Below are 144179 nucleotides of genomic sequence, written 5' to 3' on the forward strand. Positions count from 1 at the left end.
AATAAGTTCTCAGGGAACCGAACCCGCTCATTTCCAGATTTTAGCTGTTTATAGGTTTTAAAAAAATCATCCAAATCGAAAACCAAAACACGAAAGGGTGGTTTTGGCAAAACCAATCCAGATCCAAAACACGAGCATGGAACCAGAACCAAAACACAAAACACGAAAAGTGCCCGCCACACATCTCTAAATTTAATAACCTTATTGACTTCAATGAACTTCTCTATACTATCCCTTAGAATACCTTCCAGTACTTTCTCCACTATAGATGTAAGACTAACTGGTCTATAAATACCCAGTACAGCTTTACTTCCCTTTTCTATTGGTACTACTTCTGCTATACGCCAGTCTTTGGGAACCATGCCTGTTGTAAGCGAGTCATTGAAGATCAAAAATAGTGGTCTTCATATGCGCACGTGGGGGGTTCCGAGTACCTAGAAACCCCCCTGGCCTCCGATCCATCGGCGCTGCCATCCGATTTTATTTTTAATGAGGAGAAGCTTATAAAGCAGCTCCCTCCTCCTTACACTGTCCGAGTGACAGTAAGAACCTTGCTGTTGCCGCTGCTGGCTGCCTGTAGGGGGAGCTGCAGCGGAAGCACGCAGCTCCTCTTAGGCAGTTCAAGGGGCCATGAGACAGAGCTACTGTATGTGAGGAAGTGGCTGCTGTCTTCGGTTCCCACTTTAGTTTGAGAGTAGTATAAGGTGAGGAGGGGGTTCTGTTTACAGTTAATGGGCGTGTGTAGTGCTATTTAAATGTATAGTGTGTGTGTGTGTGTGTGTGTGTGTGTGTGTGTGTAATAATGTATGTATGCTAAGTACATGTATAGTGTGTGTGTGTAACTATGTATGTTTGCTGTGTGCATGTATAGTGTGTGTATGTATATATGCTGTATGCATGTGTACATGTATACTGTGTGCATGTATACAGTGTGTGTATGTACAGTATGCTGTGTGCATGTATAGTGTGTGTCTGTAACTATATATGTATGTATGTATGTATGTATGTATGTTGTGTGCATGTATACTGTGCGTGTGTGTGTGTGTGTGTGTGTGTGTATGCTGTGTGCATGTATACGGTGTGTGTATGTATATATGCTGTATGCATGTGTACTGTGTGTGCGCATGTGTACTGTGTGTGTGTGTGCTGTGTGCATGTATACTGTGTGTGTGTGTGTATGTATGCTGTGTGCATGTATACTATGTATGTGTGTATGTACAGAGTGTGTGCATGCATACTATGTATGTATGTATGTATGTTTGCATGTATACTGTGTTAGTATGTATGTATGTATGTATGTATGTATACTGTGTGCACGTATAGTGTGGGTGTGTGTGTGTGTGTGTGTGTGTGTGTGTGTGTGTGTGTGTATATATACACACACACACACACACATACATACATACATACATACATACATACATACATACATAGTGGGGCAAAAAAGTATTTGGACAGCCACCGACTGTGCAAGTTGACCCACTTAAAATGATGAGAGAGGTCTGTAATTTCCATCATACTGTAGGTACACTTCAACTGTGAGAGACAGAATCTGGGGGGAAAAACTAAACAGGAAATCACATTTTATGATTTTTAAACAATTTACTTGTATATTCTTGTGGAAAATAAATATTTGGACACCTACCAAGCAGCACGATTTCTGGCTCTCACAGACCTATTACTACTTCTTTAAGAAGCTCTTCTATCCTCCACTCGTTACCTGTATTAATGGCAGCTGTTTGAACTGGTTATCTGTATAAAAGACACCTGTCCACACCCTCAAACAGTCAGACTGCTACCTCTCCACCATGGCCAAAACATGATAGCTGTCTAAGGACACCAGGGACAAAATTGTAGAGCTGCACAAGGCTGAGATGAGCTACTCGACAATAGGCAAGCAGCTTGGTGAGAAGAGATCAACTGGTGCAATTATAAAAAAATGGAAGAAATACAAGATCACTGACAATCTCCCTCGACCTGGGGCTCCATGCAAGATCTCACCTCATGGGGTATCAATGATCTTGAAAACGGTGAGGAATCAGCCCAGAACTACATGGGGGTACCTGGTCAATTACCTCAAGAGAGCTGGGACCACAGTCACAAAGGTTACCATTAGTAACACTATGTCGTCATGGATTGAAATCCTGCAGCGCCCGAAAGGTCCCCCTGCTTAAGCCAGCACATGTCCAGGCCCATCTAAAGTTTGCCAGTGACCATCTGGATGATCCAGAGGAGGATTGGGAGAATGTATTGTGGTCAGATAAGAGCAAAATCAAACTCTTTGGGATAAACTCCACTCGCCGTGTTTGGAGGGAGAAGAATGATGAATGGCATCCCAAGAACACCATACCCACTGTGAAGCATGGGGGTGGAAACATCATGCTTTGGGGCTGCTTTTCTGCAAAGGGGACAGGATGCCTGATCCATATTAAGGAGAGGATGAATGGGGTTATGTATTGTGAGATTTTGGGCAAAATCCTCCTTCCCTCAATAATAGCATTGAAGATGGAACGTGGCTGGGTCTTCCAGCATGACAATGACCCCAAACACACCGCCCGGGCAACTAAGGAGTGGCTCCATAAGAAGCATTTCAAGGTCCTGGAGTGGCCTAGCCAGTCTCCAGACCTTAACCCAATAGAAAATCTGTGGAGGGAGTTGAAAGTCCGTGTTGCCTGGCGATATCCCCAAAACATGACAGATCTAGAGAAGATCTGCATGGAAGAGTGGGCCAAAATACTTGCTACAGTGTGTGCAAACCTGGTCAAGAACTACAGGAAACGTTTGATCTCTGTAATTGCCAACCAAGGTTATATTACAAAGTATTGAGTTAAACTTTTTGATTGTCCAAATATTTATTTTCTGCAAGAATATACAAATAAATTGTTTAAAAATTATACAATGTGATTTCCTGTTGTTTTTTTTCAGATTCTGTCTCTCAGGGTGTGTACACACGGTCAGATTTTTTCTTCCGATTCTGACTATATAGTCAGAATCGGAAGAAAAATTAGTGCAGATCGCAAGGTGACAGTCACCTTGCGATCCCGATTCGATGCCAATGCGCTGCCCTGCGCGGTCGGCATCGAAAGAAAAGACAGACTGTGCAGGCAAGTCAATTTTGACTATCTCTGTAGAAGATTGACACTTAGCCAAAATCTCACATAGCCAGTATCGCAAGCACACTCATTATGTGCTTGGAATACTGACTAGGTGCCGACCCGGCCCCTGTCGCATAGTGAGAATCGGGCATAGCCCGAATCTCACCATGTGTACACACCCTCACAGTTGAAGTGTACCTATGATGGGAATTACAGACCTCTCATCTTTTTAAGTGGGTCATCTTGCACAATCGGTGGCTGTCCAAATACTTTTTTGCCCCACTGTATATTATATATATAGCTTGTGCAGTGTGCTGGCTAGTCAATTACAAACACACACACACACACACACACACACACACACACGTACGGAATCCCCCTCCCCCCCATGAAAATCCTGCGTTTGACACTGGTCTTGCTAGTTCATAGTGAAGCTCCATGAGAACCCTTGGGTAAATTCTGTCGGGACCAGATGACTTATTAATCTTATTTTTTTTTTATTGGTCACAGACTACCTCCTCGCTTAAATAAGCACTTAGCAGTGGGACATTATCTTTGTTGAGATTGTGTGTTAATCCCTGCATCTGGTCCTCTTGTGAATAGCAATGAGAAAAACTAATTTAATTTGTCCGCAATGTCATTATCGTTTTTGATTAAGACTCCCAAGCTTGTCCTTTAAAGGGCCTATACTCTCCTTCTTTAATCTTTTGCTGTTGATATATTTAAAAAAAAAAAAAAAATTGGGGTTTGATTTGCTTTCCTTTGCTACTAGCTTTTCAGTTTCTGTTTTAGCCACAAGTAAATGTCGTTTTTTGACATTTTCTCAAGATACAAATAATTGAAGAAACCTGTAATGTTGCGGGTTGGGTATGGAATCTTCGGCCGGGATCCCGTCAGTCAGAATACCGGCAATGGGATCCCATCTGTCAGAATGCCGGCAGCAGGGCGAGCACTAGAAAGCCCCTTGTGGGCTCACTACACTCGCCATTCTGTGGGCTTGGTGGCTCACTGCACTCGCTACAGGTTCTGTTCCCATTCTATGGGTGTCGTGAACATCCATGAGTGGGAATAGTGCTGGCGCAGCTGTTGCCATTGTCGGCGGTTGGGATCCCAGCATCGGTATTCTGACTGCCGGGATCCTGTCCGCCGGGATATTAACTACATCCCATGTAATTAACGCGATATTTGAAACTGCAGTACTTGGGGGTGGGAGGAGGGGGGGCATTTGGTATTAATTGTGATTAAGTGAAAACTTTACATTTTTTATCTACGGTAAGTTAATCTTGCATTACAGAATCTAGAATGTACATCTAAAATAACCCATAACCCAATCCTCAGAAGCATCATGTAATATACAGTATAACTAATTCAGAAGTAATCAATAAACTGTATGTATACAAATACCATACACTTTGTGATATGTCAATCTTACCCTCACATACAGTAAGTTGCTGATTGGCTGTATCACCCTATAACAGTTCTCTCTCTATTGTTTTCCTCAAGCTACTGTATATTTAGGACAACAGAAAGGCAGGGCATAGGCTAATGTGGGGGTTGGGGGGTAGGTAAATGTCTACTAGGTGTGAATTACTGTAGAATTTGTAAAAAAAATAGTATTCCGTTCTAATACTTTCTTCTGATACCAATATACAGTAGCCATAACTCTCCTATCAATACATTGGGCATTACCTCCTGCATATGTTCATATAAAATGACATGTTATGGCATTAATGAGCTCCATTCTTGAAGATACTTGATTTTTATAAGTTCCCTAAATGTCAGTTAGTTCTAATTCATACACTTTATACATTTCTTCTATTGGCACCCCGATTTTCTAAATCCTGAAATATGAATAAATGTGTTTTGATGATTCATACTTTCTTTGATAAGTATATAAAAAATATATTTTGTGTATTTCCACTGTCATCTCCCTGTTAATTAGCTGAATGACACCTGCTGATAATGCTATCCTCACAGACTTTGACACAGATATGTTAAGCTAATTACTAGGGATGAGCGGGTTCGGTTCCTCGGAATCCGAACCCACCCGAACTTCATGTTTTTTTACACGGGGCCGAGCGACTCGGATCTTCCCGCCTTGCTCGGTTAACCCGAGCGCGCCCGAACGTCATCATCCCGCTGTCGGATTCTCGCGAGGCTCGGATTCTATCGCGAGACTCGGATTCTATATAAGGAGCCGCGCGTCGCCGCCATTTTCACACGTGCATTGAGATTCATAGGGAGAGGACGTGGCTGGCGTCCTCTCCGTTTATAGAGAAGAGAGTGAGACAGTAGAGAGAGACACAGTAGTAATTTTGGGGAGCATTAGGAGGAGTACTAGTTACTTGCTGAAGTGATAGATAGTGTGACTGTATATATCTGACTTGTGGGGGAGACACTGACAGTGGGGAGCAGTTAGAGTCTGAGAGCAGGACTCAGGAGTACATATAACGTACAGTGCACACTTTTGCTGCCAGAGTGCCACACTGCCATTGTGACCACACTGACCACCAGTATAATATATATTGTGATTGTCTGCTTAGGAGTACTACTTGCAAGTTGCTGATAGTGTGACCAGTGACCTGACCACCAGTCACCACCAGTTTAATATATATATATATATATATATATATATATATACACATATACATATAAAATTGTATATAATATATATATAATATTGTATACCACCTACCCGTGTTTTTTTTTTTTTTCATTCTTCTTTATACATACTACTATAGTAGCTTACTGTAGCAGTCTGCGGTGCTGCTGAGCTGACTGTGTCCAGCAGGTCCGTCATCAGTCATTACATAATAAATATATATACCTGTCCGGCTGCAGTACTAGTGATATTATATATATATATATATATATTGATTTCATCTCATTATCATCCAGTCTATATTAGCAGCAGACACAGTACGGTAGTCCACGGCTGTAGCTACCTCTGTGTCGGCAGTCGCTCGTCCATCCATAATTGTATACCACCTACCCGTGTTTTTTTTTTTTTTCTTTCTTCTTTATACATACTACTATAGTAGCTTACTGTAGCAGTCTGCGGTGCTGCTGAGCTGACTGTGTCCAGCAGGTCCGTCATCAGTCATTACATAATAAATATATATACCTGTCCGGCTGCAGTACTAGTGATATATATATATATATATATATATTGATTTCATCTCATTATCATCCAGTCTATATTAGCAGCAGACACAGTACGGTAGTCCACGGCTGTAGCTACCTCTGTGTCGGCAGTCGCTCGTCCATCCATAATTGTATACCACCTACCCGTGGTTTTTTTTTTTCTTTCTTCTTTATACATACTACTATAGTAGCTTACTGTAGCAGTCTGCGGTGCTGCTGAGCTGACAGTGTCCAGCAGGTCCGTCATCAGTCATTACATAATAAATATATATACCAGTCCGGCTGCAGTACTAGTGATATTATATATATATATATTAATTTCATCTCCTTATCATCCAGTCTATATTAGCAGCAGACACAGTACGGTAGTCCACGGCTGTAGCTACCTCTGTGTCGGCAGTCGCTCGTCCATCCATAAGTATACTAGTATCCATCCATCTCCATTGTTTACCTGAGGTGCCTTTTAGTTGTGCCTATTAAAATATGGAGAACAAAAATGTTGAGGTTCCAAAATTAGGGAAAGATCAAGATCCACTTCCACCTCGTGCTGAAGCTGCTGCCACTAGTCATGGCCGAGACGATGAAATGCCAGCAACGTCGTCTGCCAAGGCCGATGCCCAATGTCATAGTACAGAGCATGTAAAATCCAAAACACCAAATATCTGTAAAAAAAGGACTCCAAAATCTAAAATAAAATTGTCGGAGGAGAAGCGTAAACTTGCCAATATGCCATTTACCACACGGAGTGGCAAGGAACGGCTGAGGCCCTGGCCTATGTTCATGGCTAGTGGTTCAGCTTCACATGAGGATGGAAACACTCAGCCTCTCGCTAGAAAACTGAAAAGACTCAAGCTGGCAAAAGCACCGCAAAGAACTGTGCGTTCTTCGAAATCCCAAATCCACAAGGAGAGTCCAATTGTGTTGGTTGCGATGCCTGACCTTCCCAACACTGGACGTGAAGAGCATGCGCCTTCCACCATTTGCACGCCCCCTGCAAGTGCTGGAAGGAGCACCCGCAGTCCAGTTCCTGATAGTCAGATTGAAGATGTCAGTGTTGAAGTACACCAGGATGAGGAGGATATGGGTGTTGCTGGCGCTGGGGAGGAAATTGACAAGGAGGATTCTGATGGTGAGGTGGTTTGTTTAAGTCAGGCACCCGGGGAGACACCTGTTGTCCGTGGGAGGAATAGGGCCGTTGACATGCCTGGTGAAAATACCAAAAAAATCAGCTCTTCGGTGTGGAAGTATTTCACCAGAAATGCGGACAACATTTGTCAAGCCGTGTGTTGCCTTTGTCAAGCTGTAATAAGTAGGGGTAAGGACGTTAACCACCTCGGAACATCCTCCCTTATACGTCACCTGCAGCGCATTCATAATAAGTCAGTGACAAGTTCAAAAACTTTGGGCGACAGCGGAAGCAGTCCACTGACCAGTAAATCCCTTCCTCTTGTAACCAAGCTCACGCAAACCACCCCACCAACTCCCTCAGTGTCAATTTCCTCCTTCCCCAGGAATGCCAATAGTCCTGCATGCCATGTCACTGGCAATTCTGACGAGTCCTCTCCTGCCTGGGATTCCTCCGATGCATCCTTGCGTGTAACGCCTACTGCTGCTGGCGCTGCTGTTGTTGCTGCTGGGAGTCGATGGTCATCCCAGAGGGGAAGTCGTAAGCCCACTTTTACTACTTCCACCAAGCAATTGACTGTCCAACAGTCCTTTGCGAGGAAGATGAAATATCACAGCAGTCATCCTGTTGCAAAGCGGATAACTGAGGCCTTGACAACTATGTTGGTGTTAGACGTGCGTCCGGTATCCGTCGTTAGTTCACAGGGAACTAGACAATTTCTTGAGGCAGTGTGCCCCCGTTACCAAATACCATCTAGGTTCCACTTCTCTAGGCAGGCGATACCGAGAATGTACACGGACGTCAGAAAAAGACTCACCAGTGTCCTAAAAAATGCAGTTGTACCCAATGTCCACTTAACCACGGACATGTGGACAAGTGGAGCAGGGCAGGGTCAGGACTATATGACTGTGACAGCCCACTGGGTAGATGTATGGACTCCCGCCGCAAGAACAGCAGCGGCGGCACCAGTAGCAGCATCTCGCAAACGCCAACTCTTTCCTAGGCAGGCTACGCTTTGTATCACCGGTTTCCAGAATACGCACACAGCTGAAAACCTCTTACGGCAACTGAGGAAGATCATCGCGGAATAGCTTACCCCAATTGGACTCTCCTGTGGATTTGTGGCATCGGACAACGCCAGCAATATTGTGTGTGCATTAAATATGGGCAAATTCCAGCACGTCCCATGTTTTGCACATACCTTGAATTTGGTGGTGCAGAATTTTTTAAAAAACGACAGGGGCGTGCAAGAGATGCTGTCGGTGGCCAGAAGAATTGCGGGACACTTTCGGCGTACAGGCACCACGTACAGAAGACTGGAGCACCACCAAAAACGCCTGAACCTGCCCTGCCATCATCTGAAGCAAGAAGTGGTAACGAGGTGGAATTCAACCCTCTATATGCTTCAGAGGTTGGAGGAGCAGCAAAAGGCCATTCAAGCCTATACAATTGAGCACGATATAGGAGGTGGAATGTACCTGTCTCAAGCGCAGTGGAGAATGATTTCAACGTTGTGCAAGGTTCTGCAACCTTTTGAACTTGCCACACGTGAAGTCAGTTCAGACACTGCCAGCCTGAGTCAGGTCATTCCCCTCATCAGGCTTTTGCAGAAGAAGCTGGAGGCATTGAAGGAGGAGCTAAAAGGTAGCGATTCCGCTAGGCATGTGGGACTTGTGGATGGAGCCCTTAATTCGCTTAACAAGGATTCACGGGTGGTCAATCTGTTGAAATCAGAGCACTACATTTTGGCCACCGTGCTCGATCCTAGATTTAAAACCTACCTTGGATCTCTCTTTCCGGCAGACACAAGTCTGCTGGGGTTCAAAGACCTGCTGGTGAGAAAATTGTCAAGTCAAGCGGAACGCGACCTGTCAACATCTCCTCCTTCACATTCTCCCGCAACTGGGGGTGCGAGGAAAAGGCTCAGAATTCCGAGCCCACCCGCTGGCGGTGATGCAGGGCAGTCTGGAGCGACTGCTGATGCTGACATCTGGTCCGGACTGAAGGACCTGACAACGATTACGGACATGTCGTCTACTGTCACTGCATATGATTCTCTCACCATTGAAAGAATGGTGGAGGATTATATGAGTGACCGCATCCAAGTAGGCACGTCAGACAGTCCGTACTTATACTGGCAGGAAAAAGAGGCAATTTGGAGGCCCTTGCACAAACTGGCTTTATTCTACCTAAGTTGCCCTCCCACAAGTGTGTACTCCGAAAGAGTGTTTAGTGCCGCCGCTCACCTTGTCAGCAATCTGCGTACGAGGTTACTTCCAGAAAATGTGGAGAAGATGATGTTCATTAAAATGAATTATAATCAATTCCTCCGTGGAGACATTGACCAGCAGCAATTGCCTCCACAAAGTACACAGGGAGCTGAGATGGTGGATTCCAGTGGGGACGAATTGATAATCTGTGAGGAGCGGGATGTACACGGTGATATATCGGAGGATGATGATGAGGTGGACATCTTGCCTCTGTAGAGCCAGTTTGTGCAAGGAGAGATTAATTGCTTCTTTTTCGGTGGGGGTCCAAACCAACCCGTCATTTCAGTCACAGTCGTGTGGCAGACCCTGTCACTGAAATGATGGGTTGGTTAAAGTGTGCATGTCCTGTTTATACAACATAAGGGTGGGTGGGAGGGCCCAAGGACAATTCCATCTTGCACCTCTTTTTTCTTTAATTTTTATTTGCGTCATGTGCTGTTTGGGGAGTGTTTTTTGGAAGGGCCATCCTGCGTGACACTGCAGTGCCACTCCTAGATAGGCCAGGTGTTTGTGTCGGCCACTAGGGTCGCTTAGCTTACTCACACAGCTACCTCATTGCGCCTCTGTTTTTCTTCTTTGCGTCATGTGCTGTTTGGGGAGTGTTTTTTGGAAGGGCCATCCTGCGTGACACTGCAGTGCCACTCCTAGATGGGCCAGGTGTTTGTGTCGGCCACTAGGGTCGCTTAGCTTACTCACACAGCTACCTCATTGCGCCTCTTTTTTTCTTCTTTGCGTCATGTGCTGTTTGGGGAGTGTTTTTTGGAAGGGCCATCCTGCGTGACACTGCAGTGCCACTACTAGATGGGCCAGGTGTTTGTGTCGGCCACTAGGGTCGCTGAGCTTAGTCACACAGCTACCTCATTGCGCCTCTTTTTTTCTTCTTTGCGTCATGTGCTGTTTGGGGAGTGTTTTTTGGAAGGGCCATCCTGCGTGACACTGCAGTGCCACTCCTAGATGGGCCAGGTGTTTGTGTCGGCCACTAGGGTCGCTTAGCTTACTCACACAGCTACCTCATTGCGCCTCTTTTTTTCTTCTTTGCGTCATGTGCTGTTTGGGGAGTGTTTTTTGGAAGGGCCATCCTGCGTGACACTGCAGTGCCACTCCTAGATGGGCCAGGTGTTTGTGTCGGCCACTAGGGTCGCTTAGCTTAGTCATCCAGCGACCTCGGTGCAAATTTTAGGACTAAAAATAATATTGTGAGGTGTGAGGTATTCAGAATAGACTGAAAATGAGTGGAAATTATGGTTTTTGAGGTTAATAATACTTTGGGATCAAAATGACCCCCAAATTCTATGATTTAAGCTGTTTTTTAGGGTTTTTTTAAAAAAACACCCGAATCCAAAACACACCCGAATCCGACAAAAAAAATTCGGTGAGGTTTTGCCAAAACGCGGTCGAACCCAAAACACGGCCGCGGAACCGAACCCAAAACCAAAACACAAAACCCGAAAAATTTCAAGTGTACATCCCTACTAATTACTTGACCACTTGTTCCCTTTGAAATTAGAGATGTGCAGCGGACACTTTTCGTGTTTTGTGTTTTGGTTTTGGTTCTAATTCCTCGCTTGTGTTTTGGTTTTGGATTGATTTTGCCAAAACCACCCTTTCATGTTTTAGTTTTGGATAGTTTTTGAAAAAAACAACCCATAAAAATGGCTAAAATCACAGAATTTGGGGGTAATTTTGATCCTACGGGATTATTAACCTCAATAACATTCATTTCCACTCATTTCCAGTCTATTCTGAACACCTCACAATATTGTTTTTAGGCCAAAAGGTTACACCAAGGTGGCTGGATGACTAAGCTAAGCGACACAAGTGTGCGGCACAAACACCTGGCACATCTAGGAGTGGCACTACAATGGCAGACAGGATGGCACTTTTAAAAACTAGGCCCCAAACAGCACATCATACAAAGAAGAAAAAGAGGTGCAATGAGGTAGCTGTATGACCAAGCTAAGCAACACAAGTGTGCGGCACAAACACCTGGCCCATCTAGGAGTGGCACTGCAGTGTCAGACAGGAGGGCAGATATAAGAAAAAGGCCCCAAACAGCACATCAGGCAAAGATGAAAAAAAGAGGTGCAATGAGGTAGCTGTATGACTAAGCTAAGCAACACAAACAATTGGCACATCTAGGAGTGGCATTGCAGTGTCAGACAGGATGGCACCTTCAAAAAATATAGTACCCAAACAGTACATCATGCCAAGAAGTAAAAGAGGGCAATGAGGTAGCTGTGTGACTAAGCTAAGCGGCACAAACACCTGGCCCATCTAGGGTTGGTACTCCAGTCCCACTGCACTAAAGGTGGATACCGGATGCACGTCTAACACCAGCATAGTTATTATGGCCTCAGTAATCCGCTTTGCAACAGGGTATATATATATATATATATATATATATATATATATATATATATATATATATATATCTCTACATAGTAACGGCACTCCCATTCCTAGAGCATATCCACCAAGGTGCCCGCCTCCAGATGCATACAGATAGAGGGGGGTTCTTAGTGCTGAGACACTGTGGTCATCAGAGCTGCAAAAGAACCAGGCGGCACTCCATAGGATTTTTGTAGAAATAGGAAAATTGTATTAGGCACACATGTTAAAAAAGCATAGGTGATTCCACTGATGTTTCAATGCCTTATTGGCGTTTTTTTCAAGGTGCTACACTGAAGACAAAGAGAGATTTTGCTTGGTCTCTATCTTCACAGCGTAGCACCTTGAAAAAAAAACGCACTAGAACCCCCTACATATACATATCTTTCCAGTATATGGATGCTGAAACGTATCCCCCGGTTTCAGAAAATTGCATGTGGTGCATCCACATTTGTAACAACCATATCTTTGTTTTAAAAAGTGTGAGGTTGATACCGCTTTTTTGGACACATCAGCCTTGACTAATAGGCTCCTGATGTTTTTACTCCCCGTGTAACTTGGCATTAATCTGCTGTTTTTGAACATCCAGAGCTCGGGGTCTGATTGAATGATAGGCCATAATTTTTTTGCTTTTTTAGTAGTGTATCTACTAACAGTGTTGTACTGATTGACCCACGGAAATATACCACTGTAATGGCTCTTGGCTTTAGTCTCAAGCAAAAGATGTCGGGGCTTACTGAGCAGATTAATGCCAAGTTACACGAGGAGTAAAAACATCAGGAGCCTATTAGTCAATGCTGATGTGTCCAAAAAAGCGGTATCAACCTCACACTTTTTAAAACATGCACCACATGCAATTTTCTGATACTGGGGGATACGTTTCAGCATCCATATACTGGAAAGAAGATCAAGATCAGGGTATCGGTCAATTGCAATTCTAAGTTTGTTGTGTACCTACTTAAATGTCCTTGCGGACAATATTATGTAGGACAAACAGAATGTAGTTTTAAAGTCAGAATGACACAACATAGGTCAGCTATCAGGGCGGCCTTGATTACAGGCACAAGTGAACAGCCTGTAGCAAGGCACTTTGCTAGAGCCAGACATAGCCTGGCGACAGTACGGTACCGCATCATAGACCAGGCCCCTTTTTCAATAAGGGGTGGAGACAGGGCCAAACATTTGCTACAACTGGAAACCAGATGTATTCTGACCCTCAACACACTCAGTCCCAGAGGTTTGAATGAATCCCTGGGCATGAGTAATTTCATATGAGGGATCGTGGTAATAGAGTTATGCATCTTTTCCACTCAAGCATATAACATTTGTCTGGTGCCCTTAGGGCACCCGTATATGTGCCAAATGGCCTGGTTTCTATTGACTAACGATTGTATGTTAACTATCGAATGGAGACTCGATAAACATCATTGTTAAAGTGTAATTGTGCAACATATGGAACCAACTAGGCTGAAATGTAGACCTTTGGGTTTTTCGCATTAAACAGGTTTTCAGCCTCGCAATGCGACACTGTGCTGCCAAGTTCTTCTGTTTTTAATCTTTTTATGGTAGATTGTTCTACTCCAGTTTTTATAACACCATTATGTATTGCATATATATTTTTTCATGTATTTGTTACATCTGATTGTTCAGGCAGTGAATGTACTAGCCTGTCTTAGAGTTACACATTTGTTGCACTTGATTTTGCATTTGGTGTGATGTGCATTGTTATTGTTGACAGGCGTATCCTGTCAACGATCCCCCACGCCCCCGGATGACGGCCTGGTGAGCGGGCTTACGGCCATGTGACCGCATCTGAGTCCGGAAGCCGGGATCCCGGAAGCTGGCCGGCGGTGCGGTGAGGACGGCCGGAGAGTCGCCAGGTAAGGTATTTAAAGTTTGTTGTCACATTGTCTCACTGTGTGTGTCCAGAAGACGGGGTCACGACCCCCGAAACGTTGATAAAAGCACCTGTTGGTTTCACCACGTACAAGTCTCCCGAGTGCCGCCTTATTTCTATCCTTCTGTATACACGGGCTGTCGGCCTGGCTGGAGGGCACCGGAGTGCCTTTTACCATTTGCTATCTACTGTTGAGTTCCGGACCAGTACTCTATATATATATATATATATATATATATATACGGCAGTACCACTGGACATATACGGCAGTACCACTGGAATTATATGGCAGGATCACTGGAATTATACACTAGTACCACAGTACATATACGGCAGGATCACTGGACTGGACTTATACGCCAGTACCACTGGACTTACCAGGATCACTGGACTTATACGCCAGGATCACTGGACTTATACGCCAGGATCACTGGACTTATACGCCAGGATCACTGGACTTATACGCCAGGATCACTGGACTTATATGGCAGAACCACTGGACTGGACTTATACGCCAGTACCACTGAAATTATACGGCAGGATCACTGGACTTATACGCCAGGATCACTGGACTTATACGCCAGTACCAATAGACTTATATGGCAGTACCACTGGACTGGACTTATACGCCAGTACCACTGAAATTATACGGCAGGATCACTGGACTTATACGCCAGGATCACTGGACTTATACGCCAGTACCAATAGACTTATATGGCACTACCACTGGACTGGACTTATACGCCAGTACCACTGAAATTATACGGCAGGATCACTGGACTTATACGCCAGTACCACTGGAATTATACGGAAGGATCACTGGAATTATACAGCAGGATCACTGGATTTATACGCCAGTAACACTGGAATTATACGGCAGGGTCACTGGATTTATACGGAAAAAACACTGCAATTATAAGGCAGGATCACTGGAATTACATGGCAGTACCACTGGACATATACGGCAGTACCACTGGACATATACGGCAGTATCACTGGACTGGATTTATATGCCAGTACAACTGGAATTATAAGGCAGGGTCACTGGATTTATATGGCAGAAACACTGCAATTATAAGGCAGGATCACTGGAATTATACGGCAGGATCACTGGAATTATACGCCAGTACCACTGGAATTATACGGCAGGATCACTGGATTTATACGCCAGTACCACTGGAATTATACGGAAGGATCACTGGAATTATACAGCAGGATCACTGGATTTATACGCCAGTAACACTGGAATTATACGGCAGGGTCACTGGATTTATACGGAAAAAACACTGCAATTATAAGGCAGGATCACTGGAATTACACGGCAGTACCACTGGACATATACCGCAGTACCACTGGACATATACGGCAGTACCACTGGACATATACGGCAGTACCACTGGACATATACGGCAGTACCACTGGACTGGATTTATATGCCAGTACAACTGGAATTATAAGGCAGGGTCACTGGATTTATATGGCAGAAACACTGCAATTATAAGGCAGGATCACTGGAATTATACGGCAGGATCACTGGAATTATACGCCAGTACCACTGGAATTATATGGCAGGATCACTGGATTTATACGCCAGTACCACTGGAATTATACGACAGCATCACTGAAATTATGCAACAGTATCACGGGATTTATACGGCAGTACTGCTGGACATACAGTATACGGCAGTATCATTGGACATATACAGCAGCACAGGGACACCACCACCACTGGACTGATGCAGGACAACACAGCACCACTGCAATGGTTTGGACTTATACACCAGCACTTGACATATGGCAGCAGAGGACTTCACCACTGTGACTGGACTGATGCAGCACCAGACACCACCACTGGACTGATGCAGCACAACACAGCACCACTGGACTGGACTTCTACAGCAGCACTGGACATATGGCAGCAGAGGACACCACCACTGTGACTGGACTGATGCAGCACAACACAGCACCACTGGACTGGACTTCTACAGCAGCACTGGACATATGGCAGCAGAGGACACATCCACTGTGACATGACTGATGCAGCACAAGACACTAACACTGAACTGATGCGACGGACAAACGTCCTCTCTCTACACTCTCCAATGCCGGAGACTTATATGGAATCCAAACCCCGCGAGAATCCGACAGCGGGATGATGACGTTTTGTCTCGTTCTGGTTTCCGAGTCAGGCGGGAAAACCGGAGCGGGGCTCGGATCCGGGCTTGGGTGGTGAAGTTCGTGGGGGTTCGGTTCTCTGAGAACCGAACCCGCTCTTCTCTATGTGAAATAGCTACTTATGGCAGGAGGACAGTTAAGGGGGGTACACACGGAGCGATGTTCAAGTAATTTCTAAGCAATCTGACTAGATTACTTAGAAATTAGCTGAACATCGCTCAGTGTGTAGGGGTGCCGGCGACAGTGATGCCGCTATGTCGCTATCGCCGGTGCTAGATTGGCCTGCATGCAGGCACAATTTAGCAGTTCGCTCATTTCACTGCTGAAAGAAATGAGTGCCCCCCCGTGTCCATCCCCCCTCGCTCAGCACATCGCACTATGCTGAGCGGGGGGAGAGATGTGTGCTGAGCGGTCTGTGCTAGACCGCTCAGCACACATCTCTGGGGAAAACTCCCCATCAGTACGGCCCTTTAGAGTCGATGACTCTTGTTAATATCATGACATATAGACATTAATCTGATTTTCCTCTACCTTAAGTGAGTTTTTCACTATGTAATTACAATTCCATTAATTCCTGGCTTGCTGGATGAAAACTGAGGGGTATATTTACTAAAGTGCGGGTTTATAGAAGTAGAGATGTTGCCCCTAGCAACCAATCAGATTCTACTTATTTATCTAGCACCTTCTAGAAGATAATAGCTAGAGTCTGATTGGTTTCTATGGGCAATGTCTCCACTTTTCTAAACCCACGCTTTAGTAAATATACCCCTAAGAGTACATCTACTTGAGAAAATTATTGACTGATAGATGTACTGAATCTTCTGAGCAGATAAAATTCCTTGCAGGACACATTTTTTATGTTAAGTCTTTAATTGGACTTCTTCACAACAGACCCACACAGGAAAGAAGCCTGTGTTCATGGGAAAACAATCACCTACTGAACAAAGATCAGCCTTCTCAAGTCCAGTAACTCTCACCATGCAACTCTCACTGCTGCTTCCCAGCTGTCAGGAAAGATGACAGAGTTTAGTTGGCCAGCTAATAAACAACCTATTTCTCATATGGGGCCTGATGCTAAATTGAACACAAATAATCCATAGCTGCTTTCTTTTGCATGCATGTAAGTAAAAGTGCATATTTGCCCCTATGCAGGGTTTTATTATACACCTCTTGCAGTGTCCCTAACCGTACAGTTGATTATCTACAGAAAAACATTGTCAGGGCACATTTGCTCCAGCCTATTATTGATGTATTTACATATATATAATAGGTGTGCAGTCCAATGGGCATCCATAGACTATACTTATCCTTCAACTGATTACTGCTGAAATCATCTGGAAAATGGTGATGGTGCCTTTGTCTCAGATACATTCGCATGCGCAGTAGAATAGTTACCAGGAAAATTACACTGGTGCCATTTTGCCGGAGATTTGTATAGTAGACTCTGGAGAAGATTTTTTTTATACACAGATTTGCAGTACAGATTTGGATGCATGGTAGGAGAAATTTGAGGGGAAATCCTGGACAGTGATTGGGAGAGAACAGGAGGGGTGTCTGTCAGATACATGTTGCAGGCATGTTGCGGACCCCGTTTGTGTACAAAGATGCTGAACCGCTCACATAGGAGGCCATACTCAGAAAACCCACACCTGACATAGGGCTGGTACAAGTTTTGATTGTGCGACCAATGATGCATCTAAAGTATTTCAGCTTCTATAGACACTGACAACGGACTTCTCGCTTCTAGCACATTCAGACACACAGATCTACACCAGGGAATGACTTTGTAATGGCATTCGCATAAAGACACAGATGGGATTGTGGCAAAAGATGCAGTCGCAGAATCAGCACCATTGGCTGCAAAACAGTTGTTACATTGTTCTGAGATGGGATAGGGAAAGAGCAAAGTAAATATTAGATAGTCAAAGACAGCTGAATTGGATTCACCGTACTTTGGGGGTCATTCCGAGTTGTTCGCACGTAATTTTTTTGTCGCAACGGAGCGAATAGTCACTAATGCGCATGCGCAATGTCCGCAGTGCGACTGCGCCAAGTAAATTTGCTATGCAGTTAGGTATTTTACTCACGGCATTACGAGGTTTTTTTCTTCGTTCTGGTGATCGTAATGTGATTGACAGGAAGTGGGTGTTTCTAGGCGGAAACTGGCCGTTTTATGGGTGTGTGTGAAAAAACGCTACCGTTTCTGGGAAAAACGCGGGAGTGGCTGGAGAAACGGAGGAGTGTCTGGGCGAACGCTGGGTGTGTTTGTGATGTCAAACCAGGAACGACAAGCACTGAACTGATCGCAGATGCCGAGTAAGTCTGGAGCTACTCAGAAACTGCTAAGAAGTGTCTATTCGCAATTTTGCTAATCTTTCGTTGGCAATTTTGATAAGCTAAGATTCACTCCCAGTAGGCGGCGGCTTAGCGTGTGCAAAGCTGCTAAAAGCAGCTTGCGAGCGAACAACTCGGAATGACCCCCTTTAATGGGAATGATTACTAATGTGTTTATGAATAAACTGTTTTCTTGCAGAATTATATTTAACACTGAGATTAAGCTGTTGAGGGTTTTGACTCTCAAACACAAGGCAATTCAGTGTTTCTTCAAAACTCAGATGTAAGATTTGGCTTGGGCTTCGGACTAGGGCCACTGGGAAGGTCTGGTTAAACTGGAGTGAATGAACGAACGAATGATGCTTCCACAATCTGTTCTACTCTCTGGGCATTGACCTGGAGATGTGACACAATAGGGAAGGAAGGGTTCAGTATGATTTGCCGATGGATTGGATGCTGGCTGTCAGTATACCGTTAGCAGCATCCCGTCTACCAGAATCCCGACAGACCCTCATTAATCCACCTAACCCTCAATATTTCCCTTCCCTAACTCTCCCTTGTGGGTGCCTAAACCAAACTCTCCCCAGTGGTGCTAACCCTAACCCTCCCCGCTTGGTGCCTAAACCTAACCCACCCTTCCCCACTGCCTTAACCCAACTCTCCCCACTTGATGCAGAACCCTAACCTCCCCTTCTAAGTTCCTAAACCTAACCCTCCCTCCCCGGCCCCTAACCTTCCTATTTCTACACAATAACCCTAACTCCCCTTGTCCTGCCTAAACCTAACACTCCCCCCCCCCCCCCCACGGCAAGACACCAGCGCGTCCTGATGTGAGGACAATCAGGATGCTGGCTGTTGGTAATGTGATGCCGGCATCCCGAGCGGCGTCGGTATGTAGATGCTGGTATTGTAGCCTCCCTTGGGATCCCAGCATCGGTGTATTGACCGCCGGAATCCCAGATAAATTCTTCCCGGAAGGAATATAGACATGTACTGCACGATGATGTTTTATGACTGTTCTTAAACTATGCACAGAATTACACAGGTTGCAATTGAAACGGCACAATGATATTAGCAGACGGTGTAACTGGGGGATGCAAGAATAAATTGGTAGAGACTACACACAGTCTCTAACATAGTGCTTAGTAGTACTGGCAGCACAACAAGAACATACTGGAAACTATAAAAGTGCTCAGTAGCAGAGACTACCACTGGGAGTAACACAGCAGTAGATGGAACACGCTGAACTGAGGAGCCAATTCTGAAACAACTGCACACAGAAAGCTAGGAAGCAATAGTTAGCAGAAGTTGTTCTGGCCATGAGTAATGGTCAGAAGAGGCTATTATACATCCTAACGGCTAATGGATGACCACGTACATTCATAACCCCTTAACCCTTAACTTAAGTCTAAAATAAAGACTCGGGGGCAGATGTATTAACCTGGAGAAGGCATAAGGAAGTGATAAACCAGTGATACGTGCAAGGTGATAAATGCACCAGCCAATCAGCTCCTAACTGTCAATTTACATATTGGAGCTTATTGGCTGGTCGTTTATCACCTTGCACTCATCACTGGTTTATCACTTCCTTATGCCTTCTGCGGGTTAATACATCTGCCCCTCGGTGACTTAGATTTGGCAGAAACTGTTAGCTGATTTATTCAATAACTTCTAACTAAAAATGTCTGAATAAAGATTAAATAGTGGTGGCCAAGAAAGAACGGCTAACTTCTACCCCAACCCGTAATACTGTACCAACTTAAAACTCAGCCTAAACAACAAAACGGTATCCACTCAACCTTATACCTTGACTACACACCCATCCGGGTGGTATCACTGTCCCCGATCAGGTGATCCAGCAGATGCATATAGTCAACAAAGGTGAGCGCACCAACCAAACCTGAAATAATCATTAAAACATTAAAACATCTAGATAAGACCTAAAAACAATTAACCTGCTGTTCTTTCCCACCAATCAGCTAACGCAACGATCCACCCCCAACTGACATGAAAGGGGAGGGAGGGTGAGAAGAACCAGAAAAAGAGGAAGACTCTTCCTCTTCCCAGGCAATATCAACCAGCTAGATCCTGCAACCCTGCATACCTATTGGATGGATAATCACATGTCCCCAGAGAGTCATCCCCAGCCTATGGATGTTTAACCTTCTCCACTCCTATCTCAGTCATTCCGTTCTTCAACAGGAAGCCAAGACGGGTGTAGTATGAGTGGCCGGTGATCGGGCTCCCGGCGTCCAGCTTACCGGCATCGGGATCCCGACCGCCGGCATGCCAGCAGTGGGGTGAGCACAAATGATCCCATTGGGGGCTCACTGCGCTCGCCACGCTGCGGGCACGGTGGTGCGCTACATGCGCCATGCTATTTATTCTCCTTCCAGGGGGGTCGTCGACCCCCAAGAGGGAGAATAGTTGTCGGTATGCCAGGTGTCGGGATTCCGGCACCGGTATACTGTGCGCCGGGATCCCAACAGCCGGCATACTGAATACCACCCAGCCCAGACACATTAGGAAGCAGCCGTAAGGCATGGAAGTGGCAGCGCCAGGTAAGGCAACAGGACAGCCAGTCCAGAATGTGACAACAAGTACAGTATAATGATATCCTAGTGATCACTGTGTGCCATGCACTCAGGGCCAGATTAACAATGGTCCGAATTGAGCGCCAGCTCCCAGACTCCACATAGGTCCATATGACTAACTGCCTATGGGGTGTACACACTCGTAGCTCTGGCCACACCCACACAGTACTGGTCAGAGGGGCTAATTCAGACCAGATCGTAGATGTGCTAAATTTATCACATCTACGATCAGTCACACTGACATGCGGGGGGACACCCAGCACAGGGCTAGTCCGTCCCACATGTCAGGCCCTGCCCCGTCGCACAAGTACAAAAGCATCGCACAGCGTCAATGCTTTTGTACTTCAGGAGTAGCTACCAGCCAGCACAGCTCCCCCCCAATAGTCTGTGCATGCCTGCATTGCCCGGACCACACTCCCTAAATGGCGGCTAAATGCCCAGCGACCACCTCTGCCTGTCAGTCAGGTAGATGCGATCGCAGGGCTACACCAGCCGTTGCCTGTCTGCCATGCGCCGGTGCACTGTGGCGCCAGCGCATGTGCAGTTCAGACCTGATCACTGCTGTGCAAAAACGCACAGCACCGATCAGGTCTGAATCAGCAACAGAGTTCCTTCTCTATTTAATGGCCCTAAAACATTTTCAGCCCATGTGACACTGAAGTTGGTTTAAACGTCTAAGACATTCCCATGCCACTTTTACTACATAGAACAGTTCCGTGCGTCAGCATGGTTGCCGTCGAGTTACAGCCATGTCCAGTTCACAGAAAGAATAGATTGCATTTGCACTTTCTGTCCGTGTGCATATGCTTGATTCGTCATCGTTTTCTTTCTATGGTACTTGTGGTGTATGCGGATATCTGCAAAATGTTTCCACAAACCCAACTGTATCTGACTCAGAACCATGCCCCATAGGACCCAGATCACATTTCCCCTTATACCCATAGTTTTAAAGCATGCGTTTACATAATCTAACATAGGCTTATAGGTTAGGAAATATAAGCATATGCTGTTGGTTGACGCCAAATGCTGTGTAATTTCAAAATAGAAATGTAACTGTTATATCTTGTTCAATTTACATTTCAAAGATTCCAAGTGACATGCGGCCTAATTCAGAGTTGATTGCAGCAACAAATTTGCTAGCAGATGGGCAAAACCATGTGCACTGCAGGGGGACAGACATGTGCAGAGAGAGTTAGATTTGGGTGGGGTGTGTTGAAATTGAAATCTAAATTGCAGTGTAAAAATAAAGCAGTCAGTATTTACTCTGCACAGAAACAATATAACTCACCCAAATCTAACCCTCTCTGCATGGCCGAAACTAGGATTTTCGTCACCCGGGGTAAGGCAGTAATTTGGAGCCCCCCTACCCCACAACACTGCCCCACCCACCCCCACAAAAAAAAAACCTATCAGACTAAAATAATCAGATTATCAAACATTTTGAAAAAAGGGGATACTACTGGACAATATTCCCCTATGTGCCTCAAATGCCCTATGCCTCACATGCCCCGCCATCGTGTTCAATAACATGCTCCTCTGTGTGTCCCCATACATTGCACTATATCATAACACTTCATTTACTGCGCTACTCCCCTATCCACTGCACTACATCACTATACTACATCCCCTACACGCTGAACTACATCACTACACGCTTCAACCCTCTGAGGAAACGACCAGTGTTGTCGGTCGAGAAACGCGTCAGGGCTCAAAGGATCCAGGCACTCGTCAGTCCTACGAGTTTATTTATTCTATACCCTCAATCTCTGCCAGAATTGATTGACCAGCTCCATAGTCACCTGCATTGGTCCCGCTTGCTATACGGGGACCGTGGCTTTCATTTGATTCATTCTACAGTGCTCAAATCATCTGGAGCACCAGCGATCCGTTTTGGAGGCGGCAGTGAAAGAGATATCCTGCCATACTGGTCCGGCAGGAGAACGGGAGGTCGAGTCGCTAGAAAGAGCGGCGCCCGGTTCATGGTCAGTACCGCTGGGACATCTGTGGAAGCGGTAAGCAATTCAGCTCCGGATACTAGTCACAGTGAGAGAGTGACAGACGGAGCTCATGCACTTTACTTCACCTAATTCCAGTATGATACCTTTACCAAACCGGTTTATCCAATAGCAAGAATATCACTACTATATAGAATAAAGGAAAACATTCATTTTGGAACTGTTTCTAAAGTGCTATATATTTTTTTAAAAATTTGCATATCAAATTATCAGCCACCACTAATCACACCAGACTGATGGATCATTGGTTCTAACAAAGAACGTATACCGAATATTGCATCATTTACTAGTGCACTAGTACTGTGGGACTATTATATATCATATGCCGAGTGTGGATTCTTTGTTGAATTGAATATATTATTAGTTCTAACTAATGTCACTTTTTAACTGATTGTGATTTAACTTATTTTATGAATAAATTTGTTCAAATGTACATGTAGTCTGCTTGCGCTCTCTCTTCTTCTTTTTTTCTTCCAATTGTTTAGGGTGTGCTAATACCCTTTTCCCTTGAGAGCAGCAGGCAGCATTTTCAACCTAGGCTCAGTAGGGCGCTTTTTCTTTGTTTTTTCTTACATCACTACACTACTTGCCACTATGCACTCCACTACATACCCTATATGCTACACTACATCCCTTTATATGCTATACCACATTGGTGCACTACATGCCCCTATATACTGCAATACATGACTACACTACATACCCTATATGGTACACTACATCACTGCACTACACCCCCCTATAGGCTACACCAAATCCCCCCATCTGGAAGACAAAGCGTAGGTTGATACTGCTAACTGGGTGCACAGTGCGCTTCTATAGTAGCTTGTATGGTGCACCGCACACTAGTCGCAGCATTGCATGGCAAAGAAGAGAGTTTAAGACAGTAGCCAACATGGGAGAGATCTCAGGTACTGGAGCTCACCCGCACAGATACATTGCCCAGGGAGCTGTCTGCTGTCTCACTGAAACAGCACAGCACTGCCGGTAAAACAACTAAACAAAAAAAAAAAAACTGCTCCTCTGTAACTCCTTGGCGCCTACTGTCAAAGTCAGAAAAATATCTCTATGCACACTACCATATTTGCACCGCACACAGGTCCGTGCTGCGCATGCGTACGCTCTCCCGTACGTGCGCATACTCACAGTCGCGGGCACCCGCAGGCGCATGGTATGCGTATTTACGGTAGAGTTTATGCGATCATAGCGTGCGACTCAATCATTACATATTTTCACTAATAATGTAATTTGTAGATCATGGTCCCTTTGATAGATTCTGAAAGTTTGGTTAATATAGAATGTTCATGAACAGAGGAATCCCTCTTTGTTTGATACGAAGGGTCAGATAGGAGTAATACAGTGGTGTTTAGTATCCATCGGAAGAATATTTAATTAGAAATATTCCGGTGTTGGTTTGAAGCAGATCAATCGCTCGTGCGAATAGTTATGGACATAAGAAGTTTATGAACATTTACTTTATTTGCACTTTATTACCCATGCGGCGGGAAACTCAGTTTCCCTCCCACCTGAGCAGTTGGAAATAGTCACAGCCCACCTGTATGAATCAACCTATGACCTTTTGTTATGATGCGAAGCCGAATTCCTGTGTCCAATGAACAATGAGATTGTAGGGACCATTGAATTGTATTGTGTGTGGAGCATAAATAGCAGGCCGACCATATCCAACTTCACTCTCTTCAACGGTTCTCATTGCTGATAATCGGGAGCTGGATATCGAGGCACATGCGATCGTTCCCCTTGTGCGTAAGTTTTCTCCGTAATCATATTGTCTTACTGTGAGCCATTTCTCTCTCTCTCCCTCTCTTCTCTTTCTCTCGTATTTTCCCTTGATTAGACTTGAATTGTATTGTATTGTATTTCCTGTGTAGTTATCTGGTTAGTTGGTTTATGTTATACTGTAGTGTATGCTTTGTACTGTGATTCTTTTTGCAAGTAATAGTCATAATACATATAATAGGTTTCGGACCCTAAGCCAGGTATCTGTGTATTCTTTATAGTGTTAAGTATTCTCTGAGCGTCGGTGACGCTCAAGCAGCTTTGTAGGTAATCAGGTTACACAAGGTTGCACTTACACTTTGTCTCTACACTAAGGTTTACTGTGTATTTCATTGTTAGAGGTATAGATATAAAGGTTTAACGTTGTGAGCGTCTGCATCGCTGGTGATCTCCTCGTGGTCCCGAGCGCCGCTACGCTATAGCGAATCATTACGATAGTCAACAGCCAATAACGTGTCTGCCTGTGATCTCTTGGCCGTGAGTGAACGTGACGCTTGAGCGTCTAGATCACGGCTAAGCGATCGATACGCAACTAGCGTACCCTTACGGTACTTCTTACGTAGCTAGCGTACAGTGTTCTTAGACCTCATAAAGGGTTATATACACGATAAATATTTAGCTTTATCAATTGGCGGCTCGTCCTGTCCTTCACATATCTGCACTAGGTAGATCAGCAGACATTATCCCTCAGCAAAGGGCGGGAGGTTGTCTCGTAGTGCTGACGGGATAAGCGTCTGCTTCGCTTAGACAAAAGAGTGCTGAAGGAATCAGGGAACCGGAGGTAAGAACAAAACGCTAGTGTCTTTTAAAACTGTATTTTTCTGTCTTGCGTACACACGCACGCACACATATATATCTGCATTTCTTTTCTTTTTCATTTTCGTATATCACTCTCCTGTCTACCAGTTTTATAGTCAATAGAAGTGCTAAAAAAAGATTTGCCGTTATTTCATAGTTTAAGAGTAAAGGTAATATAGTTAAAAGATAGACAAACACACAGTTTTGCCTGGGAGATAAGGCGAAGTCAGTGTGTTGTGTGGTAGATGACCAGGGATCATCTACATTGATAAAAATATAAATTGTGTTACGGTGGATCTTTGCTTTGCGTACACGTGTCCCTAACAAAAGACTTGTGTACGCAATCCAAAGGCGGACGCACGCAGCGTACATTACGCAACGGAGCGTCCGGTTACGCCCACGTAGCTCAAGTCACGATAAATTGATTTTTAACGCAACGCGATAAGTAACGCAAAGCGGTAAATAGCGCCACAGGCGATAAATAACGCAAGTCTATTTTTGGAAATCCAAAATTTAAATTAACAGATCCTGCTCCTAATTGGTAACACAGCTGGGCTAAAGAAAAATTTCTGCGCAGAAATAGAAATAGAAGCAAAAGTGTACATGTGATGAGTGAGTGTTTTTGTATTACATAAGTTTATATAACTTAAAGGTTGAACCACAAGAAAAGTCGAGTACTCGTGAGGTACACGCGTGTAAGTGATGTGCACGGTGGCTAGGGAGGCATCCTTGGTTAAACATAATATTTGAGCATTAGAGTATAGCGGACCAGTATAGAACAAGACCAGGAGGTCGTACAGAACAAGACCAGGAGGTCATAACAGACCAGGAGGTCCAGGTACAGTAAACAGGGAAGTCCGCTATACAGTTCAGAGGCACAACACCGAGAAGGGTTGGTGCAAGACCCATATAGGCCGTACAAGCTCTGGCTGAAGGAATTCGCAGTCGTAAGTTTCGATTCCATTGGTCTTTCCGTACACAAGCTTAGTTGTTTGTGTACTGAACGACTGGACCGCACGTAATTGTGTACAGTAGTTAGTAATCTGATCTAGTACCTTTAGAGTAAAGGGGTCACAAACGCTATTTGTACATTCTGACGTGATTTGTGTAATTTTTTATTTTTCAAGAAGGGAAGTTCGCTGGTCACTCAGGAACTATCTGACAAACCTCACCTTTACTGGAAAGAGTAAGTGTTCTGCGGATAACCCTCACATGTTCCAGTAAACAACGGTTTTTATAGGTGCCCTGGGTCGAGTACGCCAGCACCATATCGGTGTGATCAGGTCGTATTGGTCGGCGTGGGCGAGTGAGTGGGGTACTCGGTAAACCGCCACCGTCGGCCTATTGTGAACAATCTGGTTTTCTGTAAGGATTCGCTGAAGACCTTGATATAGAGATCAGAGGTAGAGCAAGCAACGCCTGCAGAGTTATGGGGGCCAGTTGTTCAGGTAGGGGGCGATCAACCTCGGTTCGGGTTGATTCAGTGGTCCGACCAATTGGGTCGGCCAGGTATATCATGTGTGAGAAATATGGAAGTCACACAGAGGTTTTATGTGATGAATGGGAGAGAATGACGGTACAAGACCGGGAGAAATTCCCAAGAATAGGTAGCTTCAGCCCAGAGGTGTTACAAAATTTAAGGAGGAGGGTATGTCTCATAAAATCAACAAAGAGACGAGTTCAGCATTATGATTATTTACAGTTGTGGCAACAGGAAGGTGAGATATAGAGAGGTTTGGCTCAGGCGGCAGGATCTGGCTCTAACAGAAAACTAATTGCCACGGCCCCGCCGCCACCATATATATCAGGAGAGAAGTTGATTACGGAGAAAGACGCACTAAGGTGTAACACAAATCACTTAGTAACTGTGTAAATGTTAATGATAATGTTAACCCATTAACCCATGCAAGTATTAACCCGTGCAAGTTGTACCCTGTTTTGAACTTTCCTCAGGAGTGTGATCAAGAGGACGAAGCGACAACGATTTCAGCGCTCTCTCTAGCAGCCACCTTAGCAGAGACCACAGTAGGCACAGCAACACCCACGAGATTAGTAAAGGCCCCTAGCGGAGGGATAGGTGAGGTCGTATCAACTGGTAAGTACGGCACCATACATTATGCTGAGACTATTTCACCACAAGCTGTAGAATCTACACAGAATGAGGTTGTTAGAATTACTCCTGTTAGGGTAATAGCAGTTCCCAATGGGAAAACAGATGTATCAGGAGCCACTCCCATAAGGAACATTGCCATGTACAGCCCATTTTCCCGAATGGAATTAAGGACCATAGTGTCTGAATTCCCTGACCCTAGAAAAGATTTAGTTGCCAGCCAAAAATACATCACAGACTTAGGAAACACTTTAGAGCCCAATAATAAAGATTGGCAGATATTGCTAAAAGCTTGTTTACCCTCCAATGTCGACTCAGCTCAATTTTTAGCTGATTGTGGACTAGATCTGGATGTACCTCTTACAGATGTGTACAACAAAGATAACGTAAGAAGGATAAACTTACAGTTAAAGGAGCAATTCCCAGCAGTTGTTAAATGGAACAAAATATTTTCCATTAAACAAAAAGAGTCAGAAACAGCTGCAGAATATTTTCACCGGGCACTATTAGAAATGGCAAAGTACACTGGTATAGAGGACATTAGGACAAATCCAAACCATCGAGAAATAGCAGTGTCTGTACTAATGGATGGTTTGAAGGAAACATTAAAGGCTAGGGTACAGACCACGCAACCATGTTGGCGAGGTCTGTCAGTGTCCACTTTGAGAGAGGCTGCTATTGATCACGACCGAAACATCACCAGACACAGGGAGTCGCAGAGTGATAAGCTAATGTCAGTAAGTATACAGGCTCTGACCACAAAGCAGCCTGCGTATGTACCATCCAACCCTGTGGGTAAGTCAACTATGATAACATGTTATTCTTGTCAAAGACAGGGGCACTATGCACGAGACTGTAGAGCGAAAAATTCGCAAAGATCATACCAACCCCCTAGACAACGACACGACACACGACATTGGGAGCAAGGTCCGCAGAAACGGAGTTATGAGCCACATACAGGGGAAACAAAAAGATATCCCCCAAACAGAGACTGGCATGCCTCTGGTAGTTCCCAACTATCTCCCTCACAAATAGTTGCTGCCAGCGGGATTCAGGGAGGTCACCATACCCAATAGGGGTGTGGCCATACCTGTAATCTGCAGCCAGTGAAATTGATTGCCAACCTTGAAAGTGAACCCGAGGTCGCAATTAATGTAGCTGGTAAAACTTTAAACTTTCTTGTAGACACAGGGGCGGCCAAGTCAGTGATAAATTCGACAGTGGGCATGAGGACCACTGGTAGGACAATTCCAGCCATGGGAGTAACAGGAGTAGTCCAGCACTACCCTGTTAGCAAACCAGCCGAGATTACAATAGGGCCTTTGCATACCAAGCATTCCTTTTTGCTGGCTGCATCGGCACCAACCAATCTCCTGGGAAGAGATTTACTGTGTAAAATGGGGTGCGTCATTTATTGTACTCCTGAAGGTGTATTCTTGGACATACCTGAGAAACACGCTCAGGAAGTGCGAGACATGTTAGACTCCCCATCAAAATTAATGTCACATACCATTATGACAAATAGGAATCCATCCCAAGTAGAAGAGATGACATCTCAGATACCAGAGTCACTTTGGACAAAAGACGGACAGGACACTGGATTAATGGCAAACGTAGCTCCAGTAGTTGTACAAGTAAAAGATGGTAGGATAGCTCCAAAAATCCCACAATATCCTCTGAAGCCAGAGGTGGAGTTAGGAGTTTACCCAGTAATAGAGCGCTTGCTACAACAGGGCATTCTGGTAAGAACGTCCAGCACTGCCAATAGTCCCATCTTCCCTGTTAAGAAGAGTGGGGGGAGGGGTTACAGGCTAGTGCAGGATCTAAGGGGGATTAACAAAATAGTTGAGAGTCAGTTCCCCGTAGTGCCAAATCCAGCTGTCATCCTAATGCAAATCCCTCCCACTGCCAAATTTTTCACTGTTATTGACCTCTGCTCCGCTTTATTTTCGGTACCTCTGCACCCTGACAGTCAATATTTGTTTGCATTCACATACAGAGGAGTCCAATACACGTGGACTCGATTACCCCAAGGTTTCATAGATAGTCCAAGTATATTTTCTCAGGCTTTGCATGATTGTTTACAGTCTTTTCAACCAGACAGTGGATCAGTATTGATACAGTATGTGGACGATTTATTACTGTGTTCAGATTCACTGGAAGCATCTCTGAAGGATACGAAACAGCTCCTGTTTCATCTTTCAGACACCGGACACAAGGTGTCCAAAGACAAGTTGCAATTATGCCAAACTAAGGTAAAATATTTGGGACACTGTCTAACACAAGGACTGAGACACCTGACCGCTGATAGAATCCAAGCAATTAGAGACATGACCCTGCCACAAACCCAGCAACAGATCAGAACGTTTTTAGGAATGTGTGGGTATTGCCGTAATTGGATCCCAGGGTTTTCCATTTTAGCGTTACCTTTGCAGGAAATGGTCTCCTCAAACAAACCTGATAGGATCTCGCATACAGACGAGTCCGAAACAGCATTTGAGAGACTTAAACAGTGCCTAACACAGGCACCAGCACTAGGTATGCCAGACTATGGGAAACCCTTTGAACTATACGGAACAGAAAGTGCTGGTTGCGCGGCAGGCGTACTAACCCAAAAACACGGTGATGCCAGCAGGCCAGTTGCATACTACAGCGCTCAGCTAGATACGGTAGCGCGATCCCTCCCCACATGCTTGCGAAGCGTTGCTGCGATAGCATTGCTAGTGACAAAAAGCGAAGATGTCGTGCTAGGCCACAACCTCACAATCCATACGCCACATGCGGTATCAGCCTTATTGAATTCTGCCCAAACCAGACACGTCTCATCAGCGAGGTTTACAAGATGGGAATTGGCACTAATGGCCCCCGTAATCATCACCATAAGGAGATGCAGTGCATTAAACCCTGCAACATATCTCCCAGGTGTGCCTGGTCAGGCACAAAGGGTGGAAGGTGAGAGTGCTGGGGAAGGAGGATTTAATACAAAGGAAGATACACATGATTGTATGGAATATTTGACCCAAAATTTTACCGCAAGGCCTGACATCAGTGACAACCCACTGGAAGATGCAGAACTCACGTTCTACACGGACGGTAGTTGTCACAGACAGTCAGACTCGGGAGATTTGTGTACTGGATACGCAGTCGTAGATGACCAAGACACCATAGAAGCGGAACCGCTAGGCCCACCTCACTCAGCCCAGGTTGCTGAACTGGTCGCCCTAACCAGAGCATGTGAATTGGCTAAGGGTAAGTCAGCCAATATCTACACCGATTCTAGATACGCATTCGGGGTAGTCCATGATTTCGGAGCCCTATGGCGCCTCAGAAATTTCATGACGGCAGCTGGTACACCGGTAGCGCATGCAGCTCACATAAAAAGGCTTCTAACAGCGATACAGGAACCCGACAGAGTGGCTGTTATCAAATGTAAAGCACACACATATAGCCAAGACCCGGTATCACTTGGTAACAGCCGAGCAGACGAAGCTGCTAAGTTAGCAGCTGCTACCCCCATACAGACAGACACCACACAACTGATGGTATTCAATACCATCAACACACAGAAGTTGTGTAAAATGCAAAATTTGTGTTCCACACAGGAAAAGGCAGTCTGGAAGGCAAAGGGATGTGGCCAAGAGTCCTCAGGACTCTGGACGGATGGACATGGTAAACCAGTGGCCCCCAGAGCATATCTTCCATGTTTGGCTGAAGCAGCTCACGGGCTGACTCATCTAGGCAAGGAGGGAATGTGCAAATTGGTAAGAGCCTATTGGTGCGCCCCAGGATTCTCCTCTCATGCGAGTAAAAGAGCAATGTCATGCCTTACCTGTCTGAGAAAGAATATTGGAAAGGCAATACCAACAGAACCATCCCATATCCCACCTGCCGGCGGCCCTTTCCAGGTAATACAAATTGACTTCATTCAATTACCCCCTTGTCGGAATTTGAAATATGTACTTGTTTGTATAGATGTTTTCTCGAATTGGGTCGAAGCATTTCCTGCAGCTACAAATACCGCTATGTTTACAGCTAAGAAAATTGTGCAGGAATTTGTATGTAGATATGGTATCCCTAGAATAATCGAAAGTGATAGGGGTACCCATTTTACAGGTGATGTCTTTCAAGGAATGTGTAAGTTGATGGGAATTGATAGCAAGCTGCACACTCCGTACCGTCCACAGGCGAGTGCGAAGGTCGAAAGAGTGAACAGCACTATTAAAAATAAATTGAGTAAAGTGATGGCAGAGACAGGATTGACATGGCCAGAAGCTTTACCCATTGTATTGTACAGTATCAGAACCACTCCCAGGTCCCCTCTTAATCTGTCCCCCTTTGAAATCTTATTTGGTCGACAACCGCATGTCATGATTAACCCTCAGGATGATTTGAAATGTAACAATGAAGTAACTGTAAAGTACTTGATTAACATGAGTAAACAGTTAAGGAATCAAAATGATAATCTAAAGTTGGTGATTCCTGATCTACCTGATAGTAGTTGTCATGACATTGAACCTGGGGATTATGTAATGATACGAAATTTTCTACGCTCAGGTTGCCTTATTGACAGATGGGAAGGACCATACCAGGTCTTATTGACTAGCACTACAGCACTGAAGGTTGCTGAGAGAGAGACTTGGGTCCATTCATCCCACTGCAAGAAGGTTGCTGATCCAGAGAAGTCCCGTGATAAGGAACTGACGGTAGAGGTTGTATCACTGGAGTGTCTGTTCCAGGAGGACTGAGGCGGCACCTGAGCCTTGAAGACCGAGAGCTGTTGTCGACTCCCCACCCCCTTTTATTGTTTTTCTCCACTTCCCATCCCCTCTCCCTCAAATGTATTTTTCCTCCTTCTCATTCTTCTTCGTCTCCTCCTCAAAGATGGACTTGCCCCAAGAGACTGTGATCCGGATTTTCCTGTTGACCATGATGTTGACCAGAGCAGTCTGTTCCGGCGAGAGTACCATGGAGGTCGATAGAGGTTCTGGAATGGGTTCTGATGATAAAGATGGAGGCGTAGTTTTCCAAGATCAACCTAACCAACAAGCAAAGGCGAGTATCAGAAAACGATCCGATAGCATTGACCATAGAAGAAATTGTGACGGATTGTTAGCTGAAGAAAACTGTATCTGTAGGCTCTGTAACAATGTCATTGAAGATGGGTGCATTAAGAAATGCCAATCCAGTTTTAATATCCATATGGACCGGCATCCATTGAGTGATTATCACTCCTTAGTGGGTAATGTATTAAACAAAACAGATTGTTGGGTATGCTCTCAAGTACCTCAGGGTCATAGCAAATCAGGGCTAGTACCATTTCCTTTAACGATAGGGGAGGTACTTGAGTTAAATGGTGGGAGACCGGTGGACCGGAGGTTTAATATCTCCAGCCCTCCTAGTTTGAAGCTCCACCAATACCACGTGGATAGGTCCCTATTATGTTTTAACATCTCCAATTCCAGAAAGCCGGGAAATTGGGAAGTATCATGGAGCGACCACACCATGACCTTTTCACACAGAGCAGATAGAATGCCTACAGATACTGGCTATGTGGCGTACAAGCTCTGTAGAGGAAAATCTTTCCGGTATAGATACACCCTAGGAAATAGGATTACTAGAGTTGGAGAAGTATCACCAGGATACTGTGCACATATCGTACAACCTGATACGTGCATTAAGCAGATGGAAGAATTAGGGCTAGGAGATTTCACCTGGAAGGTGTGTAATATGGTAATGTCTTTCTCCGTCCCATATGTTCTCCCCGATGATGCATATTTCATATGCGGGAGAAAGGCGTACAAGTGGCTTGCCCCAAACTCTGAAGGATTGTGTTATATTGGAAGAGTATTGCCTGAAGTAATGACTGTAACTCATGATAAAATGAAAGACATACACCGTGGTGCCCAAGCTCCTTATACTCACACTCATTACGAGCACCTCGTTAAAAGACAACTGTCAGAAAGGTTAGAGCATCCGGCCCCTGATCTGATCCATGAATCCACCGGGATTCAGGTTCTGGTGGCGTTAGATTTCACTCGCACCGCTCGAGGAGTGATGAATTATAGATACATTTTCGCACTCGCCAATTTGTTAGATAATATCACTGAAATGTATGATGACACGTTTAGATATACTGGAAGAGAACTTCAGGCTTATAAAACAGAACTGGTACAGCATAGAATGGTTCTTAATTACCTCACAGCAGTGACAGGCGGATATTGTGTTACATTAGCAACACAGTACGGCGTGAAGTGTTGCACTTATATCACGAATAGCACCGAGGATCCGGTAGAGGTCATAGACCAAAAGATGGACGACATTCTCCAATTAAAGTGGGAATTTCGTCGAAAACACAATCTCACTCTTGCTGCTGTAGGTAATGAGCTGACTGGTTGGGTGTCATGGTTGAACCCGCGAAATTGGTTCTCTGGTTTAGGAGACTGGGCTCAAGGAGTCATAATGGATGTTGGGAAGTTTCTACTATGTATCTTAGGTGTCGTTATATCGATTGGATTGATATTTAGATGCGGGCAGGCTGTAATGAGGTGCAAACAAAGTACCAGAGTGATGAGTTTGAGGAGTGAGGAAACTGTAATTAACCTGGATTTGATTTACGACCCAACGATAGAAACAATGATGTGATGAAAATGCGATTTCTACGGTCCGTTTCTTTCACCTGTTTTTCTGGTTTTTCTCCAAGATAACAAGACCCCCTTGGACGAGGAAGTTGATGAGACGCTATACAGACAACGGATAGACCAAAGAAGAAGTTTTGACCACTTGAGATATGGACACTTGATGAACTTTGCCATGGATCCCCAGTTTCCCTAGAATTCTTAAAATTACGCTAGCCCAACATTTTTTGTAAATCTAATGGCATTGACAAAGCTTATTGCTCACGCTTAATGAGCAAAACAGCGCAAAGAAGACGACTTTCAACTGATACCGAACAAAACTTCAACCGACAGATGTACATTAACCTGACATAGAATACCACCGCATTTACCGTAATTATGTCTTTTCTTCATTTCTACAACCCTCAGGTAATGACACACATAGTATAGGGAATACAGGCACAGATATCAGCAATCACATATTCCCCCATTCATGTATCATCAACTAAAATGTGCTCCCCATTTTGTTCAAAATCCGAAAAGAGCTCGGTAAAGTTTGACAGCCCATCCACAGACCTGTACCACGGAATAAGAAGGAATTCAAATGTATACTTCGCAATACCTCGAAGCTTGATTTACAACACGTACGGCACGATGATACATGACCCACCAAACATGGATCCATACACACATGCTTCTGCTATCTCACTAGGTCATACCCTCTTCCCACCTACTCCTCTCTCCTCCCTTACCCAACCATGGAAATGAATTAACCCCTGACATATATTTTTCTCCTTTTGAAATGTTTTCAGGAAGTGGCAGTTATTATTGACTGCCAAAGGGTGGACTGTCAAAGTCAGAAAAATATCTCTATGCACACTACCATATTTGCACCGCACACAGGTCCGTGCTGCGCATGCGTACGCTCTCCCGTACGTGCGCATACTCACAGTCGCGGGCACCCGCAGGCGCATGGTATGCGTATTTACGGTAGAGTTTATGCGATCATAGCGTGCGACTCAATCATTACATATTTTCACTAATAATGTAATTTGTAGATCATGGTCCCTTTGATAGATTCTGAAAGTTTGGTTAATATAGAATGTTCATGAACAGAGGAATCCCTCTTTGTTTGATACGAAGGGTCAGATAGGAGTAATACAGTGGTGTTTAGTATCCATCGGAAGAATATTTAATTAGAAATATTCCGGTGTTGGTTTGAAGCAGATCAATCGCTCGTGCGAATAGTTATGGACATAAGAAGTTTATGAACATTTACTTTATTTGCACTTTATTACCCATGCGGCGGGAAACTCAGTTTCCCTCCCACCTGAGCAGTTGGAAATAGTCACAGCCCACCTGTATGAATCAACCTATGACCTTTTGTTATGAAGCGAAGCCGAATTCCTGTGTCCAATGAACAATGAGATTGTAGGGACCATTGAATTGTATTGTGTGTGGAGCATAAATAGCAGGCCGACCATATCCAACTTCACTCTCTTCAACGGTTCTCATTGCTGATAATCGGGAGCTGGATATCGAGGCGCATGCGATCGTTCCCCTTGTGCGTAAGTTTTCTCCGTAATCATATTGTCTTACTGTGAGCCATTTCTCTCTCTCTCCCTCTCTTCTCTTTCTCTCGTATTTTCCCTAGATTAGACTTGAATTGTATTGTATTGTATTTCCTGTGTAGTTATCTGGTTAGTTGGTTTATGTTATACTGTAGTGTATGCTTTGTACTGTGATTCTTTTTGCAAGTAATAGTCATAATACATATAATAGGTTTCGGACCCTAAGCCAGGTATCTGTGTATTCTTTATAGTGTTAAGTATTCTCTGAGCGTCGGTGACGCTCAAGCAGCTTTGTAGGTAATCAGGTTACACAAGGTTGCACTTACACTTTGTCTCTACACTAAGGTTTACTGTGTATTTCATTGTTAGAGGTATAGATATAAAGGTTTAACGTTGTGAGCGTCTGCATCGCTGGTGATCTCCTCGTGGTCCCGAGCGCCGCTACGCTATAGCGAATCATTACGATAGTCAACAGCCAATAACGTGTCTGCCTGTGATCTCTTGGCCGTGAGTGAACGTGACGCTTGAGCGTCTAGATCACGGCTAAGCGATCGATACGCAACTAGCGTACCCTTACGGTACTTCTTACGTAGCTAGCGTACAGTGTTCTTAGACCTCATAAAGGGTTATATACACGATAAATATTTAGCTTTATCACTCCTCGAATCCTGCACCCGGGGCACATGCCCCCTTAGCCCCCCCCCCCCCTAGTTACGGCCCTGCTCTCTGTAAAGGAGACTTTCGCCCTGGGCTCCACAAGGTCTAGAACCATCCCTGACTCAAATCTAACTCTCTCTGCACATGTTATATCTGCCCCCCCCCACTGCAGTGCACACAGTTTTGCCCAACTGCTTACAAATTTGCTGCTGTGATCAACTCTGATTTATCCCCTTGGTTGCTCCTTATCTACGTTTTCTACATTTTCCTGACATTTACTGTGAATTTACTTTTTTAGCATTTTGTATTCACCAGTGTTCCATGGTGAGAGCCTCATTTGCTACGATGCATTTTAAGCCTGTGCAACTTTGTTGGATTCCTGGCTGCGTCATCAAGGCCCTGCTCCCTCTGTGCAAAGCCGCAATATTCTATATTGTACTGTATTGAAAATGGGGCTGTGGTACGTCAAGGCCTCACCTTCCTCACTGTTTACGCCATAATTTGATGTGTTTTACTGCAGAGACAGGGTTAGATGTGGCGATTCAATGCAAATCCATCCAACCCTAGAGCCAGCCACTTTCGTTAGGAAATGGGCAGCAGCGGGAGACTAGATAACTCTATCATGAGGCCAAGAATGGTCCCCTTAATTCGGGACTCTCCTGACCATGGGGGTAATTCAGATATGATCGTGTATTCGCACAGCGTGCGATCAGATCCAAACTGCGCATGCGTCTGAGCCACACTGCAGCGGCGCGGCGCACAGCTGCAACGGGGATAGCTGGTCAGCGATGGGATTGTGCGAAGGATCCATTTGCACTGGCGTTCACAAGGAGATTGACAGGTAGAGGCCGTTTGTGGGTGGTAACTGACCGTTTTCCGGGAGTGTCCGGAAAACCACAGGCAGGCTCAGGAGTTTTGAGGGAGGGTGTCTGATGTCAGCTCCGGCCCCAATCAGGAGGATTCAATCACAATGGCTGAGTAAGTCCTGGGCTGCGCAAAAACTGCACAAACTGATTTTTGTGCAGCTCGGCTAACAAAGTGATCACACAGTTGCACAGCATTTTCCCCTCCCCCTGTAGGTGCGACTATCTGATCGCAGGGCTGCAAAAAACACAGCTCAGTGATCAGATCTGAATAAGGGGGTAATTCCGAGTTGATTGCAGCATCAAATTTGTTAGCAGTTGGCCAATACCATGTGCACTGCAGGGGGCGGGGGGGGGCACTATAACATTTGCAGAGAGAGTTAGATTTGGGTGGGGTGTGTTCAAACTGAAATCTAAATTGCAGTGTAAAAATAAAGCAGCCAGTATTTACCCTGCACAGAAACAAAATAACCCACCCAAATCAAACTCTCTCTGCACATGTTATATCTGCCTCCCCTGCAGTGCACATGGTTTTACCCAACTGCTAACAAATTTGATGCTGCAATAAACTCGGAATTACCCCCAAAGCCACATATCAGGAGAGCTGGTAAGCACAGCATAAGGTACCATGGGTCTAATTCAGACCTGTTTGCTCACTAGGGATTTTTTGCAGTCCCGCCAGGGGCAAACGCAGGATTTTTAAAGAGGGATTTCCATGTAATGATGGAGTGCTCTCTTCCAGACTCATTCCCCCTCCCCGTGTTCTCTCCCAGCCACTGTCTCAAACCCCCCTTCCCTCGTGTTGTGTCCCAGCCACTGTCACCCCCTCCATGTTCTTTCTCAATCACCGTGTCACCCCTACTCAATGTTCTGTCCCAGTCACTGTGTCACCCTACCTCCGTGTCCTGTCCCAGCCACTGTGCCACAACCCCCCTTTTGTGTTCTCTCCTAGTAGCTGTTGTACATACCCCCACCCCTGTTTTCTTACCCAGCTACTGTGTCACACTCCTCTCCTAACTCTGTTCTCTATCACAGCCACTGTTTCACAATTCCCACTCCCAGTGTCCTGCCCCAGCCACCGTGTGTCAGAAACAGCCTCACCTGTGTTCTTTCCCCCCTCCTCCCTGGATTACCCGTGGCCCGCTGAATGCAACTTTCCCATAAAACTGCTCTGCATACCTGATCCAGCAGCAGCTGCAGCCCCTTCTCTGCCTGTGGTGAGTTGAGGTGCCCCGCTGCCGGTCTTCTGCTGGTCACTGGGTATACAGGTGTGTCGTTCTGCCTCCGCACTGCTCAACACCGGCACCCTCTCAGACACCAGCACACATGCACCGCACTGAAGTGATTCCCGGCAAACAACTTCCCTCACTTTCCCAACCCTGTGATGCCAGGTGACCCTGCCGCTTTGCCCCCATACAGTCACATGCGCGCACGCTAAGCAGCTCCAGCCTTCCTGCTTGCAGCTCTTGTACCCCTGGGGAAAAAACATTGCTGTTGATGCTTTGATGGATTGTCAGCAGGGGGGGTTTCTAGGTACTCAGAACCCCCCCCCCCCCCCCCTTGCATGCGCTACTGCCTGCGTTTGCATAGTCGCCACCCATAGGGGAGTGTATTTTTGCTTTGCAAGTGTGCGAACACATGTGTAGAAGAGCTGTACAAACAGATTTTGTGTAGTCTCTGAGTAGCCCAGGACTTACTCAGCTACTGCGAACATTTCAGCCTGTCCGAGACCGGAATTGACGTCAGGAACCCTCCCTGCAAATGCTTGAACACATCTGCGTTTTTCCAAACACTCCCAGAAAATGGTCAGTTGACACCCACAAACTCCTTCTTCCTGTCAATCTCCTTGCGAACGCCCGTGCGAACGGATCCTTCACACAAACCCATCACTGAGCGGCGATCCGCTTTGTATCCATGCAATGCACCTGCGCATTGCGGTGCATATGCCTGCGCAGTTTAGACCTGATCGCCCGCTGTACGAAAACGCAGCCTAGCGATCACGAGGGTAATTCAGAGTTGATCACAGCAGCAAATTTGTTAGCAGTTGGGCAAAACCATGTGCACTGCAGGGGGGTCAGATGTAATATGTGCAGAGAGAGTTAGGTTTGAGTAGGTTATATTGTTTCTGTGCAGGGTATATACTGGCTGCTTTATTTTTACACTGCAATTTAGATTTTAGTTTGAACACACCCCTCCCAAATCTAACTCTCTCTGCACATGTTATATCTGCCCCACCTGCAGTGCACATGGGCCCTCTTTCTGAGTTGATCGCTCGCTAGCTGCTTTTAGCAGCAGTGCAAACGCTAAGCCGCCACCCTCTGGGAGTGTATCTTAGCTTAGCAGAAGTGCGAACGAAAGATTAGCAGAACTGCACAGGAAAAATGTCATGCCGTTTCTGAGTAGCTCCAGACCTACTCCTATCTTGTGATGACTGCAGTCTGTTTAGTTCCTGGTTTGACGTCACAAACACACCCTGCGTTCGGCCAGCCACTCCCCCGTTTCTCCAGCCACTCCTGCGTTTTTGCCTGGCATGCCTGCGTTTTTTAGCACACTCCCTGAAAACGCAGAGTTGCCGCCCAGAAACACCCACTTCCTGTCAATCATACTACGAACACTTGTGCGACTGAAAAACGTCGCTCGAGCTTAGGTAAAGCTACAAAGTTTTGTGTGAATGTACTTTGCGCATGCGCGCTGTGTACCATGCGCATGCACAGAATTGCCGCCTTTTCACTTGATCGCTGCACTGCGAAAAATGGCAGTGAGCGATCAACTCAGAATGAGGGCCATGGTTTTTCCCAAATGCTAACAAATTTGCTGCTAAGATCAACTCTGAATTACCCCGTGGGTCTGAATTAGTCCCCAAATCAGTATTTAAAATAATATAAACCTAGCTTCATGCATTGCATTGCAGATTGCTCTGGCAGAAAAAGAGAGTTATATGCAACTAAAGTAGAAACTGAAAAACTAGTATCAAAGGAAAGCAATATAAATCCCACATTTTTTTTAAATACATTAACAGCAAGAGTATATGCCCTTTAAAAGATGAGTTGGGAGTCTTAATCAAAAATGATAATGACATAGCGGACAAACTAAATGAGTTTTTTTCAATGGTATTTACAAGAGAGGACCAAATACAGGGACTAACATATAATCTCAACGAAGACAATGTCCCACTGCTAAGTGCTTATTTAAGTGAGAAGGTAGTCTGTGATCGATTAAAAAAGTTAAAGAGTAATAAGTCACCAGGTCCCGATTGAATTCACCTAAGGGTTCTCATGGAGCTTCACTCTGAACTAGCAAGACCGTTATTTTTGATCTTCAAAGATTGTTATATCAGGTATGGTTCTCAAAGACTGGTATATAGCGGAAGTAGTGCCGATATTCAAAAAGGGAAGTAAAGCTGAACCGGGTAATTATAGTCCAGTTAGTCTTACATCTATAGTGGGGAACGTATTGGAAGGTATACTAAGAGATAGTATTCAGAAGTTCCTTGAAGCCAATAATGTCATTAATAGGAACCAACATGGATTTGTAAAGGACAGATCATGTCCAACCAACTTACATGGCTTTTATGAAACAGTTAGTGTGAACTTTGATCAGGGTAAGGAGGTGGATGTAATATTTTTAGACTTTGTCAAAGCTTTCACACATGCGACTTATCTATCTATAAGCTACAAGAAATAGGGAAAGGAAACACAATATGCACGTGGGTCAGAAATTGGTTAGATAATAGGGAGTAGCGCGTTGTGATTAATGGTTCATTTTCAAATTGGACTGAAGTGCTAAGTGGTGTGCCACAAGGGTCTGTACTTGGGCCACTATTGTTCAACATTTTCATTAATGACCGAACAGTAGGTCTAGAGAGCATGGTGTACATTTTTGCAGATGATACCAAATTGTGTAAGGTTATAAATATGGAGGGGGCTGCTTAGTCTTTCAGAATGACTTAGTTAAACTAGAAGCATGGGCAGCAAAATGGAAATTGAACTTCAATACAGGCAAGTGTAAGGTAATGCTACCACAATAACACCTACATACTAAATGGGGTAATATTAGGGGATTCTGTACTAGAAAAAGACTCAGGTGCTCACATAGATAGCAAACTAAGCAGCAATACCCAAAGTAGGATTGCAGCAAAGAAGGCTAATAAGATATTAGCATGCATAAAATGGGGAATTGACACATGGGACGAGAGCGTTATACTCCCATTATATAAATCACTAATCAGGCCACATCTTGAATATTGTGTACAATTTTGGGCACCATACTACAGTTTTGGGCACCATACTACAAAAAAGGATATCCAGGAGCTAGAAAAGTTGGAGAGGCGGGCGACCAAACTATTTAAGGGCATGGAGATGCTGGAATATGAGGAAAGGCTTGCAAGGCTAGGCATGTTTACACTGGAAAAGAGGAGACTGAGAAGTGACATGATCAACATTTACAAATATATAAATGGGCAATACACAGAGCTTGCGCGGAACCTGTTTTTGGTAAGATCAGCACAGAGGACACGTGGTCACTCTTAGGTTTGAGGAGAGGAGTTTCCGAAGAAAAGGTTTTTTCACATTAAAGGACAATATGTGTTTGGAATTCCGTGCCTGAGAGAGTAGTAACAGTGGACTCAGTCAACACTTTTAAGAATGGGTTAGATAAATTCCTAATGGATAAGGGAAATAAGGAATATGGTGCATAGTCACGCACTATAGTAAAAAAAAAAAAGAGGAATACAACATAACGGCTGACATCAGCATCAGACAAAATTAGTCCAAAATTAATACTGCAAATTGTCTTTTTTCAACCTTAGATACTATGTTACTATGTATGTTACTATGTAACAGTATACTGCATTTTATTTTATTAGATTTATGTATTTGACATTAATGTTTAATCATTTGAATTTCAACAATGACTCAGCAGCAGCAGTTTTCTCATGATTCAAGTCATAGCTGCAGCATGAAATCCTGTTTAACTAAGGTATTATATAGAAAGGGCTTCTGCAAATCATAAGCAGTTTAACACCTGTAGTTTTCAAAAGGGTAACATAGTTATGATTACAATCCTGATACACACAAACATGCAATACTGACTTGCTTTTGTGGGTTTAATGTAAATTCCTGCTGTGCTGGTAAATCTATGTGCTCATCTTGCTGTTAACAAACATTGCTCTGACATTCATCTTTTCCTGGAGTGTGGTTTATTCTTTGTAAAACTATGTAACATTTGAAAATCTATGACAACTGATGGAAAATACACTTTAACAAGATGAAACATTTTATAAATAATGAGTACACATGAGTACGTTGATAATAACACCTATAATGGCAGGGGTGTATTCACCTTGGGTATAGGGTGAGCAGTGCATACTGCTCCAATAGTCAGGCATAAACTCCCATGAGGTTCCCTAATACTGTCTACAGCTACTTGGCTATCTTTGTGGTGATCAGCTAATAGAAAAGAGCGCTACCACAAGAAAGAGCAAAGCCTCTGGCACTGAGTCAGCCAAAATGCACCAACATCAAACTATTGCTTCCATATGTTCCTACAAACATGTTTATCCAGTCAAATATGCATTTGTACTGTATATATTCAAACTTACAGACAGGCTCGGACTGGCTCACAGGGGTCAAGGGGAAACCACCTGTAGGCCACACTGCCTGGGTGGCCCTCCTCCTCTAGGGATCACGTTCTAGACTGTGCACTTGAATTATGTATTATACATGTTACCTTATACTGCATAGGATTATGATGTATTCTCTACAGTACATTGCTGTCATTAATCTGGCACACTATCATACATGCACTAGCATTAATTACTATATAAACTATCAAGGAGTTCAGACCAGGTACTCTATAATGGTTAGCCAAACCTCTGCGGTGGCTGGCCACACCCTCTTTGAAGGCTGGTCACACCTCTAATCATGGGCCCATACCACTGCATACCCCCGGTGGGCCCTTCATGCTCCAGTCCGACACTGCTTACAGACAATGGCGGAAGTTCGTCCCAGTTGCCCGGAGGCAAGATAAATATTGGTTCCCCCTATATTTAGATAAATATATGTATGTATGTGTTCGTATATTATATATACATACACACACACACTGTGTGTGTGTCTTAGCAGTCATACCCAGGATTATAACCCACGATATGTTACAGTGACTGCAGACACTTTACTGATATTTGCTCCTGTACAGGATGCATGAGAATTCTAACTATATGAAGTTATGTGTAATTGTCAGAGAAGTAACTTCATATAGTTAGAATTCTCATATTTCCTATACAGGAGCAAACAGCTTCATCAGTAAGGTGTCCGCTTCCAGTGTAATAGGTCATGGGTCCTAATCCTAGGTATAATAAAAAGGGTGTGATTTGTCAGGTGCAGTGAGGAAGTTGACCACTGAAAAGATAGCAGCAGCTATCAATTAACTTAATTCAATGGTGTCACAGAATGGGAGGAGAGGTGCCCCCGTTCAGGGCAGGAGCCCGGCGGCAAATGACTCCGTTGCCTCCCAGAATAACACCTCTGCTTACAGATGTGACCACATACACCATTTCTGAAATCTAGTGTAGCCATATGGCAGTGATTATGACTTAGGGGCATATTAAGTGTCGGAAGCTGCCGTCTTGTTGGAAAGACGGCAGCTTCCGACAGATTTAGGTCGGAAGGGGTTCCAACCTTTTCATTAGGGGCTTGTCAGAAAACACGTGGATCAGCAGACTAGCCACCGATCCGCATGCTTCTGTCGGAAACGGGGCCAACCATCTCAGACTTTAAATAGAGTCAGATTGAGATGAGGGAGCTGAGAGGAGTAGACAGGGGAGAGCAACGGCTACAGCAGCGTAGCAGGAGGATGGGGCACTGCCGCCGCTCACGGCACCGTCCACCCGTCTCCATAAAGCGAGGTCCCGCTTGCTGGAGCCGGGTGGATGCTGCCGTGAGGTCTAGCGGTGGTGCCCCATCCTCCTGCTATGCTGCTGTAGAAGCTGCTCTCTCTCCCGTCTCCCCGCTGCTCTCCCCTGTCTCCTCCTCTCAGCTCCCTCATCTCAAGTCGACTTTTTTTAAAGTTGGATTGAGATGGACAGGAACAGCCAAATCCTGTCGGATTTGGCCATTCATTGAATAGCCCTTGTCTGACCCATTCCGACAAATGCATGTCGGAATGGATCCGACTTTAAATGAATATACTATACCAGTTAGCCAGTGATTTATATTAAAATTTGCTACTTTCTTCTGCTAGATTTTGCAAATTCTTTTCCTGCAAAATTTTTTCAGGAATCCATCCGATCGCTACTCACGGAAGAGCAACTTAGCCATGCTATGCATTTTGTGCTAGATGAAGCAAAAAAGGAAAGGTGTAAGTGGACACATCTGCTGTCCCGCTGATCTGCCCCAAGTCCCTGTTACAGTTACATTGCAGGGAACTTGATATCTGGCAGTGGATGAGAGGGTTCTCGAAAAAAAGAAAGTGGAGCGAGAGTGTGTGCCCCAACTTCTGCTGTTCACCGTCATATAGAATTATAGTGGACGGTGAATGAGAGAAAGGGGGTACAGAGAGGAAAAGGCAGATCAGCGGGACAGCAGAAGTTCTCAACTTGGTATAAATGCCGAAACCACACGCTCTCTCATTTGTTTGAATCATATTACTACTGCCATACTTCACTGGCTACGCCCAAATCCATCTGAACTTGGAAGCAAAGCAGTGACAGGCCTGATCAGTACAAGGTCAGGTGACTACCTTGGAATATCAGGTGCAGTAGCTCCAATCATCAACAAACAGCAGAAGTGGTGGAGAAAACATTGACCTAACCTCTATACCTATTCTACTAATTATAACTACAATCTTTGCAAGACCACCTACCAGAGAAAGAAGCTTCAATAGCACAACCATTACAAATACCAAGGAAGCCATTATCAAGGAGTATATCTACCATTATTGAAAATAATTTTCCTCCATAATGATATTACACTCCTGATATACTAAGATATTCTACGTACAGTATCTTTGATTTTAATATTCTTCACCAGAGGCATATTGGAATTGGTTATATACACTTAGCAATTTGCTTGGTGTCAACATGGGGCATGTCAACCCCTTATACTACTACCATTCAACTCCACCTAAGGTGACTGTTTTTTGTATGTAAGTCTGTGTCCATTCTTCTTTTATGATTAACCATAATAAAAGTTATGTTTTAACATATTTTATATCCATCAAGTGTGCCCCAACATAGTCTCTTTTTTCACTATAATTTATACCACTGACTCTGGGAGCACCGCCAACTTTTACATCAAGCGCCCCTATCAGGGATCCTTCTATTGTTACACACCGTTGGTCCACTCGCAAGGGTATATATACACAACTCCTTCCTATCTCAAATCCAGTGCAGTGCCGACCCCTATTAGTCTACACATAAAATCAATTAAAATAGAATATTAAATACAGATATGTCGGCCCTCTGAAAGTATAATCATGCATATGTACTCAGTACTTGGTTTGGGCCCCTTTTGCATGTATCACTGCTTTAATGCGGCGTGGCATGGATTCTATCACCCTGTGGCACTGCTGAGGTGTTATGGAAGACCAGGGTGCTTCAATAGCGGCCTTTAGCTCTTCTGCATTGTTCGGTCTCATGTCTCTCATCTTTCTCTTTGCAATGCCTCATAGATTCTCTTTTTTTTTAGCCCAGAAAAAAGACACTTCTGATGTTGTTTGTTGTTCAGGAGTGGCTTGACAAGAGGAATACAACATTTGAAGCCCATATCCAGCATCTGCCTGTGTGTGGTGGCTCTTGATGCACTAACTCCACTCCTTCTGAAGCTCCCCCACACTTTTGAATGGCCTTTTTCTGACAAGAAAAAAAAAGAAACGGTCTGTTGCTCAGTGGTCCAAAGTCATCTTTTCTAATGAGAGCAAATTTTGCATCTCATTTGGAAACCAAGGTCCCAGAGTATGGAGGAAGAATGGTGAGGAACACAATCCAAGATGCTTAAAGTCCAGTGTGAAGTTTCCACAGTCTGTGTTGATTGGGGAGCCATGTCATCTGCTTTTGTTGGTCCACTGTGCTTTATTAAGTCCAGAGTAAACACAGCCATCTACCAGGACATTTTAGAGCACTTCATGCTTTCTTCAGCAGACAAGCTTTATGGAGATACGGACTTCATTTTCCAGCAGAACTTGGCACCTGCCCACTGCCAAAAGTACCAAAACCTGGTTCAATGACCGTGGGATTACTGTGCTGGATTGGCCAGCAAACTCGCCTGACCTGAACCCCATAGAGAATCAATGAGGCATTACCAAGAGAAAGATGAGAGACATGAGATTGAACAATGTAGAAGAGCTGAAGGTCGCTATTGAAACATCCTGGTCTTCCATAACACCTCAGCAGATAGAATCCATGCCACAACGCATTGAGGCAGTAATTCATGCAAAAGGGGCCCAAACCAAGTACTGAGTGAGTACACATGAATGATTATACTTTTTTTTAAATGTAATATTCTAATTTTCTGAGATTTTGGATTTGGGGTTTTCTTAAGCTGCGAACCACAATTATAAAATTATAACAAATAAAGGCTTGAAATATCTCACTTTGCATGGAATGAGTCTATATAATATATTAGTTTCACCTTTTACTGTAAGTTGAATTACTGAAATAAATGAACTTTTGCATGATATTCTAATTTTCTGAGTTTCACCTGTATTTGCTTATTTGCTTTATTTACATATATGAATCAGGCCCAAAGTTCAGACATGTTATCACGTAATACAACTATGGGGCTAATTCAGAGTTGATTGCAGCAGCAAATTTGTAGGCAGTTGGGCAAAACCATGGTGGTCATTCCGAGTTGTTCGCTCGTTATTTTTTTTCGCAACGGAGCGATTAGTCGCTAATGCGCATGCGCAATGTCCGCAGTGCGACTGCGCCAAGTAAATTTGCTATGCAATTAGGTATTTTACTCACGGCATTACGAGGTTTTTTCTTCGTTCTGGTGATCGTAATGTGATTGACAGGAAGTGGGTGTTTCTAGCGGAAACTGGCGTTTTATGGGAGTGTGTGAAAAAACGCTGCCGTTTCTGGGAAAAACGCGGGAGTGTCTGAAGAAACGGGGGAGTGTCTGGGCGAACGCTGGGTGTTTTTGTGACGTCAAACCAGGAACGAAACTGACTGAACTGATCGCAGTTGCCGAGTAAGTGTGGAGCTACTCAGAAACTGCTAAGAAGTGTCTATTCGCAATTCTGCTAATCTTTCGTGCGCAATTTTGATAAGCTAAGATTCACTCCCAGTAGGCGGCGGCTTAGCGTGTGCAATGCTGCTAAAAGCAGCTTGCGAGCGAACAACTCGGAATGAGGGCCCATGTGCACAGCAGATACAGTACCTTGCTAAAGTATTCACACCCCTTGGCTTTTTACCCATTTTGTTACATTACAACTTGTAATTTAATTTTATATGATGGATATGCACAAAATAGTCTAAGTTGGTGAAGTGAAATGAGAAAAATGTATATTAAAAATATTTTTTATAAATTAAAATTTGAAAATTTACATGTGCATATGTATTCAACCCTTTGCAATGAAGACCCTCAAAAGTTCTGGTGCAACCAGTTGGTATCCGTTCAGATGGTCGACCATGTTATGGTCGACAGTCATTAGGTCGACCACTATTGGTCAACATTGACATGGTTGACGTGGACACATGGTCGACACATGAAAGGTCGACACATGAAAATGTTGACACAGGTTTAACTTTTTTTTCTTTTGGGGAACTTTTCCATACTTTACGATCCACGTGGACTACGATTGGAACGGTAATCTGCGCCGAGCAAAGCGGTAGCGGAGCGAAGGCACCATGCGAGGGGACGCGGTGCACTAATTGGGGTTCCCAGTCACTTTACGCAAAAAATTACACCAAAAAAAGTTAAAAAACTCATGTCGACCATTTTCATGTGTCGCCCATGTGTCCATGTCGACCATGTCAATGTCGACCAATAGTGGTCGACCTAATGACTGTCGACCATAACATGGTCGACCATTCATACCGGAACCCAACCAGTTACCTTCAGAAGTCACATAATTAGTGAAATGAAGTCCACTTGTGTGCAATCTAAGTATCACATGATCTCTCAGTATAAACTCACCTTTTCTGAAGGCCCCAGAGGCTGCAACATCATTAACCAAGAGGCATCCCACCATGAAGACCAATGAGCTCTCCAAACAAGTCAGTTACAAAGTTGTTGAGAAGTACAAGTCAGTGTTGGGTTATAAAAAAAATATATCCAAATCTTTGATGATCCCCGAAGCACCATCAAATCATCATCTTCAAATGGAAAGAACATGGTACCACAACAAGAGAGGTAACCCTGAAGGAGATGCAGAATTCCACAGCAGAGACTGGTGTATCTGCACATGTGACCACAATAAGCCGTACGCTCCATAGAGTTGGGCTTCATGGAAGAGTAGCCAGAAAAAAGCCATTAATTACTATTAAAAATAAGAAGGCACGTTTTGAGTTTACCAAAAGGCATGTGGACGACTCCCCAAAAGGTGCTCTGGTCAGAGGAGACTAAAATTTAACTTTTCAGCCACCAAGGAAAACGCTATGTCTGGCGCAAACCCAACACATCCCATCACCCAAAGAACACCATCCCTACAGTGAAACATGGTGGTGGCAACATCATGCTGTGGGGATGTTTTTCAGCAGCAGGGACTGGTAAACTGTTTTGAGTCGAGGGAAAGATGGATGGTGCTAAATACAGGGATATTCTTGAGCAAAACCTGTTTCAGTCTGCCTGTGATTTGAGACTGGGACGGAGGTACACCTTCCAACAGGACAATGACCCGAAGCATACTGCTAAAGCAACACTCGAGTGGTTTAAGGGGAAGCATTTAAATGTATGGGAATTGCCTAGTCAAAGCCCAGATCTCAATCCAATTGAGAATCTGTGGTAATACTTGAAGATTTCTGTTCACAAGCGGAAACCATCCAACATGAAGGAGCTGGAGCAGTTTTGCCTTGAGGAATGGGCAAAAATCCCAGTGGCAAGATGTGGCAAGCTCATAGAGACTTATCCAAAGCGACTTGAAGCTGTAATTGCCGCAAAAGGTGGCTCTAAAAAGTACTGACTTTAGGAGGATGAATAATTATGCATGCTGAAGTTTTGCTGTTAGTTTGTCCTATTTGTTGTTTGCTTCACAATAAAAAAAACAACATATTCAAAGTTGTAGGCATGTTCTGTGAATGAAATGATGCAAACCTTCAAACAATCCATTTGAATTCCAGATTGTGAGGCAACAAAACATGAAAAATGCAAAGGGGTGAATACTTTAGCAAGGCACTATATAAATATTTACAGAAAGAGTTAGATTTGGGTGGGTTATTTTGTTTCTGTGCAGGGTAAATACTGGCTGCTTTATTTTAACACTACAATTTAGATTCCAGTTTGAACACACTCCACCCAAATCAGTAGCGGCTCTTGCCACGGGCAAGCAGGCTTTTTTCCCGGGGTGTCGCTGCCCTGAGGGCACCGCCACCGTGGCAAGAGCCACAAGCTACTGTGTGTCGGTGCCGCGTGGTGCGCCTGATGTCATTGCGCACCGCACGGCATTGTGGGAGCGGCCGCAGACGTTCGAGGTCATAATTGGCCTCTAGTGTCTGTGCAGTGTGCAGTGATATGGGAGAGACTTCATGACGTCTCACCTATAGATCCGAGGAGTGGCGGACAGAGATGGAGGATAGCAGCAGCAGTCGGGAAGCAGGAGCGTGCTGGTGAGTATTTTTTTACTTTTGCTTTAAGGACCGCTACTAGGAGCACAGCAACAGGGCCACAACTACTGCGGGCACAGCAACAGGGGGCAAATACGGGGGCACAACTACTGAGGGCACAGCAGCAGGGGGCAAAACTACTGAGGGCACAGCAACAGGGGCAAAACTACAGGGGGCACAACTATTGAGGGCACAGCTACAGGGGGCAAAACTACAGGTGGCAAATCTACTGGGGGCACAGCTACAGGGGGCACAACTACAAGGGGCATAACTGACCACACCCCTTCACTATGAAGCCACACCCCTTTGTTTTGATGCGCGCACAAACCCTTTTTTAAATGTTTGGGGGGGGGGGGCACGCCAAAGGAGACTTTCGCCCTGGGCGCCACAAGGTCTAGAACCAGCCATGACTCAAATCTAACTCTCTCTGCACATGTTATATCTGCCTTCCCTGCAGTGTACATGGTTGTGCCCAACTGCTAACAAGTTTGCTGCTGCGATCAACTCTGAATTAGGCCCTGTTTTCACAGTATCAGCAGCATACAATTCTATATAATTCTATTTGTAAATACAGCCAAACAGTGTAATGCACATGGTCAGACTAAGTATATTTCACTATAGGAGAGTGGCTCGGGTGTTCCAAGCACAAACAGGAAGGGAGATGTAGACAGCATAGTAATCCATAAAGTTTCCATGTATTTAAAACATGGAATGCAATCTAATGTTTAAATTGCAGCTAGATGAATTCATAAATCATTACTGAATTATTTTACTCTGGAATATACATAATATACAGTAGTACAAACGTTGTTAAATATTTCAAGCAGAGACTTCATTACAAACTATGTAGGTCGCATAGTGGTTTTGCTAGGAAACAAGTTACTGGAACTCTGGAGATCGGGTGACTATTAGAGAGTTCCAGAACTCAAGTGTGGAGCTGCGGCTGGGGATGGATAGTCTCAGCTACACCTACTCTTCCCCTGACTCCGTTACTCCTCCCAGTGGTCGGATGGTGCCTGCAGAGCAAGTCTTCTGCCTTTAGCAGCTACGTTTGAATGGGCAAATTAGGTCAGCCCAGACTCCGATGCCCCCAGGTCGTATAAGGTAACAAGGCACCAACTGAGACAGCTAGTGAATAAGGGGGAAGCTAGCTGAAGCTAACGAAGACAACAAAAATTAGAAAATAATAAACAAGTTATGTGCGGAGCTGCCACCAGAACACAAGCACAAAAACTAAGGCACACGGGAAGACCAACAAAATGCGACACCGTCGCTATCACAGAAGCAACCAAAGTATTGCGGCCGTCGCAAGATAGTAAAAGAACTGCGCGGAGGTCTGCGCAGAAATAACACAAGAAAAAAGATAATAAAGATGCGGCCTCTTAGGCAAGATGCGGCAGAGCCACAGACTCATAGCACCATGGGGGATGGCTTCAGGCACCACCAGGATGCAGGGGAATTACGGAGACTGGTCGACAAAACTGGAAGCTGAACTGGACACAATCTGAACAGAGGCCAAGACTGGGACACCAGGAACAGCTGACTGGAACCAGGAACTGCAGACAGGGACCAGGAACAGGCTTGCAGGAAGATATCACTGGCGGGGCTGCACTGTCCTAGCTCCCATAAAAAGGCCCAAAGGACCAACCACAGGAGCCTCAGGCAGCCCAACTCCTTGGTCTCTAATTGCGCCAGCTGTGATCTGGCATGCTTACACAGGCAACCGGCCCGGCCAGGACTCCCGGCGGTGGAAGTGATGCGTCGGCCCCGTTGTCTAGCAATGGCCGGGAGCTGGCGCGTCACAGTGTGGCCGCAGCAGCTAACAGGTTTATGATTTTTCTGCTGTATAAAAACACAGTTTAAGTACATATGAACTCAGTGGTTCTCAAATCTGGTCCTCACCTTTTCCAGGTCATCTAATGGTTGCACAGGTGTATTACCAATAGAGATGTGCACAGGGCACTTTTCAGGTTTTGTGTTTTGGTTTTGTATCTGTATCTCCGTTCGTGTTTTGGATCTGGATTGGTTTTGCCAAAACCACCCTTTCGGGTTTTGGTTTAGGATCTGGATTTTTTGGAAAAAAAACCCATAAAAACAGCTAACATCACTGAATTTGGGGGTATTTTTTATCCAACAGTATTATTAACCTCAATAACATTAATTTCCAGTCTATACCGAACAACTCACAAAATTGTTTTTAGGCCAAAAGGTTGCACCGAGGTAGCTGGATTACTAAGTTTAGTGACACAAGTGGGCGGCACAAACACGTGTCCCATCTAGGAGTGGCACTGCAGTGGCAGACAAGATGGCAGTTTTAAAAACTAGGCCCCCAAAGAGCAGATAATGCAAAGAAAAATAGGAGGTGCAAGATGGAATTGTACTTGGCTACCTCCACCCACCTTTATGTTGTTTAAACAGGACATGCACAATTTAATAAACCCATAATTTCAGCGAGAGGTACAGTAGTCCCCCTGGAAAAAGCTTGCTAAGTTGAAGAATCATAGCTAGCTATAAACATACCACCTCCATATTTGATGACTTTTCACATTATGAGAAGAGGCAAGAGGAAGAGGACAGTGTCAAGAAGGTGATTAAAAATTAGAGAGGCACACGCAATCAGGAACAAAACACAGGCTTTCACCTCCACTCCTATCTTGGTGTAGAATGGAAATGACTTTAACCAAGTAAATATATAATTACCACATTACTGGACAAATCGAATTTGTACCCCCTTCTCCATTTTCAGGGATTAAGATAATCTCGGATTTAATGCTGGGATGCAAATAAACTGGTGTATACCACAGGATGAAGATTGGATATTTTCCCCTCTACGGAGTCTGGAGACTTATTTTGTGAAAATCTTGTGGGATTCTTTTTTATTTTTTTATTTTTTTATTGCATTTTTATTTACATATTTTGTGGCAGATGTATTATTTTGATTTCTCACAGCTTCCAGTTACACGCATATGATCATACCTATGTGTTCCAGTTACACGCATGTGAGCATACCTGTGTGTCTCGTTTATTTTATTCATATTTTATTTTTAAATAAAGCAGCCCTTTAGATGTTTTAGCAGCCCCTCCTGATCCCCCACAGCAGCCCCGGATCGGGCAAGTTGAGTTCGGGTGGGTTTGGTACAGTACGAAGCACGACTGTGCAGTGAATTTTTGTTAGTCCACCCCTGCCCTAGTGGAGCTTACCACTCTAGTTAAAATTAATTTCATATTACAAGTAGGACTGTGGGAGGAAGAAATGCTAACCTCTGTGCCCATAGCATGCCAAAGCCTGGCAAGCCAGACATCTTCCTGACTGTAAGCCACCATGAGACTCCATACTGGGCCCTTATTCAGTAGCTGTTTGTGCCTCACAGGAGCTCCTGGCCCATCTAGTGTTGCAGTGCAATGGAAAGCTGATGCAATGCAAGATCACTAAAACTCTGTTCTTCTAACACTGCAAGGTCTTGCAATAACCCTACGCAGCCCTTACACTGTACAATTATTATGGAGAAAACAATTACAAAATAAAGGAAAAGTACCCTGTACAACAAAGGCGCATCTTGTGGAACATTAAAAATAAATCAAAATTAAGGTTGACTAATTGGAGCCATTCATTTGAGTCCCTATCATGAAATAATTGAGAAGAACCTCTCTCTCTAATGCTGGGTACACAGTGCACACTAGAAGATATATCTACTAGAGGCGAGCTGGTTCAGACAGGGCACCCCTGGAATTATATGGCAGACATATAGACATAGGTGTGTTTGGAAAATCTAGTTTTCTCTGGCACTTGTCAGAGAAAACGAAGTAGGAGATGCTGCCATGTCACGCTCTGCTGGATTAAGATTCTGTCTCTTCTGAGTCTGACTGACTTTGGCCAAAATGTGGTTTCTCCCCACTTTATTAAAAAACACTTAGTCAAAATTGTAAATTCCATTTCCACATTTGCGGCTATATGTTTTTATAAATCTGATTGTGATGTTGAAGCTTGTTTCATATTCTGCTCTAGGCTTTAGTTTAAACCTATGATCAAGTGCAGCAGCACCCCTGTAATTATATGGCAGCGCCTCTGGACTTATACTGCAGATAGGCAACAACCCTGGACTTATACAGCATAGGCAGCACACATGGAGAATTACACAGCACAGCAGACAGGCAACAGCTCCCCTGGACTTAAGCGGCAGTGGGGCACCACCCCTGGACTGATGTGGCAAAAGGGCAGCACCCCTGGAATGATGTGGAAGACAAAGAAAATACGTGAAAGATGGAATTGTCCTTGGGCCCTCCCACCCACCCTTTTGTTTCATAAACAGGACATGCACACTTTAACAAACCAATAATTTCAGCGACAGGGTCTGCCACACGACTGTGACTGAAATGACTGGTTTGTTTGGGCCCCCACCAAAAAAGAAGCAATCAATCTCTACAGAGGCAAGATGTCGACCTCATCCTCATCCTCCGATTCCTCACCCCTTTCCTCCTCACAGAGTATTAATTTGTCCCCACTGGAATCCACCATCACAGGTCCCTGTGTACTTTCTGGAGGCAATTGCTGGTAAAGGTCTTCCCAGAAGAATTTATAATTAATTTTGATGAACTAAATCTTCTCCACATTTTGTGAAAGTAACCTCCTATGCCAATCGCTGACAAGGTTACCGGCTGCACTAAACAATGTCATGACTGGTGGCAGCTTCAGCACTAGTACTAGGAACTAGAAGTGGTTCCTGATCTTTCACTATTTTTTCCTCCAAATTTTTGTTCTCCATTTCACAGGACAGCACTTCTTTAGTATTACAGCATACAGTACAGTGACCATTTATTTTCACAGCACCCCAGTATTTTTACAGCATACAAGACATGGCCAATGTACCTTTATTTTAACAATGGCAACATTGTATTTTTACAGCAAACAGGACAGGACCAGTGTACATTTATTTTCACAGCATCCCTGTATTTTTACAACATACAAGACAGGACCAGTGTACCTTTATTTTAACAACAGCACCCCAGTATTTTTAATGCATACAGGACAGGGCCAGTGTACATTTTTTTTCACAGCATCCCTGTACTTTTACAGCATACATGACAGGGATAGTGTGCATTTATTTTCATAGCACCCTTGTGTTTTTTACAGCATACAGGACAGGGCCAGTACCCCTGTATTTTCACAGCACCTGTGTATTTTTACAGCATACAATATAGGGCTAGTGTACCTTTACTTTCACAGCACCTCTGTATGTTTAAAGAATACAAGAAAGGAGGGCCGGTGCTAGGGTGTTCAGCGCCCCCCTGCTAACTATAATTTTGTGCCCTCCCATAACTGAAAAAAGGACAACGCGTGCCAAAGGCATTATATGAAGAATAATCTGGAACCAGGCATTACAAGCATGCTTCTGGTGGAAGATGAGAAGACCACCCGTTGAGGCACAGCACATTTGAACACCTCCATGTACAGTAGTTTTTATTAAGGCCATGGGCAGGATGTACTAAGATATTACGTTGCGCTTATAGCCCTCTTACCACTCTGATGCGGTGTTATCGCAGTGACCCCAACAGACACGTACACACCACACAGATTGTCCCTTGCCTACACCCTGGCGTGACAGCACCATGCACAGCAGAGGCATTATATGCAGACTGCGCCGTCATGGCGGCTCTCATTACACCGGGGTGAGTGACCCAGGGACGTATTATAGATCCGTTCTCAGGCGCTACATTTGGTAACAGTCGGGGGCCTAGCTGCAGACTGGTCCCGCCATACCCCGGTCGGAAGGAAGCAATGCTGGGCACCACAGTGACATTACACAATAGGAAGGGGAGTGTCGCCCAGGTGGATAGATGTGCCTTTGACTGGCCGTGGCTCCATGACTTTCCATCATCCGCTCACTCGCTGCCGCCTGCAGCCAGCGCTGGGCGGGAAGAGTGTGTGCGGCTCTGGTGTCGCTGCGTGGCCGGGAAAGGAGGAGGCTGTGGAGAGAGCAGGAGATGGTGGAAGAGGGGGGGATGTTTGCTCCTGGGTGTCCTCGCTTCCCAGGAAGGGGAGAGGTGGGAGGCGGCAGTGCTACTCCGGGGGAGTAGGAGGCGGAGGGTGGGGGCTTCGGAGCAATAAGAGGGCTATTAGCGCAGTGCAACGCAGCTCAGCGCAGTGTAACATATTAGTACATCCCGCCCTTGTAGTCCAGATGGTCGTTTAGCGTATAGTGAAGGCCACACAGGAAAAGGAAATTAAGTCACAATGTCCTTGGAGAAAATTTCAGAGCACTACTTTGGATGGACTTAATAGAAACATAGAAATGGCACAAATCTATGCCGTAACTAGACATTTTTTAGCGCTGTGTGCAAGAAACGGCATCGGTGCCCCCCACTTTATGTAAAATAGGGCAGTGCGAGCCGTAGGTACGCGCAAAAAATATAGAGCTTCATGGGGAAGGGGTGTGGTCGCAAAATAATACCAATTCATATTACGGTGCGCAGTAGTCTCCATTATTCAAATTACGCCGCACAGTAGCGCCACTACACCAGGTAGAGCCACTTTTACACATTACGGCAGACAGATTCCCCTTTTTACAAATTATGGCAGACAGTCCCCCTTTTTACACATTATGGCAGACAGTCCCCCTTTTTACACATTATGGCAGACAGTCCCCCTTTTTACACATTACGGCAGACAGCGTCCCCTTTTTACACATTACGGCAGGCAGCGTCCCCCTTTTAACACATTACGGCAGACATTGTCCTCTTTTTACACATTATGGCAGACAGCATCCCCCTTTTTACACATTACGGCAGACATCATCCCCTTTTTTACACATTATGGCAGACAGTCCCCCTTTTTACACATTACAGCAGACAGCGTCCCCTTTTTTACACATTACGGCAGACAGCGTCCCCTTTTTACACATTATGGCAGACATCGTCCCCTTTTTACACATTACGGCAGACAGCGCCCCCCTTTTTACACATTACGGCAGACAGCATCCCCTTTTTTACACATTACGGCAGACAGCGTCCCCCTTTTTCCACATTACGGCAGACAGCATCCCCTTTTTTACAGATTACGGCAGATAGCATCCCCTTTTTACACATTACGGCAGACAGCAAAATTGCATAGCCTTCTCCTAATAGGATAAAACTGTATAAACTATTTATTAAAAGCGCACAATGTTTTTATGTTTGACATACAGTATTACACATGTGGGAGCTGCTGTGTCTACATACCTGGGTAGGACACTTTGGAGAACTGGGGAACCAAGCATTCCATTTAAACAAGTGGTAAATGACAGCTACTGCATCAGAAGTAATCACAGGAGGGACATTGACTTCCATGCCACATCACTATTTCATCCATATAACGTTCTGGTCCCCGAAAGCGTACTTACAATGGCTGGCTGGCAGGATCACTCTGTAGCTGCCTGGTCCAGTGTAGCAGCTCCGCCCCCGTAGGCCCTGTGTAGCCCCGCCCCCTCAACACAGCATAGCTCCGCCCCCTAACAGCCGAACACTGCCGCTGTCACTGGGGAGTGGGGAGGAGGAGGCTACAAGTTGCCGGCGCCGCTGCCTGTCAGTGTGACAGGCACAGCAGCCGGCTGCCGGCGCCGCTGCAGGGATGCAAAGCAGGGGGAGCGCCTCTCCAGTCCGGCGCCTACCTGCTTTGCATCCCTTTGCTGAGTGGGTGGCGCCGGGCCTGCAAGAAAAGGCCAGTGTACATTTATTTTAACAGCACATCTGTATTTTTACAGAATACAAGACAGGGCCAGTGTACATTTATTTTCCCAGCACCCCCATAATATTACAGCATACAAAACAGGGCCAGTGTACCTTTACAACACCACTGTCTTTTGTACAGCATACAGGACAGAATTAGCACCCCTGTATTTTCACAGCACTCCTGTATTTTTTAAAGCATACACGACAGTGCCCTTGTACAGCACAGTGACAGGACAGCAACACCCATGTACAGCTGCAGCACACACCACAGTGACAGGACAGCACCCCTAGAGAGCACACACTGACCCCACCCAATGCCACCACCCACAGAGAGACAGAAGTCCGTCTCCCTCACTTTCCAAGTCCAGAGTGAAAATGGTGGAGACACGCAGCTCTTTATATGGAATCCAAAACCCGCGAGAATCCAAAAGCGGGATGATGACGTTTTGCCTCGTTCTGGGATTAGAGTCTTGCGGGAAGTTCTGAGCCGGGTTTCACTTGTCACTAAAATTAATTGTTTTAATAAATGTCATAGTACACTGCCATATCTAATGAATTAGTATTTAACAAACCCCTGTGTAAATGCATCTCCAGAAGTTTACAGTGAAAGGTTAAGAATTTCATATATTTCATGGTTAAACTAATAAAAATTGTTTATTTCCTTGATAGCTAATCTCCGGAAGAAAAAGAGATGACAGGCAAAATAGAGATGGATTTTACTTCCTAAACTTTGCATTATGCAGGGGAGCTGCTGGCGGGAGGGTGGGCGGATGGGCGGACTAGTTGGCACTAGAGATGAGCGCCTGAAATTTTTCGGGTTTTGTGTTTTGGTTTTGGGTTCGGTTCCGCAGCCGTGTTTTGGGTTCGACCGCGTTTTGGCAAAACCTCACCAAATTTTTTTTGTCGGATTCGGGTGTGTTTTGGATTCGGGTGTTTTTTTTAAAAAACACTAAAAAACAGCTTAAATCATAGAATTTGGGGGTCATTTTGATCCCATATTATTATTAACCTCAAAAACCATAATTTCCACTCATTTTCAGTCTATTCTGAATACCTCACACCTCACAATATTATTTTTAGTCCTAAAATTTGCACCAAGGTCGCTGGATGACTAAGCTAAGCGACACTAGTGGCCGACACAAACACCTGGCCCATCTAGGAGTGGCACTGCAGTGTCACGCAGGATGTCCCTTCCAAAAAACCCTCCCCAATCAGCACATGACGCAAAGAAAAAAAGAGGCGCAATGAGGTAGCTGACTGTGTGAGTAAGATAAGCGACCCTAGTGGCCGACACAAACACCGGGCCCATTTAGGAGTGGCACTGCAGTGTCACGCAGGATGTCCCTTCCAAAAAACCCTCCCCAATCAGCACATGACGCAAAGAAAAAAAGAGGCGCAATGAGGTAGCTGACTGTGTGAGTAAGATTAGCGACCCTAGTGGCCGACACAAACACCGGGCCCATTTAGGAGTGGCACTGCAGTGTCACGCAGGATGTCCCTTCCAAAAAACCCTCCCCAATCAGCACATGACGCAAAGAAAAAAAGAGGCGCAATGAGGTAGCTGACTGTGTGAGTAAGATTAGCGACCCTAGTGGCCGACACAAACACCGGGCCCATTTAGGAGTGGCACTGCAGTGTCACGCAGGATGTCCCTTCCAAAAAACCCTCCCCAATCAGCACATGACGCAAAGAAAAAAAGAGGCGCAATGAGGTAGCTGACTGTGTGAGTAAGATTAGCGACCCTAGTGGCCGACACAAACACCGGGCCCATTTAGGAGTGGCACTGCAGTGTCACGCAGGATGTCCCTTCCAAAAAACCCTCCCCAATCAGCACATGACGCAAAGAAAAAAAGAGGCGCAATGAGGTAGCTGACTGTGTGAGTAAGATTAGCGACCCTAGTGGCCGACACAAACACCGGGCCCATTTAGGAGTGGCACTGCAGTGTCACGCAGGATGTCCCTTCCAAAAAACCCTCCCCAATCAGCACATGACGCAAAGAAAAAAAGAGGCGCAATGAGGTAGCTGACTGTGTGAGTAAGATTAGCGACCCTAGTGGCCGACACAAACACCGGGCCCATTTAGGAGTGGCACTGCAGTGTCACGCAGGATGTCCCTTCCAAAAAACCCTCCCCAAACAGCACATGACGCAAAGAAAAAGAAAAGAAAAAAGAGGTGCAAGATGGAATTGTCCTTGGGCCCTCCCACCCACCCTTATGTTGTATAAACAAAACAGGACATGCACACTTTAACCAACCCATCATTTCAGTGACAGGGTCTGCCACACGACTGTGACTGATATGACGGGTTGGTTTGGACCCCCCCCAAAAAAGAAGCAATTAATCTCTCCTTGCACAAACTGGCTCTACAGAGGCAAGATGTCCACCTCATCATCACCCTCCAATATATCACCGTGTACATCCCCCTCCTCACAGATTATCAATTCGTCCCCACTGGAATCCATCATCTCAGCTCCCTGTGTACTTTGTGGAGGCAATTGCTGCTGGTCAATGTCTCCGCGGAGGAATTGATTATAATTCATTTTAATGAACATCATCTTCTCCACATTTTCTGGATGTAACCTCGTACGCCGATTGCTGACAAGGTGAGCGGCGGCACTAAACACTCTTTCGGAGTACACACTTGTGGGAGGGCAACTTAGGTAGAATAAAGCCAGTTTGTGCAATGGCCTCCAAATTGCCTCTTTTTCCTGCCAGTATAAGTATGGACTGTGTGACGTGCCTACTTGGATGCGGTCACTCATATAATCCTCCACCATTCTTTCAATGGTGAGAGAATCCTATGCAGTGACAGTAGACGACATGTCCGTAATCGTTGTCAGGTCCTTCAGTCCGGACCAGATGTCAGCATCAGCAGTTGCTCCAGACTGCCCTGCATCACCGCCAGCGGGTGGGCTCGGAATTCTGAGCCTTTTCCTCGCACCCCCAGTTGCGGGAGAATGTGAAGGAGGAGATGTTGACAGGTCGCGTTCCGCTTGACTTGACAATTTTCTCACCAGCAGGTCTTTCAACCCCAGCAGACTTGTGTCTGCCGGAAAGAGAGATCCAAGGTAGGCTTTAAATCTAGGATCGAGCACGGTGGCCAAAATGTAGTGCTCTGATTTCAACAGATTGACCACCCGTGAATCCTTGTTAAGCGAATTAAGGGCTCCATCCACAAGTCCCACATGCCTAGCGGAATCGCTCCGTGTTAGCTCCTCCTTCAATGTCTCCAGCTTCTTCTGCAAAAGCCTGATGAGGGGAATGACCTGACTCAGGCTGGCAGTGTCTGAACTGACTTCACGTGTGGCAAGTTCAAAGGGCATCAGAACCTTGCACAACGTTGAAATCATTCTCCACTGCGCTTGAGACAGGTGCATTCCACCTCCTATATCGTGCTCAATTGTATAGGCTTGAATGGCCTTTTGCTGCTCCTCCAACCTCTGAAGCATATAGAGGGTTGAATTCCACCTCGTTATCACTTCTTGCTTCAGATGATGGCAGGGCAGGTTCAGTAGTTTTTGGTGGTGCTCCAGTCTTCTGTACGTGGTGCCTGTATGCCGAAAGTGTCCCGCAATTTTTCTGGCCACCGACAGCATCTCTTGCACGCCCCTGTCGTTTTTTAAATAATTCTGCACCACCAAATTCAAGGTATGTGCAAAACATGGGACGTGCTGGAATTTGCCCATATTTAATGCACACACAATATTGCTGGCGTTGTCCGATGCCACAAATCCACAGGAGAGTCCAATTGGGGTAAGCCATTCCGCGATGATCTTCCTCAGTTGCCGTAAGAGGTTTTCAGCTGTGTGCGTATTCTGGAAACCGGTGATACAAAGCGTAACCTGCCTAGGAAAGAGTTGGCGTTTGCGAGATGCTGCTACTGGTGCCGCAGCTGCTGTTCTTGCGGCGGGAGTCCATACATCTACCCAGTGGGCTGTCACAGTCATATAATCCTGACCCTGCCCTGCTCCACTTGTCCACATGTCCGTGGTTAAGTGGACATTGGGTACAACTGCATTTTTTAGGACACTGGTGAGTCTTTTTCTGAGGTCCGTGTACATTCTCGGTATCGCCTGCCTAGAGAAGTGGAACCTAGATGGTATTTGGTAACGGGGGCACACTGCCTCAATAAATTGTCTAGTTCCCTGTGAACTAACGGCGGATACCGGACGCACGTCTAACACCAACATAGTTGTCAAGGCCTCAGTTATGCGCTTTGCAGCAGGATGACTGCTGTGATATTTCATCTTCCTCGCAAAGGACTGTTGAACAGTCAATTGCTTACTGGAAGTAGTACAAGTGGGCATACGACTTCCCCTCTGGGATGACCATCGACTCCCAGCAGCAACAACAGCAGCGCCAGCAGCAGTAGGCGTTACACGCAAGGATGCATCGGAGGAATCCCAGGCAGGAGAGGACTCGTCAGAATTGCCAGTGACATTGCCTGCAGGACTATTGGCATTCCTGGGGAAGGAGGAAATTGACACTGAGGGAGTTGGTGGGGTGGTTTGCGTGAGCTTGGTTACAAGAGGAAGGGATTTACTGGTCAGTGGACTGCTTCCGCTGTCACCCAAAGTTTTTGAACTTGTCACTGACTTATTATGAATGCGCTGCAGGTGACGTATAAGGGAGGATGTTCCGAGGTGGTTAACGTCCTTACCCCTACTTATTACAGCTTGACAAAGGGAACACACGGCTTGACACCTGTTGTCCGCATTTCTGTTGAAATAGTTCCACACCGAAGAGCTGATTTTTTTGGTATTTTCACCAGGCATGTCAACGGCCATATTCCTCCCACGGACAACAGGTGTCTCCCCGGGTGCCTGACTTAAACAAACCACCTCACCATCAGAATCCTCCTGGTCAATTTCCTCCCCAGCGCCAGCAACACCCATATCCTCCTCATCCTGGTGTACTTCAACACTGACATCTTCAATCTGACTATCAGGAACTGGACTGCGGGTGCTCCTTCCAGCACTTGCAGGGGGCGTGCAAATGGTGGAAGGCGCATGCTCTTCACGTCCAGTGTTGGAAAGGTCAGGCATCGCAACCGACACAATTGGACTCTCCTTGTGGATTTGGGATTTCGAAGAACGCACAGTTCTTTGCGGTGCTACTGCTTTTGCCAGCTTGAGTCTTTTCATTTTTCTAGCGAGAGGCCGAGTGCCTCCATCCTCATGTGAAGCTGAACCACTAGCCATGAACATAGGCCAGGGCCTCAGCCGTTCCTTGCCACTCCGTGTGGTAAATGGCATATTGGCAAGTTTACGCTTCTCCTCCGACAATTTTATTTTAGGTTTTGGAGTCCTTTTTTTACTGATATTTGGTGTTTTTGATTTGACATGCTCTGTACTATGACATTGGGCATCGGCCTTGGCAGACGACGTTGCTGGCATTTCATCGTCTCGGCCATGACTAGTGGCAGCAGCTTCAGCACGAGGTGGAAGTGGATCTTGATCTTTCCCTAATTTTGGAACCTCAACATTTTTGTTCTCCATATTTTAATAGGCACAACTAAAAGGCACCTCAGGTAAACAATGGAGATGGATGGATACTAGTATACAATTATGGACGGACTGCCGAGTGCCGACACAGAGGTAGCTACAGCCGTGAACTACCGTACTGTGTCTGCTGCTAATATAGACTGGTTGATAAAGAGATGTCGTAGTATGTATGTATGAAGAAGAAAGAAAAAAAAACCACGGTTAGGTGGTATACAATTATGGACGGACTGCCGAGTGCCGACACAGAGGTAGCCACAGCCGTGAACTACCGTACTGTACTGTGTCTGCTGCTAATATAGACTGGTTGATAAAGAGATGTCGTAGTATGTATGTATGAAGAAGAAAGAAAAAAAAACCACGGGTAGGTGGTATACAATTATGGACGGACTGCCGAGTGCCGACACAGAGGTAGCCACAGCCGTGAACTACCGTACTGTACTGTGTCTGCTGCTAATATAGACTGGTTGATAAAGAGATGTAGTAGTATGTATGTATGAAGAAGAAAGAAAAAAAAAACACGGGTAGGTGGTATACAATTATGGACGGACTGCCGAGTGCCGACACAGAGGTAGCCACAGCCGTGAACTACCGTACTGTACTGTGTCTGCTGCTAATATAGACTGGTTGATAAAGAGATGTCGTAGTATGTATGTATGAAGAAGAAAGAAAAAAAAACCACGGTTAGGTGGTATACAATTATGGACGGACTGCCGAGTGCCGACACAGAGGTAGCCACAGCCGTGAACTACCGTACTGTACTGTGTCTGCTGCTAATATAGACTGGTTGATAAAGAGATGTCGTAGTATGTATGTATAAAGAAGAAAGAAAAAAAAACCACGGTTAGGTGGTATACAATTATGGACGGACTGCCGAGTGCCGACACAGAGGAAGCCACAGCCGTGAACTACCGTACTGTACTGTGTCTGCTGCTAATATAGACTGGTTGATAAAGAGATGTCGTAGTATGTATGTATGAAGAAGAAAGAAAAAAAAACCACGGTTAGGTGGTATACAATTATGGACGGACTGCCGAGTGCCGACACAGAGGTAGCCACAGCCGTGAACTACCGTACTGTACTGTGTCTGCTGCTAATATAGACTGGTTGATAAAGAGATGTCGTAGTATGTATGTATAAAGAAGAAAGAAAAAAAAAAACCACGGTTAGGTGGTATACAATTATGGACGGACTGCCGAGTGCCGACACAGAGGTAGCCACAGCCGTGAACTACCGTACTGTACTGTGTCTGCTGCTAATATAGACTGGTTGATAAAGAGATGTAGTAGTATGTATGTATAAAGAAGAAAGAAAAAAAAACCACGGGTAGGTGGTATACAATTATGGATGGACTGCCGAGTGCCGACAGAGGTAGCTACAGCCGTGAACTACCGTACTGTGTCTGCTGCGACTGGATGATAAATAATGATGTAAAAAATATATATATATCACTACTGCAGCCGGACAGGTATATATATTATATAATGACGGACCTGCTGGACACTGTCTGTCAGCAGAATGAGTTTTTTATAGAATAAAAAAAAAAACACCACACAAGTGAAGTCACACGACGAGTGTTTAACTTTTTCAGGCAATCACAATATAGTATACTACTAACTATACTGGTGGTCAGTGTGGTCAGGTCACTGGTCAGTCACACTGGCAGTGGCACTCCTGCAGCAAAAGTGTGCACTGTTTCATTTTAATATAATATGTACTCCTGGCTCCTGCTATAACCTATAACTGGCACTGCAGTGCTCCCCAGTCTCCCCCACAATTATAAGCTGTGTGAGCTGAGCACAGTCAGATATATAATATATACATAGATGATGCAGCACACTGGGCTGAGCAGTGCACACAGATATGGTATGTGACTGTCTTGTACTCCTGGCTCCTGCTATAACCTATAACTGGCACTGCAGTGCTCCCCAGTCACCCCCACAATTATAAGCTGTGTGAGCTGAGCACAGTCAGATATATAATATGTACATAGATGATGCAGGCATGCAGCACACTGGGCTGAGCAGTGCACACAGATATGGTATGTGACTGAGTCACTGTGTGTACCGTTTTTTTCAGGCAGAGAACGGATATATTAAATAAAACAACTGCACTGCTGGTGGTCACTGTGGTCAGTCACTAAACTCTGCACTCTCTTCTACAGTATCAGCCTCAGGTCAATCTCTCTCTCTCTCTCCTAATCTAAATGGAGAGGACGCCAGCCACGTCCTCTCCCTATCAATCTCAATGCACGTGTGAAAATGGCGGCGACGCGCGGCTCCTTATATAGAATCCGAGTCTCGCGAGAATCCGACAGCGTCATGATGACGTTCGGGCGCGCTCGGGTTAACCGAGCAAGGCGGGAAGATCCGAGTCGCTCGGACCCGTGAAAAAAAACATGAAGTTCGTGCGGGTTCGGATTCAGAGAAACCGAACCCGCTCATCTCTAATTGGCACTGTACATGGCCATTACAATGAGCACTACACACCCTTGGCACTGCACACCCCTGGGAACTAGCACACACTCTTGGCAACTAGCATTACACACCTGGAATTACACAAGACTGCAAATAGTACTACACACCCCTTGGAAACTAGCATTACACACCTGGAATTACACACCCCTGAGCCCTGACAGTGAGCCTTACCCCTGGCAACAATCATGATGCCAGTCCCAAAGCATGAAACCCCTGGCAACAAGCATGGATCCAAGAGCATGAAACCCGTGGCAATGAGCATGGATCCCAGAGCAAGATAATCATATCAATGAGCATGCCACCCAGCTCATGAAACCCTTTGCAGCGAGCAGGTAATTTAAAAGTAGAGATGAGCAGGTTCGGCTCCCTGAGAACCGAACCTTTACGAACTTCACTACCCGAGCTCGGATCGGAGTCAGGCTCCAGTTTTCCTTCCTGACTCTGAAACCAGAATGAGGCAAAATGTCATCCCATTGTCGGATTCTCATGGGGTTTGGATTCCATATAAGTCGCCGTGCGTTGCCGCCATTTTCACTCCGTCATTGGAGAGTGTAGAGAGAGAGTACGTGTCTCTGTCCTCGGTGTCCTGCATCAGTTCAGTGGTAGTGTCTTGTAGAGATGAGCGGGTTCGGTTTCTCTGAATCCGAACCCGCCCGAACTTCATGTTTTTTTTCACGGGTCCGAGCGACTCGGATCTTCCCGCCTTGCTCGGTTAACCCGAGCGCGCCCGAACGTCATCATGACGCTGTCGGATTCTCGCGAGGCTTGGATTCTATCGCGAGACTCGGATTCTATATAAGGAGCCGCGCGTCGCCGCCATTTTCACACGTGCATTGAGATTGATAGGGAGAGGACGTGGCTGGCGTCCTCTCCATTTAGATTAGGGTTGAGAGAGAGAGAGAGAGATTGACCTGAGGCTGTGATACTGTAGAAGAGAGTGCAGAGTTTAGTGACTGACGACCACAGTGACCACCAGACAGTGCAGTTGTTTGTTTTATTTAATATATCCGTTCTCTGCCTGAAAAAAACGATACACACAGTGACTCAGTCACATACCATATCTGTGTGCACTGCTCAGCCCAGTGTGCTGCATCAATGTATATATATATATATATATATATCTGACTGTGCTCAGCTCACACAGCTTATAATTGTGGGGGAGACTGGGGAGCACTGCAGTGCCAGTTATAGGTTATAGCAGGAGCCAGGAGTACATGATATTATATTAAAATTAAACAGTGCACACTTTTGCTGCAGGAGTGCCACTGCCAGTGTGACTAGTGACCAGTGACCTGACCACCAGTATATATAATATTAGTAGTATACTATCTCTTTATCAACCAGTCTATATTAGCAGCAGACAGTACAGTGCGGTAGTTCACGGCTGTGGCTACCTCTGTGTCGGCACTCGGCAGCCCGTCCATAATTGTATATACCACCTAACCGTGGTTTTTTTTTCTTTCTTTATACATACATACTAGTTACGAGTATACTATCTCTTTATCAACCAGTCTATATATTAGCAGCAGACACAGTACAGTGCGGTAGTTCGCGGCTGTGGCTACCTCTGTGTCGGCACTCGGCAGCCTGTCCATAATTGTATATACCACCTAACCGTGGTTTTTTTTTTCTTTCTTTATACATACATACTAGTTACGAGTATACTATCTCTTTATCAACCAGTCTATATATTAGCAGCAGACACAGTACAGTGCGGTAGTTCACGGCTGTGGCTACCTCTGTGTAGGCACTCGGCAGCCCGTCCATAATTGTATATACCACCTAACCGTGGTTTTTTTTTCTTTCTTTATACATACATACTAGTTACGAGTATACTATCTCTTTATCAACCAGTCTATATATTAGCAGCAGACACAGTACAGTGCGGTAGTTCACGGCTGTGGCTACCTCTGTGTCGGCACTCGGCAGCCCGTCCATAATTGTATATACCACCTAACCGTGGTTTTTTTTTCTTTCTTTATACATACATACTAGTTACGAGTATACTATCTCTTTATCAACCAGTCTATATTAGCAGCAGACACAGTACAGTGCGGTAGTTCACGGCTGTGGCTACCTCTGTGTCGGCACTCGGCAGCCCGTCCATAATTGTATATACCACCTAACCGTGGTTTTTTTTTCTTTCTTTATACATACATACTAGTTACGAGTATACTATCTCTTTATCAACCAGTCTATATATTAGCAGCAGACACAGTACAGTGCGGTAGTTCACGGCTGTGGCTACCTCTGTGTCGGCACTCGGCAGCCCGTCCATAATTGTATATACCACCTAACCGTGGTTTTTTTTTCTTTCTTTATAGTCATACTAGTTACGAGTACACTATCTCTTTATCAACCAGTCTATATTAGCAGCAGACACAGTACAGTGCGGTAGTTCACGGCTGTGGCTACCTCTGTGTCGGCACTCGGCAGCCCGTCCATAATTGTATATACCACCTAACCGTGGTTTTTTTTTCTTTCTTTATACATACATACTAGTTACGAGTATACTATCTCTTTATCAACCAGTCTATATATTAGCAGCAGACACAGTACAGTGCGGTAGTTCACGGCTGTGGCTACCTCTGTGTCGGCACTCGGCAGCCCATCCATAATTGTATATACCACCTAACCGTGGTTTTTTTTTCTTTCTTTATAGTCATACTAGTTACGAGTATACTATCTCTTTATCAACCAGTCTATATTAGCAGCAGACACAGTACAGTGCGGTAGTTCACGGCTGTGGCTACCTCTGTGTCGGCACTCGGCAGCCCGTCCATAATTGTATATACCACCTAACCGTGGTTTTTTTTTCTTTCTTTATAGTCATACTAGTTACGAGTATACTATCTCTTTATCAACCAGTCTATATTAGCAGCAGACACAGTACAGTGCGGTAGTTCATGGCTGTGGCTACCTCTGTGTCGGCACTCGGCAGCCCGTCCATAATTGTATATACCACCTAACCGTGGTTTTTTTTTTCTTTCTTTATACATACATACATACTAGTTACGAGTATACTATCTCTTTATCAACCAGTCTATATTAGCAGCAGACACAGTACAGTGCGGTAGTTCACGGCTGTGGCTACCTCTGTGTCGGCACTCGGCAGCCCGTCCATAATTGTATATACCACCTAACCGTGGTTTTTTTTTCTTTCTTTATACATACATACTAGTTACGAGTATACTATCTCTTTATCAACCAGTCTATATATTAGCAGCAGACACAGTACAGTGCGGTAGTTCACGGCTGTGGCTACCTCTGTGTCGGCACTCGGCAGCCCGTCCATAATTGTATATACCACCTAACCGTGTTTTTTTTTTCTTTCTTTATACATACATACTAGTTACGAGTATACTATCTCTTTATCAACCAGTCTATATATTAGCAGCAGACACAGTACAGTGCGGTAGTACACGGCTGTGGCTACCTCTGTGTCGGCACTCGGCAGCCCGTCCATAATTGTATATACCACCTAACCGTGGTTTTTTTTTCCTTTCTTTATACATACATACTAGTTACGAGTATACTATCTCTTTATCAACCAGTCTATATATTAGCAGCAGACACAGTACAGTGCGGTAGTTCACGGCTGTGGCTACCTCTGTGTCGGCACTCGGCAGCCCGTCCATAATTGTATATACCACCTAACCGTGTTTTTTTTTTCTTTCTTTATACATACATACTAGTTACGAGTATACTATCTCTTTATCAACCAGTCTATATATTAGCAGCAGACACAGTACAGTGCGGTAGTACACGGCTGTGGCTACCTCTGTGTCGGCACTCGGCAGCCCGTCCATAATTGTATATACCACCTAACCGTGGTTTTTTTTTCCTTTCTTTATACATACATACTAGTTACGAGTATACTATCTCTTTATCAACCAGTCTATATATTAGCAGCAGACACAGTACAGTGCGGTAGTTCACGGCTGTGGCTACCTCTGTGTCGGCACTCGGCAGCCCGTCCATAATTGTATATACCACCTAACCGTGGTTTTTTTTTCTTTCTTTATACATACATACTAGTTACGAGTATACTATCTCTTTATCAACCAGTCTATATATTAGCAGCAGACACAGTACAGTGCGGTAGTTCACGGCTGTGGCTACCTCTGTGTCGGCACTCGGCAGCCCGTCCATAATTGTATATACCACCTAACCGTGGTTTTTTTTTCTTTCTTTATACATACATACTAGTTACGAGTATACTATCTCTTTATCAACCAGTCTATATATTAGCAGCAGACACAGTACAGTGCGGTAGTTCACGGCTGTGGCTACCTCTGTGTCGGCACTCGGCAGCCCGTCCATAATTGTATATACCACCTAACCGTGGTTTTTTTTTCTTTCTTTATACATACATACTAGTTACGAGTATACTATCTCTTTATCAACCAGTCTATATATTAGCAGCAGACACAGTACAGTGCGGTAGTTCACGGCTGTGGCTACCTCTGTGTCGGCACTCGGCAGCCCGTCCATAATTGTATATACCACCTAACCGTGGTTTTTTTTTCTTTCTTTATAGTCATACTAGTTACGAGTATACTATCTCTTTATCAACCAGTCTATATATTAGCAGCAGACACAGTACAGTGCGGTAGTTCACGGCTGTGGCTACCTCTGTGTCGGCACTCGGCAGCCCGTCCATAATTGTATATACCACCTAACCGTGGTTTTTTTTTCTTTCTTTATACATACATACTAGTTACGAGTATACTATCTCTTTATCAACCAGTCTATATATTAGCAGCAGACACAGTACAGTGCGGTAGTTCACGGCTGTGGCTACCTCTGTGTCGGCACTCGGCAGCCCGTCCATAATTGTATATACCACCTAACCGTGGTTTTTTTTTCTTTCTTTATACATACATACTAGTTACGAGTATACTATCTCTTTATCAACCAGTCTATATATTAGCAGCAGACACAGTACAGTGCGGTAGTTCACGGCTGTGGCTACCTCTGTGTCGGCACTCGGCAGCCCGTCCATAATTGTATATACCACCTAACCGTGGTTTTTTTTTCTTTCTTTATACATACATACTAGTTACGAGTATACTATCTCTTTATCAACCAGTCTATATATTAGCAGCAGACACAGTACAGTGCGGTAGTTCACGGCTGTGGCTACCTCTGTGTCGGCACTCGGCAGCCCGTCCATAATTGTATATACCACCTAACCGTGTTTTTTTTTTCTTTCTTTATAGTCATACTAGTTACGAGTATACTATCTCTTTATCAACCAGTCTATATATTAGCAGCAGACACAGTACAGTGCGGTAGTTCACGGCTGTGGCTACCTCTGTGTCGGCACTCGGCAGCCCGTCCATAATTGTATATACCACCTAACCGTGGTTTTTTTTTCTTTCTTTATACATACATACATACTAGTTACGAGTATACTATCTCTTTATCAACCAGTCTATATATTAGCAGCAGACACAGTACAGTGCGGTAGTTCACGGCTGTGGCTACCTCTGTGTCGGCACTCGGCAGCCCGTCCATAATTGTATATACCACCTAACCGTGGTTTTTTTTTCTTTCTTTATACATACATACTAGTTACGAGTATACTATCTCTTTATCAACCAGTCTATATTAGCAGCAGACACAGTACAGTGCGGTAGTTCACGGCTGTGGCTACCTCTGTGTCGGCACTCGGCAGCCCGTCCATAATTGTATATACCACCTAACCGTGGTTTTTTTTCTTTCTTTATAGTCATACTAGTTACGAGTATACTATCTCTTTATCAACCAGTCTATATTAGCAGCAGACACAGTACAGTGCGGTAGTTCACGGCTGTGGCTACCTCTGTGTCGGCACTCGGCAGCCCGTCCATAATTGTATATACCACCTAACCGTGGTTTTTTTTTCTTTCTTTATACATACATACTAGTTACGAGTATACTATCTCTTTATCAACCAGTCTATATATTAGCAGCAGACACAGTACAGTGCGGTAGTTCACGGCTGTGGCTACCTCTGTGTCGGCACTCGGCAGCCCGTCCATAATTGTATATACCACCTAACCGTGGTTTTTTTTTCTTTCTTTATAGTCATACTAGTTACGAGTATACTATCTCTTTATCAACCAGTCTATATTAGCAGCAGACACAGTACAGTGCGGTAGTTCACGGCTGTGGCTACCTCTGTGTCGGCACTCGGCAGCCCGTCCATAATTGTATATACCACCTAACCGTGTTTTTTTTTCCTTTCTTTATACATACATACTAGTTACGAGTATACTATCTCTTTATCAACCAGTCTATATTAGCAGCAGACACAGTACAGTGCGGTAGTTCACGGCTGTGGCTACCTCTGTGTTGGCACTCGGCAGCCCGTCCATAATTGTATATACCACCTAACCGTGGTTTTTTTTTCTTTCTTTATACATACATACTAGTTACGAGTATACTATCTCTTTATCAACCAGTCTATATATTAGCAGCAGACACAGTACAGTGCGGTAGTTCACGGCTGTGGCTACCTCTGTGTCGGCACTCGGCAGCCCGTCCATAATTGTATATACCACCTAACCGTGGTTTTTTTTTCTTTCTTTATACATACATACTAGTTACGAGTATACTATCTCTTTATCAACCAGTCTATATATTAGCAGCAGACACAGTACAGTGCGGTAGTTCACGGCTGTGGCTACCTCTGTGTCGGCACTCGGCAGCCCGTCCATAATTGTATATACCACCTAACCGTGGTTTTTTTTTCTTTCTTTATACATACATACTAGTTACGAGTATACTATCTCTTTATCAACCAGTCTATATATTAGCAGCAGACACAGTACAGTGCGGTAGTTCACGGCTGTGGCTACCTCTGTGTCGGCACTCGGCAGCCCGTCCATAATTGTATATACCACCTAACCGTGGTTTTTTTTTTCTTTCTTTATACATACATACTAGTTACGAGTATACTATCTCTTTATCAACCAGTCTATATTAGCAGCAGACACAGTACAGTGTGGTAGTTCACGGCTGTGGCTACCTCTGTGTCGGCACTCGGCAGCCCGTCCATAATTGTATATACCACCTAACCGTGGTTTTTTTTTTCTTTCTTTATACATACATACTAGTTACGAGTATACTATCTCTATCAACCAGTCTATATATTAGCAGCAGACACAGTACAGTGCGGTAGTTCACGGCTGTGGCTACCTCTGTGTCGGCACTCGGCAGCCCGTCCATAATTGTATATACCACCTAACCGTGGTTTTTTTTTCTTTCTTTATACATACATACTAGTTACGAGTATACTATCTCTTTATCAACCAGTCTATATTAGCAGCAGACACAGTACAGTGCGGTAGTTCACGGCTGTGGCTACCTCTGTGTCGGCACTCGGCAGCCCGTCCATAATTGTATATACCACCTAACCGTGGTTTTTTTTTCTTTCTTTATAGTCATACTAGTTACGAGTATACTATCTCTTTATCAACCAGTCTATATTAGCAGCAGACACAGTACAGTGCGGTAGTTCACGGCTGTGGCTACCTCTGTGTCGGCACTCGGCAGCCCGTCCATAATTGTATATACCACCTAACCGTGTTTTTTTTTTTCTTTCTTTATACATACATACTAGTTACGAGTATACTATCTCTTTATCAACCAGTCTATATATTAGCAGCAGACACAGTACAGTGCGGTAGTTCATGGCTGTGGCTACCTCTGTGTCGGCACTCGGCAGCCCGTCCATAATTGTATATACCACCTAACCGTGGTTTTTTTTTCTTTCTTTATAGTCATACTAGTTACGAGTATACTATCTCTTTATCAACCAGTCTATATTAGCAGCAGACACAGTACAGTGCGGTAGTTCACGGCTGTGGCTACCTCTGTGTCGGCACTCGGCAGCCCGTCCATAATTGTATATACCACCTAACCGTGGTTTTTTTTTCTTTCTTTATACATACATACTAGTTACGAGTATACTATCTCTTTATCAACCAGTCTATATTAGCAGCAGACACAGTACAGTGCGGTAGTTCACGGCTGTGGCTACCTCTGTGTCGGCACTCGGCAGCCCGTCCATAATTGTATATACCACCTAACCGTGGTTTTTTTTTTCTTTCTTTATACATACATACTAGTTACGAGTATACTATCTCTTTATCAACCAGTCTATATATTAGCAGCAGACACAGTACAGTGCGGTAGTTCACGGCTGTGGCTACCTCTGTGTCGGCACTCGGCAGCCCGTCCATAATTGTATATACCACCTAACCGTGGTTTTTTTTTTCTTTCTTTATACATACATACTAGTTACGAGTATACTATCTCTTTATCAACCAGTCTATATATTAGCAGCAGACACAGTACAGTGCGGTAGTTCACGGCTGTGGCTACCTCTGTGTCGGCACTCGGCAGCCCGTCCATAATTGTATATACCACCTAACCGTGGTTTTTTTTCTTTCTTTATACATACATACTAGTTACGAGTATACTATCTCTTTATCAACCAGTCTATATATTAGCAGCAGACACAGTACAGTGCGGTAGTTCACGGCTGTGGCTACCTCTGTGTCGGCACTCGGCAGCCCGTCCATAATTGTATATACCACCTAACCGTGGTTTTTTTTTCTTTCTTTATACATACATACTAGTTACGAGTATACTATCTCTTTATCAACCAGTCTATATATTAGCAGCAGACACAGTACAGTGCGGTAGTTCACGGCTGTGGCTACCTCTGTGTCGGCACTCGGCAGCCCGTCCATAATTGTATACTAGTATCCAATCCATCCATCTCCATTGTTTACCTGAGGTGCCTTTTAGTTGTGCCTATTAAAATATGGAGAACAAAAATGTTGAGGTTCCAAAATTAGGGAAAGATCAAGATCCACTTCCACCTCGTGCTGAAGCTGCTGCCACTAGTTATGGCCGAGACGATGAAATGCCAGCAACGTCGTCTGCCAAGGCCGATGCCCAATGTCATAGTACAGAGCATGTCAAATCCAAAACACCAAATATCAGTAAAAAAAGGACTCCAGAACCTAAAATAAAATTGTCGGAGGAGAAGCGTAAACTTGCCAATATGCCATTTACCACACGGAGTGGCAAGGAACGGCTGAGGCCCTGGCCTATGTTCATGGCTAGTGGTTCAGCTTCACATGAGGATGGAAACACTCAGCCTCTCGCTAGAAAAATGAAAAGACTAAAGCTGGCAAAAGCAGTAGCACCGCAAAGAACTGTGCGTTCTTCGAAATCCCAAATCCACAAGGAGAGTCCGACTCCAATTGTGTCGGTTGCGATGCCTGACCTTCCCAACACTGGACGTGAAGAGCATGCGCCTTCCACCATTTGCACGCCCCCTGCAAGTGATGGAAGGAGCACCCGCAGTCCAGTTCCTGATAGTCAGATTGAAGATGTCAGTGTTGAAGTACACCAGGATGAGGAGGATATGGGTGTTGCTGGCGCTGGGGAGGAAATTGACCAGGAGGATTCTGATGGTGAGGTGGTTTGTTTAAGTCAGGCACCCGGGGAGACACCTGTTGTCCGTGGTAGGAATATGGCCGTTGACATGCCTGGTGAAAATACCAAAAAAATCAGCTCTTCGGTGTGGAAGTATTTCACCAGAAATGCGGACAACAGGTGTCAAGCCGTGTGTTCCCTTTGTCAAGCTGTAATAAGTAGGGGTAAGGACGTTAACCCCCTCGGAACATCCTCCCTTATACATCACCTGCAGCGCATTCATAATAAGTCAGTGACAAGTTCAAAAACTTTGGGTGACAGCGGAAGCAGTCCACTGACCAGTAAATCCCTTCCTCTTGTAACCAAGCTCACGCAAACCACCCCACCAACTCCCTCAGTGTCAATTTCCTCCTTCCCCAGGAATGCCAATAGTCCTGCAGGCAATGTCACTGGCAATTCTGACGAGTCCTCTCCTGCCTGGGATTCCTCCGATGCATCCTTGCGTGTAACGCCTACTGCTGCTGGCGCTGCTGTTGTTGCTGCTGGGAGTCGATGGTCATCCCAGAGGGGAAGTCGTAAGCCCACTTGTACTACTTCCAGTAAGCAATTGACTGTTCAACAGTCCTTTGCGAGGAAGATGAAATATCACAGCAGTCATCCTGCTGCAAAGCGCATAACTGAGGCCTTGACAACTATGTTGGTGCTAGACGTGCGTCCGGTATCCGCCGTTAGTTCACAGGGAACTAGACAATTTATTGAGGCAGTGTGCCCCCGTTACCAAATACCATCTAGGTTCCACTTCTCTAGGCAGGCGATACCGAGAATGTACACGGACGTCAGAAAAAGACTCACCAGTGTCCTAAAAAATGCAGTTGTACCCAATGTCCACTTAACCACGGACATGTGGACAAGTGGAGCAGGGCAGGGTCAGGACTATATGACTGTGACAGCCCACTGGGTAGATGTATGGACTCCCGCCGCAAGAACAGCAGCGGCGGCACCAGTAGCAGCATCTCGCAAACGCCAACTCTTTCCTAGGCAGGCTACGCTTTGTATCACCGCTTTCCAGAATACGCACACAGCTGAAAACCTCTTACGGCAACTGAGGAAGATCATCGCGGAATGGCTTACCCCAATTGGACTCCCCTGTGGATTTGTGGCATCGGACAACGCCAGCAATATTGTGTGTGCATTAAATATGGGCAAATTCCAGCACGTCCCATGTTTTGCACATACCTTGAATTTGGTGGTGCAGAATTTTTTAAAAAACGACAGGGGCGTGCAAGAGATGCTGTCGGTGGCCAGAAGAATTGCGGGACACTTTCGGCGTACAGGCACCACGTACAGAAGACTGGAGCACCACCAAAAACTACTGAACCTGCCCTGCCATCATCTGAAGCAAGAAGTGGTAACGAGGTGGAATTCAACCCTCTATATGCTTCAGAGGTTGGAGGAGCAGCAAAAGGCCATTCAAGCCTATACAATTGAGCACGATATAGTAGGTGGAATGCACCTGTCTCAAGCGCAGTGGAGAATGATTTCAACGTTGTGCAAGGTTCTGATGCCCTTTGAACTTGCCACACGTGAAGTCAGTTCAGACACTGCCAGCCTGAGTCAGGTCATTCCCCTCATCAGGCTTTTGCAGAAGAAGCTGGAGACATTGAAGGAGGAGCTAACACGGAGCGATTCCGCTAGGCATGTGGGACTTGTGGATGGAGCCCTTAATTCGCTTAACAAGGATTCACGGGTGGTCAATCTGTTGAAATCAGAGCACTACATTTTGGCCACCGTGCTCGATCCTAGATTTAAAGCCTACCTTGGATCTCTCTTTCCGGCAGACACAAGTCTGCTGGGGTTGAAAGACCTGCTGGTGACAAAATTGTCAAGTCAAGCGGAACGCGACCTGTCAACATCTCCTCCTTCACATTCTCCCGCAACTGGGGGTGCGAGGAAAAGGCTCAGAATTCCGAGCCCACCCGCTGGCGGTGATGCAGGGCAGTCTGGAGCGACTGCTGATGCTGACATCTGGTCCGGACTGAAGGACCTGACAACGATTACGGACATGTCGTCTACTGTCACTGCATATGATTCTCTCAACATTGATAGAATGGTGGAGGATTATATGAGTGACCGCATCCAAGTAGGCACGTCACACAGTCCGTACTTATACTGGCAGGAAAAAGAGGCAATTTGGAGGCCCTTGCACAAACTGGCTTTATTCTACCTAAGTTGCCCTCCCACAAGTGTGTACTCCGAAAGAGTGTTTAGTGCCGCCGCTCACCTTGTCAGCAATCGGCGTACGAGGTTACATCCAGAAAATGTGGAGAAGATGATGTTCATTAAAATGAATTATAATCAATTCCTCCGCGGAGACATTGACCAGCAGCAATTGCCTCCACAAAGTACACAGGGAGCTGAGATGGTGGATTCCAGTGGGGACGAATTGATAATCTGTGAGGAGGGGGATGTACACGGTGATATATCGGAGGGTGATGATGAGGTGGACATCTTGCCTCTGTAGAGCCAGTTTGTGCAAGGAGAGATTAATTGCTTCTTTTTTGGGGGGGGTCCAAACCAACCCGTCATATCAGTCACAGTCGTGTGGCAGACCCTGTCACTGAAATGATGGGTTGGTTAAAGTGTGCATGTCCTGTTTTGTTTATACAACATAAGGGTGGGTGGGAGGGCCCAAGGACAATTCCATCTTGCACCTCTTTTTTCTTTTCTTTTTCTTTGCGTCATGTGCTGTTTGGGGAGGGTTTTTTGGAAGGGACATCCTGCGTGACACTGCAGTGCCACTCCTAGATGGGCCCGGTGTTTGTGTCGGCCACTAGGGTCGCTTATCTTACTCACACAGCTACCTCATTGCGCCTCTTTTTTTCTTTGCGTCATGTGCTGTTTGGGGAGGGTTTTTTGGAAGGGACATCCTGCGTGACACTGCAGTGACACTCCTAGATGGGCCCGGTGTTTGTGTCGGCCACTAGGGTCGCTTATCTTACTCACACAGCTACCTCATTGCGCCTCTTTTTTTCTTTGCGTCATGTGCTGTTTGGGGAGGGTTTTTTGGAAGGGACATCCTGCGTGACACTGCAGTGCCACTCCTAGATGGGCCCGGTGTTTGTGTCGGCCACTAGGGTCGCTAATCTTACTCACACAGCTACCTCATTGCGCCTCTTTTTTTCTTTGCGTCATGTGCTGTTTGGGGAGGGTTTTTTGGAAGGGCCATCCTGCGTGACACTGCAGTGCCACTCCTAGATGGGCCCGGTGTTTGTGTCGGCCACTAGGGTCGCTTATCTTACTCACACAGCGACCTCGGTGCAAATTTTAGGACTAAAAATAATATTGTGAGGTGTGAGGTATTCAGAATAGACTGAAAATGAGTGGAAATTATGGTTTTTGAGGTTAATAATACTTTGGGATCAAAATGACCGCCAAATTCTATGATTTAAGCTGTTTTTTAGGTTTTTTGGAAAAAAACACCCGAATCCAAAACACACCCGAATCCGACAAAAAAAATTCGATGAGGTTTTGCCAAAACGCGGTCGAACCCAAAACACGGCCGCGGAACCGAACCCAAAACCAAAACCCGAAAAATTTCCGGCGCTCATCTCTAGTGTCTTGTGCTGCATCAGTCCAGTCACAGTGGTGGTGTACTCTGCTGCCATATGTCCAGTGCTGCTGTATAAGTCAAGTCCAGTGGTGCTGTGTTGTGTTGCATCAGTCCAGTGGTGGTGTCTTCTGCTGCATCAGTCCAGTCACAGTGGTGGTGTCCTCTGCTGCCATATGTCCAGTGCTGCTGTATAAGTCCAGTCCAGTGGTGCTGTGTTGTGTTGCATCAGTCCAGTGGTGGTGTCTTCTGCTGCATCAGTCCAGACACAGTGGTGTTGTCCTCTGCTGCCATATGTCCAGTGCTGCTGTATAAGGCCAGTCCATTGCAGTGGTACTGTGTTATCCTGCATCAGTCCAGTGATGATGTCCCTGTGGTGCTGTATATGTCCAGTGGTACTGCCGTATATGTCCAGTGATACTGCCATATATGTCCAGTGGTACTGGCGTATAATTCCAGTGGTACTGGCGTATAATTCCAGTCCAGTGATACTGTTGTATATGTCCAGTGATACTGCCGTATATGTCCAGTGATACTGCCGTATATGTCCAGTGATACTGCCGTTTATGTCAAGCGGTACTGCCGTATATGTCAAGCGGTACTGCCGTATATGTCAAGCGGTACTGCCGTATATGTCAAGCGGTACTGCCGTTTACTGTAATTCCAGCGGTACTGCCATATAATTCCAGCGGTACTGCCGTATAATTCCAGCGGTACTGCCGTATAATTCCAGCGGTACTGCCGTATAATTCCAGTCCAGTGATACTACCGTATATGTCCACTGGGACTGCCGTATAATTCCAGTGATACTGCTGTATATGTCCAGTGGTACTGGCGTAAAAATCCAGTCCAGTGCACTACCGTATATGTCCAGTTACACTGCCGTATATGTCTAGTGCTACTGCCGTAAAAATCCAGCGATACTGCTGTATATGTCCACTGGTACTGCCGTATAAATCCAGTGGTACTGGCGTATAAGTCATGTCCAGTGGTACTGCCATATAAATAGAGTGGTACTGGCGTATAAATCCAGACCAGTGATAATGCCGTACAAGTCCAGTGGTACTGCCGTATAATTCCAGTGATACTGCCGTATAATTCCAGTGGTACTAGCGTATAAGTCCAGTGATAGTGCTGTATAAATCCAGTCCAGTGGAACTGCCGTATAAGTCCAGTGGTACTGCTGTATAATTCCAGTGATACTGCCGTATAATTCCAGTGATACTGCTTTATAAGACCAGTCCAGTGGTTCTGCAATATAAGTTCAGTGGTGCTGTCCTGTGCTGTATATTATATACTCCAAATAAAGGGGTTATTAATATTTGATACAAATAATTTTCACAGGATTTGCCCTGTGTGGTGTAGAGGTACGCTCTCCTGTACCGCATATTGTTATATACTGTAACTCCAGAAAAATAATGGAGAACAAAAATTTTGAGGATAAAATAGGGAAAGATCAAGAACCACTTCCTCCTAGTGCTGATGCTGCTGCCATTAGTCATGACATAGATGAAGAAATGCTTTCAGCGTCATCTGCCAAGGCCGATGCCCAATGTGATAGTAGAGGGCATGTAAAATCCAAAAATCCAAAGTTCAGTAAAAAGACCAAAAAAAAAAATTGAAATGGTCTGAGGAGAAACGTAAACTTGCCAATATGCCATTTACGACACGGAGTGGCAAGGAATGGCTAAGGCCCTTGCCTATGTTCATGACTAGTGTTTCAGCTTCACATGATGATGGAAGCCCTCATCCTCCCGCTCTAAAAAATTATAAGAGTTAAGCTGGCAAAAGCACAGAAAAGAACTGTGCGTTCTAAGATGGTATCACAAATCCCCAAGGAGAGTCCAAGTTTGTCAGCGGTTGCAATGCCTGACCTTCCCAACACTGGATGGGAAGAGGTGGCTCCTTCCACCATTTGCACACCCTCTGCACGTGCTGGAAGTAGCATCCACAGTCCAGTTTCTGATATTCAAATTGAAGATGTCACTAAAGTACACCAGGATGAGGATATGAGTGTTGCTGGCACTGAGGAGGAAGTTGACGAGGTGGATTCTGATGGTGATGTGGTTTGTTTAAATCAGGTACCGGTGGACACACCTGTTGTCCATGGGATGAATAAGCCCATTGTGATCCCTGGGCAAAATACCAAAAATGCCACCTCTTCGGTGTGGAATTATTTCTCCACAAATCCGGACAACAGGTGTTAAGCTGTGTGTTGCCTCTGTCAATCTGTAATAAGTAGGGGTAAGGACATTAACCATCTAGGAACATCCTCCTTTATATGTCACCTGCTGCGCATTCATGAAAAGTCATTGTCAAGTTGTGAAACTTTGGGTAAGAGCGTAAGCATCCCACTGACACCTAAATCCCTTCTTCCTCTTGTACCCAAGCTCCTGCAAGCCACACCACCAACTCCCTCAACGTCAACTTCCTCCTCAGTCTGGAACATCTGTAGTCCGGCAGGCCATGTCACTGGCAAGACTGAGGAGTCCTCACCTAACCAGGATTCCTCCGAAGGATCCTTGAGTGGTATGACTACTGCTTCTGTTGCTGGAGCTGCTGTTGTTGCTGCTGGGAGTCAATCGTCATCCCAGAGGGTATGTCGGAAGACAACTTGTACTACTTCAACTAAGCAATTGACTGTCCAACAGTCCTTTTTGAGGAAGATGAAATATGACAGCAGTCATCCTGTTGCAAAGCGAATAACTAAGGCCTTGACAGCTATGTTGGTATTAGACGTGCGTCCGGTATCCGCCATTAGTTCACTGGGACTTAGAGAACTGTTTGAGTTACTGTGTTTACGGTATCAAATCCCATCTAGGTTCAACTTCACTAGGCGGGCGATACCGAGAATATACAGAGACATCATAAAAAGTGTACTCAGTGTCTTAAAAAATGCAGTTGTACCCACTGTCCACTTAACCACGGACACGTGGACAAGTGGAACAGGGCAGACTAAGGACTTTATGACTGTGACAGCCCACTGGGTAGATATATTGCCTCCCGCAGCAACAACAGCAGCGGCACCAGTAGCAGCATCTCGCAAACACCAACTCGTTCCTAGGCAGGCTACGCTATGTATCACCGCTTTCCATAAGAGGCACACTGCTGACAACCTCTTACGGAAACTGAGGGACATCATTGCACAATGTCTTACCCCAATTAGACTTTCCAGAGGACTTGTGATATCAGACAGCACCACCAATATTGTGCGTGCATTACATCTGGGCAAATTCCAACATATCCCATGTTTTGCACATACAATTAATTTGGTGGTGCAGAATTTTTTGAAAAATGACATGTGATGGAGATGCTGTTGGTGTCCCGAAAAATTGCGGCCCACTTTACACATTCAGCCACTGTGTGCCACTCATAGATGTGCCAGGTGTTTGTGCTGCACACTTGTGTCGCTTAGCTTAGTCATCCAGCTACCTCATTGCACCTCTCTTATTTGCATAATGTGCTCTTTGGGTCCTAGTTTTTAAAAGTGCCATCCTGTCTGACACTGCATTGCCACTCCTAAATGGGCAAGGTGTTTGTGTTGCACACTTGTGTTGCTTAGCAAAGTCATCCAGCTACATCTGTGCAACCTTTTGGCCTAAAAACAATATTGTGAGGTGTTCAGAATAGACTGGAAAGGAGTGAAAATGAATGTTATTGAGGTTAATAATACTGTAGGATCAAAAATTCTGATATTGTATCTGTTTTTGTTTGCGTGTAGAGAGAGGACGTGTCTCCTCAGTGTCTGTGCTGGAAAGTGGTGTGTCGACCTACTCTTTTGTGTCATTCCAGTGCTGTCTTGTGCTGCATCAGTCCAGTAGTGGTGTCTTGTGCTGCATCAGTCCAGTCACAGTGGTGGTGTCCTGTGCTGCCATAAGCCCAGTGCTGCTGAATAAGTCCAGTCCAGTACAGTGGTGCTGTCTTGTGCTGCATCAGTCCAGCGGTGGTGTCCTGTGCTGCCATAAGTACAGTGGTGGTGTCCTGTGCTGCCATAAGTCCAGTGGTGCTGCTGTAAAAGTCCAGTCCAGTGGTACTGTGTTGTGCTGCATCAATCCAGTGGTGGTGTCCTGTGCTGCCATAAGTCCAATGGTGGTGTCCTGTGCTGCCATAAGTCCAGTGCTGCTGCCGAATAAGTCCAGGGGTACTGCCGTATAAGTCCAGTCCAGTGGTGCAGCCGTATAAGTCCAGTGGTGCAGCTGTATAAGTCCAGGGGTACTGCCGTTTAAGTCTAGGGGTACTGCCGTTTAAGTCTAGGAGTACTGCCGTATAAGTCCAGTCCAGTGGTGCAGCAGTATAAGTCATGGGGTACTGCTGTATAAGTCCAGCCATGCTGCCATATAAGTCCAGTCAAGTAGTGCTGCTGTATAAGTCATGGGGTACTGCCGTATAAGTCCACCAATATTGTGCATGCATTACATCTGGGCAAGTTCCAGCACGTCCCATGGCCCTCATTCCGAGTTGTTCGCTCGGAGTTTTTCATCGCACCGCAGTGAGAATTCTCTTAGTGCGCATGCGCAATGTTCGCACTGCGACTGCGCCAAGTAACTTTACTATGAAGAAAGTAAGTTTACTCACGGCATTTTCATCGCTCCGACGTTCGCATTGTGATTGACAGGAAATGGGTGTTACTGGGCGGATGCACGGCGTTTTAGGGGCGTGTGGATGGAAACGCTACCGTTTCCGGAAAAAACGCAGGAGTGGCCGGAGAAACGGTGGGAGTGCCTGGGCGAATGCTGGGTGTGTTTATGACGTCAGCCAGGAACGAAAAGCACTGAACTGATCGCACAGGCAGAGTAAGTCTGAAGCTACTCAGAAACTGCTAACTCGTTTGTAATCGCAATATTGCGCGTACGTCGGTCGCAATTTTAAGAAGCTAAGATTCACTCCCAGTAGGCGGCGGCTTAGCGTGTGTAACTCTGCTACATTCGCCTTGCGAGCGAACAACTCGGAATGAGGGCCCATGTTTTGCACATACAATTAATTTGGTAGTGCAGATTTTTTTTTAAAATGATGTTTGGGGCCTAGTTTTAAAAAAGCCATCCTGTCTGACACTGCAGTGACACTCCCAGATGGGCTAGGTGTTTGTGCTGCTCACTTGTGCCGCTTAGCTTAGTCATCCAGCAACCTCGGTGCACCTCTTTTTCTTATTTGCATGATGATCTGTTTGGGGCCTAGTTTTTAAAAGTGCCATCCTTGGTGCAACCTTTTGGCCTAAAAACAATATTATGAGGTGTGAGATGTTCAGAATAGACTGGAAATGAGTGGAAATTAATGTGATTGAGGTTAATAGTACCGTAGGATCAAAATTACTCCCAAATTCTGTGATTTTAGCTGTTTTTGTGTTTTCTTCAAAAATCATCCAGATCTAAAATACGAGCGAGGATCCAGATCCAAAACCATAACACGAAAAGTGCCCACCACACATCTCTACTTACAAGGCATGGTTTTGCCTTGTAAGTAATTGTCCCTTTAAAAAACTTCCTAGATCGGCTGGCATTACATCCCGCCGACGATGTCAAATATATATGGTTGTTGGAGCAACATTGTCTAAGCCTGAAGTCAGTGATTTGAGGTAGAAATAGGAATCCTGATCAGTAGGCCATTTTAGTCAAAGGATAAAGCAATTGTTTTAGTAAATATGAGAAGTTGATAAAGCAGAGGTTCCCAATATTTTTTGAACCATGGCACCCTAGAGTATCAGAATTGTTTTCATGGCTCTCCTCGACCAAAAGTTTCTTATTGAGAAATTTAGAAAAATATATAAAATTAAGTAAATTGTCTTTATATTACATCCTTAAGGTGTATACATACTTAGTGATATAGTAGACTGTATTGCTCATTTTCCCGCTCCGGAGTGATGTGTATGCAGCTGACGATGGCCGATATGCGGCCCCGTGGGTCGTTAAACCCTCTGTGTCAGTCGTACATGCAGCTCAATTTGGAATCATCATCCAAAGCTGCATGTACAGCCCGGCCACCGCATGATGTCACTGTGCGATTTCACACAGTGTGTATGCCCACCGTCAGGCGACCCGAGCCGAAGGGGAAACTCTAGGCGATGTCGCTCACGGAGCACATCACCTAGTGTGTACCCACCATTAGGGTCAGCTATGTCGTGAGGGAAGAGATTAGCTTCTGTTTGACCCCACATTTTATGATTGGCAGCCACCAGCACTGGTTTTGAGTATTACATTGACCATAAATAATTTGAATTTGTCCTGGACCACCAATCCAAGGCACCCCTACAAGTATCTTGAGGCACCCCAGGGTGTCACGGCACACAGTTTGAGAACCACTGAGAAAGATCTTAAAGAATTTAGGTGTCACCAGGGCAGTTGAGAGCCTGGCTGGGCCCAGGTACTTTTCAGGGTATGTGGCCTAATCACCGGAGGCGTGGCCATGCACCCTTAGAAAAAATATATAGAACATATAGTACTTTAAGCGTCTCCATGGCCACACTGCAGCCCAGCACACAGCAGCGTGTACTGGGCTGAGGAGAAGAGCTGCAGCTGCTGCTGCCACATAAGGGGGTGAGGACCTGGCCCCCCACTGGGCACATTCATCAGACCTGGGCCCAGGTAATTCGTATCCCCCCCTCCTTCCTCTCTGTAACACTGGTGTCACTGTCTGTGTGATTTTTGGGAAGGTGTGAATTTTGGGAAGGTTGGGAAGAGCATGATGAAAGGAGGTTCTTGTTAGAGAGCAGGAAAGACAAATCGGCAAAATTACAGATGGAGCAGAAGCAGGAGAAGACAAGGTTAAGGGAGTGTCTGGGACATTTTTGGGGGTGGTGAAGTTTATTGGAAGAGCCAAAAGGAGGAACTAAGAGAAAAGTTTGCAGCAAAATACAGAAGTCTAGAAAAATGCATTTCAGCATTAACATGAAAAACAATTCATTATTAAAAAAGATCCTCTGAAGCTGTAATAGTTTTATACAACAATGAAATTGGCTTAACACATCAAGAGAGAAGGGGCAGAGGCATAGCTACCTTTAGGCCAGGATGGCACTTGCCAGGGCTATCGACCAGGGGGTTGCCACCTATGGCAGTGCCACCTATGGCCATGGAGCAGAATAACATAATAGTTATGTCCAGGGCCACCGGCACCACCATAACTACCTAACCTAATCATCTCATTACCGAATTACCCTTCAGCCGAAGGTGCGGACTAGGGACTCCTGGCTATTCACCCAAAAATGTCATTAGAAGTGAACAGCTGGAAGCTGCCGGGATCTCTGCTGATATCACCAGTGGAAACTCAGTTTCAACACATATCCAGCAGGTCCTCAGCATCAGCATACAGCCGCCGGGACATCAGCATTAGCATACAGCTGGCAGGACCTCAGCGGCAGCACACATAAAAAATTCACCAGGAATCCTCCGGATATCCATCTGTCCATTAAAGGAACCACACCAGGGGTAAGTTATCTCCATACTTGGTCGCTTGGTAGGGACACTACTACTGTGGACATAATGTGTAAAAGGCACTATTACTATGTGGGCATAACATGCAAAAGGTGCTACTACTTTGTAGTATAATGTGTAATGGCTGCTATTACTGTGTGGGTATAACGTGTGTAAGCAGCCTCTTTCTTGTGTGGCCATAATGTGTAAGGACCCTACTAATATGTGGGCATAACGTGTAAGGGGTGCTATTACTGGATTGCAAAATGTGTGAGGGGTGCTACTACTGTGTAGGTATAACGTATAAGGGGTGCTACTATGTGGCATAATGTGAATAAGGGGCTCTAGCATGTGGCCTAATATTTATGGGGACACTACTGTGTGGCATAATGTAAATAAGGTACACCACTGTGTGGTGCAATGTGAATAAGGGGAACTATGGGGTAAATTAAATTGGGGGTAAAATTATGTGTTCACGCCTCTTCCCCATGAGACTATGTCCCTTTTTCGGTCCCTAGTTAAAATATGGGGGCATCACTTATTTTGCCTGGGGAGCTCGGACCTCTAGATACACTCCTGAGGAGGAGGCCCAAGTGCAGTCGCCTATTGGGATCCCTCCCCTCTAGCCGGCAGTGAATTAGTGAGTGCACATAAACTCTGTGCCAGTCTACCACACATGCACATGTCTCAGGGGAAATGACACATTGGCCATTTCCCCCCATTATCCTACTGCACATGCACAAAAGGCCAGTAATTTGTATGCGGACTCATTTTCCTAGTGATATGTATAGTGCTGCTGCAGAGAGAGCTTAGATGTAACTATTGAGCAAATGATTAGGGTGTGTGGTGTGGGCACATCTAGATCCAGGGGCCCAGGTGCACTGCACACCTTTCACCCATTATAGATAGGCCACTGGCTTATCGGATACCTCTCTTTCAAAAATCATTACAGGCATTAACATTCATGCTTTCACCACTAAAGCAAGCCTGATCTACCAGGGTAATGAGAAGTGAGGCTGCTCTTATTTTGAATGTGCTCTGATCGGGTTCACTACGATCTGCCGGCGGCCGGCCTCCCGGCGACCAGTATACCGACGCCGGGAGGCCGGCCGCCGGCTTACCGACAGTGTGGCCAGCGCAAATGAGCCCCTTGCGGATTCGGGTGTGTTTTGGATTTGGGTGTTTTTTACAAAAAAACCTAAAAAACAGCTTAAATCATAGAATTTGGGGGTCATTTTAATCCCATCGTTTTATTAACCTCAATAACCATAATTTCCACTCATTTCCAGTCTATTCTGAATACTTCACACCTCACAATATTATTTTTAGTCCTAAAATTTGCACCGAGGTCGCTGGATGGCTAAGCTAAGCGACACAAGTGGCCGACACAAAAACCTGGCCCATCTGGGAGTGGCACTGCAGTGTCAGGCAAGATGGCACTTCAAAAAAATAGTCCCCAAACAGCACATGATGCAAAGAAAAAAAGAGGCACACCAAGGTCGCTGTGTGACTAAGCTAAGCGACACAAGTGGCCGACACAAACACCTGGCCCATCTAGGAGTGGCAATGCAGTGTCAGGCAGGATGGCACTTCAAAAAAATTGTCCCCAAACAGCACATGTTGCAAAGAAAAATTAAAGATAAAAGAGGTGCAAGATGGAATTGTCCTTGGGACCTCCCACCCACCCTTATGTTGTTTAAACAGGACATGCACACTTTAACGAACCCATCATTCCAGCGACAGGGTCTGCCACACGACTGACTGAAATGACTGGTTGGTTTGGGCCCCCACCAAAAAGAAGCAATCAATCTCTCCTTGCACAAACTGGCTCTACAGAGGCAAGATGTCCACCTCATCATCATCCTCTGATTCCTCACCCCTTTAACTGTGTACATCCCCCTCCTCACAGATTATTAATTCGTCCCCACTGGAATCCACCATCTCAGGTCCCTGTGTACTTTGTGGAGGCAATTGCTGCTGGTGAATGTCTCCACGGAGGAATTGATTATAATTCATTTTGATGAACATCATCTTCTCCACATTTTCTGGAAGTAACCTCGTACGCAGATTGCTGACAAGGTGAGCGGCTGCACTAAACACTCTTTCGGAGTACACACTGGAGGGAGGGCAACTTAGGTAGAATAAAGCCAGTTTGTGCAAGGGCCTCCAAATTGCCTCTTTTTCCTGCCAGTTTACGTACGGACTGTCTGACGTGCCTACTTGGATGCGGTCACTCATATAATCCTCCACCATTCTTTCAATGGTGAGAGAATCATATGAAGTGACAGTAGACGACATGTCAGTAATCGTTGGCAGGTCCTTCAGTCCGGACCAGATGTCAGCACTCGCTCCAGACTGCCCTGCATCACCGCCAGCGGGTGGGCTCCGAATTCTTAGCCTTTTCCTCGCACCCCCAGTTGCAGGAGAATGGGAAGGAGGAGATGTTGACGGGTCACGTTCCGCTTGACTTGACAATTTTCTCACCAGCAGGTCTTTGAACCTCTGCAGACTTGTGTCTGCCGGAAAGAGAGCTACAACGTAGGTTTTAAATCTAGGATCGAGCACGGTGGCCAAAATGTAGTGCTCTGATTTCAACAGATTGACCACCCGTGAATCCTTGTTAAGCGAATTAAGGGCTCCATCCACAAGTCCCACATGCCTAGCGGAATCGCTCTGTTTTAGCTCCTCCTTCAATGTCTCCAGCTTCTTCTGCAAAAGCCTGATGAGGGGAATGACCTGACTCAGGCTGGCAGTGTCTGGACTGACTTCACGTGTGGCAAGTTCAAAGGGTTGCAGAACCTTGCACAACGTTGAAATCATTCTCCACTGTGCTTGAGTCAGGTGCATTCCCCCTCCTTTGCCTATATCGTGGGCAGATGTATAGGCTTGAATGGCCTTTTGCTGCTCCTCCTTCCTTTGAAGCATATAGAGGGTTGACTTCCACCTCGTTACCACCACTTGCTTCAGATGATGGCAGGGCAGGTTCAGGAATGTTTGGTGGTGCTCCAGTCTTCTGTACGCGGTGGCTGAATGCCGAAAGTGGCCCGCAATTCTTCGGGCCACCGACAGCATCTCTTGCACGTCCCTGTTGTTTTTTTAAATAATTCTGCACCACCAAATTCAATGTATGTGCAAAACATGGGACGTGCTGGAATTTGCCCAGATGTAATGCACGCACAATATTGCTAGCGTTGTCCGATGTCACAAATCCCCAGGAGAGTCCAATTGGGGTAAGCCATTCTGCGATGTTCCTCAGTTTCCGTAAGAGGTTGTCAGCTGTGTGCCTCTTATGGAAAGCGGTGATACAAAGCGTAGCCTGCCTAGGAACGAGTTGGCGTTTGCGAGATGCTGCTACTGGTGCCGCCACTGCTGTTCTTGCTGCGGGAGGCAATACATCTACCCAGTGGGCTGTCACAGTCATATAGTCCTGAGTCTGCCCTGCTCCACATGTCCGTGGTTAAGTGGACATTGGGTACAACTGCATTTTTTAGGACACTGGTGAGTCTTTTTCTGAGGTCTGTGTACATTTTCGGTATCGCCTGCCTAGAGAAATGGAACCTAGATGGTATTTGGTACCAGGGACACAGTACCTCAATCAAGTCTCTAGTTGGCTCTGAATTAACGGTGGATACCGGAACCACGTTTCTCACCGCCCAGGCTGCCAAGGCCTGAGTTATCTGCTTTGCAGCAGGATGACTGCTGTGATATTTCATCTTCCTCGCAAAGGACTGTTGGACAGTCAATTGCTTACTGGAAGTAGTACAAGTGGTCTTCCGACTTCCCCTCTGGGATGACGATCGACTCCCAGCAGCTACAACAGCAGTGCCAGCAGCAGTAGGCGTTACACTCAAGGATGTATCGGAGGAATCCCAGGCAGGAGAGGACTCGTCAGACTTGCCAGTGACATGGCCTGCAGGACTATTAGCTTTCCTGGGTAAGGAGGAAATTGACACTGAGGGAGTTGGTGGTGTGGTTTGTAGGAGCTCGGTTACAAGAGGAAGGGATTTAGTGGTCAGTGGACTGCTTCCGCTGTCACCCAAAGTTTTTGAACTTGTCACTGACTTATGATGAATGTGCTGCAGGCGACGTAATAAGGGAGGATGTTCCGAGGTGGTTAACGTCCTTACCCCTACTTATTACAGCTTGACAAAGGCAACACACGGCTTGACACCTGTTGTCCGCATTTGTGTTGAAATAATTCCACACCGAAGAGCTGATTTTTTTTGTATTTTGACCAGGCATGTTAATGGCCATATTCATCCCACGGACAACAGGTGTCTCCCCGGGTGCCTGACTTAAACAAACCACCTCACCATCAGAATCCTCCTTGTCAATTTCCTCCCCAGCGCCAGTAACACCCATATCCTCATCCTGGTGTACTTCAACAGTGACATCTTCAATTTGACTATCAGGAACTGGACTGCGGGTGCTCCTTCCAGCACTTGCAGGGGGCGTGCAAATGGTGGAAAGCGCAAGCTCTTCCCGTCCAGTGTTGGGAAGGTCAGGCATCGCAACCGACACAATTAGACTCTCCTTGGGGATTTGTGATTTAGAAGAACGCACAGTTCTTTGCTGTGCTTTTGCCAGCTTAAGTCTTTTCATTTTTCTAGCGAGAGGATGAGTGCTTCCATCCTCATGTGAAGCTGAACCACTAGCCATGAACATAGGCCAGGGCCTCAGCCGTTTCATTTTACTGAACTTTTGTTTTTTGGATTTTACATGCTCTCTACTATGACATTGGGCATCGGCCTTGGCAGACGACGTTGATGGCATTTCATCGTCTCGGCCATGACTACTGGCAGCAGCTTCAGCACGAGGTGGAAGTGGATCTTGATCTTTCCCTATTTTAACCTCCACATTTTTGTTCTCCATTTTTTAATGTGTGGAATTATATGCCAGTATCAATAGCAATGGCCTACTACTATATATACTGCGCACAACTGAAATGCACCACAGGTATGGATGGATAGTATACTTGACGACACAGAGGTAGGTAGAGCAGTGGCCTTCCGTACCGTACTGCTATATATACTGGTGGTCACTGTCAGCAATCTGCAAAACTAAAATGCACCACAGGTTTAAAATGTAGATGGATAGTATACTTAATGACGACACAGAGGTAGGTACAGCAGTGGCCTTCCGTACCGTACTGCTATATATAGTATACTGGTGGTCACTGTCAGCAAACTGCAAAACTAAAATGCACCTCAGGTATAGAATGTAAATGGATAGTATACTTAATGACGACACAGAGGTAGGTACAGCAGTGGCCTTCCGTACTGCTATATATAGTATACTGGTGGTCACTGTGTCAGCAATCTGCAAAACTAAAATGCACCACAGGTATAGAATGTAGATGGATAGTATACTTAATGACGACACAGAGGTAGGTACAGCAGTGGCCTTCCGTACCGTACTGCTATATATAGTATACTGGTGGTCACTGTGTCAGCAAACTGCAAAACTAAAATGCACCACAGGTATAGAATGTAGATGGATAGTATACTTAATGACGACACAGAGGTAGGTACAGCAGTGGCCTTCCGTACTGCTATATATAGTATACTGGTGGTCACTGTGTCAGCAAACTGCAAAACTAAAATGCACCACAGGTATAGAATGTAGATGGATAGTATACTTAATGACGACACAGAGGTAGGTACAGCAGTGGCCTTCCGTACCGTACTGCTATATATAGTATACTGGTGGTCACTGTGTCAGCAAACTGCAAAACTAAAATGCACCACAGGTATATAATGTAGATGGATAGTATACTTAATGACGACACAGAGGTAGGTACAGCAGTGGGCTTCCGTACCGTACTGCTATATATAGTATACTGGTGGTCACTGTGTCAGCAAACTGCAAAACTAAAATGCACCACAGGTATAGATTGTAGATGGATAGTATACTTAATGACGACACAGAGGTAGGTACAGCAGTGGCCTTCCGTACCGTACTGCTATATATACTGGTGGTCACTGTGTCAGCAAACTGCACAACTGAAATGCACCACAGGTATAGAATCTAGATGGATAGTATACTTAATGACGACACAGAGGTAGGTACAGCAGTGGCCTACTGTACCGTAATGCTATATATTATATACTGGTGGTCACTGTGTCAGCAAAACTCTGCACTGTACTCCTCCTATATAATATTATACTGGTGGTCCCCAGTCCCCACAATAAAGCAGCACACTGAGCACAGATATGGAGTGTTTTTCAGGCAGACAACGTATACTGGTGGTCACTGTCAGCAAAACTCTGCACTGTACTCCTGCTATATAATACAGCTGCTCCCCAGTCCCCACAATTAAGCAGTGTGAGCACAGATATATGCAGCACACTGAGCACAGATATGGAGCGTTTTTTTAGGCAGAGAACGGATAACTGGTGGTCACTGATCAGCAAAACTCTGCACTGTACTCCTCCTATATTATACAGCTGCTCCCCAGCCCTCCCCACAATTAAGCAATAGTGCACAATCAAGTTCAACAATAACGGAGAGGACGCCAGCCACGTCCTCTCCCTAACATTTCCAATGCACGAGTGAAAATGGCGGCGACGCGCGGCTGCTTATATAGAATCCGAATCTCGCGAGAATCCGACAGCGGGATGATGACGTTCGGGCGCGCTCGGGTTACCCGAGCCATACGGGAGAATCCGAGTATGCCTCGGACCCGTGTAAAATGGGTGAAGTTCGGGGGGGTTCGGTTTCCGAGAAACCGAACCCGCTCATCACTACTTATATCTATTTGGCTGCTGAAAAAAACAGAATGAAAAATTCTACTGGACAATTTCATTCTAACATAATGAACTCCATCCAATACCAGGTATTGTTTTTTAACAAATGTATTTTAGCAATACAATATCTACCCAGAATATTTAGGATTTCTTTTCTCAGAAGTTGACATCACAAAAACACCCTCTGGGTATAATTCAATTATTAGTGATAGCAGACAGAACGGCTTCCATCGGCCTTGCAGGTTATGTTGGCAGAGGCCAATTTCTTCTCTCAGACTATGCAGGTGCAAGCAGAAATCAGCTACAGTAATGGGATAGTGTATACGCAGTGTTAGCTACTGGTGGCAGTTGGCGGCTAACGGAATCTGCCCCTTTGTGTTCTTCTGACCACCCAATGTATGTAACTTTTAAACAAGCAGAAATATTGCTTTTTTTTTACCCACTTGTCCTTATGTAGAACATTTTGTTATTAAAAGGAATGCTGCCAACATGCATTATTAGATATACAAAAGTATCCACAAGATGGTGACATAACACAGTGCAGTGTACAGTATGTATCATCTATTTGTATACAGGTGTGCACAATGTTATTTCAATGCTGTATTTCTTGCTGTTTGTGTGTTTCTGACCTACCGTAGCAAAGTAAGCTCTAATACTTACCATTATATGGCACTAAAAGTGTTATTATACTTATCCCCTTTGATTAAAATCTATTAGTTTATTTTGCTGGCTGCAAACAAATGTTGAGGTGTTTTGTAAAAAAACAAAAAAACACAACATCTTTTGTCATGGAAATTAAATAGGTTTTGTAAAATGTGAAATTTTTTATTAAAGCAGCTCCCTACAGTGTTTTCAGAAAGTATGAGGGGGCGTCAAATATTCCAAAAACACAGTTTAACTTTCAAAGTAGACTGAGACAGAAACCTGGCAGGAAAGTGTACCATGAACCAATACCTACAGTATATGCATTTATGTTGGTGTTGGGTACAGTGTCTCCTTCATATACTGGTCCCATTTCCCTGCTATTTTTACCTTTACCATGTAATCAGTGCCGTATGGTGGTGGAATATTTGAAAGTGCGCAGTAGATTTAAAGGTAAACAATACATAATTGAGATGTGCGTGGACCACTGTGTTTAGGTTTTGGTTCTTAATCATCATCATGTTTTGGTTTTGGAAAGAAAGCCCTCAAGTGTTTTGTTTTGGATTCGGATTTCAGTTCAGTTTAAAATGTATAAAAATCATTAATCATTGCTTAAAAAATAATGCTAAAATCTTGCAATTTTTGCAATCCAAAACCCAAAATTTGTATTCAAACCAGGGATCTGGCCTGGATTTTATATCAGTTCGGATACACAAAATTCGTGTGGATTTAGATTTCTGGAGAACGAACCGCACATCTCTAATATGTTATACCCCTAAGTCGGATCCAGATTCCTGAGGCTAGATGTGTGGGTACTTACAATGACCAGGTTCAGGGTTCTGACTAAGGGGGTTATTCAGGTTTATCAGCAAACCAAAAAAGCAAGCAACTGGGCAAAGTCATGTTGCACTGAGGTGGGGCAGATATAACATGTGCAGAGAGTTAAATTTGCGTGGGCTATATTATTTCTCTGCATGGTAAATACTGGCCGCTTAATTTTTATACTGCAATTTAGATTTCAGTTTGAACACACCCCACCCAAGTCTAAATCTCCCTGAACGTGTTACATCTGCCCCACCTGCAGTGCAACATGGTTTTGCCCATTAGTGTGCTTTTTTTGGTTTGCTAACAAACCTAAATAAGGCCCTATGATTAAGGCCATCTAAACAGCTGTGTAGGCACCTGGGCAAAGCAATGCACTGGAGCCCCTACCCATCCTCAAGCGGTAGTGGTGGGGGGTGCTATCAGTGGCAGCTTTGATTTCCCTCGTGCTATAGGGGGTGTTCTGTCTTCCGCTCAGCATATAGGACCTGGAACAGTAATTTCTGCTAATTACTCCTTTACTGCACAGATGGAGATAGGGCAAGAGGAGAACATTAAACTGTAGAAGGGGCATTGGGCTGAATGAAGGGGCCCAGGAACATGACATACAGGGTGGTAGGTAATGTTTAATATGCAGGGGAGTTGTGGATAGTGTATTGGTCTTTATATTCACCTTTTTCTGGTGGGAGGGCAGCCTGCTTGAATACAGATATCTCCAGTTCCTGGAAACAGATTTCTTAGCTTTCAATGGGATAAAAAAACTAGAGTTCTGCCTTTGAAGAGTTGCTGTGGACTTTGGGATCAGAGTTCAGGAGCCAGAGCAATTAAACCAACGAACATATAAAACTGCATTCCAGGTGTGTGGAGCTGGAGCAAGCTGCTGGAAGGCTGATATAGTAGAAAAACTGCCAGTGTCCACTGAAAGGGGAGAGTGCCAGCTTTTGGAGTACACCAAAAGAAAAACTCTAAGTCAAACAGAACCTGAGACATCTTGCTGGGAAAAGCAATTAACAGGCTTGGATGGGGACCGCTGCTTTGAAGTCAGATACAGTATCTCTGGTTCCCCAGGGCTGATGAAAAAAATTCTGGTACCCCTGGAAAAAGGGCACATTCAGCAATCAGCCTAGGGCCCTTATACTCCTGGGGCCCTTGGGTAACTGTCCATTGAGCCCATATGAAAAGACAGCCCTGACTATGATCATAGAAACAGTTGTGAAACACTCAGGTTAGCCCCTTATGGCACTGTGCTTACCAGAAATCTGCTTTGCGATGATACTCCTATTCTCTTCGCGGAGAGGTCTGAAGGTATGAGTAACACACTTTGAATATGAAAAACAACGTTCATTAATAATGCAGGTGTATTTATTTCAAGAACCAGTGCATGCGATATAGCCTGTACACTAGTACAGTAGGTACTCAGTATGATACAGATTGAGTATCCCATATCCAAATATCCGAAATACGGAATATTCCGAAATATGGACTTTTTTGAGTGAGAGTGAGATAGTGAAACTTTTGTTTTTTGATGGCTCAATGCACACAACTTTGTTTAATACACACAGTTATTAAAACTATTGTATTACATGACCTTCAGGCTGTGTATAAGGTGTATATGGAACATAAATGAATTGTGTGAATGTAGATACACTTTGTTTAATGCACAACCTTATAAAAAATATTGGCTAAAATTACCTTCCGGCTGTGTGTATAAGGTGTATATGTAACATAAATGTATTCTGTGCTTAGATTTAGGTCCCATCACCATGATATCTCATTATGGTAAGCAATTATTCCAAAATACGGAAAAATCCGATATCCAAAATACCTCTGGTCCCAAGCATTTTGGATAAGGGACTCTAAACCCTTACAACAATGACACCTTTAAGCACAAACAAGACACTAATCAATTATCACAACTATGCTTAATTACTGTATAAACATTAGCATCGGGTACCCAAACACACATAACCTGAATAGTGTCCAAATGTTACTTTTATACCTGTGCACAGGATTTTTGGATTGCAATTCTTTGATAACAACTTGATTTCCATGTAATATGTAGGGACTGGCAAGTATAGTGTAAATGTCACCATTGCTGTATCTAGGAGGAGCCCCAACAGATCACTATTCAAATTGGAGATCCCAAACTGGAAGTCTGCTGAATTTCCTCTCTGTATGAGGGATATAGTCTTGTTAATCTCTATTTGTTCTCAGGTGGTGCCCGCAGTGTGGAGGATCACTTCTAAATGCTCAATGTATAATCAATGTCAGTTTCACTGAGATAGCAGTGATTTACCTTGTAAGGCAGTGTTCAGTCATTTCGTGACCAGAGTCTCTCTCTTATATAGGCTGCCAGCCTTGTAGTCTACGGAGGGGCAGAGGGGGGCCTTTATATTAATTCACTCTTCTTTAGAGGCTAATTATGAGTCTTTACACCAGGACGCAGCTGTTTAGTATAGTGTATGAGACTGTCCCAGTCATTAGGCTACTCCAGAACTCAGTGGCTAACTTAGCCAGACTCACGTGTCCTAGGACTGTAGTGATGATCTGTTTACTCAGGGGCCACCCCACACGAACTCAGTTGTCTCACCGTGCAGCGCTGCTTTTCCTCTGTGCATAAGAACTATTGCTGTCTCTATCTGAGCTGCAGTAAATCACAGCATGTGGAATGTTTACTTCAAACCACGCTGATCACTCCTTGAATCCCTCAGACACGCTCCGTATCTCTCTGGCAGATGCAGGCTTTCTTAGCATACTGGCGTCTGACGTCACATCCCCCTCTGCAGCCTATAAATCCTCTGCCCTTTTTCCCGCGCTCCTCTCAGGCACAGTCAGATTCTCCTGGGTCTCAACACCCTCCAGATTGCTTCCGTTGTGCACAGCCCCTGTTGCCTAGCACCCAGGCTGCAATTGCAGAATCCCAGACTGTCACGGTTCATTAAGTTCACAAGTGACACAGCCAAGCCACAGCTTGTAACCCTTTCCTATGTTTCCATGAAAGGGGTATCCCTCAGGACTGGGATGCCACAAATTTCCCCACTGAAATGAGGCGTGTCCTCACGCCTTATAACACAGAGACCTGCCAAAAGTTAATGACTAAAAGTACATCAATATCTGTATTGGGCCGGCAGTTGGCCCCGCGTGGAGCGGGTTGACCGTCTCTCCTCTGATGGGCCAATTACCTCACTTTGATCAATTGACTCAGTTACATCAGGAACAGGCACATTCAGTACAAGGGGACAGACATCTACCACATTATCATTACCAATGTCAGACATAGAACAGGGTGCAGTTGCAGACCTGATCGTAGGGTGTAACAGCCCCCACACTGGCCGAAACACATTCAACATTTCAGCAGTAGGATCGCTATTGCACGGGGACTCAGGTGTACTCGACCTCTCCGCCTCTGTGAACTGTGGTTCCACCGCCTCTCGATGACTAGACGAGTATTTCTTTGGCTGGTTACAATGAACAACCATTGACTTTTTGTCACCACTTATGGTACTATACTCATTAGCGGGGCTATACCTCTCTGGGTACAGATATGACATGGGATTTTCGCCCACACCTCTCTCTTCAGGCTGTGGAGGGACAGCGTTCCTTCTATCAGTGGCACTTTCGACTACTCTCATCCTCTCTCCACCTTTGCAGTATTGGTCGTTTCTCTGACAGTTGTGTGGAGGACCTCCATAACGTGGATAGCACCAATGTTGATCGCGATCTGTCGCATACTTGTTGCCTTTTACTGGAACACCACTGGGACCAATCACGTTAATGGCTTTGATGCCTTTCTTTCCATTCACCAATTCAAACTATACCATGTCGTTGCTTCTCAGGCTCCGGAAGCACTCTTTCGGGTTGGTCTTCTGAATGCCAGTGTAGTGCACGTATACTCTTTGTTTAGTGTCCACTCGCTTTATAAAAGCATAGCCATGTGATGCACTGAACCACATGACTTTGCCTGCAATTCTTCGTGCGCTGGCTTGCTGAACATCACCATCAGATAATATGCCACACACGCTAACCTGGTTCCGCACTACTGTATTTGTACCAGTATCCCTTGGCTGTCTTTTCCTGGGCGGTGCTACTCTCTCCGCTCTTCTTGAAGGCTGTCGACAGTTCCATTCAATGTGCCCACTTCGTCTGCATCGTCGACATATCGGTCGTCCCAGTGAGTCAAAAAGGTCGCTGAGGCGTCGACCTGGCTCTCTTGGAAGGTCCCATCACGACCTGTTTCTTCCTCATTGATCTTGTCGCCGATCTTTGCACCCAGCTCTCAGTTGATTCTGCTGAAGGTCAGTCAACACCTGTCCCTGTAGGGTTCTTATCGTCACGCTGAGGGCCCTCTGTGTATCGGATGGTGCTGAGATAAGTTCTGTCTTTAAGGCTGAGATTAGCTTGGTTGGGCAACTTTGAAGTATATTCATCCCCACAATGATAGGAGGAATAGTCGGATCATCCACATCAGTGATCAGGCACCCTTGATTAATCAGCTCGGCTTGTCCAATCTTGACGTGTAGTTCGCAGTAGCCCCTGCACTGGATATCAAGCACGTTGCTGGCCATCAACATCAGCCATGATGGGGGAGGAGGGATCATGTCCATCGTGCCCCAATGCTGGTAGTATGCCCTTGCCTGGATGGTGGTCACTTGTGATCCTGTGTCGAGCATGGCTAGTACAGGGGTTCCATTAATCCAAATGGTGATGACAGGGCACCGGCCCACGTATTTGGGACACCAATCTTCTGGGGTTGGACCTACAGGGTTGATTCTCCCGAGGGGTGGTCCCTGGCCTCGGGGAGTTGTCGTTTAACGGCTCCGACATCCGGCAATTCCGTTCTACGTGGCCACTTCGGTTACATCTTCGGCAAATAGGTCGGCCTAATGAGTCAAACTGGTCAGTATCTCATCTACCTCTTCCTGGAGGGGGTTCCACCAATCATTTCGTCCTTCCCTCCGACCTGCCCTCCAATTGGACTCATTCCTTTCTGGAAGCGCCCGTCTTCTTAACCTCTGTAGCTCCCGACTCATGGTATCCATTTCTATGGTTAATTCTTCTATTCGACCTTTCAGGTCATTCGCTGAATCGACTTGGGAATTCTGTCCCGTCTGTACAACTGCTCGTTTTGGTTCAGAGGCCTCTCGCATTGGCTTTTGGAGGTCTTCATCATCCTTCTTCTCTTGGTAACCTGGCATCTCTGGGAAGTGAGCTTTATTAGGCCGGGGTGGGCCAATCACTTTAATAGCAGCCTCCTTGAAATCTAGAAATGAATCTCTAGGGAGTTGGAGTCTCAGTAATCACAGTTGGGCGCCGATTCCTTCTCCGTTTGCGCCTTCCATGAACTGGTTGATTAGCGTCTCATCCTTCTCTTTCACTTCTGAGGGGTCCATCTCTTATATTCTCTTCAGTGCCTCTTCTAAGCTCAGGGCAAAATCTCGTAGTAACTCCCCGGAGTGTTGCTTTCTGGCATAGAAGTCAGATTTTAATTCTGCCACCGTGCTTGTGTCGAATATTGTCGCTAAACGCTGGAATATTTGGTCTACATCTGTTTTCTCGGTGTCTGGCCACGATAATACCTCTCTTAGAGCTGAGTCTTTTAGTTGGCCGATCAATATGTCGACTTGTTGTTGGTTAGCCAGGGGATAGAGCCTAAACATAGATTGTAACTTGTTCTTGAATACTCTCCATGAACTTGAGTCTTTCTTGTTCTTATCCCCTGAGTATGTAGGAAGCCATGATGCTCCAAAGTAATATGGGAGTGTAATAGGATTCACACTGGCCATTGCTGGTGCTGTGGTTATTCTTGTTCCTGACGTACTCGGCTGTGGCGTTGCCAGTGTCTCTTTGTTTTGGTCTGTCACGGACATGTTCTTTTCCCCGTTCGTTATCCTGTTCGTAGGACGCCAAATTCAACTTGTGGTACACTCAGGTTAGCCCCTTATGGCAATGTGCTTACCAGAAATCTGCTTTGTGATGATACTCCTATTCTCTTCGCGGAGAGGTCTGAAGGTATGAGTAATACACTTTTGAATATGAAAAACAACGTTCATTAATAATGCAGGTGTATTTATTTTAAGAACCAGTGCATGCGATATAGCCTGTACACTAGTACAGTAGGTACTCAGTATGATACAACAATGACACCTTTAAGCACAAACAAGACACTAATCAATTATCACAACTATGCTTAATTACTGTATAAACATTAGCATCGGGTACCCAAACACACACAACCTGAATAGTGTCCAAATGTTGCTTTTATACCTGTGCACAGGATTTTTGGATTGCAATTCTTTGATAACAACTTGATTTCCATGTAATATGTAGGGACTGGCAAGTATAGTGTAAATGTCACCAATTGCTGTATCTAGGAGGAGCCCCAACAGATCACTATTCAAATTGGAGATCCCAAACTGGAAGTCTGCTGAATTTCCTCTCTGTATGAGGGATATAGTCTTGTTAATCTCTATTTGTTCTCAGGTGGTACCCGCAGTGTGGAGGATCACTTCTAAATGCTCAATGTATAATCAATGTCAGTTTCACTGAGATAGCAGTGATTTACCTTGTAAGGCAGTGTTCAGTCATTCGTGACCAGAGTCTCTCTCTTATATAGGCTGCCAGCCTTGTAGTCTACGGAGGGGCAGAGGGGGGCCTTTATATTACTTCACTCTTCTTTAGAGGCTAATTATGAGTCTTTACACCAGGACGCAGCTGTTTAGTATAGTGTATGAGACTGTCCCAGTCATTAGGCTACTCCAGAACTCAGTGGCTAACTTAGCCAGACTCACGTGTCCTAGGACTGTAGTGATTATCTGTTTACTCAGGGGCCACCCCACACGAACTCCGCTGTCTCACCGTGCAGCGCTGCTTTTCCTCTGTGCATAAGAACTATTGCTGTCTCTATCTGAGCTGCAGTAAATCACAGCATGTGGAATGTTTACTTCAAACCACGCTGATCACTCCTTGAATCCCTCAGACACGCTCCGTATCACTCTGGCAGATGCAGGCTTTTTCAGCATACTGGCGTCTGACGTCACATCCCCCTCTGCATCCTATAAAATCTGCCCTTTTTCCCGCGCTTCTCTCAGGCACAGTCAGATTCTCCTGGGTCTCAACACCCTCCAGATTGCTTCCATTGTGCAAAGCCCCTGTTGCCTAGCACCCAGGCTGCAATTGCAGAATCCCAGACTGTCACAGTTCATTAAGTTCACACAGCCAAGCCACAGCTTGTAACCCTTTCCTATGTTTCCATGAAAGGGGTATCCCTCAGGACTGGGATGCCACACAGTCCTTTAGCTAAATGTTCCCCTTGGACACAATGACGACAGCATTTTTTCATCAAAGACAGATTCTCAATTTATTAGAATGAATGAGCAGTACACTTGCTGATTTTTTTGGTGCAATTACCGATTCTGAGCAGGATTAAAACAATACAAACAATTTCTTGACACATAATCATACCTCCCAACTTTCTCGATTTTCGCGGGACAGACCCATTTTTTTTTAACTGTCCCGCTGTCCTGCCCGTGGGCCGCAGTGTCCTGTGGTGGTGGGGGCAGTTGGGAGGCTCCTGTCACTTGCTGCTCACGGTGAATTGATGCTGTGTGCATGCGCACACAGCGTCTATTCACTGGAAACAGAGGGTCTGGGGGCATGCCAGCAGCACACAGACCACTGGCCGTGCCCCCACAATGATGGAATATGGAGGTGTGGCTCATGAACGTGGCAGTCCCACAATCCACGCCCCTTTTCTACAGGCCACACCCTCTTTTGGTCGCGACATGACTTCGCCGGCGCCAGGGAGTTCCGCTTCCCCATCTCCTGATGTTGGGACAACCAGTGTTAATCAGTCCCTTTTTTTTATTCTATATGAACGATGTCTGACACGGAGGTAAACAATGTGAGAGACACAGCTGTGCCTCACCATTTCTCCTCCCCTTCCCCTCCCCTTTATACTATTTCTGTGGCATGCAGTGGTCTGACGTATGTGTCATTAAGAGACACCCTGCATGCATATTCATTAGGCAAACGCCATATCCGGACTGAAAGTAGCTCTATAAGAAGCGCTTCATGGCGGACCTCAGTGTGAGCTGCTCCCCTTGTGAACAAGCCGCCTGATGGCGAAATGTACGTTCAGGAAGGAGCTTTCCAGGCCTCCCGCTGACTGCACACAGTGGGTCGCCCATGACACAGGTCATGTACATGTAATTTTGACAATTCTCTCATGGTTGTCCTTGTCATATGGTTGTCCGCTATTTGCTGCTGAAAAATGTTCTATATGTGTTAAAACAGAGTTACAAGCATGCTGAATAAGCCATGTCCATAGGAATTAACACAATGGTTATTTGTGGAGCTTAGCTTTTGGAAGGTTTGGAATTTTTTGAGCTAATATTACCAGCATTGTTGACGGATACGGTCTATACCTCATATGTCTGACTGTGATAGGAATTGAGAACAATTTTGCAATACTGTGTGCTTCAATGACTGAAAGTATCTCTTTCCTGGACTAAGTATCCTGTTAGCAACATTGTATTTTCCTTCCTGCTTTCAGCCTGCACTACCAATACTTAATCATAATATGCATGCCTCAACATAGAAATTTTCTTTCAGCTGCTTAAGGTCTAATGTTATTATATGATATCAATGCTGTTTTATGTGTATTATACGGTACCATCTACACTCCACCACATTTTTTTTTCAATACCAGGATTGTGGGGTGCTAGTAGTTCTCTCATTGGCTGCGCTGACCAAGTGCAATCAACCAAAAGCAGAAACGAAGTTACACACCATAGATACCCTGGTACTATCTTTGCTTTCCATTGGCTGGTATCAGTAGAGGTCTCTCACCCCGTATTCAATGCAACAGCAAATACGGGGCAGCAGAACCCTGAACATGCCCTAAGGCCTTGCCTGTTTCTCTTACACAGACAACCAGAAATTAATACATATTATTGATTTGGGCTGAGGCCTCATTATAAGTACAGGAACCTGTGTATCTTTTAATTATGTTGTGTTACATGTGTGTATGTTTTGTGTGTCTATATTTCACCTTTTAGTAATTTTTTTGGAGTTAAACTACTCCAATTTTATATGGTGATAATGAACAAAAGTTAAGTTTTATTGTTCTTATGTCCACTCTATTTTCGGTATACCTTTGCAATAGAAATCAGTGCCCCAATATAGGACAGTCTTGTGCCGTTTTTTCACGGTAGCTTTCAGTAACAGTACTTTTTTCTCTTCCTGCCTGAAGCCTCCAAGACTTCCAGTAGGGGGTCCTCTCCACCTGGGTCCTCTCTGGGTCTTCACGCTGGCTTGACGCAGCCAGGATCTTCTCACTGTGGTAGCGCTCTACTTTGATGCCACAGCTGCTAACCCAAGACCTCTCCTACTGTCTCCATCTTCCTGGCCAATGGGCATCCGCTCTCCCATCAGTCTACACTGAACACGGCAGCTACATGGTGAAACTACTTTATTCATAACACTAAGCCATCGTGTTGTACTTATAGTTGAAATCCATTTAATAAAATAGCATGTGTTTTTTTTATAATTTATTTAGCCTAAAGCACTCTAAGTTACTGAAATCTGTGTGTTTTTACCCTTTTTCTTCAAGCTACTATTAAAGATGTAGAGTTTGCTATTTGTCATGTGACTACCATGGTGACCACAGTCACATGTGGTGGGATGTAATGCAGTCCGAGATCGCCAGTGGTGCGGGTTGCCGCACGATCTCCGATTTTTTTTAAAGGATTACCTTCTGAAGAAACAGATAATACCTTATAACAGAGAAACGTGCCAAGGGATTTTCTCACCGCTTTGTGATGTGCTGAAGTTGGAGGTGTCACTATCAGAGGATTCTATTGTGGACCACCTACATTGCTGGAACAACTGAGAGCCACGTCCTCCCTCCCCAGGACTTACACTGCAATACGCCGCTCCTACCGTACAAACGCAATGTCTAGGCATACGAACACTGCTCATTTCAGCATAACGTGTGCTCCGTGCGGCTGAACAACCTTCAACTGGTCTCGTTCTCCTTCAAAACACCTTATACACCCGACAGCAATTTTACATTTTTGGTTATTGTGCATCTTCTACATTATTCCTATAAGAAATACTGAACTATGTATGAACTTGATGCTAAATCACAATACAACCCCAATGTATGAACTTGATGCTAAATCACAATAAAGGTAACTATACAGTACCATTATAACACAGTGTAGTTTTGATATTATTCCAGTATAACTGATATTTTCTCTATTTTTTTAAATCAATTTGGAAAGTAAAATTGTTTGATCTATCTACAGTATCTATCTATCTATCTATCTATCTGCTCCCTCTATATCAGTATAGTTTTTTTTAAAGGGACAATCACTAAAAATGCATGGTTTTGCCTTGTGATTGTCCCTATAAAAAAATCCAAGATCAGCCTGCAACTGCGGTGAGCTTGGACTGCATTATATCCCGCCAACAATGTAAGGAGCAGAGAGGTTGTGGATTCTTCTCACTATTTACATTCAAAGCACAATCTCCTCACATCTACTTGAAATCCCAGCGCTGGACCACCGACCGCCAACATACCGAAGGTAAGTATCGGGTCACTGTTAGGGTTATGCCCAGGGGGGGTAGGGTTAGCAATTAGATGGGGGTTAGCCATAGTCACCCCCCCAGTCTTAGCCCTAGTCACCACCCCCAGAGACTTAGTCCTAGCCACCACCCCAGGCTTGTTAGGGTATGGGACAGGGTAGAGGAAAAATAATTACCTGGTCCCCTGTCGGCATTCTCAATGTTGGGATGCCAATGCTGGTCATGTGATTGCCAACATCCCAACTGCGGGGATCCCATACTGAGCCCCCACATCCCTCTTTCCTTTACCACCATGTACATAAATGGAGGGCTCTGAATTAGAGATCAGATAACCCACTGCTTTGGATATATTTTAAAGGCAAACCATTATAGCTGAGAAACTGTCCCATAGGCATCTCTGTAATGGGTGTAGTGTGGTGCACACGAGCCTCTGGGTCCAGGGAGGCCCACACCGCACACCCTGCACCTAAATATTATACTTATCCCTCCGGAGTCCCGTGGCAGCATTCCTGCAGTGTGGACAAAAATCACTTGGAAAATGGCAGCTGCAGCCATTTCTGAAAGATGTGTGCATGCAAACTGGAGATGTCCTCGCCATTTTACCAGAGACCTGCACATGCACAGTAGACTGGAATTATGCCAGAGTCTATTTTCTGCCGGAGGGGAGGGGGCCTGCAATGGAGGCTGCACATGCGTCCTCTCCTCTCTTAAAATGCCCCTGGACTGTCCAGTTCTATAAGTCTCATCAACATAGATTTTGCAGAGCAGAGACCCTAATACTGTATAGGAGGACATCATAGAAAAATGAGCATCAGCTGTGGGATTGCAGTTGCAAGAATGCTTTGCAACTCTCCCAGAATGTTAGGTAGACTGACACATTTTGGTAGTTATCCTGGATTCCTGTAAGAGCATTGACCCCTTAGAATCCTGCCAACTGCATTGCCCCCTTAAAATCCTGCCAACTTTCTTATTTAAATGAGCAGAACAGCGACAGTATGATGCAATTCTCAACAAATCATGATATTATAGCCTCACTGCAAGTTACATTTTTGAATTGTGGTGGTGTCTTTGAAATTATCTTGTTGCAGTACCCACCAGCACTTGCAACTGCTTTTCCTCCAGGCCCCCAAAAGTTGGCATATGAAATTAAGGAATAATAAATACTGTGTGCTGAGTACTAGGCACAGTAACCCTGAAAAACAGCCCCATACCATTATCCCTCCACCACTAAACTTCACAGTTGGCATAATGCTTATAATATGATTTATAATATGACTTACAGTTGACCATGGAATATCCAGAAGGGATAACATTTCATGAACTGTCTTATTGCAAAGTTGGCATCCCATCACAAAACCAGCTCTTTCGAATGACCAATTTTGTATCACAGATGTTTGCAAATGGAGACTGCATTGCTAGGTGCTTAATTTTATACACCTGCGGCAACTGGCCTGATTGAAACACCTGAATTCAATAATTAGCAAATACTTTTGTCCATATACTGTGTCAACTGGTTGTTGTTTTTTTTTTTTGACATCTCTGTCTAGAGGGTCGAAATATATGTAAAACATATATATGTATTGTATTAATATTTTAGTTTAAACTGAATTACCTGTAAATATATTTAAATCATTAATATAATTACCAACTGTGTTTTCAATAATCTTTCAAAGGTTAAAAATGAATGCATTTAAAAGTTGCTATTTTTTTTAAATACATTTATTTGGCTGAAACTCAGAAAAGTAAAAGGTTTTGTTTGTAAATCCTTTCAACGAATGTTGTGTTTTCATTTGAATGACTGCATGACTATATGATACCCTAACACAGTTAGTGGGTATTTGGTAATGAACGCAATATGTGCCATACTACAACAACCAACATTATTTGTGTTTGTAAGGTCAATAGCACATAATAGTTGGTGTTCATAATTCTTTAGGATGCATATTGTGCAAAAAGTACATGTATTTTACATCTTTAAACATCACTGCTTGTTTTAAAAATGTTTTCCCTTCAGCTGCTTCTTTAAAGAGAACGAGGTGACCCAGAGAGATGGGCACACAGGAGGCAGGTAAGTACCAAGGAAAAAAATCACACAACATTACACATATTACATGGGTCAGCAGGCCACTGTAACCTAAGTGTAATGTCACCAAGACCGTTTCTACTTGCAGGCAAGCCATGCATGGGGTGCCCGTCATGAGCCCTGCTGGCTGCTGCTGCCCGCTGTTTGAGGTCCCCCCACCCATCAATAGTACTTTGCTTGCTGGGTGGAGTTTAGCGGCATGATACAGTTGTGTCATGATATCATGAAGTCATGATGTCACACATTGGGAGTACACAGTTTAAAGGTAGACGAAGCAGAGGAGCAAGGTGGGTGCAATTTTAGAGAGCAGTAAGGAAATACATGGCTGTGCAGCAGGCAGCGCAGAACAGCCAAGACTGGGAGGACCCAGAATCAGTGAGAGACCCCTAGAGAAGGCAGGCGGTCGCTGCAGAAAGCACAGTGAGTGTATTGACACTTAGTTCACTCAGAGACTGGGTGTAATCTGGTGTCCTGGCCTGGGCATTACTGTGTGGGACATAATCTGGTTTCCTGGGATGGGCATAATCTGCTGTCCTAGGATAGGTATTACTATGTGGGGCATAATCTGGTGCCCTGGGCTGGGCATTGCTGTGTGGGGCATAATATGGTGTCCTGGGCTGGGCATAATCTGGTATCCTGGGCTGAGTATTGCTGTGTGTGGTAAAATCTGGTGTCCTGGACTGGGCATAATCTGGTGTCCTTGGCTAGATATTACTTTGTAGGGTATAATCTGGTATCCTGGGCTGTGCATTACTGTGTGAGGCATAATCTGGTGTTCTGGGCATTACTGTGTAGGGCACAGTCTGGTGCAAAAGGCATTACTGTATTACTATGTATGGCATAATATGGTTCAAGCTGCATCGCTGTGTATGACATAATATGATGTCAGGGGCATAACTATGTGGGGCACAATATGGTGTCAGAGGCATAATATGGTGTAAGGGGCATTTAATGTTATATGGGGTATAATGTGTAAGGGGTGTAAGGTAGTCTTTTCCTACAAGGCCACACCTATTGCTGTGAGGCTATGCCCATTGCTGTAAGGCCACACCCCTTTGTTGATGCTTCATGTTTACAATATTTATGGGGAGGGACATTTATACTGTTCACACTGGGAGCCAAATTGTCTAGAAATGGCCCTGAATGTCACATACTGTAACATTAATTCCTTTATCATTCTGACATTAAGGTCTGCAACCATTACATAATGCAATTAGGTCAACACCATATCAGTGATTTATTTTTATTCTCATACAGTACTTAAAACACACTGATGTGCCAAGTTTTTTTTCTCAGTCAAAACCATGTTTACATTGTGGTATTTTTTCATTAATTTAATGGAGTCCCTACTGAATGCACCTGACAGCAAGTTAAGATTTTTTTAAACCCATGCATTGTTAGGTGGGCAAATTTTTGAAGAGTTCAAGTATGTTTTATTTCCATTTTTTTTCATTATTTTCAGGGACTTCACATGTTTAATGATACACTGAAAGAAGTAGAAAGACCCTTTGTTGGCGCACTCATTGAGAAAAATATTTTTTTTTTAAATATACCTTTTATTAAGGTCAAATTAAGATTAGAAATCAGAAAAAGTCACAATTTTATTGTGAAACTACCTATCCATGTTGCATAAATTACCATGCCCATCTGGTGCAGGGTAGGTCACATAGAAAAAAGTCAATACTCTAAATTTTAAAATTGCAGCCCAAATAGCCAAATATGCAGTAGAATGGTGATTTTCTCTCTATAATGGAGAGTAAAGACAGGAACATCCTCCAAAACATTATATATCGTATCACAAAACAATACTGGGAAATAATGTCTTATTTGTGATATTAAAGATCCACCCAAATTGTTATATTATAGAAAAAAAATAGAAGAGACCAGATAAAGTTGAATCTGCTGTCAACGTTAGACCGTGTAACTATTTCCCAAACACCTACTTCACCGAATATTCTCTGGGGGTCACCAACCAGGTACTGGTCCGGCCCAATACTTTATTGCTTCCAAGATCAGATGAGATTGGGCAATTTAAGTGTGGGTTGACAGTAGATGGACCGTATCCAATGCCAGAATCGTTGATGAGAGTTCAGAATTATAAGGTGAGAGAAGAGACTGCAGAATCGCAGAGAGATATTAAAGATGGATCTGCTGTTGGCTTTAGACAGTAGAAACCAATAGGTTTCACGGAATCGCCAATGAGAGTTCAGAATTATAGAATTAGAAAACAGAGGGAGTATAAGTGGATCTAATATGAAAATGTGTTTTAATAGCCTTTAATAAAGGGATAATGTTTTATTTTTACACTAATATTTAGATTTCAGTTTGAACACACCCCGCCCAAATCTAACTCTCTCTGCACACATTATATCTGACCCCCCTGCAGTGCACATGGTTTTGCCCAACTGCTAACAAATTTGCTGCTGCGATCAACTCTGAATTACCCCCTAAATCCCAATCTTGGTGGCACAAATCCCATCCCAGTAGTGCTAAGCCTCTTCATAGTTTTCATAAATAAATTGCAAGCAATGGATATAGACCTGCTCACAGTTTGACAGCAGGTTAAACTATGTACAGTTACTGTAACTACAATTTAAATGTCGACATTTTGATTTGGTCAAAATGTTGATAGTCATTATCCAGGTTGGTCTATTTTTTGAATGTCGACATTTTTACTATGTTATTTTTATCTGGTTAAAATAATGAGAGCAAAAAGCCAAAAATGCCTATATTTTGATTGCAGGTTAAATTACTGTATGTGCTCATCATTTTTCCATGTTCAAAATGTCCACATATAAAATGTAGCTACAGTATATACTGTAGATGCAATCAGTGGTTGAAGTGGGCCTGTATACAATGGTATGTCATACTGGCACTTCACCACTGACCCTAAAAATTTTTTTTTTAAGGAATAAGTGTGCAGACTCGAATCTGCACACTATAGAGGCAACCATGCTGAACAGCAGGAGGAGGGAGGAATAAGCAGCAGGAGGAGAGTGAGTGGCTAGCCTTCTGGCATTAGTGCTCATGCCGCCACTGGAGCCCGCTGGGCACCTATCCCAGGCCCGACCCTACGCATACTCCGACTACGTAGCTGCGTAGAGTGCTGGACCAGTGAGGGCTCTGCTGAAGTCACTGTCACTAAGCTCTCTGCCGCTCACCGCCCGACACCCGCTGAGAGCTGCAGCACTGTACGTGGATTCCAGTGCGGCTATGTTTGGCACTGCTAATAGCCTTCCCCGCACTGTGAACCTCATCTCTGTGCAGCAGCAGCAACCAGCCCACACCACTCCACAGGCTCTCTTGCTGTCACCACCTGTGCTTCCCGGCTACCCATAACCATAGTGGGTGTGTGTGAGAACCAGGGGGATTATAATAGCTGTAGATGCCATCTAGAAGAAGGGGCTGCTTGCACCAGGGACAGCCAGCATATCAATGTGAAAAGGTGAGGTGAATCTAATGGGTGGTCTGTATATGCCCTTGACCACAAATTACCAAGACCACTACTGCACCCATTTTCTATATCTAAATAACATCTGCCCAGTCATAAATGGATTAACTGACCAGGGGAGGACCATCCATTGCTAACTGTCCATCTCCGCCTCCCCTGCCTTATACCCAATCGGATTCCATCCCTATGGGTACAATGTGGTGTGATGATGTGCGTGATACCTGGCGTAATGTGTGTACGGGACTGTACCTGGCGTAATGTGTGTACGGGGCTGTATCTGGCGTAATGTGTGTAGGGGGCTTTACCTGGCATAATATGTGTATGGGGCTGTACCTGGCATAATGTGTGTACAGGGCTGTACCTGGCATAATATGTGTATGGGGCTCTACCTGGCATAATGTGTGTAAGGGGCTCTACCTGGCGTAAGAATATATTTGGCTGTACCTGGCATAATGTGTGCAAGGGGCTGTACCTGGCATAATGTGTGTATGGGGCTGTACCTGACATAATGTGTGTAAGTGGCTGTACCTGGTGTGATGAGTATATTTGGCTGTACCTGGCATAATGTATGAAAGGGTCTGTACCTGGCATAATGTAAGGGGCTGTGCCTGGTGTAATGTGTGTACGGGGCTGTACCTGGTGTAATGAGAATATTTGGCTGTACCTGGCATAATGTGTGTAAGGGGCTGTACCTGGCATAATGTGTTTATGGGGCTGTACCTGACACAATATGTGTAAGGGGCTGTACCTGGTGTGATGAGTATATTTGGCTGTACCTGGCATAATGTATGAAAGGGGCTGTACCTGGCATAATGTAAGGGGCTGTGCCTGGTGTAATGTGTGTACGGGGCTGTACCTGGTGTAATGAGAATATTTGGCTGTACCTGGCATAATGTGTGTAAGGGGATTTACCTGGTGTAATGTGTGTAAGGGGCTCTATCTGGCATAATGTGTGTATGGGGCTGTACCTGGCATAATGTGTAAGCGGCAGTATCTTGCCTAATGTGTTAAGGGGCTGTAACTGGTGTAATGTGTATATTTGGCTGTACCTGGTGTAATATGTGTAAGCGGTCATTGGCATAATGTGAATTTTGGCTCATTCCGTGTGGCATAATGTGTAAGGGGCACCAGTACTAGATAGTATTCGGGGTCCTACTATTGTGGTGCATAATGTGTATAAGGGGTACATGGTGAGGTACACTACACTTAAGGACACACACCCCTTTTTAGTGGCCACACCCCTTTTCTAGAGAACACATTATTCCAACCTTCACTTTTACATACCTCCACCTCAAAATTTCCGCTCCGACCACTGGGTGCAATATGTGCACAAACTTATTACTGGCACCTCCAAATGTCAGTAGCAGAGATGTGCGGTTCGGTTCTCCAGAACTCAACCTGCCCAGGTCTCCGGAGAAGATACGAACTGAATAAAGTCCTGGTTCGAAACTTCCTGTAGTTTCTACAGAAAATCCACAGAAGATCTTTGGTTAGTTCTCCAAGATGCTTGGAAAAACCTCCCTGCTGAGTTCCTCCAAAAATTGTGTGCAAGTGTACATAGAAGAATTTATGCTGTTTTGAAGGAAAAGGATGGTCAACCAAATACTGATTTGATATATATATATCTCGTCGTACATTCACTTTCAATCTTTTAATTGATAAAATCTAAACTATTAATACTTCTATTTTTGAAATAGCGTTCTTACTTTGCAGCATTGTTTCCACACTTGCCTGAAACTTTTGCACAGTACAATACTTTGGGCAACAACTGTCTCCACTGGTGCCTTATTCAAAGAAACCACGGCACCATCAGAATCCTTATCGTCAACTTTCTCTTTAGCGCCAGCTACATCGATATCCTCCTCATCCTAGCGTACTTCTACAGTGACATCTTCAATCTCAATATCAGCAGCTGGACTGGTGGTGCTCCTCCCAGCACTTGCAGGGGGCATGCGAAAGGTGGTAGGTGCCTCCTCTTCACATCCAGTCTTGGGAAGGTCAGGCCTAGACATCGCAAGCGAGATGGGGGCCTAAGTCGGACCTGATCACTAGGGTGCATTTTTTGCATTCCTGTGATCAGGTAGTCGCCGCCTACAGGGGGAAGGGGAAATCACTGTGCAGGGGTGCAAACTCAAGGGCAGGAGAGCTGCACAAACAGAAGTTTGTGCAGTATCTGCACAGCCCAGGACTTACTGTTCCAGTGCGATGATCAGGGCCGGAGCTGACATCAGAAGCCCTCCCTTCAAACGCCTGGACCCTACGCGTTTCTCCGGACACTCATTAAAAAGATGACCTCTTCCTGTCAGTCACCTTGCGATCACCCGTGCGATTGCTTTTCTCGCACCATCCCGTCGCTGCACGGCGATCCCCATCGCTGCGGACCGACACGCCTGCGCATTGCGGTACATATGCAGTTCAGACCTGATTGCAGGCTGTACGAAAACGCAGCCTAGCGATCAGGTCTGAATTAGGCCATTGGACTCTCATTGGGGATTTGTGATATCTTTGAATGCACAGTTTTGTCCTGTGCTTTAACAAGCTTTATTTTTAACATTTTTCTAGAGGGAGAAGGGCTTCCATCTTCATGAGAAGCTGAACCACCAGTCATGAACATAGGCCAAGACCTTATCCTTTCCTTGCCACTTCGTGTCGTGAATGGCAATTGCCAATTTTACCTTTCTCATCAGATAATGAATTCATTTTTTTGTTCTTAATTTTCGCTTCTTGGGTTTTACATGCCTTCTATGACATTGGGATCAGCCTTAGCAGACAACGTTGATAGAATTGCATCGTCAATGTCATGACGGCAGCAGCAGCTTCCGCACTAGTACTAGGAACTGGAAGTGGTTCCTGATCTTTCACTATTTTTTCCTCCAAATGTTTGTTCTCCATTTCACAGAAAAGTGCCCCTTTATATTTACAGCTCCCCGGTATTTTTCCAGCATACAGGACAGAGCCAGAGCACACCTGTATTTTTACAGCACCCCTTTATTTTTACAACGCCCCTGTATTTTTACAGCATACAGGACAGGGCCACAGCACCCCTGTATTTTCACAGCACCCCTGTATTTTTACAGCATACAGGACAGGGCCAGTGTTCTTTTATTTTTACAGCACCCTTGTATTATTACAGCATACAGGAAAGGGTCACAGTAACCCTGTATTTTCACAGAACCCCTATATTTTTACAGCATACAGGACACGGCCACAGCACCCCTGTATTTTCACAGCACCCCTGTATTTTTACAGCATACAGGACAGGGCCAGTGTTCCTTTATTTTTACAGCACCCTTGCATTTTTACAGCATACAGAAAAGGGTCACAGTAACCCTGTATTTTCACAGCACCCCTATATTTTTACAGCATAAAGGACAGGGCCACAGCAACCCTGTATTTTCACAACACCCCTGTATTTTTACAGCATACAGGACAGGGCCAGTGTTCCTTTTTTTTTTACAGCACCCTAGTATTTTTACAGCATACAGGAAAGGGCCACAGCAGCCCTGTATTTTCACAACACCCCTCTATTTTTACAGCACACAGGACAGGGCCAGTGTTCCTTTATTTTTAAAACACCCCTGTATTTTTACAGCACCCCTCTATTTTTACAGCACACAGGGCAGGGACAGTGTTCCTTTATTTTTATAACACCCCTGTATTTTTACAGCATACAGGACAGGGACACAGCACCCCTGTATTTTCACAGCACCCCTGTATTTTTATAACACCTCTGTATTATTACAGCATACCGGACAGGGCCAGTGTTCCTTTATTTTTAAAACACCCCTGTATTTTTACAGCATACAGGACCGGGACACAGCATCCATGTATTTTCACAACATACCTGTGTTATTACAGCATACAGGACAGGACCAGTGTTCTTTAATTTTTAAAACACCCCTGTATTTTTACAGCATACAGGACAGGGCCAGTGTTTTTTTTTTTTTTTTTTAACTCCCCCATGTATTTTTACAGCATACAGGACAGGACCAGTGTTTATTTATTTTTACAAGACCCCTTCATTTTTAAAGCATACAGAATAGGGCCAGTGTTCCTTTATTTTTTCAACACCCCTGTATTTTTACAGCACACAGAAAAGTGTACATCACAGGACTGAAATACCCCTGTACAGCACCCCAAACAGCACAGGACACCCCAGAACAGCAACCCTGTAAAGCACAGGACAGCAGCACCCCTAACAGCATAGTACACCAGCACAGGACACTACCACAGAAGAGCACAGAACAGCAACACCCCAAACAGCACAGTATACCACCCCAGAACAAAACAGGACAGCAGCACCCATAACAGCATAGTACAGCAGCACAGGACACCACCCCAGAACAGGCGAGCACAGTACAACAGCACCCCTGTACGCCATCACCCACAAGTCCACAGTGAAAATGGCGGCGACACACAGCTCTTTATATAGAATTCAAAACCCGCGAGAATCCAACAGCAGTATGATGATGTTTTGCCTCGTTCTGGGATCCGACTCTGGCGGGAAGTCACAAGTCATTCTCGGTTGAAAAAGCTGCTGTAGCAGTGAAATGCGTTGGTGATAAGACTGGGACCTTGAACCTCTGAGATCAGCCTGATCCACGAATTGGGAACTGTGGTCCATTGGGATTTTTCCTGGAGAACCTTGGCAGGACCTTGCCTTGGTCCATCTTTTACAGCACAGTACCAGTATGGGAAAATCCAACCAGTAAGAGGATCTCCATTTCCTACAGGAGTGCTAACCTATTGGAGGACTCATTCAAGTGGAACTGGTAACTTTGGTACTAAAACCTTCCTAGGAATCAGGCTTTTCTTCAAATAATATTCCCAGCATTTCAAGAAGTAATCTAGCAAAATCAGCAGTGTTGCCCTTTGCCCTATCTCAACTCTGGTGTATTTAATTTTATCTGTCGCAACAGTAATTTTTATGTATGATATACATTTATGAATGAATGTTTATCTGTATATTAAACTTTGAATGTTCATATTTTGAAATAGTTTTTAGCGCTGAATCCTTTCTATGCTATCATTCTCGGTTCCCGTCTCGGATCGTGAAGTTCGGGGAAGTTAGAATCTCGGAGATCTGAACCCACTCATGTCTAATATATATATATATAGATAGGAGAACAGGCGGAACTCTGGAGACTGTTCAAAAGATTTTCTTTATTGGAGTAGCATCCAACAATTGTTTTGGGCCTCCGCCCGTCATCAGGGATGTACAACACAGTGAAAACAAACAATTTATACCCTCACAGAACCTTCCCCACATACATAATTACATTGACTCACCTCACCTGCGCTCCTGCCCTCCGATCCGAACGCCGCGCTGGCCGCCGCTATCACAAACTGTGCAGCTGCTTCCGTGTAGCGGGCGACGTCATCGGAAGGCGCCCGCAGGGAGGAACAAGTCAAACACAGATAGGTTACCTAGGTGACAAAAAACAAAGACAGAAACACACACATAAGGCATCATATATATGATCTAGAAAAGACATAGACATCTTAATGCAGCCTAAATGTGTGTGCATACATAATCTATACGAAAACTGGAAAAACATATATGAAAAAAATATGAAAAAATATATAAAAAACGAACAATGGGACACTCTGCAAAATAAATCCCAAATGTGATATAAAATACAGGCAGTATCGTTATATATCAAAAAATATCTCAAAAGAATCTTTTTTTTAAAAAGGATCACTATAAATATTTTTAACGGATATCTTTTTATGTGGACAACTTTTATCATGCACCAAATTTTCATTAACCACTAGCTGTAACTCCATGACCACGCCCAATATAAACTACAAAAAACTATGCAGCCCATGCTGTTCATTTAACCCTCTCGGGGACAGTGTATCCAACCTAAAAATCCAACGGCTTTCTAGCTGAAGGAGCCTTTTGCCTCTATCACCACCACGAATAGATGCTGGAACATGGTCTAATAAATTGCTTCTAATACTAGCAATACTGTGCGACTGTTGGGCACAATGACGGGCCATTGATTGGTCACTAGAACCCGACTCCAGAGCAGCTCTAATCGCAGACCTATGGTTGGCCATTCTTTCTTTGAATTGGCATTCTGTCTTGCCCACATAGTGAAGACCACATGGGCAAGACAGAACGTACACCACAAACCGTGAGGTACATGTAAGTGGAAAATTAATAGTGATTTTTTTGCCTGATCTAGGATGACAAATGAAATCTCCCACCAACATAGAGCGGCAAGTAACACATCCTATACACCTAAAACATCCAGGTTTACGTGACAGGAAATGTGGCACATATTTTACTTTCAATAATTCTGTCAACTTTGACCAAGAAATCTTTCAAATTCTTACCCCTGGAGTATGCTGGCATAATACGGGTTTTATAAAGAACAGGGAGATCCCTATCCGTATTTACAATGGGCCAGATTTTTTAAATTTCCTTGTTAGTTTTTAAGCTCACCTCCGTGTATCTATTGACCCAAGGTATCCTTTGCTGGTCATCACCAACAGAAATTTTGCCCTTGAGAGAAACCTCCCTGGGAATTTGGATAACCCTCTGTTTGGTAGCCAATAATGATTCATTGTCATAACGCCTCTGTTTATATTTGGACACAATTCCATCCAGAGCATGTTCAATTTTAGAGGGATCACTAGTGATCCGCCGTGCTCTAAGCATCTGGGAATATGGCAAACCATATTTCAATGAGGGGGGATGGAAACTGGCAGCTTTAAGGACAGTGTTGCGAACCGTCTCCTTAACATATAATGATGTACATACATGGCCATCACTATATGCAATGTTGACATCCAAAAAGTTCACACTAGTTGTACTCAAATCATAAGTGAATTTCACAACACTGGAAGATGCATTATGACTATCCAGGAGATTACGTAAACATTCCTGAGAGCCACCCCACACAATTAGTAAGTAATCTATATATCTGACGTACATGATGACATGATGGCTGAAAGGATTGTTCAATAAAAGGGGTTTTTCAATCCAGCACATAAACGCATTGGCGTACAATGGGGCCACATTGGACCCCATCGCACAGCCAAGGCGCTGCAAGTAGAAATCGCAGTTAAACAAAAAATAGTTTCTAGTCAACACAAGAGTTAACAGTTCCAAAAACAGTTCCATAGGTGGACCAACATAATGAGGGTTGTTTTCAATTAGTGCAGCCACCGCAGATATCCCCAAATTGTGAGGGATACATGTATATAACCCAACAACATCTGCACTGCAAAATATTGTACCAGATGGAAGTGAACCTAAGGAATTTAACCGAGTTAGTAAATCATTAGTGTCTTTAAGATACGATGCAGTATGCTGGACACATGGATTTAACAGTGCATCCAGATAGACTGAAATTGGCTATAATTGAGAACCCCTGGCAGAGATGATTCGTCTGCCAGGGGGTCTTTGACTGTTCTTATGGAGCTTGGGTAGAGTGTAAAATAGGGGCACCACAGGGTGTGCTGTTCTTAATGCAGTAAACAATTCATTTGATATCCAAAAATTAGTGCCGGCCCTAGATAACACTCCATCCAGCTCCATTTTAAAGTCATCAGTAGGATCCCGTGTCAATTTTTCATAAATGTCAACATCTGATAATTGCCTATTACATTCAACAATGTAATCCGACAGGTCCTGAACCACTATCGCCCCTCCTTTATCAGCACTTCTGATTATAATATCAGAACGGGATTGTAGATTTTTTAGTGCCTGTCGCTCAGGACCCGTCAGGTTACTATGACCCCCAACACTGCGATCACAATCATTGCCCAACCTATTCATAAGGCGTGAAAATGTTTTAATAGATGGACTATTTGACACAGGATCAAATTTAGACTTAGGTTGTACTCTCCTGAGTTGTTCCGGTATATCAGTAATGGCAACAGTTGCTGCTGCAGAAACAGTCTTAAAATGTTCACGTAGCTTTAATATCCTATTAAATTTAAATGATTCTACCTTCCACTGAAAAGGGTCATGGCGGACAGTAGGTATAAATGAAAGTCCCTTCGCCAACACCTGATATTCAAGATCGTCAAGTGGAGTTTTGGAAAGATTAAAGACCAGGTCCCTTACTTGCGAGTCTTTGCTTTTGCTTTGCCTTTTTCTTTGGCCGCCTCTCCTCGTCTTTTTGGCGGTTTGCCATATGTGGCCCGGGTTTTTACCCCTAAAGGGTGATCTTGGTGAGTTGTTGTCGCAACTTGTGCATCATTGTCACTTGCGGAGGTGCTTGATTCTTCATAGTCAGTGAACTGTGCCCTTGTCCTACGATTGCGGTTAAATGGCTTCTGTTGATTACGTGCCACTGGGGTATTCAACCAAACATAAACTCTATTTTGTTCATAATCCTGCTGGACCACACGTTTTTTATCAAGTTTGAACTTGATTAGGTCTTTTTTATATTGGTCCATCTGTGCAGATAACTTCTCGAACCAATTTGTTTGAGTGTCCTGAATCAGCACTGGCTTATGTTTAGACTCAAACTCAGATATCTTGACTTTCACAGCTGTCAGCTCCTTAGATGATTCTTCAATGACCAGTAGGATCACCAGATGCTTAGAGCACGGCGGATCACTAGTGATACCTCTAAAATTGAACATGCTCTGGATGGAATGGTGTCCAAATTTAAACAGAGGGGTTATGACAATGAATCATTATTGGCTACCAAACAGAGGGTTTTCCAAAGGAGGTTTCTCTCAAGGGCAAATTTTCTGTTGGTGATGACCAGCAAAGGATACCTTGGGTCAATAGACACACGGAGGTGAGCTTAAAAACTAACAAGGAAATTTGAAAAAATCTGGCCCATTATAAATACGGATAAGGATCTCCCTGGTCTTTATAACACCCGTATTATGCCAGCATACTCCAGGGGTAAGAATTTGAAAGATTTCTTGGTCAAAGTTAATGTGACGGAATTAATGAAAGTAAAATCTGCGCCACATTTCCTGTCACGTAAACCTGGATGTTTTAGGTGTATAGGATGTGTTACCTGCCGCTCTATGTTGGTCGGAGATTTCATTTGTTATCCCAGATCAGGCAAAAAATTCACTATTAATTTTCCACTTACATGTACCTCACGGTTTGTGGTGTACGTTCTGTCTTGCCCATGTGGTCTTCACTATGTGGGCAAGACAGAATGCCAATACAAAGAAAGAATGGCCAACCATAGGTCTGCGATTAGAGCTGCTCTGGAGTCAGGTTCTAGTGACCAACCAATGGCCCGTCATTGTGCCCAACAGTCGCACAGTATTGCTAGTATTAGAAGCAAATTAATAGACCATGTTCCAGCATCTATTTGTGGTGGTGATAGAGGCAAAAGGCTCCTTCAGCTAGAAAGCCGTTGGATTTTTAGGTTGGATACACTGTCCCCGAGAGGGTTAAATGAACAGCATGGGCTGCATAGTTTTTTGTAGTTTATATTGGGCGTGGTCATGGAGTTAAAGCTAGTGGTTAATGAAAATTTGTTGCATGATAAAAGTTGTCCACATAAAAAGATATCCGTTAAAAATATTTATAATGATCCTTTAAAAAAAAAAAAGATTCTTTTGAGATATTTTTTGATATATAACGATACTGCCTGTATTTTATATCACATTTGGGATTTATTTTGCAGAGTGTCCCATTGTTCGTTATTTATATATTTTTTCATATTTTTTTCATATATGTTTTTCCAGTTTTCGTATAGTTTATGTATGCACACACATTTAGGCTGCATTAAGATGTCTATGTCTTTTCTAGATCATATATATGATGCCTTATGTGTGTGTTTCTGTCTTTGTTTTTTGTCACCTAAGTAACCTATCTGTGTTTGACTTGTTCCTCCCTGCGGGCGCCTTCCGATTATGTCGCCCGCTACACAGAAGCAGCTGCACAGTTTGTGATAGCGGCAGCCAGCGCGGCGTTCGGATCGGAGGGCAGGAGCGCAGGTGAGGTTAGTCAATGTAATTATGTATGTGGGGAAGGTTCTGTGAGGGTATAAATTGTTTGTTTTCACTGTGTTGTACATCCCTGACGACGGGCGGAGGCCCGAAACAATTGTTGGATGCTACTCCAATAAAGAAAATCTTTTGAACAGTCTCCAGAGTGCCGCCTGTTCTCCTATCTGCAATTGGAAATATTTCCTAGGGAGGGCACCGGAGCAGATGATATGTAAGCAAGGGGAGTGCCAGCTGCCTTGGTGATTTATATATATATATATATATATATATATATATATGTGTCAATAAAAAAGCTGCGCATCAGACACACTTTCCTTTTTCACGTATCCAGTAGATTTTTAGAAAGTCCTCTGTCCCGTTTTTTATATACGATGTATGCTGCCGCTTCCTCCGTTTAGGAATTAGAGCCACTAATTCCAATGCACATGTAACGAAAGAAGAATGGAGGGCGCAGGTGTAAGTAAAAGGTTTACAATTCCATTTATTAAAAACAAATGCTCACATACATCTCAGTTTAAAATGGTGCGTTCCGTCCTTCACATAGCAATCAAGCCCCGGAGCCGCTCTCTCCCATAACCGATCCTCCGTCTCTCTGTTAGGAATCATGGGCAGTTAATCCTTCTTTCACCGGGAACAAGACCAGGGTAAGACAGTCTGTCACCAGCTCCAAATAAATAAAATGGTGACTGTCAACAGATACAAGCTTCTATCTATTATGAAGCTTGTATCTGTTGCCAGTCACCGTTTTATTTACTCTCTTTCAGGTTGTATTGCGCTAATATGTGATATCTGGAGTACCCATACTTGTTGTGTCTTTTTAAAATTGCTTTTTAAATTCGTTATTATATGATAGCTACCAGGTAGAGATATGATGTTGATATATAGTAGCGGTTTATAAATAATGGTATATGAATAAGTATTTGCGAAAGTTTTTTAGAGAGATTGCACTGTATACAAATTTCTTAAAAGCATGTGATCTTGATATCTATATATGTGTATAGAATGTGTCAGCTCAAATGCTTCCAATCCTTGTAGATTGCACAGGTTCATAGGATAATGATGTACAGGTGTTTTTTGTGGTATAAATGAAGTGTGAGAGTTCATAGCCACACCCCCTGACGAAGTCCATTGACGAAACGCGTTGGGCGTGGCCTGTGGAGCTGGTGACAGACTGTCATACCCTGGTCTTGTTCCCGGTGAAAGAAGGATTAACTGCCCGTGATTCCTAACAGAGAGACGGAGGATCGGTTATGGGAGAGAGTGGCTCCGGGGCTTGATTGCTATGTGAAGGACGGAATGCACCATTTTAAACTGAGATGTATGTGAGCATTTGTTTTTAATAAATGGAATTGTAAACCTTTTACTTACACCTGCGCCCTCCATTCTTCTTTCGATATATATATATATATATATACCAACAAATATAAAACCACAGCACTCACCACCCCAGAAGCGGGGTGCAGTGTCTGCACTCACCACTCATAGGGTGGGGTGCATGTAGCCCATGGCCACCTACTTAAAAATATACAAACAGAAAGTTCAGCACTCACCAAAGAAAGCTCACTTATTTTCACAACATCAATAAATAAATGATGGGATTTTAGTTAGTGAATTGGCCAATGCACGGAAGCCTGCAAACCGCTCGCCAAGGTACCCCATCTTCATGCAGGTCCTACACTATCACAGAGTCTCAAAAATTAAAACCTAGCAACTGTATAACACATAATATAACTACATATGCCCACTTGGTTTACTGTGTATCTGCCAAATACTGCATGGCTTTTAAAGGTACACTAGTCACCTGACACTGGCTGATAAATTACTAAAGAACAGCTGACTCAGGTTTAAGATAATTGGGCTTGCATAGGGGTGCATTAACAAAGCTTGTGGCCACAGTTGTGAAAATAATTGAGCTTGCTTTGGTGAGTGCTGAACTTTCTGTTTGTGTGTATATATATATATATATATATATATATATAGTAATGGTATGGATATTGCAGCACAACCAATTGAACTCAGATAGCATTTTTTATGTGTCAATGTTTCAGCACCCTTTATTGAGGCACCACAATGAAGGGTGCTGAAAGGTTGAGGCACTAAGAATGCTACAGTAAGCGTTATTTATTGTCTGGAGTGCCGCCACATTCACCATTACTGTTTGACGGTCTACAGCATTACCTATAACCATCTTTGAGGGCACCTGACAAAGGATTTTGTTTTTTACCCTACAAGTTCCAGAGTCACTGCTATAATGTATATTCATTTTCATAATGTATTTATGTGATAGAACTGGCCTTTCTGCACAGTCTTATATCCAAAATGCCATTATTGATAATATTTAGCATTACAGTCTGTTTGCATGTGATTATCGTGTTCCATGTGAACAGTGGTTTACTGTCTTTTTAATTTATTACATTAAAAATGCAATTAACATGATCTGTCTTTTTGTTGTAATGGAGCCTAAAGCTTACAGGAGATTTTTGTAATAGAGGTTTTAAAAAGCAATAGCTACAGTCAATGGAGACTACATTTTCTTTAATCATGCAATTTAAGGGGTTAACTAAAAAAAAAGCCCTTAATTACTAATTAGAAGAATAAACTCTTGTTGCTGGCATGGAAAGCTTGTTGGGCATTTGCATTAATATTTTGATCTGCTGCACTGCGGGAACTGTTTTCTAATTAAATGTCTCCAGCCGCATCACCAGGATACTATGTAAATCCAACACATTTTGTAATAAAACATTTGCAGTTTAGTAGTCCCTTATTGGAACTATCATCAACATACAGTACTTATTTTGGAATGCTGTTTTTCATAGCCTTCAACTATAGGGAAATGTCCAATTGGGATCCATTCCTCTGCATACACTTCAGCTGGGCTTGAAAAGACATCAAGGGAAATTCACTAAGACCTAATGTATCTGAGCAGAGCAGATCTATCTCTCCTGCATAATTTATTGCTATTATAATTATTATTATACAGTATAAGTCCATAAGGGTTCCATAGATTCTGACATAGGGGATAGACATACAAGATTATTCACAAATTAAAAACAGGTTAAGTATCCCTTATCCAAAATGCTTGGGACCAGAAGAATTTTGGATATCGGATTTTTCCATATTTTGGAATAATTGCATAGCATAATGAGATATCATGGCGATGGGACCTAAGTCTAAGCACAGAATGCATTTATGTTACATATACACCTTATACACACAGCCTGATGGTCATTTTAGTCAATATTTTTAATAACTTTGTGCATTGAACAAAGGGTGTGTACATTCACACAATTCATTTATGTTTCATATACACCTTATACACACAGCTTGAAGGTCATTTAATACAATATTTTGAATAACTGTGTATTAAACAAAGTGTGTGTACATTGAGCCACCAGAAAACAAAGGTTGCTCTATCTCATTCTCACTCAAAAAAATCTGTATTTCGGAATATTCCGTATTTCGGAATATTTGGATATGGGATACTGAACCTGTATATACATAATTAAAATGGGTAAATTATAGAAATAATCAGTGAAACAAGAGGAAAGAGGGGAGCAGATTTCAGGAATGCAGAGGCTGGAAAATTAGTAGTAGGCTTGAAAGAAAAAAAAATTAAGGGCACATATAAATACTGAGAATACATGTATGATTGGGCGTAAGACGGCATTACTGAGGTTGGGAGCAGCACACCTATTATATTTTAGAGTCCTACTGCAGTCACTACAGTATTAACTTTTTCTGTTGGCATTATGTCACATAGCCTGGTCCCACCAGAGTAATTGGCTGCAATCAATGGTGTAAATTAGGTTCTTCTACAGAGTTTGAACATTGTATTCTGCCCAGAAACAAGCACATTGTTGTATTTTACAATATACATACAAAGTGTGTTTATTCACTTGCATTGAACTTGGGTTTGCAATTTTAAATATTTTAATTGCAGTTGCACAAGATTGATACAGATGTATCCTCATACACCTAGGATCTATATGCCATATGGCGCAAGATAACCGGCGTGACTTAGAGACTTCAAGAGGAGTAGTGCTCTGTATATGTCTTTGTATTTTGCATTTTATACACAAAACAGTCAGTGAAACGCCTCAGACAGTGTACTAGAAATGCTAGTCTACAACTTTAACCATAAAGTAATTGGTTTTACACACATACAAAGTATGGATGGTGTCATGGTTAGCATTACTTCCTCACAGCACTGAGGTCATGAGTTTGATTCCCACCATGGCTCTAACTGTGTGGAGCTTGTGTATTCTCCCCGTACTTGCGTGGGTTTCCTCCAGGTACTCCGGTTTTCTCAAACAATCCAAAAAATATACTGGTAGGTTAATTGGCTCCCAACAAAATTTCCCCTAGTGTATATGTGTGTGCATGTACATATGGTAGATTGTAAGCTCCACTGGGACAAGGACTGATATTCTCTGGAAAGTGCTACAGAATATGTGTGCACTATATAAATAACTAGTTTTAAATAAATAAATAATAAAATAGTTTATGCACACTAGAACTTGACATGAGGAAAAGCCAAGGCCACTCACATCAGAGCCCTTCTTACAGAGATTCAGAATCATTCGCACACAGGTGTACAAATGTCCCATATAACAGTGGTCTGCGTACACTAGCACAGTGGTTCCCAAACTGGGTGCGGCACGCCACTTCAACGGGGTGTGATACAGGATCCCGGCAGTTGGGATGCCAGTGGTCATATAAACCGACAATGGTTGGAGGAGGAGAGGAGGAGGAGATGCTCTGAGAGGAGGAGAGGAGGAGACGCGCTGAGAGGAGAAGAGGAGGAGACGCTCTGAGAGGAGAAGAGGAGAGAAGCGCTGAGAGGTGGAAACTGTAACCAGAAGTTGACGGGTTGATGGGCGCACGTGCACGTGTGGGAGAGTGTGGGAGAGTGGTGCCAATAAGGGGGGAGCGGAAGCGGGGGCCTGGGTCTGTGCACCGGAGAGGGGACTGAGCAGGTGCCTGGGCCTGTGTAACAGAGAGTGGACTGAGTGGGGTCGGTGCTGAGAGGATCTGAGCGGAGCATGCAGCAAGAGAAGGAGCTGCTGCTGTCGCTCTTTGTGAGAGTTGTGTGAGGGGCTGATTTTTGTGTGAGGGACTGAGATATTGCGTGTGCATTTTGTGTGTGTGTGTGTGTGTGTTGTGTGTGTGATAGGCTAAGAGATTGTGTGAGGTGCTTCATTTTTGTGTGTGTGTGAGGGGCTTAGTTATTGTGTGAGCGGCTGTGTCTTGTGAGTGAGGGGCTGAGATATTGTGTGTGTGTGTGAGGGGCTGCGTTTTTAGTTTTTGTGTGAGTGACTGCGATTCTGTATGTGAGTTAAGAGCTGCGTTTTGTGTGAGTGTGTACTAGGGGCTGCCCGGTGACGCTGCTGCAGCCGAGCCGCAAAATTGTTGCCCCCACAGCCTGCCTGAGGGACCAGAACCTACTACTGCTGCTGCCGGTAGGAGCTGCACAAGGGGGCCAGAGATCGCTGCTGCGGCTATCAGAGGAGCATGACGGTGGGACCCGGAGACTGCTGCCATTGTTGCTGCTACTACTTGAGGAGCTTGCTGCAGATAGCCGGAGACTACTGCTGCGATAAAGAAAAAGATCAGGGGGTGCACAAGGATAGATTAGTATAAGTTTAACTACATTACTGTATAAGTGACTGTTTTTTTGTCCTTCTGTATCTCCCCTTGTCCTTGATTGTATTGTTTTATCAATTACTGTTCTATTGTTGAATATTGCTTCTCTTCACAGTTAGGCTATAGTACTGTATTGTAGTGCATAGATTGTGTCCTTTTACTATATTTTATTTGTACTTAATTTGTACTTAATTTATCCTTTAATTGTCCTTTATTTATTTATTGTCCCTTATTGTTCCTTATATATTGTCCTATATATAGTTGTCCCCCTCTTTTTTATTTTATGAAAGTAATGGGGAGTTAGCACTAATTAAAAATGGGGTGGCCGCAATCATCTCACTCAGTGCGTGTCGTGAATGATGTATGCGCACCTGGCACAGCAGTCCGAGTGTGGGTGTTCATCTTTACGAGATGTGAGCGAACGGCTGCCCTGGAAGCCCAGGTAACTGATCTAGAGCGGACCGTTACGCGACTGAGGAGTATTCACAATCTCGACCAAAGTTTAGATAGAACGGTGGTGTTATGATTCCAGCACTCTGGTCTGAGGAGGTCCTATTGCAAGGACCGGAGCACTGGAACGTAATGCTGGGGAAGGAAGCGGGAATAGAAAGTAGCCCCTGGCGCCCTAACTCCGTTGTCTCGCCAGTGCTGTCAGAAATCCCCTGCGAGACTATGGTTGCTTGAGCCCATGGCAGCCGCGTTTGAAGGGCGGATTATGTCTGCCCAACTCCGATGCCCCCTCAGGTCTTAATGGGAGACAAAGGGAAATCCGAGACAGGGTGATAACAAGGGGCCCTCTGACTAAACAACCAGGCCAGGGGCTACAAGCTAACTGACAAAAGCTGAGGTATGTGCGGAAACCCGCTAGGGAAAAGGACAACCAAAATCCACTAGTCTGTTACTCCTACCCAGCACCGCTGGATACCAGAGTGGATCTGTGGGAGCAGAATCCTCCGCAAAAGCTCCGAAACACAAATAATAAATAATAAATGATAAAGCGGCCAAGCCGCAACACACGGCTACGCCGTGACTCACGAACACCACTGGATGTTCAAAGGTGCTCAGTCAGGACTCCAGGAACAGATGACGACTTCCGAGTACAGGACAACTGAGAACAGGAACGACCGGATACAGCAGGACTGGAAACACTCTCAGCAAACAGAAACAGCATGCAAGAAGCTATTACCGGCGTCTGTGAGAAGCCCAGGAAGTGTATTTAACAGGGAGTCCTCCAATCAGCTGTTTAGAGGCTGATTGGATTAGATGCCATACAGCTGCCTAGCTGCATGGCCAGGAAACAGGTGTCCTATTAATTAAAATGGACCCAGCAACGGGGAACGCGGTCCGTCAGTGGCGTCCCCGTTGCTAGGGTCCGCGCAGCTCCGTGCGCCCGGCGTCTAGCGTTGCCAGGGAGCCGGCGGCTGTACGCGCACGGCGTCCCTGGTTGCTAGGCGCCGGGCCGCACCGACGAGCGGACCCCGGCGCCTAACAGTACCTCCCCCTTGAGGAGGGGTCAAGGAACCCCTAAAGCCAGGTTTCCGAGGAAATTCCCGAAAAAATGCCCTCTTGAGCCTCGGGGCATGGAGATCCTTATCCAGGACCCAAGACCTTTCCTCTGGACCATAGCCTCTCCAGTGCACCAGAAAATAAAGCCGACCCCGGGACAATTTGGAATCGAGAACCTTCTCCACCAAGAACTCCTGATGACCCTGTACATCTACTGGTGATTTCCCCTGAGAGATCTTCCGAGGAAATCTACTGGAAGAAACGTATGGTTTCAACAGGGAGCAATGGAACGTATTTCCGATCCGGAGAGCTCTTGGTAAACGTAACCGGAAAGCAACTGGATTGATTTTTTTAATAATATGAAATGGTCCAATAAATTTGGGGCCCAATCTAGCTGAGGTTTGTCGAAGTTTAATGTTACGAGTCGACAACCATACCCTATCTCCCACCTTAAAAGTGCAAGGACGCCGGAGCCTGTCAGAAAAATTTTTCTCTCGAAATGCCGCTTTTCTGAGAGCAAGGTGCACTTTTTTCCAAATGACTCTGAGATGAGAGGTTAAGGTTAGCGAGGAAACAGAGGAATGTTGAAAAAAAGAATTAGCTCTGGGGTGAAAACCAAAAACTGAAAAGAATGGAGACACATTAGTGGAGGAATGACAAGAATTGTTGTAAGCAAACTCCGCCAAAGGAAGAAACTCGGACCAATCATTCTGGAGTTTGGCTGAGTACAAACGCAAATACTGTTTTAATGATTGATTAACTCGCTCGGTCTGCCCGTTGGATTGGGGATGGTAGCCGGATGTTAAAGACAATTTCATCTTTAATGAGGCACAAAAAGACTTCCAGAATTGTGCAATGAATTGTGGACCCCGATCAGAAACAATATCAGTGGGCAACCCATGAAGTCTGAAAACATGGCGGAGAAACAAAACTGCCAATCCCTGGGCAGATGGCAGTCGGGGAAGAGCAATGAAATGGGCCATCTTGCTAAAACGGTCCACTACCACCCATATGACTCGGAATCCGGCTGACAGAGGGAGGTCTACCACAAAATCCATGGAAATATGAGACCATGGCCTGAGAGGAACATTTAAGGGCATAAGTTGCCCGATAGGCAAGGAACGGGGAACCTTATGCTGTGCACAGACCTGACAAGAAAAAACAAACTCCTTAATGTCTTTAGAAAGACCAGGCCACCATACTGAGCGGGAGACTAATTCCAAAGTCTTAGAGATCCCCGGATGCCCGGCAACTTTGCTATCATGAAACTCAGTCAAAACAGTAGCTCTCAAAAACTCAGGGACGTAAAGACGACCAGCAGGAGTATTTCCAGGAGCTTGATGTTGAAGCTGCTTTAACTGGGTAAATAAATCTTGTGTGAGGCCTGCCCAAATGACTGAAGATGGAAGTATGGGAGTAACAGGACTGTTATTATGAACTGGAAGATAACTGCGTGACAGGGCATCCGCCTTGGTATTCTTGGAACCTGGCCTAAAGGTGATAATAAACTTGAAACGAGTAAAAAATAAAGCCCAACGAGCCTGCCGGGCATTCAGCCGCTTAGCTGATTCGATGTACTGAAGATTTTTGTGGTCAGTCAATACTGAAATGGTATGTGTTGCTCCCTCAAGCCAATGCCTCCACTCCTCGAAAGCCCATTTAATAGCCAGTAACTCCCGGTTACCAACATCGTAGTTGGATTCAGCGGATGAGAATTTCCTGGACATAAAGGCACAAGGATGTAGTTCTAGAGAGTCCGGATCCTTCTGAGATAGGATAGCCCCCACTCCAACCTCCGAGGCATCAACCTCAACAATGAAGGGCAATTCAGGGTTGGGATGTCTGAGGACTGGGGCTGAGACAAAAGCTTGTTTCAAGGCCTGAAAGGATAACTCAGCTTCACGTGACCAGTTGGTAGGATCCGCTCCCTTCTTAGTCAGTGCCACAATGGGAGCAACCAGGTCGGAAAAAGCATGAATAAATCTTCTATAATAATTCGCAAACCCTAAAAAGCACTGAATTGCTTTTAAGTTGGTGGGTTGCGCCCAACTAAGGATGGCTTGGAGCTTCTTAGGTTCCATACAGAATCCCCGAGGGGAAATAATGTACCCTAAAAAGGATACCTCCGTGACATGAAACTCACACTTCTCCAGCTTGGCATATAGGTGAGTTTCACGTAATTTTTGAAGAACCTGACGCACCTGGGTAACATGTTGTTCAATAGAGTCAGAATAGATCAGGATGTCGTCTAAGTAAACGACCACGAATCTTCCTAGAAAATCACGGAGCACATCGTTAATGAGATCCTGGAAAACTGCCGGAGCGTTAGACAAGCCGAACGGCATCACCAGATACTCGTAGTGACCCGACTGAGTACTGAACGCCGTCTTCCATTCATCTCCCGACTTGATTCGGATGAGGTTATACGCTCCCCTCAGGTCAATTTTAGAAAAAATCACAGCCGAACGCAGCTGATCAAAGAGGACAGAAATCAGCGGCAGAGGGTAAGTATTTTTAACTGAGATCTTATTCAGGGCTCTAAAGTCAATGCAAGGTCTGAGTGATCCATCTTTCTTCTCCACAAAGAAGAAGCCTGCACTTAAAGGGGATTTAGATGGCCTGATAAATCCTTTCCCTAGGCTCTCCTTAACATACTCATTCATGGCCGCAGTTTCTGGCCCGGACAATGCATATAACCTTCCCTTTGGCAATGTGGCACCAGGAATTAGCTCAATAGCACAATCATAAGGCCGATGGGGAGGCAGAATGTCCGCATTGCCCTTGGAAAATACATCAACAAAGTCCTGGTATTCCACGGGAATGGGTTCGGGAATGGCAGCAGCTATTCTGACGGGAAATGTAATACATTCCTTTTTACAGATGGTACCCCATTGTGAGATCTCCCCCAACTGCCAATCAATGATGGGATTATGAAAGGCCAGCCAAGGGTGACCCAGAACCACTGGAACTGCTGGGCAATGGGTAAGGAAAAACTAAATTTTTTCGGAATGAAGAGCTCCTACCGTAAGTAGTACAGGGGGTGTACAGAGGGAAATAACCCCATTGGACAAGGGACTCCCATCTAAACCATGCATGGTGATACACCTACCCAAAGCTAACTGAGGAATACCCAAGGCCTTGGCCCACGTTAAGTCCATAAAGTTCCCTGCAGCTCCACTGTCAACAAAAGCCGACACCGAAGAACTGAGGCTGCCAAAGGAAACTTTAGCTGGGACTAAAAGGGAGTTATTCGAGGAGATAAGCTGCATACCAAAGTGAACCCCCTCACAATTCACTTGGTCGAGGCGTTTCCCGACTTATTCGGACAATTACGGGCAAAATGTCCCTTACCCCCACAGTACAAACAAAGACCAGAGTTTTGCCTTCTGGCTCTTTCTTCTGGAGACAGCCGGGAGAGACCCATCTGCATGGGCTCCTCTATGTCCTCAGGAATGGAAAATACACATGGAGTAGACCTGACAGGTGCTCCTTTTTCAGCCCTCCGCTCTCTGAGACGACGATCAATCTTAATAGAAAGCTCCATGAGTTTATCGAGAGTCTCAGGAGCGGGATACTGAAGGAGACTGTCTTTTATAGACTCAGATAAGCCGAGGCGAAACTGACTGCGCAGGGCTGGGTCATTCCAGCCACAGTCGTTCGACCAACGGCGAAACTCCGTAGAATAAACCTCTGCAGGATTTCTACCCTGTCTGAGAGCGCGTAACTGACTCTCAGCGGATGCCTCTCTATCAGGGTCATCATACAAAAGCCCTAAAGACCCCAGAAAGGCGTCTACTGACAACAATGCCGGATCCTCTGCTTTTAAACCAAAAGCCCAGGTCTGAGGATCCCCCTGGAGCAAAGAAATAATAATTCCGACCCGCTGAGATTCAGTACCTGAGGAGATTGGTCTTAAACGAAAATAAAGTTTACAGGACTCTTTAAAATTAAAAAACTCCTTCCTATCACCAGAAAAGCGGTCAGGCAAGTGCATTTTTGGTTCAGGGACTACCCTCGGGGAAGTTCGTAAAAGATCTTCCTGCGACTTCACCCGAAGGGAAAGATCCTGAACCATCTGAGTAAGTTCTTGAATCTGGCTAACTAGGAGCTGGCCAGGATTTGGCCCTAAACCAGTGGGATTCATGAGGCCGATAAATCTTACAAAACTGAATAAGGAAAAAATCAAACCCTGTTTAATTTTAAGTTTGGGTGTGGCCGGTAATAATGTTATGATTCCAGCACTCTGGTCTGAGGAGGTCCTATTGCAAGGACCGGAGCACTGGAACGTAATGCTGGGGAAGGAAGCGGGAATAGAAAGTAGCCCCTGGCGCCCTAACTCCGTTGTCTCGCCCGTGCTGTCAGAAATCCCCTGCGAGACTATGGTTGCTTGAGCCCATGGCAGCCGCGTTTGAAGGGCGGATTATGTCTGCCCAACTCCGATGCCCCCTCAGGTCTTAATGGGAGACAAAGGGAAATCCGAGACAGGGTGATAACAAGGGGCCCTCTGACTAAACAACCAGGCCAGGGGCTACAAGCTAACTGACAAAAGCTGAGGTATGTGCGGAAACCCGCCAGGGAAAAGGACAACCAAAATCCACTAGTCCGTTACTCCTACCCAGCACCGCTGGATACCAGAGTGGATCTGTGGGAGCGGAATCCTCCGCAAAAGCTCCGAAACACAAATAATAAATAATAAATGATAAAGCGGCCAAGCCGCAACACACGGCTACGCCGTGACTCACGAACACCACTGGATGTTCAAAGGTGCTCAGTCAGGACTCCAGGAACAGATGACGACTTCCGAGTACAGGACAACTGAGAACAGGAACGACCGGATACAGCAGGACTGGAAACACTCTCAGCAAACAGATATAGCATGCAAGAAGCTATTACCGGCGTCTGTGAGAAGCCCAGGAAGTGTATTTAACAGGGAGTCCTCCAATCAGCTGTTTAGAGGCTGATTGGATTAGATGCCATACAGCTGCCTAGCTGCATGGCCAGGAAACAGGTGTCCTATTAATTAAAATGGACCCAGCAACGGGGAACGCGGTCCGCCAGTGGCGTCCCCATTGCTAGGGTCCGTGCGGCTCCGTGCGCCCGGCATCTAGCGTTGCCAGGGAGCCGGCGGCTGTACGCGCACGGCGTCCCTGGTTGCTAGGCGCCGGGCCGCACCGACGAGCGGACCCCGGCGCCTAACAGGTGGAGGAATTGCAGGGAGGATCACTGGTAGATGAGGATGATCTGGTAGACAGCTGGGTCACGGTTAGAAGAGGGGGAGGGAGAAACAGGACATCTTTGATCTGTAAAAACCCCAACAAATTTGCCCGATTGGACAAAGATTCTGAGGATGGCAGTGAGGAAATGACAGAACCGGACGAGAGTGTTCCCTCTAGCAACCAGAGGAGCGATCCCCCTGGTACAGATGGGAAAAAAGTTATTGAGGTACCTAGTCAGATTGTGGTGGTAGGGGATTCTATTATCAGGAGGACAGACAGGGCAATCTGCTACCTGGACCGTGATCACCGTACAGTCTGTTGTCTTCCAGGTGCTCGGGTACGGCACATCGCGGACCGGATAGATAGATTTGTTGGGAGGGGCTGGTAAGGACCCGGTGGTCTTGGTGCATGTTGGCACCAATGACAAAGTAAGTGGTAGATGGGATGTCCTTAAGAAAGACTATAGGAAATTAGGCAAGAAACTTAAGGCAAGGACATCTAGGGTAATATTCTCCAAAATATTACCAGTGCCACGCACTAGCCCAGGAAGGCAGAGGGAGATTAGGGAGGTAAATGTGTGGCTTAGAGACTGGTGTAGGAAGGAAGGGTTTGTGTTTTGGAACACTGGGCGAACTTCTCAGTCAGGCACCATCTTTTTTGTCACAATGGATTGCACCTGAATGAGGAGGGGGCTGCGGTGTTGGGGGCAGGATGATTAGAAGGTTGGAGGAGCTTTTAAACTAGGAGCCTGGGGGGAGGGATTAGCTTGAAGCTATGGGTCAAACAGTGAGAACAGTAAGGATGGGGGTAGTGATTAATTTGGGGGTGGAGAAGGGGGGAGCGAAAGATCAGCCAGCAAGGGTATTTGCATGGGTATTGAAACCGGAAATACTGACACAGGTTTTGCCCTAGATATTCCCAATTTATTACCTAATGACGAATATGGCTCAACAATATGGTATATAGAAAATGATGTCCATAGCATAAGGGAAGATAGTAACATAGGGGAGGGGGGTTTAGAAAGTCTTAATAGGTCAAATAGAAATAGAAGTGAGGAAAGCTGTATTAAGTATGATAGGGTGGAAAGGAAGGGAGGAGAAGAACAGTCGGTAAGGGTAAGTCTAGAAGGGCACTTGTAAATATAGATAAGATACTATTAAAACAAACGGGCAAGGGAGATAATAAGCTAGAAGCCTATCAGGTAAAATGGGGTAATTGGAATGGCTTGTATCAAAATCTCAGTATGATATTATAGGTATTACGGAAACATGGTGGGATGACTCTCACGACTGGGTTGCGATTTTGGAGGGATAATCTCTTTTCAGGAGGGATAGGGCCACCAAAAGTGGAGGAGGGGGTATGTCTCTTTGTTAAACCATCTCTAAAACCAAACTTAATAGATGGTATTATAAGGGGACTGGAGATGACATGGAGTCCCTATGGGTTGAGATCACAAGTGGGTGCACAGAAGCAAAGAAACTTGTCATTGGCACGTGCTACAAGCAACCGGATATTAGCATACATGACGAGGAACAACTTACTGCAAATTGAAAAAGCTGCTGGAATGGGGGACATCCTAGTTTTAGGGGATTTTAACTATCCTGATATAAATTGGAGTAACGATTCATGTGTAAAATCTAGGAGCAGCAGGTTCTTACATACATTTTTCCAGGAAAATTGGAAGTGGACTTTTTAGTGATCAGCATACGAGAAGAAAAAACTTTTAATACCTATTGTGGCCACAGATGTGGATTTAATCTATTTAATCAATTATAAGTAAAACGAGCGCAGGGTCCACATTTCTATTTATATATATATATATATATATATATATATATATATATGTATATGTGTAGTGAAGAATGAAAAGTTGCGGTGGCGATCGGGAGAAAAAACTTTCACAGCGGGAAATGCATTGGATTTATGAATTAAAAACTTTGGCCCCTAGAGGTCTCAATGACAATTACGAAATAGCACCCTTTTTATAAAAGAAGAAATCATACATATATATATAATTTTTAATAATTTTTGCAGTATTTACATGTTTATGTATATATCACAAGTTATTTTTAATTTATATACAGATCATTCCATTTCTTAATCTGCACTGTCACTTTAAAAATGTATTAATAATCAGCACATTATGCTATTAGCACATGCACTTCGGACCACTCATTTTATTGGCACAACTCTATATGCACTAGCACTTTTTTTGATATTATCAAATTGTGCACTCCATTCATGTATTTAAATAATTATTTACACCTTGCATAAGCACTTTTGTACACTGCACCTTTTAAACTGCGATATCCCGTTTACAGAGAATAATGAGAATATTCTTTCATTTTATAACAACAAATTTCCCTTTGTTCAATTAATAATATGGGACACATGTTTATAACCCCTGTTCTCTAGTATCAACATATTAGGTATTAAAAGAATACGTAGTCTCCAATAAAATGGCGTAATACAATAGACCAATCTGACTGACTGAAGGAGCTCAGACGCTGCGCTGACGGGCGGCACTGTGACCGGCCTGGCAGGCGCATGCGCACTGAGTTCCATGAGGCCAGTTCGAAATAGGGCGGACGTCACTGCTCCTGTCTAGCCGTGACTTCCGGCGGTCGTGGCGGACAGGAGCGGGACGACCGCTCAAAATACATGATACACTCCCTGCCGAGCACGCAAATCTGAGAGTCATTTATCTGGTACATGATGCACCTCTAATAAATATAAATATAAAGAAAAAAAAATTTTCTCGGGACGGAAGTGACGTCACTTCCGGGAAACCGGGAGGATTAGCAATTTCATGTGCAATTAGATTAATTAAGAGGGGTATAAATATGTGTCCATACACTCACTAGTATTACACTCCTGAGGAAGTCCAGGCTATTGGCGTAGGACGAAACACGTTGAGTGTTCAACTCGTATGGACGACTTAAAGTACAGATAAGCTGTTTTTAATTTATTATATGGTACGGGCAATGTTTTTACTGTCGGACTAGTTCCAAATAAATGTGTATTGTTTGTGTAAAAGGTATTACACTATTGGTCCTTTTTACTCTTTTTTCTGACCAAATGAGTAACAAGATAAAGGAAGATTAACAGGAGATCATTGAGATCACTGGTGATGCCGTTCAAATTGTGACTTCATGCTATTCTGAAGGTGGTTGGAATTCCACCACACACGGTACAGTTCCACTTTACAGGGTGATATCAAGGGTGATGGTCACACTATATATATAATATTACACTAGGAGGCGCCTATTCTCACCTTTTGTTTTCCATATATATATATATATATATATGTGTAGTGAAGAACGAAAAGTTGCGGCACTCAAAGTCTTAATCACGTACAATGTATTCACATCACATCACATACAATTCCAACGTTTTGGGGCTGTCCCACCCCTTTGTCAAGGTGAGTATTACAAAATAAACATCATAGACTTCCCTTTATACCTAGAGAAGCCCGCCAAAGTGCCCAGCGCCGCCCAAGATTCCAAGTATTGGACTCGGCGTGCGGCACCTTCCAACACGTCATCGGGAGTGTCGCATCGGGTAGCCATAGTTACCGCGTCACCCGGCTCAGCTCCCTGTACCCGCTGGAATAAGAAAACAAGTGAATTTACATTACAAGAATCCGATCACCAGTCCAAATGGATCCAAATAGAATACACAATAATAAATATGCTAGACAATATATTATACAATATACTAGAAGAGGCGATGCAGAGACAATGTATAGGCAGAAAATCCACTAGTGGTTTTTTTTTTTTACCTCCTAGCCAATTAGGCTCAATTAATTGAGCTATCATGGCAATTAACTAATTAGGTGCAATCAATTAAGCTGTCATGGTAATTAATTTACATTTATATTCGGTGCATATCTATAGAATGAATAGGTCATGAGTACACCATCATCTTTATTATAGGGATTATCCACGAAAACTAAATTGTGGCTTATACCGAACTCAGCATTATTGTATTACTGTTTGCCTTACTGAGTTGGTATGTATTAACATTCTTACTGGCTGAAGGGTGTTTTTTTTATTACATTTATTTATCTATAAATTAAACTAAGATAATATTTTTACCATAGGCATATTCAATACAAACCTTGCTGTGGAATCAGTTCATTCTTCATTACATCTGTTATTGCAAAGCCTGTTTTACTGGTATGTATAACAATTGTCATTTTGATACTCTGTATCTCTATTTCTATGTATGTTCATTTTCCACCTCATGCTCCACCCCCTCCATCCTGAACCCCCTCATATAATGTTATAATAGACATTACTGAATAATGTTCTAATTTATTAATTGAAACATATCCAATGGACCTATATTCCCCTTTTTTTACCTCATCATTTCATTTTAGAAATGTTTTAGTTTCATTCACCCGATAGGGTTTGGAAATATTATATATATATATATATATATATATATATATATATACAGGTTGAGTATCCCTTATCCAAAATGCTTGGGACCAGAGGTATTTTGGATATCGGATTTTTCCGTATTTTGGAATAATTTCATACCATAATGAGATATCATGGCAATGGGGCCTAAATCTAAGCACAGAATGCATTTATGTTTTATATGCACCTTATACACACAGCCTGAAGGTAATTTTAGCCAATATTTTTTATAACTTTGTGCATTAAACAAAGTGTGTTTACATTCACACAATTCATTTATGTTTCATATACACCTTATATACACAGTCTGAAGGTCATTTAATACAATATTTTTAATAACTGTGTGTATTAAACAGAGTTTGTGTACATTGTGCCATCAGAAAACAAAGGTTTCACTATCTCACTCTCGCTCAAAAAAGTCCGTATTTCGGAATATTCCATATTTCGGATATTTGGATATGGGATACTCAACCTGTATATATATATATAATTTTATGGTTTTTTCAGATGTGGGATTAATACGATCATTAATTGGTCATCTATTCCTTTATGTTCTTCCGACTTGTTTTTGGTATGTATATGCATGTACATATATGTATATATTGCTATCCAATTATCTGTCCCTATCCTTTTGACCACTATGGCCTGACCTTGCGATTGTTCATATTATCATATATCATTGATCTATTTATTGTTTAGATATTGAGCCCCTGAAGAAGTCCAGTTGGACGAAATGCGTCGGATTTCTGGTTCGGATATAAGAACATCGGATATGTAATAATTAAGAAAACCACATTGGACTTACCAATTATCCGCAATATATGGTGTCCATATCTGATGTCTGCATTTTGATTATGTCAGCCATTTGTTATTAACTGTGATTGTTGAATACTTTTATATAAATATATTAAAAAATTATTTTAAAGTGATTTGTGGTCAAATTCTGGAAGATATCATTGGGTTCAGCTCCCTTAGACACCACCCCTTTCTCTGCATTTGTACTTCTGTACTCCGTCTAACAGGGAGTACGTCTTGAGGTTGAGCTCTTCATTTAGCACTATTGTTAGGTCTACCCCACTTTCTATATATATATATATATATATATATATAATGTCTATAAGGCAAAAAGGAGACTCACTCACTGATTGACTCATCATGAAATCTCTAAAACCACAAGGCCTACAATCTTGAAACTTGGCAGGTAGCTTCTCCTTAGGTCCCAGGTGCTTGCTAAGCATCGGTTTTACTAATGATACTGCCAATCCATGGAAATTGACAAAAATATATGTATGTATGTATGTATGTGTATATGTATGTCCCAGCATAATTCCAGAATGCCTGGAGCTTTACACCAAACTTAGTATACGTATGACTTACAATCTGGGAACAAACACTGTGGCATGATGTCAGGAGGGGAATGGGGTAGCACGAAGCCACACACTGAGAGTTATTTAGTGGAAGTAGCAGGGTTTAACAGCAGCACAGAGTATATCAGGAGATGCATAATGTGCTGCGCTATATAAGAAACTGAAAATAAATTGATCATTTCACAGGAGTACTGACATGATGTGAGGAGGGGAATGGATGCAGCAAGAAGCCACAGACTGAGAGTTGTATAGTGGGAAGAGCAGGGTCCCTTGGGGGACCAAAAAAAGGGTCCAGCCACTACACAAAGTGGGTCAGGGAAGCAAGATATGCCTATAATACTAGATCTCCAACCAACATAAATTAATGAACAACTATAATGCTAATTTACCATCCTCATCCCATAGTGAATCACGGGTATTCAGCTAGTTATTGTATAGATAAAGCTTTCTTTGTCCATCACTAATAAAATAGCCTTTTTTTTTTCATTTTACCTTCCTCAGTAACTATAACACATCCCACATCTCTTTAAGATATGGAATTTGTTCTTGATATTAAGTTGTTGGAAAAAGAAAATTATGAATTTATAGAGATTGTCAATAACCATATTGATTCCGGAAACTATAGGCCTACCATGTGGATTCTTCTTATTTTTATGGACTTTAGGCAAAATATTTATTATGGGTAGAGTAGGGTTATCATTAATTATACATTTGGACTATACAGTGCATCCGGAAAGTATTCACAGCACTTCACTTTTTCCACATTTTGTTATGTTACAGCTTTATTCCACAATGGAAAAAAATCATTTTTCCCCTCAAAATTCTGCACACAATACCCCATAATGACAACATGAAAAACTGTTTTTGAGATTTTTGCAAACTTATTCAAAATAAAAAACTAAGAAATCACTTGTACATAAGTATTCACAGCCTTCGCTCAATACTGTTTATACGTCTTAGGCAGCAATTAGGCAGCAATTACAGTCTCAAGTCTTTTTGAATATGATGCCACAAGCTTGGCACACCTATCTTTGGGTAGTTTTGGCCATTCCTCTTTGCAGCACCTCTCAAGCTCAGGTTGGATGGGATGCATCGGTGCACAGCCATTTTCAGATCTCGCCAGAGATGTTCAGTCGGATTAAAGTCTGGGCTCTGGCTGGGCCACTTAAGGACATTCACTGAGTTGCCCTGAAGCCACTCCTTTGATACCTTGGCTGTTTGCTTAGGGTCGTTGTCCTGCTGAAAGATGAACCGTCACCCCAGTCTTTAGCTGCATTTTGGCAAACTACGGATGATGGAGCTCATTGGGAACTTCAAAGCAGCAGATATTTTTCTGTACACTTCCCAAGATTTGTGCCAGAAGACAATCCTGTCTCGGATGTCTACAGACAATTCCTTTGACTTCATGCTTAGTTTGTGCTCAGACATGCACTGTCAAGTGTGGGACCTTATATGGACAGGTGTATGCCTTTCCAAATCATATCCAATCAACTGAATTTGTCACAGGTAGACTCCAATTAAGCTGTAGGAACATCTCAAGGATGATCAGTGGAAACAGGATGCACCTAAGCTCAATTTTGAGCTTCATGGCAATGGCTGTGAATACTTATGTACGTGTGATCTCTTAGTTTTTTTATTTTTTAATAAATTTGAAAAAAAATCTAAAAAAAAAACTTTTTTCACGTCATTATGGGGTATTGTGTGTAGAATTTTGAGTAAGAAAAAAATGAATTTATTCCATTTGGAATAAGGCTGTAACATAACAAAATGTAGAAAAAGTAACATAGTAATATAGTTTCTGAGGTTGAAAAATGACAATTTGTCCATCGAGTTCAGCCTGTTAGTGATCTCATACACAGTAATATTATTAAGACTAACTTTTAACAGTGGTGAATGTTTAGCCGTTATGTCTATTCCATTTTTGTTTACTACTGTTCATGATTTACCCAGCATAACTCTGTAAATCCTTATCCGATACAAATTTATCTAGCCCATTCTTAAAAGCAATGACCGAGTCCGTCATTAGTACACTCTCAGGCAGTGAGTTCCAAATACGGTTTGTCCTTACTGTGAAGAAACCTTTCCGTGTGCGAAATCTCCTCTCCGCTAACCTAAGCGGGTATCCATGTTTCCTTTATGTCGATTTTACTAAAAACAAATACCCCCGCTAGAAACAAATCCTCCACTTCGAATGCTTTTTGGATGCATTGTATTTTTGTCAGGGACGTCAGTGGTAAAAGCAGGCTTAGCATGGAAGGTTTCCAGAACTGGGTGGAGCCAAGCACGGGGTTGGGGACTGAGGTGACCCAGTATATGCTGGGTCCGTAAAACTAGTGTGTCTGTATATATATATATATATATATATATACTGTATATATATATATATATATATATACACACATACATATCTACACATATATATACCATATATACACACACACATATATATATATATATATATATATATATACATAGCATATTAAACATTCATATATATATATATATATATATATATACATACATACAGTACACGTATATATACGCATGTATATATATCATATGTGTGTGTTTATATGTATATACATGTGTATATATGTATGCACAAATTGCACATAGATATATATGTACTATAATTAAAATAAAGTAAACATTTATTAAGCACTTACAAGTACCACCAGGAAGACAGCAGGCTGCAGAGGATGCTAGACAGCCATTAATAATACTCATGCAGCAAAAAAAAAATATATTTTTTTGGGTGGAGGGGGTTTCTGGGTGCTCAGAAACCCCCTTGGGTGCGCCATTGGATGTGCAGTGAAGTGAATGGCTCAGGAATCAATAACTAGTACCAGAGCCAGATTTACACAATCTATATGAGCCGAAGGGTACATGTGGGCATTAGAAACATAGAAACATAGAATTTGACAGCAGATAAGAACCACTTGGCCCATCTAGTCTGACCTTTTTTTTTTAACCACATTTTTATCTCAAAACTTATTTGATCCTTATTTTTTTGTAAGGATATCCTTATGTCTATCCCATGCATGTTTAAATTGCTCTACTGTCTTAGCCTCTACCACCTCTGATGGGAGGCTATTTCACTTGTCCACTACCCTTTCTGTGAAGTAATTTTTCCTCATATTTCTCCTGAAACTCCCCCCCCCCCTCCAGTCTCAGTGCATGTCCTCGTGTCCTATTGCTTCTCTTCATTTGGAGAATGTTTCCCTTCTGGACTTTGTTAAAACCCTTGATATAGTTGAAAGTTTCTATCATGTCCCCCCTTTCCCTTCTCTGCTCCAAACTAGTTACATAGTTACATAGTCAGTGGGGTTGAAAAGAGGCAAACTGCCCATCGGGTTTAACCTGTATTCTGTGTTAATCTATTCTTATTATAATGTGCCTGCTGAAGTAATGGCTAAGTACCAAATGAAAACAATGATTCATACCACTCCCAGATAATGTAATGTCCATATGTTAAATGCTATGGCCCTAGATACATTTACCAGTTAGGAATTTGTCCAATCCGCTTTTAAATACATTTACAGAGTCTGCCATTATTACCCTCTCAGGCAGGGAGTTCCAAATCTTTATTGCCCTTACCGTGAAGAACCCTTTCCTATGTTGTGTACGGAATTTCCTCTCCTCTAGCCTAAGCGAGCGCCCACGCGTCCTATATAGAGTTCTTTTAATAAACAAATCCGCTGCTAGCTCCTTCTAATTACTCTTTACATATTTGAAGATATTAATAATGTCTCCTCTTAGACACCTCTTTTCTAGTGTATACATATTTAACCTAGCAAGCCTTTCCTCGTACTCCAGAGACTCTAACCTTTTTATAAGTTTAGTAGCTCTTCTTTGAACTCTTTCTAGTTCCCCGATATCTTTTTTATAATACAGTGCCCAGAACTGAACACAATATTCCAGATGCGGACGTACCAATGATTTGTACAGTGGCAGGATTACATCCTCGTCCCTTGTCTCTATGCCCCGTTTAATGCACGCAATCACTTTACTTGCCTTCTTTGCTGTACTTTGACTTTGTGTACTGTTATTAAGCTTATTATCTATGAGCACCCCCAAATCTTTTTCCACCATAGTTACCCCTATATTTTCCCCATCTAGAGTGTAGGATGCATGTGTGTTTTTTTTCTTCCAAAATGCAAAACTTTGCATTTGTCTATATTAAACCTCATTCCCCATTTAGACGCCCAGGTCTCCAGTTTAACTAAGTCATTCTATAAAGACTCCATATTGCCTTCTGAATTAATTACCTTACACAGTTTAGTATCATCTGCAAAGATTAATACTGTGCTTTCCAGGCCTATTCCTAGATCATTGATAAATATAGTGAATAGCAGTGGGCCAAGAACTGACCCTTGTGGTATTCCACTGACTACTGGTGCCCAACTGGAGAACATCCCATTGACCACTACTCGTTGCACTCTGTTATCCAGCCAATTACTTATCCATGTACAAATAATATAACCTAGACCAAGTTCCCGTAATTTGTTGATTAGTCTCCTATGAGGCACTGTATCGAATAATACTAAGAAGATATTTCAAAAATATTCTTTGTATTTTTCATATACTTTATACAGTCAAAACTCTGATGTATACATTAGTATGTTCTAATCAAGCTGGTAACAATCCCCAGGTGCTGCGGGAGGGGGTTACTCTAGACAAGAAATACAAAAGGGATTTTTCCCACGCACTCTGCTGGCTGTTAGTAAGAAGAACTATATACTATATAATAATAGGAAATTTAGAGCTCTTCGTTACATATGTTTTGCAAAAGATATGATAAGCTATGGGTTAGAAAGTGCTACAAAAATAAGGGTGTTAAGTTCAGAGAGGCATAGATGGAGCCAGCATTAGGAGGGCATGCTGGGTCCTGTAGTGCCATTTGGAGGATACAGGGGTGCCTCCAGGTAAACTAGCTCTCAATCTGGATATGTTCTGTATGTGCCATTATCATGTGGCCATATATTAAGCAATTGTATGACCCATAGTGGATGTTATTATTATTATGCTGTGTATGGGTTTGGGGAGTGGTACCCCCCGGGTCTGGTGGGGCTGGGCCACCTTGGGGTAGCATGCCATATTATTTATTTAGCACTTATGTAACACTCCTATTTTTTCACTAATATTACTCTTTTGAGTATTTTATTAACACCCTTATTTTTGTAGCACTTTCTAACCCATAGCTTCTGCTTCTTTCTTAACACATATTAACACTTTAGTATTTCAATGGTGTGCTGCCCTGGGGTGGTCGGGCCTGAGCCGACTTTGTGGGGTCCAAGCCTTGGACCTATACTTAGTTAGGGACCTCCAGCAATAGAGCAGCCGTGAAGTGGCCTGGAGGCTTATCATATCTTTTGCAAAACATATGTAACGAAGAGCTCTAAATTTCCTATT

General features: G+C 44.3%; 1 pseudogene; it reads left to right on the forward strand.

The window, feature by feature from the left end:
• The first annotated feature begins 45091 nt into the window (after window positions 1–45091).
• Window positions 45092–45210, forward strand: LOC134963575 (5S ribosomal RNA; annotated as a pseudogene).
• Window positions 45211–144179: the final 98969 nt, after the last annotated feature.

Source organism: Pseudophryne corroboree, chromosome 9, assembly GCF_028390025.1.
Source record: "Pseudophryne corroboree isolate aPseCor3 chromosome 9, aPseCor3.hap2, whole genome shotgun sequence".
NCBI lineage: Eukaryota > Metazoa > Chordata > Amphibia > Anura > Myobatrachidae > Pseudophryne > Pseudophryne corroboree.